At 41.8% G+C, this 119,117-nt stretch overlaps 1 protein-coding gene, 2 long non-coding RNA genes and 1 other non-coding gene across 7 annotated transcripts; 2 read left to right on the top strand and 2 right to left on the bottom strand.

Moving 5' to 3' along the window:
* Window positions 1-21,839: 21,839 nt before the first annotated feature.
* On the top strand, window positions 21,840-28,516 carry LOC106568701 (uncharacterized). Its single transcript, XR_006758735.1, has 7 exons — window positions 21,840-21,886; window positions 25,741-25,937; window positions 27,094-27,196; window positions 27,288-27,349; window positions 27,474-27,635; window positions 28,049-28,089; window positions 28,377-28,516. It is a non-coding gene; the product is annotated as an uncharacterized lncRNA (long non-coding RNA).
* LOC123726650 (uncharacterized) lies at window positions 25,558-27,349 on the bottom strand. Of its 2 annotated transcripts, XR_006758737.1 has the most exons (4): window positions 27,084-27,349; window positions 26,311-26,960; window positions 26,028-26,070; window positions 25,558-25,856 (listed from the first exon to the last, which is right to left on the bottom strand). It is a non-coding gene; the product is annotated as an uncharacterized lncRNA (long non-coding RNA). The 2 variants fall into 2 exon arrangements; XR_006758736.1 differs by having other exon boundaries at window positions 26,311-27,100.
* Window positions 28,517-31,806: 3,290 nt separating the features above from the next.
* On the bottom strand, window positions 31,807-93,223 carry LOC106568699 (ATP-dependent zinc metalloprotease YME1L1). Of its 3 annotated transcripts, none has more exons than XM_014139265.2 (18): window positions 92,996-93,223; window positions 74,492-74,623; window positions 74,046-74,226; window positions 66,767-66,865; window positions 63,857-63,963; window positions 63,505-63,655; window positions 63,007-63,090; window positions 62,136-62,306; window positions 59,196-59,348; window positions 58,849-58,981; window positions 57,669-57,731; window positions 57,405-57,517; window positions 56,439-56,594; window positions 44,780-44,931; window positions 44,329-44,455; window positions 43,517-43,590; window positions 42,262-42,348; window positions 31,807-37,179 (listed from the first exon to the last, which is right to left on the bottom strand). In XM_014139265.2, exons 1-18 carry the CDS (start codon window positions 93,026-93,028, stop codon window positions 37,036-37,038), a joined length of 2,160 nt encoding a protein of 719 aa, XP_013994740.1. In that variant the 5' UTR covers window positions 93,029-93,223; the 3' UTR covers window positions 31,807-37,035. The 3 variants fall into 3 exon arrangements, with proteins under 3 accessions (XP_013994740.1, XP_013994741.1, XP_013994742.1); XM_014139266.2 differs by having other exon boundaries at window positions 62,136-62,285; XM_014139267.2 differs by lacking the exon at window positions 66,767-66,865.
* On the top strand, window positions 76,387-81,508 carry LOC106568700 (uncharacterized). Its single transcript, XR_006758734.1, has 2 exons — window positions 76,387-76,624; window positions 77,608-81,508. It is a non-coding gene; the product is annotated as an uncharacterized protein (transcript).
* Window positions 93,224-119,117: the final 25,894 nt, after the last annotated feature.

The raw sequence follows: 119,117 nt of genomic DNA, 5'->3' as shown, positions 1-119,117 counted from the left end.
AGACCCAGCCTGACATTGGCAATTAGCTAATTATTTATTTTATTTCAGTATTTCAGTATGAAGTCAGATTTATATACATTTGCAAACATTTCTAAAAAACAGTTTTCGCTTTGTCATTATGGGGTATTGTGTGTAGATTTATGAAGAAAAAATTAATTTAATCGATTTTAGAATAAGGCCGTAACGTAACAAAATGTGGAAAAAGTCAAGGGGTCTGAATACTGTGATGTGTCTGCAAAGCATTTTGTCTTCATTTTGGCAGATTAACTCATGCTTACTTCTGGAGATGTTCTTCTTCTTCTCAGGAACAAGCCAGGAAACAACCCATCCTCTACTGTTCCATAAAGCCAGACAGAATTTGTACAAAGATTGACGTGGGCCATCAAATCAAATCATAAGTTATTTGTCACGAGCTGAATACAACAGGTGTAGACTTCATAAATGGCACCATCAATTTTGGTTCAGTGAAGAATAAACCTTGGAGTTCTGATATTCCACGTCGGTATTAGATAGAACGCTGCGGGCCAGCCTGCCTGTGGGAAAAACAACCTGTGGTTATCTAGGTTACCCCATAGTCAATTACAAAACTACATTTAAGAAAAGTACAAAATGTCTAAAGATTACTTTTCAACATTGCCTGCTTCCGAGCGTTCTCACTACTTAGAAAAACGTAATATTATTGTAGGGCTTACCTCATGCCCCTTTTCATGACGGTGCTAGCAGCCACATGAACGAGTGAGTGCTAGTACCGACTGGAACATTAAGCCAGCCAGCCAAGACAAACACAAACAAACAGACTATACAGTTACAAGTAGTGAGTGAAGTTACGACTTTACTAAACAAGTTATGTGTCATACCTGTGATGAAATATTTTCCATACAGTAGCTACTTGGACACCAGGTCCCCTCATTTCCCACTCTCCCACACCGGATAGCCTGCCACAGGGCTCTACTCACAGGCTCTTTTTTCCTACATGGGAGCATTGAGAACCATAGGGTTTTGGACTTGGTTACATGTACATTGAACAACACAGTAGCTTTTCAGGCATTGTTTTGTTATTTCTGTATAACTAAAAATCGACAACGAAGTTGGCTCTTTTACAATGGGTTCAATGGGAAAGAATGTTTATTTTCCAAAATTTGTGGTCATGGTCAAGGGTAATTTCTTCTTATGACGTGAACATTGACTAAGTTTTAAAGAACTCTATAAAAGGGTTCTATATATACTGCTCAAAAAAATAAAGGGAACACTTTAAACAACACAATGTAACTCCAAGTCAATCACACTTCTGTGAAATCAAACTGTCCACTTAGGAAGCAACACTGATTGACAATACATTTCACATGCTGTTGTGCAAATGGAATAGACAACAGGTGGAAATTATAGGCAATTAGCAAGACACCCCCAATAAAGGAGTGGTTCTGCACAGACCACTTCTCAGTTCCTATGCTTCCTGTCTGATGTTTTGGTCACTTTTGAATGCTGGCGGTGCTTTCACTCTAGTGGTAGCATGAGACGGAGTCTACAACCCACACAAGTGGCTCAGGTAGTGCAGCTCATCCAGGATGGCACATCAATGCGAGCTGTGTCAAGAAGGTTTGCTGTGTCTGTCAGCGTAGTGTCCAGAGCATGGAGGCGCTACGAGGAGACAGGCCAGTACATCAGGAGACGTGGAGTAGGCCGTAGGAGGGCAACAACCCAGCAGCAGGACAGCTACCTCCGCCTTTGTGCAAGGAGGAGCAGGAGAAGCACTGCCAGAGCCCTGCAAAATGACCTCCAGCAGGCCACAAATGTGCATGTGCCTGCTCAAACGGTCAGAAACAGACTCCATGAGGGTGGTATGAGGGCCCGACGTCCACAGGTGGGGGTTGTGCTTACAGCCCAACACCGTGCAGGACGTTTGGCATTTGCCAGAGAACACCAAGATTGGCAAATTCGCCACTGGCGCCCTGTGCTCTTCACAGATGAAAGCAGGTTCACACTGAGCACATGTGACAGATGTGACAGAGTCTGGAGACGCCGTGGAGAACATTCTGCTGCCTGCAACATCCTCCAGCATGACCGGTTTGGCGGTGGGTGAGTCATGGTGTGGGATGGCATTTCTTTGGGGGGCCGCACAGCCCTCCATGTGCTCGCCAGAGGTAGCCTGACTGCCATTAGGTACCGAGATGAGATCCTCAGACCCCTTGTGAGACCATATGCTGGTGCGGTTGGCCCTGGGTTCCTCCTAATGCAAGACAATGCTAGACCTCATGTGGCAGGAGTGTGTCAGCAGTTCCTGCAAGAGGAAGACATTGATGCTATGGACTGGCCCGCCCGTTCCCCAGACCTGAATCCAATTGAGCACATCTGGGACATCATGTCTCGCTCCATCCACCAACGCCACGTTGCACCACAGACTGTCCAGGAGTTGGCGGGTGCTTTAATCCAGGTCTGGGAGGAGATCCCTCAGGAGACCATCCGCCGCCTCATCAGGAGCATGCCCAGGCGTTGTAGGGAGGTCATACAGGCACATGGAGGCCACACACACTACTGAGCCTCATTTTGACTTGTTTTAAGGACATTACATCAAAGTTGGATCAGCCTGTAGTGTGGTTTTCCACTTTAATTTTGAGTGTGACTCCAAATCCAGACCTCCATGGGTTGATAAATTAGATGTCCATTGATTATTTTGGTGTGCTTTTGTTGTCAGCACATTCAACTATGTAAAGAAAAAAGTATTTAATAAGATTATTTCATTCATTCAGATCTAGGATGTGTTATTTTAGTGTTCCCTTTATTTTTTTGAGCAGTGTATAACTTTTTGGGGTTCCATACATGAAGTATGCGATATAGAACCCTTTTTGATTCTATAAGTAATGTTTTTTTTTCTAAGAGTCTATGCAACACACATACACACACAATCACAAACACACACACACACATACACACCCACACATTTTTTTCTATCAAAACGACAGACACACTAGGTCTGTTAGAAGCACACGCACTACACACCACACACTTAAGCAAATGCATTCTCCGGTACACACAATAAATATGTTTTGCCATAGTCTGATTGGTGTGAGCACAAAGTGTGTTGATTCATAGGCCAGGCCCATCTCTATCTCACGCTAACACATTTCCCTTGTGAAATCAGCCCACTGCCAAGCCCACAGGCAAACAGGACCTCTCTCTCTCTCTTTCTCTCTCTCTGTGAGTGTGCATGTGTGTGAGAGAGAAAGGATAGAGAGCAAGAGAGAGAGAGAGAGAGATTGGGAGAAAGAGAGAGTGTGTGTGAGAGTGACTGAGTGAGTGAGAAAGAGAGGGAGAGAGAGGGAGTGCAAAAGTAGAGAAATGAGAAACTGAATTAGTGAGTGGTGTTAGAATAGGTGGTGTGTGTGTGTGTGTGTGTGTGTGTGTGTGTGTGTGTGTGTGTGTGTGTGTGTGTGTGTGTGTGTGTGTGTGCGTGTTCGTATGAGAAAGATTGGGAGATGGCAAGTGGGTGCTTCTGTGTAGGGGGAGATTATGAAAGAAGATAGTGTGAGAAAACTGTGTGTATCGATGCAAAAAATTAGTACAGAGAGCAGTACAGTGTATGAGTATTCCACATCACACACAACCCTCTCATAGTCTGCAGAGCCCTTCTCTTTGTGCCCAATTAGTTTCCCCTCTCTCTCATTCCAGCAAAATGAGAGCAAGAATACAGTTCATTTGTTCACAATTCATCTGTCCGTTGCAATGGCAACGGTGACAGCATCACTGCTGGCGACAAGAGAAAATCATTGAACGCCATCTGAGGGCTGTATTTCTCTGGGTGCCGGTGAATGTAGGTGGAAAACGTTGGGTTAGGGATGTAACGTTGGTTCTCTGAGTAGAGTAACGGGCTGCCAAAAGACCTATGGGAACTCCTTCCCATGCACGCGATGTGATTGAGATGCTTAATATCAAACACGTTTACAGTCACGCCACACCCTTAGTGTGAATATAATTACCCAACAGTGTAACACAGAATTTCAACTGTGGTATACAACCGTATATGCAAGCAAGCTGAAAGCTAGAATTTACAACATGAGGCTTCAATTAGGTGCAAGAGCACCAAGAATGGAAGGCCTCTGTATAGAACATCCATCTCACTGATGGTTGATAAGTACAGTGCCTTGCAAAAGTATTCATCCCCCTTGGCGTTTTTCCTATTTTGTTGCATTACAACCTGTAATTTAAATGGACTTTTATTTGGATTTCATGTAATGGACATACACAAAATAGTCGAAATTGGTGAAGTGAAATAAAAAAAATAACTTGTTGAAAAAATTTAAAAAAAATTTAAAACGGAAAAGTGGTGCGTAAATATGTATTCACCCCTTTGCTTATGAAGCCCTTAAATAAGATCTGGTGCAACCAATTATCTTCAGAAGTCACATAATTAGTTAAATAAAGTCCAACTGTGTGCAATCTAAGTGTTACATGATCTGTCACATGATCTCAGTATATATACACCTGTTCTGAAATGCCCCAGAGTCTGCAACACGAATAAGCAAGGGGTACCACAAAGCAAGCGGCACCATGAAGACAAAGGAGCTCTCCAAACAGGTCAGGAACAAAGTCGTGGAGAAGTACAGATCAGGGTTGGGTTATAAAAATATATACGAAACTTTGAACATACCACGGAGCACCATTAAATCCAATATTTAAAAAATAGAAGTATGGCACCACAACAAACCTGCCAAGAGAGGGTCGCCCACCAAAACTCACGGACCAGGCAAGGAGGGAATTAATCAGAGAGGCAACAAAGAGACCAAAGATAACCCTGAAGGAGCTGCAAAGCTCCACAGCGGAGATTGGAGTACCTGTCCATAGGACCACTTTAAACCGTACACTCCACAGAACTGGGCTTTACGGAAGAGTTGCCAGAAAAAAGCCATTGCTTAAAGAAAAAAATAAGCAAACACCTTCGGTGTTCGCCAAAAGGCATGTGGGAAACTCCCCAAACATGTGAAAGAAGGTACTCTGGTCAGATGAGACTCAAATTAGAGTTTAGCCATCAAGGAAAACACTATGTCTGGCGTAAATCCAACACCTCTCATCACTCTGAGAACCTCATCCCCACAGTGAAGCATGGTGGTGGCAGCATCATGTTGTGGGGATGTTTTTCCATCGGCAGGGACTGGGAAACTGGTCAGAATTGAAGGAATGATGGATGGCGCTAAATACAGGGAAATTCTTGAGGAAAACCTGTTTCAGTCTTCCAGAGATTTGAGACTGGGATGGAGGTTCACCTTACCGGCAGGACAATGACCCTAAGCATACTGCTAAAGCAACACTCGAGTGGTTTAAGGGGAAACATTTAAATGTTTTGGAATGGCCTAGTCAAAGACTAGACCTCAATCCAATTGAGAATAAGTGGTATGATTTAAAGATTGCTCTACACCAGCGGAACCCATCCAACTTGAAGGAATTGGAGCAGTTTTGCCTTGAAGAATGGGCAAAAATCCCAGTGGCTAGATGTGCCAACCTTATAGAGACATACCCCAAGAGACTTGCAGCTGTAATTGCTGCAAAAGGTGGCTCTACAAAGTATTGACTTTGAGGGGGGGGGGGTGAATAGTTATGCACCCTCAAGTTATCTTATTTGTTGTTTGTTTCACAATAAAACATATTTTGCATCTTCAAAGTAGTAGGTGTGTTGCGTAAATCAAATGACACAGAGGAGGGGGGAGGGGGGGTTGTAACTATTCCCCAGGTCGTTGCTGTAAATGAGAATGTGTACTCAGTCAACTTACCTGGTAAAATAAGGGTTCAATTCAAATTAAAATAATGCCTAAACTTTGTGAAAACGAACTGTTCATTTACTATTCCATATTTAACTAGTATTTCTTAACTTATTTATGCATTTGGTCTTGTGTTATCCTATATTATCATAGTAGCAGTGAGATACACTGGGGTACAAAACATTTTGAACACCTGCTCTTTCCATGACATAGACTGACCAGGTGAATCCAGGTGGAAGCTATGATACCTTATTGATGTAACTTGTTAAATCTACTTCAATCAGTGTAGATGAAGGGGAGGAGACAGGTTAAAGAAGAATTTTTAAGCCTTGAGACAATTGAGACATTCAGCGGGTGATTGGGCAAGACAAAAGATTTAAGTGCCTTTGAACAGGGTATAGTAGCAGGTGCCAGGTGCACCTGTTTGTGTCAAGAACTGCAACGCTGCTGTTTTTTTTACGCTCAACAGTTCCCATGTGTATCAAGAATGGGCCTCCACCCAAAGGACATCCAGCCAACTGGAAACAACCGTGGGAAGCATTGGAGTCAACATGGCCAGCATCCCTGTAGAACGCTTTCCACACCTTGTAAAGTCCATGCCCTGACGTATTTAGGCAGTTCTGAAGGCAGATCAGCTTCTCCTTCAACCGGTGGTCTATATTTAATCCATCATAATTTCTGCCAACTATATGAACGAGTTCAAATCTATTTAAATTCATGGTATCAGAATGGACTGCTGTATTAAAGCAATTAAGAACTAACTTGTTGACATTCTGTTGCAGATTCAAAGCCAGATTAACTCATTGCAGAATGTATCCATAATCATGAATGAGCATATTTATTTGACAAGAACGCACCTAGTCACCCATCAATCACGTCAAACACCTGAACTCCAACAATGACATTGTTTAAAAAAATCTAAATAGTAAACGATGCATATGCCTTTCATACATAACAAACATCTGACTTGAAGTAAAGATTAAATTATGTATTAATCAGTGCCCAAACCTGGGACATCGAAGAGCACTATATGAAGTATTATTACTGAAAATTCACAGATTAGGAATTAGACCAGCAAAAAAAAAAAAAAAAAATGTAAAACAGCATGTTGTGATTTTTGGTGGGTGAGTTACAACTGGATGTGTAAGGTAGGTTAAATATAAAATAGTAGGTCAACTCCTGCAGAAAGAGAAACAGACTTAACAGACTCAAAACAAGGAAACCATGCCTAAACACAGCTATATAACACCCTTCTTGTCAATGGTCCATGTTGCTGCTGTCAATTGTGAGCAGCACTGCATTCAGTATGAACCCCAGAATAAGCAGGACAGCATTACACAGGTGAAAAAGGGTAGCAAAAACAGTACACCACAACACTTTTAAACATGTTACTGGGTCTAGATGTTATCGAATCAGGAGAAGAACAAGTGAAGAATGCAACATAGGCAAAATGGATGAAGGTAGGATTTATTTTACCTTTATTTAACCAGGTAAGCTAGTTGAGAACAAGTTCTCATTTACAACTGCGACCTGGCCAAGATAAAGCAAAGCGACACAAACAACAACACATGGAATAAACAAACATACAGTCAATAATACAATTGAAAAAAAGGCTATATACAGTGTGTGCAAATGAAGTAAGATTAGGGAGGTATGGCAATAAATAGGCCATAGTGGCGAAATAATTACAATATAGCAATTAAACACTGGAATGATAGATGTGCAGAAGATGAGTGTGCAAGTAGAGAATCTGGGGTGCAAAGGAGCAAAATAAATAACATAAATAACAGTATGGGGATGAGGTAGTTGGATAGGCTATTTACAGATGGGCTACATACAGGTGCAGTGATCTGTGAGCTGCTCTGACAGCTGGTGCTTAATGTTAGTGAGGGAGATATGAGTCTCCAGCTTCAGTGATTTTTGCAGTTCGTTCCAGTCATTGGCAGCAGAGAACTGGAAGGAAAGGCGGCCAAAGGAGGAATTGGCCTTGGGGGTGACCAGTGAAATATACCTGCTGGAGCGCGTGTTATGGGTGGGTGCTGCTATGAGGTGGATCAGACCAGCAGCAAGGGCGACATCATTCATGTATACAGAGAAAAGAGTCGGCCCGAGAATTAAACCCTGTGGCACCCCCATAGAGACTGCCAGAGGCCCTCCGATTTGACACACTGAACTCTGTCTGAGAAGTAGTTGGTGAACCAGGCGAGGCAGTCATTTGAGAAACCAAGGCTGTTGAGTCTGCCGATAAGAATGTGGTGATTGACAAAGTCGAAAGCCTTGACCAGGTCGATGAATACAGCTGCACAGTATTGTCTCTTATCGATGGCGGTTATGATATCGTTTGGGAATTTGAGCGTGACTGAGGTGCACCCATGACCAGCTCGGAAACCAGATTGCATAGCGGAGAAGGTACGGTGGGATTCGAAATGGTAGCTAATCTGTTTGTTAACTTGGCTTTCGAAGACCTAAGAAAGGCAGGGTAGGATAGATATAGGTCTGTAGCAGTTTAGGTCTAGAGTGTCTCCCCCTTGAACAGAGGGATGACCGCGGCAGCTTTCCAATCTTTGGTGATCTCAGACGATACGAAAGAGAGGTTGAACAGGCTAGTAATAGGTGTTGCAACAATTTCGGCTTATAATTTTAGAAAGAGAGGGTCAAGATTGTCTAGCCTGTCTGATTTGTAGGGGTCCATATTTTGCAGCTCTTTCAGAACATCAGCTATCTGGATTTGGGTGAAGGAGAAATGGGGAGGCTTGGGCAAGTTGCTGTGCGGGTGCAGAGCTGTTGACTTGGGTAGGGGTAGCCAGGTGGAAAGCATGGCCAGCCGTAGGAAAATGCTTATTGAAATTCTCAATTATCGTGGATTTATCGGTGGTGACAGTGTTTCCTAGCCTCACTGCAGTGGGCAGCTGGGAGGAGGTGCTCTTATTCTCCATGGACTTTACAGTGTCCCAGAACTTTTTGGAGTTTGTGCTACAGGATGCAAATTTCTGTTTGAAAAAGCTACCCATTGCTTTCCTAACTGCCTGTGTATATTAGTTCCTAACTTCCTTGAAAAGTTGCATATCGCGGGGGCTATTCAATGCTAATGCAGTACGCCACAGGATGTTTTTGTGCAGTTCAAGGGCAGTCAGGTCTGGGGCGAACCAAGGGCTATGTCTGTTCCTGGTTCTCAATTTTTTGAATGGGGTATGCTTATTTAAGACGGTGAGGAAAGCACTTAAAGAATAACCAGGCATCCTTTACTGACAGAATGAGGTCAATATCCTTCCAGGATACCCAGGCCAGGTCGATTAGAAAGGCCTGCTGTCTGAAGTGTTTTAGGGAGCGTTTGACAGTTATGAAGGGTGGCAATTTGACCGCCGACCCATTACGGACGCAGGCAATGAGACAGTGATCGCTGGGATCCTGGTTAAAGACAGCAGAGGTGTATTTGGAGGGCAGGTTTGTTAGGATGATATCTATGAGGGTGCCCGTGTTTACGGATTTGGGGTTGTACCTGGTAGGTTCATCGATAATTTGTGTGAGATTGAGGGCATCAAGCTTAGATTGTAGGATGGCCGGGGTGTTAAGCATGTCCCAGTTTAGGTCACTTAACAGCACAAGCTCTGAAGATAGATGGGGGGTAATCAATTTACATATAGTGTCCAGGGCATAGCTGGGGGCAGAAGGTGGTCTATAGCAAGCGACAATGGTGAGAGACTTGTTTCTGGAAAGGTGGATTTTTAAAAGTAGAAGCTCAAATTGTTTGGGCACAGACCTAGATAGCCTGCAGATTTCTGTCTTACTATCTCTGCAGTAGATTGCAACTCCGCCCCCTTTGGCAGTTCTAACTTGTTGGAAAATGTTATAGTTAGGGATGGAAATTTCAGTGGTTTTGGTGATCTTCCTAAGCCAGGATTCATACACGGCTAGGACATCCAGGTTGGCAGAGTGTGCTAAAGCAGTGAATAAAACAAACTTAGGGAGGAGGCTTCTAATGTTAACATGCATGAAACCAAGGCGTTTACGATTACAGAAGTCAACAAATGAGAGCGCCTGGGGAATGGGAATGGAGCTAGGCACTGCAGGGCCTGGATTGGGTTTATAGAGATAAGATGGAGAGTTCCAAAGTGTTCAAAGTTGAGGAGCCATAGGGAATAAAAGGAATAGTGTGGAATAAGGGGTAGCTAGAGGGATAGTTGGCCATGGAATAAACATAAAATGTGCTGGTGTGTTCTACACATCTTTTAAGTCATTGTCACAAATATCCGGACACTCTGGGTCTCAGAGTGTGTCCCTAAACGCCATTCCATCTCAGTTGCAGCTTTCAACTCATGGTCACTGCGTGCCTGTGAATCAGAACAATAAAGACGATGAATGATCACAGCATTTCCACAAAATTTTGCCCACAATTTAAGCTTTGAGGACATCATTTTGTTGACAACATGGTGGTTTACACTGTCTACTGTGTGTGAATGATGGAAGAGTCTTACCCCAGCTGTATGTCCATTTGAGTCTGTGTGGTCACTTAGGCCTGCACGTCAACCAGTACTGGGACCATTCTAGACATGGGATACTTGCTCTCAAAGTGCTGCTTGAATGTCTTTGGGTCTGTGTCTATACAGGTCAAGTACAAAATGGAGAAAGTTCATCTGTTGCTTAGATTGAATTCAAAGGTGACAGAAATGATAAACTAAGCAATATGATGCAACAAACTACTACAGATTTGTAAGACTGTACCACACGGGCCAGTACAATAGCCTAGACATGGAGAAGAACCTAAAGGCATATACAGTAGCAACTAATACTACTCACCCGACAGACAGGGCAGGTGTGGGCCAGTGCTGCCTTGGCTGCAATCTTCTGGTCCGCAGCTGCTCCGTTCTTTCTAGCAGCCGCCGCCTTGGCATCAGTCAACAAGTTCAAGTTCAACTTGAAAGTGGAGCATGGATTATACACTGAGTATACAAAACATTAAGAATGTTCCATGACATAGACTGACCAGGCGAATCCAGATGAAAGCTGTGATCCCTTATTGAGGTCACTTGTTAAATCCACTTCAATTAGTGTAGATGTGTAACGCCCTGGCCATAGAAAGGTTTATTTTGTTCTTTATTTTGTTTAGGCCAGGGTGTTACATTGGGTGGGCGTTCTATGTTCTTTTTTCTAGGTTGGTTTGTTTCGTTGATTTTGGCCGTGTGGCTTCCAATCAGGCACAGCTGTAGTTTGTTGTTGCTGATTGGGAGTCACACATAAGTGCCTGTTTTTCCTTTGGGTTTTTGTGGGTGATTGTTTCTGTTTAGAGTTTTTCTTGACAGGACTGTTTGGCTGTCGTTTTTGTAAAGTGTTCTCTTTTGTATTAAAATTCATTCAAGATGAACACATCCTCCGCTGCACCTTGGTCTTTCTCTAACGACGGCCATTACAAGATGAAGGGGAGGAGGCATGTTAAAGAAGGATTTTTAAGTCTCGAGACAATTGAGACATGGATTGTTTATGTGTGCCATTTAGAAGGTGAATGGGAAAGACAAAATATTTAGAGTAAGGGCCTTTGAATGGGGTATTGTAGTAGGTGCCAGGCACACCGGTTTGTGTCAAGAACTGCAACGCTGCTGGATTTTTCATGCTCAACAGTTAGGAAGGTTCTCCTAATTTTCTGTATTGTCAGTGTATAACAATACCATTGAAATGAATCCCTCACCCATACCTGATTACAAATCTCAACCTGTCTTCATCATAAGGGAGGTTTCTGAGTCAAATGTGAACAAGGTGATTAGCTCACTAAAGAACTCTAAATCCAAAGATGTGTTTGGGCTGGACTCTACCATTCTTAAACTACAAAGAGTCACTCATTGGCCCCATTACTAAGGTCACCAACACATCTATTGGTCTGGGGGTGTTTCCAAGGGTATGGAAGTCAGCCATAATAACGGCCATCTTTAAATCGGGCGACCCTGCTGACGTGAGTAACTACAGGCTCATTAGTATACTACCTGTGGTGTTGAAGGTTGTTAAAGTGTGTAGCAGAGCAACTGATTGCCCACCTCAACAACAGCCCCTTCACATTACACTCCATGCAGTTTGGCTTCAGAGCGAAACACTCCACAGAAACGGCCAACTGCTTTCTTCTGGAAAATGTGAAGTCCAAGATGGACAAAGGGGGCGTTGTTGGGGCTGTGTTTCTGGACCTAAGGAAGGCTTTCGATACTGTGAAGGCAGAACTCAGTGTGTCAGAGTGAGCAATGAGCTGTCGCCCACTCTTAGCTATGATGTGGGCGTGCCCCAAGGGTCAATACTGGGGCCCCTCCTGTTCAGCATGTACATTAATGATCTGCCTTCTGTCTGCACTGGGTCTGAAGTTGAAATGTATGCAGATGATACTGTGATATATGTGCATGCAAAGAGCAAACAAAAAGCTGCACAAGAACTCACTACTGTAATGGTCCAGGTTACAAAGTGGCTCAGTGACTCGTGTTTGCATCTCAATGTGAAAAAAACTGTTTGTATGTTCTTCACAAAGACGGCAACAGATGCTACTGAGCCAGATGTCTATGTGTCAGGGGAGAAGCTCCAGGTGGTATCTGATTTTAAGTACCTTGGCATCATACTTGATTCCAACCTCGCTTTTAAAAAGCATGTGAAAAAAGTAATTCAAATAACCAAATTCAACCTAGCTAATTTCCGATTTGTACGAAATTGTTTGACCACAGAGGTAGCAAGACTGTACTTCAAATCGATGATACTCCCCCACTTAACATACTGCTTGACTAGTTGGGCCCAAGCTTGCTATACAACATTAAAACCTATTCAGTCTGTCTACAAACAGGCTCTCAAAGTGGTCGATAGGAAGCCCAATAGCCATCATCACTGTTACATCCTCAGAAAGCATGAGCTCCTGAGTTGGGAAAATCTTGTGCAATACACCGACGCATGTCTTGTATTCAAGATCCTAAATGGCCTGGCTCCCCCTCCACTCAGTATTTTTGTTAAACAGAAAACCCAAACATATGGCAGCAGATCCACAAGGTCTGCCATGAGAGGTGACTGTATAGTTCCCTTAAGGAAAAGCACCTTTAGTAAATCCGCTTTCTCTGTGAGAGCGTCCCATGTCTGGAATACACTGCCATCAGACACACATAACTGCACCACATATCACACTTTCACAAAATGCATGAAGACATGGCTAAAGGTCAATCAGATTTGTGAACATAATCACTAGCTGTGTATTGCCACTTTCCATGTTGTCTGTTGTCTGTAGCTTGTGAGCTGTGGAAACACTTTGTTGTTTTTATGGATTTTGTCTTGTTGCTTTTTGTTCTATGTTGCTCTGTCTGTATGCTACATCTTGCTTGTCCTATGTTGCTCTGTCTGTATGCTATGTCTTGCTTGTCCTATGTTACTCTGTGTGTGCTCACTGTTCAATGATTGTCTATATTGTAATTGTTTTTAATAACCTGCCCAGGGACTGCGGTTGAAAATTAGCCGGCTGAAAAGTTGGTTAATGTGCACTGTCCCTGTAAAAATAAAATAAAATAAAAAATTTAAAAAATCATAGCCTATCGTTGTGATTCGTTAAGTTGATTAAGTCAGGTATTAGAGCTGGGGTGGGACAAAATCCTTCACACAGTCCTGCTCTTCAGGACTTCTTGCAATGAAACAGACCAAAGCAGGAGAATAGTGTTCCAGGTTGAAACAGCTGACCTAGTTGAAAGGTGATAAGACACAGGCACACCCATTGGTTCTGGTATAGACAAGGTGCAAATAAGGTTTGCAATTTGGCATCAATAACATGACAGTAATTCTACCTCAAACAAACATGTGAATAACAATTCATTTAAAACCCACCATAGCAAGTAGCACTAAATAACTTCAAATAACCTTGCCTAATAGCTAAACTAATGATCTGCTGTACAGAGGGTAACAGCAAACAGATCAATGTCTTCCCACAGTAAAGTAAGCAACACTGTTGAGTCAAGAGATACTAGTAATCAGTCCATCTCTGAAACCTCTCAAAAAGCCAGACCAAAATAATACAGTTAGCTAGAGTAGCTTCAGGTCAAGTAGTAACCTACTTGAAGTAGGCAACCCACCCCTCACCCACAGACACAAACATTAGCAAGAATTCCTAGCTTCACTAACTAGTTAACTAGCAAGCTAAACTGTTGATTTATAAAAGCCAAAAGAAAGCTAAACTTGTTTTTGTGAATTTCTCATGCATTTAAATGGCTAGACAAATAGACGGTTAATGTAGCCATTTAGTAATCTAGCCAGGCTAATGTTGCTAACTAGCTCGCTAACCATGAGCTAGCTAGATAACAGGCATTGTGTCAATTTAAAACTTGCCCAAGACAGAATTGTCATTTTAGACAAAATGAGCCAATTTATTCAATACACAGGTAAATACAGGAAAATATGTGGATAAAATACACTTTGTCCAGAGAGATTTACACAGTTATCAAAACATCACGCCAGGGTAAGCCTGCATGAAACACAGCCTTTACTCGAAGTGTTTCTAAAAAATCCCCTATGAGAAAAATGTATGGTGGAAAAACTTTTGGAACCATTTCTGTGTTTGACTGCTAGGTTTTATTGGTATTATGACTCATACTGTGGTACTCTATTCCCAGAGAGTTTTGGAACTCTTTCTTGTTGGTCTATTAGACAAATCTCCATCCCACCAAAAGAGGCAGAAATTTCAGGCAATCTTTTCATCAGCTCTTACACTAAAATGGCATTATCATGATTTTCACAATATCACAATATTATTCCAACCTCCTAGTGTGGAGAATTATATAACAGACAGAAAGAAAATCTGGTTTTGACGGCACTGGGCCTTTAAAATCTCCTACATTTGATGTTCTTTGGGAAAAAGAAGGCAGAGTTGAAGAGAGAGAGAGCGATGGACAGCAATAAAAAAAATATTCATAAAAAGCATTTGCTGCAACCTTCACATGTCACAAATATCCATGGCAAGTTAAATTATGGTATTAAGAATTAAGCAGCACATCTCCATGTAGGCCGTTCGAAGCACTCAATCCATCAAAATGCCTTAAAAGTCCCGAACAGTGAAAATCATGTTTTTCATGAAATCGGATGATATTTAGATGAAACCAGTTCAAAGTAGGGTGACCAAAGTATGAAAAAGGACTGTAGCTTGTACATTGATAAAGTTTAATCATAAAGTTACTGTTCCCCTCCCCCCATGTCAAACACTTGGATTCAGGAGGCAGGCATTACTGGAAAAAACTATTTTCACACCACATTAATACCGAAGTGACTTTTTCGTAGAATTTACACATCAGGTTAGGATAATTATCATAGCAGACTAGGAAACTGAGGTCAAGGTTAGGGTTAGGTTTAGCGAAAATGCACACCTAACTTGCTACGAAAATCACTTTGTATCAAAGTGACGTGAAAAGAGTGTGTCCTGGCATTACCAAGGATTTACATCCAGCTTTATGCAACATCACATAAAGTCAGAAATGTAAAACACCAATCATGTCATCTTAACTCATTCAAATATGTACCTCCTTAAAATCGTCATCACGTGTGTCTACGCCTTGCTTTGGCCATAGACAAGAGGCGAAACGAGAGGAATTCTTATTATAGCTCAGTGATAACTGGGCCCAAAATCTGTCTTCTCCAGCAGGTGGCGTTTTTTTGTTCACCAAACGAGGAGTTTTTGTATGGAGGTCAATGATTGTCGAATTTGGTTAACAACCTTTTTTTATGGCTTATTTGCTACGAGTGGCATATTTGATCAAATATACGTTTTGTAATGGTTAGGTTGTTACAAGTGTACTGATATAAGTGTACTGACATGTGGCATCGCAGCAAATTTGAGTGCTGGTCAACAAATATTATTTCACTTTCCATCTCCTTTTGTCTTTTCATTATCATCAAGCTGTAATGATAAACATTTTAGAAAATGTAACATCTACTCTTGTCTTCACAGCTTCCCAGGCAAGACGGGCTCCTGGATCTCCTCTTCAATGAGGTCACCCTTGATCCAGCGACGTATGTGGGGAAGCTTCAATCTTGTGGGTGACTGAAGCCTGCTTGATGGGAGCTGGGTGCATGGGTCCCCCTCCTCTGCCACTCCCCTCCCCAGCAATCTCTGTAGTTGGTTTCATTTTGTAAAGCCGAAGTAACTTTTACGTGATATGATATCACATTTCGTTACTTTGTATTGTTTTTTTCAAGCATTCGGACGAATCAATGGTTCCTGCTGTAGAGCGGCTGGGTGCCTATATTAGACTTATGGCTATAATTAATATTTTTGATGTCAAATGATGCCTCACCATTATTCGTCACCTTTATTTCTTATGAGTGTTCATGTTGATCAATATTTTGACTATGCTGGCCTATTGTAAATGATCAAATAAATGTCAGATCAATACATACAATTCTGAAAATATTGTCATTAATAAAGCCAATGCAGAGGCACCAATGGGTGAGGAGCCAGGCCCAGCCAATCAGAATCAGTTTTTCCACACAAAAGGGCTTTATGACAGAAATACTCCTCAGTTTCATCAGCTGTCCGGGTGACTGGTCTCAGACGATCCTGCAGGTGAAGAAGCCGGACGTGGAGGTCCTGGGCTGGCGTGGTTAATGAGCTTTTTGTGTGTATGGAACATTTCTGGGATCTTTTACTTCAGCTCATGAAACATGGGACCAACACTTTACATGTTGCGTTTATGTTTTTGTTTTGTGTATTATCTATCTTTCTTTCTAGTCACTTTACTCCTACCTATACAGTGTATGTACATAGCAACCCCAAATCCACATTTTCCTAATTGAAATGCATTGAAGAAAATTTGAATTTCAGTTGACTTCCTGAATTGATTGAATTTAAATGAAATTGGCCCCAGCCCTGATTGGCATCATGCCAGTGGTTAGACTTACACAGCTCCTGTAGCTATTTAATGAGCTTAACTTTTGTGAGGGAGATATAAGTTTCCAGCTTCAGTGATTTTTTGCAATTCGTTCCAGTCATTGGCAACAGAGACCTGGAAGGAAAGGCAGCCAAGGGAGGTGTTGGCTTTGGGGATGACCAGTGAAATATACCTGCTGGAGCGCGTGCTACAGGTTGGTATTGCTATGGTGACCAGTGAGCTGAGATAAGCGGGGCTTTATCTAGCAAAGACTTATAGATGACCTGGAGCCAGTGGGTTTGGCGACGAATATGAAGCACACTGAACTCTATCTGAGAGGCAGTCATTAGAGAATAAAAAAGGCTATTGAGTCTTCCGATAAGAATGCGGTGATTGACAGAGTCAAAAGCCTTGGCCAGGTCCTGCACAGTACTGTCTTTTATCGATGGCGATTATGATATCGTTTAGGACCTTGAGCTTGGCTGAGGTGCACCCATGACCAGCTCGGAAACCAGATTTCATAGCGGAGAAGGTACGGTGGGATTCAAAATGGTCGGTGATCTGTTTGTTAACTTGGCTTTCGAAGACTTTAGAAAGGCAGGGCAGGATAGAAATGGGTCTGTAACAGTTTGGGTCTAGAGTGTCTCCCCCAGCTTTCCAATCTTTGGGGATCTCAGATGATACGAAAGAGAGGTTGAACAGGCTAGTAATAAGGGTTGCAACATTTGCGGCGGATCATTTTAGAAAGAGAGGGTCCAGATTGTTTAGCCTAGCTGATTTGTAGGGGTTCAGATTTTGCAGCTCTTTCAGAACATCAGCTATCTGGATTTGGGTGAATGAGAAGAGGGGCGGCTTGGGAAGTTGCTGCGGGGGGTGCAGAGCTGTTGGCCGGGTTAGGGGTAGCCAGGTGGAAAGCATGGCCAGCCGTAGAAAAATGCTTATTGAAATTCGCGATTATCGTAGATTTATCGGTGGTGACAGTGTTTCCAAGCCTCAGTGCAGTGGGCAGCTGGGAGGAGGTGCTCTTATTCTACATGGACTTTAGTGTCCAAAAACCTTTGGGAATTTGTGCTACAGGATGCAAATTTCTGTTTGAAAAAGCTAGCCTTTGCTTTCCTAACTGACTGTGTGTATTGGTCCCTAATTTCCCTGAAAAGTTGCATATTGCGGGGGCTATTCGATGCTAATGCAGTACGCGATTGCTAATGCAGTCAAGTCTGGAGTGAACCAAGGATTATATCTGTTCTTAGTTCTTCATTTTTTGAATGGGGCATGCTTATTTAAGATTGTGAGGAAAGCATTTTTAAAGAATAACCAGGCATCCTCTACTGATGGGATGAGGTCAATATCCTTCCAGGATACCCGGGCCAGGTCGATTAGAAAGGCCTGCTCGCTGAAGCATTTTAAGGCGTGTTTGACAGTGATGAAGGGTGGTTGTTAGATCAGTGTCTGGGGGGGTAACTTCATCCACATTTAATTAGCAACGCTATAACTCAATCAAAATGTAGGTCTTTATCCCAAATAAATGGCATGGAATTGACGCAATCCAATAGTATAACTAACTTGGATTTTGGGGTGAACTGTCACTTTAAGGGTTCTGTCAACCAGTGATCAATGCAGAAAATATAAGTGTCCATTGAAACACATACTTTGCTTAACAACAACAGCTAAGATAATATCACAGTGTGTCTTTATCAGCTAAATATTTACCTTGAGTCCATAAACCAATGTCCAAATGCCCACGTTGTAACATATCAATTGCTAGTATACTGCTTCAAAATATCACCTCCTATCCACATTCATCCTTAGTATCAGTCAGTCATTGCATGTTTATATTACCTGTGTGTGTGTGTATATATATATATATATATAGTGGTCTCTCTAGTTCCCTACTCTATTACAATCCTGTGTTATTTATTCTGACGAAATGTTCACATGGTATATGAAAAAGCTATACTTTATTATATTTTTCTGTCCGCTTTTGTATATAATCTAGATCATACATTCGATTGTACTAGGTACTGATTTATAGATTTTGTGATGTATTTTCTTGCTTGACAAATCCAATTATTCTTGAAATAGAAGCCAGGTGTGTGTGCTGACCATTTACACTGAGGATGGCCTGAGATCTTTTATTTATGCACTTTCTTGCGCTATGACATTTTGGGCGCCATGATGTCCAAATAAGCATCTTTATTTTGCATTCAAGCCTCAGTTATTGTCACGTCCTGACCAGTAAAGGGGCTGTTTGTTATTGTAGTTTGGTCAGGGTGTGGCAGGGGGTGTTTGTTTAGGGTGTTTCTGGGTTGTTTGGGTTATGTTCTATGTTAGTGTATTTCTATGTTATTTCTAGTTGGTCTATTTCTATGTGGTGTTTATTGGGTTGACCTTCAATTGGAGGCAGCTGCTTCTCGTTGCCTCTGATTGAAGGTCCTATTTATAGGGGTGTTTGTTCTAAGGGGGTTTGTGGGTAGTTATTCCCTGGTTTAGTGTTTGTTGCACCTGACGGGACTGTTTGGAGTCGTTTGTTTTGTATACGTGTTTATTTTGTTTTTCCTTCTTCAAATAAAAAAAGAAGATTAGTATACATTTTCCCGCTGCGTTTTGGTCCACTCCTTACAACAATCGTGACAGTTATAAATGTAGTATTTTTATAAACACACACATATATATACAGTGGATATAAAAAGTCTACACACCCCTGTTAAAATGCAAGGTTTTTGTGATGTAAAAGAATGAGACAAAGAAATCATGTCAGAACTTTTCTACTGTTAATGTGACCTATAATGTGAACAATTCAATTGAAAAACAAACTGAAATCTTCGAGGGGGAAAAATGAAAAAGAAAAACCTTACAATAACCTGGTTGCATAAGTGTGCACACTCTCTTATAACTGGGGATGTGGCTGTGTTCAGAATTAACCAATCACATTCAAACTCATGTTAAATAGAAGTCATTACACACCTGCCATCAAGTGACTCTGATTAATCACAAATAAAGTTCAGCTGTTCTAGTAGGATTTTCCCGACATTTTCTTAGTTGCATCTCAGAGCAAAAGCCATGGTCCGCAGAGAGCTTCCAAAGCATCAGAGGGATCTCATTGTTGAAAGATATCAGTCAGGAGAAGGGTACAAAAGAATTTCCAAAGCAATACATATACCATGGAACACAGTGAAGACAGTCATCATCAAGTAAAGAAAATATGGCACAACAGAGACATTACCAATAACTGGACGTCCCTCCAAAATTTATGAAAAGACGAGAAGAAAACTGGTCTGGGAGGCTTCCAAGAGGCCTACAGCAACATTAAAGGAACTGCAGGAATTTCTGGCAAGTACTGGCTGTGTGCTACATGTGACAACAATCTCCCGTATTCTTCATATGAATGGGCTATGGGGTAGGGTGGCAAGACGGAAGCCTTTTCTTACAATGAAAAACATCCAAGCCCGGCTGAAGTTTGCAAAAACAAACATCAAGTCCCCCAAAAGCACGTGGGAAAATGTGTTGTGGTCTGATGAAACCAAGGTTGAACTTTTTGGCCATAATTCCAAAAGGTATGTTTGGCGCAAAAACAACACTGCACATCACCCAAAGGACACCATACCCACAGTGAAGCATGGTGGTGGCAGCATCACGCTTTGGGGCTGTTTTTCTTCAGCTGGAACCGGGGACTGGTTCCGGGGACTGAATTAATATTTCATCTTTCATCACTGTTCTTGTTTCAAAACTTTCAGGAGATTATGATAAAACTGCAGAATGTTAACTGGAACTTTAACATTCTGCAGTTATTAACTGGAACTGGAGTCAGGGTGGAGGGAATTATGAACAGTTCCAAATACCAGGCAATTTTGGCACAAAACCTTCAGGCGTCCGTTAGAAAGATGAAGATGAAGAGGAAGTTCACCTTTCAGCACGACAACGACCCAAAGCACACATCCAAATCCACGAAAGCATGGCTTCACCAGAAGAAGATTAACGTTTTGGAATGGCCCAGCCAGAGCCCAGACCTGAATCCAATTGAACATCTCTGGGGTGATCTGAAGAGAGCTGTGCACAGGAGATGTCCTCGCAATCTGACAGATTTGGAGCGCTTTTGCAAAGAAGAGTGGGCAAATATTGCCACATCAAGATGTGCCATGCTAATAGACTCCTACCCAAAAAGACTGAGTGCTGTAATAAAATCAAAAGGTGCTTCAACAAAGTATTAGTTTAAGGGTGTGCACACTTATGTAACCAGGTTATGATTTTATTTTTTTCTCAAAGATTTCAGTTTGGTTTTCAATTGAATTGTTCACGTTATAGGTCACATTAAAAGTGGAAAAAGTTCTGACATGATTTCTTTGTCTCATTATTTTACATCACAAAAACCTGGCATTTTAACAGGGGTGTGTAGACTTTTTAAATCCACTATATATAACACGCAATAAATGGCTTATGCTTAGAATTAAGCAGTTTTACACACAAAGGTATACACACAAAATAACCTGAAGATCCACTGACTGATTGGCTGATTACACAGACAAAACAAAGATACCTTAATCCCATAAAGATAACAGACTCATTCCAAGATGTGGAGATGATGATGTATTGATGAGATACTCACAACAGACATAATAGGGAACAATTATCCAAAGATAGAGGGATCTGTCAAGCCAAAGTGGCGACGGGTGAAGCAGAAGGGTGAAGAGGAGATCCTGTATAAATAAATAGGTATTATATGATACTATAATAATAAACATCTAATATGGCTTTATTGCTGTAACTAGATAGAGGGGAGAACAAATAGACCACGTGACAGAAACATCTGATATGACTTGCAGAGAAGATAGTTATTCTGAGTTCAGTAAAGTAAGTTACAGCAAGACGAAACTCTGCTCCTACCTCTAATACGAATAAGATAACATAGCATTTATTGTATTTTTTTTTTTACATTCATTTTCTTTGCATGTTAAAAACTCCATACAGGATATAAAAACAAATGATAATACACAAAACAAACCAAGGGAAATGGGGAATGTACATGGGACTATACAAATTATTTCAAATCATTATAGCAGTAAAGTATCTTTCAATCTGTACATTAGACAGTCCTTCTTTTTGGATTCTAACTGCCATTTTGTGGCTTTTTCTACACTGATTTCTCCCTTATGACTGACTGCATTCTTGACAGGGGCACCATGCGAGTCATGTGACAAGTATCATGTGACTCACCAGTGTTCAGTACTTTGGGGAGGATGGAGAAAGGCAGAAAGCAGAGGAATTCACTCCAGCACACACTCAGTAAGTAAACAAACATTCATTGCTTCTCTATTAGAAAAAAATGTGAATTGTAATTTCAGTTTACTTCCTTGATTGACCTAATTGAAATGCAATGACCCCAACCCTGATACACAGTAATTAAACTGGCATTAGAGTAGTCCGTGGCATTGACTAATTCTAGAATTGTATAGAGAAGAGGTACAAATTTATTTGACAGGGACTCCAATGGTAGAGCATGGCACTTGTTACGCCAAGATAGTGGGTTTGATTCCCGGGACCACCCATACTTAATGTATGCATGCATGACTTTAAGTTGCTTTGGATAAAAACATCTGCTAAATTGCATACATTATATTATACAGTATATTACTATATATTATAACATACATTGCACCAGATGTTAACTAAAAGGGTTGTTTTCATCTGCAACAGATTTTCATCTGCAATTTCAGAAGAAACAGTGATGAATCAATAGGATTGAGAAACCTGTGTGTGTAGTAGACTAAGATTAAGCTAAACCTTGTGAAAATTAATAATTAACATGTAAACACACACCGACATGTTGACAGTCTTAACACACAGCCGCACTGTTGTTTTAAAGATACATATTTGGAGTTGAGTGCTTGACAATAGCGAAATTGCTGGGATCTGGCTTTTGTTTGGTTAAGATTTAGATTTAAAAATAAATAAAAGACAGAAAATATGTGAATTTCCCTGGAGTGTGTGCCGCCATAAATAAAGCTTAAAGATACACACACAATTCATACGTTGCGAGATATACAGTGCCTTGCATAAGTATTTAGAGCCCTTGCATTTCTTCACATTTTATTGTGTTACAAAGTGGGATTAAAATGTATTTAATTTCAATCTTAATTAAAATAGGCTTGCCACCTGGAAGCATTTATTTCTGGACATGAAGTGCAGCACCTTCATCACGCAGTGAAACGCCTGCCATTAAAAAGTACAAACAACAACAAATACAAGTCAATGTTTTAACAATGTTATTTGCTTGGCAGTTACAGCATTTTTTGGGGCCTTGGCACATTTCGTTTGGGATAGCAACATGTTATCATTACTAATAATCAAAGTCCAAAGATAGAGGTCTCTCAACTGTATTATCATAATTAGAGCTAGGGTCTGCTAAACTACTGTATGACCTCTAGTGACCTTTGAATGACCCCAGACTGTCCCATCATGGTGCAGTTGTTCAAGGACCTCACCAGCTCCGCTGCGCTCAGCTCCTGCCAGCTGATGATGTTGTGAAAGTGAACTCCCGTTTTCGTTTTCGTGTGTGTGTATGTGTGTCTGTGCGTGTGTAAGAGAGATAGAGAGATGTAGAAAAAGAAAGAGAGAGGTGAGGGGTGGGATATCAACACAGTACACACATGCTGTACTGTTATTCAGTCCTGGTGATCAACAAGGGCCTGTGTGAGTGCAGGCTTTTTTCCCTACATTGTACATTGTTCTCAGCCTACCTGTCCCATGTGGTGAAGGTGCTTCTCTAGGTGGAGATGGACAGGGCCTCCATCTGACACATATGTAAACCTGAATCAACAATAACAACAACAACAACTAGGGAGAGACAGAGAGAGTGAGAACATACACATTATTTACATCAGTAAGTGTGCATTTGTGTGTTTATGGCAGAAGTGACACAGAGAAATAGGGATTCCCAGCCCAAAAATCAACCCCTGGCCCACCAACCTCAACAAAAACCTGTACACCCGGCAGCTCCCCAGGGCCCGAAGTGGCTACCCTGCCCTAGCCCAACCTCCACAGAAACACACACACATAAACACCCCAAGGGTTTGGAAGCCACGGTCAGCTACATTGCGGTGCCCCTGGAGCAGTTTAGGGGCCTAGCTCAAGGGTAAACATGAGTACAACAAAAGGTACAATGTCAAGAATCCCACCAGATTTGTTTCTGTCAGCGATTGATGAACTGGTTGCTTTTAAATCCAATGCAGTGACCCTGCCTATAGGCATACCTATCTGGTTCCTTGTCAACACCGAAAAAGGGTATAGAACCTAGGGTTATTTTAGGACCAGGGCCAGGCCATAAATAGGATTAGGAAAATCGTCCCATCAGCAGTGCTTGACTTCACACCGGAACTGAGTTCCGGAACCTCACATTTTCTACTGCTTGAGTTCCTAAATATAAAACGGTACCGGCACCCAATGTGATAACTGGCACCTATTTCAGTCCACTGCCCATCAGCAGTGTGTGTGAGAGACTGAAATACTAACTGACATTTGTATGTCTAACGGTCAGTATTGAAGAGAAAAGATTAGGCCTAGTTCTCTTTACGGGCCCTTTATCACAGTTGCAACACTCCAATCCATGTTTCTTCCTCACTCTTATACCCGACTTACACTGTAGAGCCTACCCAAACCAAACTGTCCTGGCTCAGATGTTTTATTTTTTACGTTGTTGTTTCTAGTATGGTTACAGCAACTATGGTGGACCTATAACCTGGCCAGCCCAGTAGAGCTCAACTTGTCTCCGTTTGGCCCAGTAGTGTGAAAAAGTTGTAGTTGATCATTTAATGTCAATGATTGGCTAGGGAGATCTCAAACACATCTATAACTCAGTCTCTGATTCGCTTATTAGCCAAGAACAAAAAACAAAGACAGTGCAGCCCTAGAGGACTTGAACTATATCAATCAGTTCATTCAGAATGTATTCAGACCCCTTGACTTTTTCCACAATTTGTTACATTACAGCCTTATTCTAAAATGTATTAAATTGGATTAATACACACAATACCCCATTTTTTTTTGTCCATCTGGAAGGTTCTCCCATCCCCACAGAGGAACTCTGGAGCTCTGTCAGAGTGACTATCGGGTTCTTGTTCACCTCCCTGACCAAGGCCCTTCTCCGTCGATTGCTCAGTTTGGCCGGGCGGCCAGCTCTAGGAAGAGTCTTGGTGGTTCCAAACGTCTTTAATTTAAGAATGATGGAGGCCACTGTGTTCTTGGGGACCTTCAATACTGCAGAATTTTTTGGGGGAGCCTAGCTCATTAGTACACCCTTCTGGTTGAATATATATCCATTGTATGTCTTATGATACAACAATTAATCATGTTGAACAAATACCATCAAGGGATATGTAACAATTTACAATAACAAACATCTGTGAAAACCAATCCAGCAATATTTTTAGATTTAAATACATTTCAAAAATATATCGTTGGTACATGTGTGTTAACTTACTTTCAGATTTTTTTGTACACTCACATGGCAATCATAGACTGAAATACTGAATTCTGGTGTGTGGAATAGAGAGGAGGTGGGTGCTGTGCGGATGGGAGCCTGTCACTTGTTTTCAACATGTAGTCAGTCTTGGAAGGTGGACTCGAAGAGGGAAACTGCAAAGTCCAGGCGCTGCTGCCCTCTTTGTTCTGTGTGTGTCACAGCTGTCGTTTTGAACAGACCAAGGCGCAGCGTGTATAGTGCTCATCTTCATTTATTTTAAGAGAACACTTAAACAAAATAACCAAACGACAAAACAGTCCCGTCAGGTACAATAACTAAACGGAAAATAACCACCCACGAAGCCCAAAGGAAAACAGGCTGCCTAAGTATGGCTTCCAATCAGAGACAACGAAAGACACCTGCCTCTGATTTGAAACCATACTCGGCCAAACATAAAAACGAAACATAGAAATAGAAAACTAGAACAAAATCCCCTAGAACCAAAAAAACCCAAGACACACAAAACAACCCCCCTGCCACACCCTGACCATTCTACTATGGCAAATGACCCTTTTCACTGGTCAGGACGTGACAGTGTGTTTACAGTGCTAGTGTTTTTAGCTAATCTGTGCAGCTCACATTATGTGCCCAATATGATAGTTGTCTTGCTCTTTCTTAGAAGATAATGACAACATGAAAATAACAGTAGCTGATGTCATGAAAAGTTGGAGGGTGGTTGGTAATGGAGGACATCAGGTGGATCCATGTCTGGGTGTTAGGCTGAACCCTTAGGTCCTGGAGACCAGGAGCAGAGTAAAGGGAACCGGGTTGGAGACAGACGTAAACAAGAAAACACACAGGTTAAAGGATTATCAGGTATGTACAAATACAGTTATTGAATGATTTCATTTAAATGTTTGATTAGACATGCAATAATGTTAATGGAAGACAGAAAAGAAAGGATACCTGTCAAATGTTTTATGTCAGTGGGGTTGGTAAGGGATGGTCCCTGGAAAAGAGAGAGATGAGTTGAGAGAAAATCCAGGGTGGTGTCATGACGACTGGAGTCCTACACCTTAACAGTACCTACCTGGAAGTGACGGTTACTTAATGTGACCCAGTGGTTAGCCTTGAGATTGACTATTTGGAGAAACCACTGGGCCACTGTTGGTACTGCTGACAGCATGGTGATGCCGCCCACCGTGAGGCAGCAAATACAAATAGTTATCATCTGAGATTTTATTTTCACCTTAACGGATGGTGACCCCAGCGAGAAGTGAAAAAGCATCAAGCTTTCCCAGGTATCGCCTTCCTTTCTTCCTTCTTCCAAGTCAAGTAATTCGCCCGGATGTCAAAGCACTTGGTCCCCTTGATTCTCCTCCGGTGGCTCTCCTTTTTCTCAAGCTCCTTGTCCATGTTCAGTCTCACCTTGATTGATAAAAGAAATAAATGCAATTATTTTTCATATTATTACAAATACATCTCTTATATAGCTCTTGGAAGGCCAGAAAATAAATAAACAGTGGACAATAATTTTGACGTGGTCACAACCCTCCACATCCTTCTCAGTCCGTGCCTGAAGGTGGTCCTCGAAGGCGTTCTGATCTGGTTCAACAACTTCCACCACATCAGGTGGAGTATCAGTGATCTCAAAGTACGTTATACAAAAATAGCAATAGCAAAACACGAAGTCAATCACAAATTTGTTATACTACAGTATAGGCAATCATTTTATATATAATTGCATTGTTTACCTCAGTAAACAGCTGCGGCTCCCGTCCATACAGCAGGTGATAGAGTGAGTACTCTGGAGGCCTGGACGATGCTGTTGTGTGCAAAGATAATTACCTTCAGGTTGTCCTCCCACCATTCCTAGAACCCGTCAAGGGACTTCCAAACCTGGAGGAGGGGGTAGGAAAGGGATATCTATTGACAATGGAAGATATTGACATGTCTGATTATGTACCATGGGGAAAAAAACTCAAACTATTGGTGACAGAATATAACCTATAACATCCGTACCTTGTTCCAGAGTTCACAACCTCGGTCACTCAAGATGACCTCAGGAGAACTATGGGCGTTGAAGATGTCCATCATCGCCTTGGAGGTGGCCTCGCCAGTCTGGTCCTTGATGGGTATCATACAAAAGAAAATACATTTTTGGTTCCCTTTTCATATGGGTTACAGAAGGGAATTTAGAGTTAAGCATGTTATCTTCCTTTACAGACCTTAATGGGTATTGCCTCCACCCACTTGGTAAAATAATCGGTCGCCTTCAGGCTAGACAGGTATTCACATTCAACGTGACAAATTGAAAGATTGTTTTCCCTCTGATGACATGCATTGAAATCATAATAATTTCAGATATAATAGAATGTGATCGATAAACAAACTGTTATTTCACTTGCCCAGCTGTCCATATCCTTGACAATCCCATGCCAAAAGAAGTGTATGTTGATTTTGGCAATCATGCGCTTCACTCCGAAATGGCCAACATGCATCTCGGTATGGTCAGCATGGTCTCCTTCTCCTCAGTGAAAATCACCCTCCTGTGTTGCTGACAATCCTTCCCCCGTAGGTACATGTGATTGCCTAACAAGTTTGAAGACAAGAGTTGTTGAAATACTCAAGTCTAAGTAATTTTGCACGACTACTTTCTATGTTTCTCTCCCCCATGGCTCTCTGTCTTTGACACTCTTCCCACCTCTCTCTTTCACTCTCACGTTCATCCTTTATTTCTCCCTCTTCCCCCCTCTCTCTTTGTCTGTGTGTCTGTCTAGCAAAGATACCTAGTTAAGGGCAGTTGGAATGACCGTAATTGCTTAGACCTATCCATTTGATTGATCAGAGTTAACTTATAGCTAGATACCTCAAAATGACAGACATAAATAAATGTATAACTAGCAACTTCTAGATGACCAACTACCTAGATGGAAAACTGTTGTTGAAAAATGGTTGTTCATGCAGTGCCTTTTCTTTCTTCATAGTACTTCGCCTGGTTGGAAAGATAAAATAACATCTCCTCAAGGTATGCCATTGAAGTGCAGCTAACGTTACATACAAACTGAAAGCTACAAAAACAATTATCTAGCTAGCGTTAGCTAAACAAAACTTTCTGGCTAGCTAGCTGACTAGGCAGGCTGATGTAAGTAAACAAGTAACGTTAGCTAGAAATCTAAATCCCAAAACATCTTTGGATAGTATTCTTTGCAATGTTTCGGCAGTCCTGGGAACCCAAAAACCTTTTTTGCAGGGGGACACTATTTGACATGACAGACTGATTTTTCATTTGTTTTCCATAAATGACTACTGTAGTGGAAGGATGAGACGGTGATAATACTCCTGACTGGCTGGCGTTCCCATGGAAGACCTGGGGTCATTGACGCCAGGAGAGGTGTGAAGACAGATTAAATGAATATTAATGTGAATAAAATTGTCATGTTTGGATTGTTCAAGGTTTCGTAAAGAGCTATGCTTTTTGATATTTTATTGCACTGTTCAGAGGGAGCGACACAAGAGTACACTCCTATTATTTAAATATAGTTGATTAGATTAGAATCTGGTTGTATTTTCCTTTATTTGACTTTTCACTGCGCCATGTGTACCCGATTCGGCTAAATGTAATGCTATTAATAAGCTTGAAATGTTTTCCTATTATTTTGCATTGGTTAACCATTGTGATTAATGATATTTTGCATCTTCTGCTTTTCATGAATAAACAGGCATCGGTTAAAACGGCAACAACAAAAAGTTGATGCTCCGCATAGGCCCTTTGATTTTTCATTTGTTTTCCATGAATGACGACTGTAGTGTAAGAATGAGAGAAGGTGACTGGCTGGCATGCAAAGCCCAGTATGATGACTGAATTACAATTTATTACATTGTCTGGATGGTAGACCATCTGTGGGCCATCACAAGGATCAAACATAACGTATCTGTGGCAATCTCTAAGGAGAGATGTTCTCATGGAAGTCCTTAAGTCACTGACGCCAGGGGAGGTGTGAAGAAAGATGAAAACGTGAATAGACAAAATTAATGTTACTGCGTGAATTAAATTGTCATATTTGAATTTTTCAAGAGTTCACAAAGAGCTATGAATTTGTATATATTTTATTGTGCTGTAAGTGCTATGGATTTATTGTTACACAGAATGTTATTTTGTTAATCGGGCAGCCGATAGTTCAAAGAGGGAGCGACACAAGGATGCGCTCCTATCATTTACAGTTGAAGTTGGAAGTTTACATACACTTAGATTGGAGACATTAAAACTCGTTATTCAACCACTCCACACATTTCTTATTAACAAACTATTGTTTTGGCAAGTCGGTTAGGACATCTACCTTGTGCATGACATGTTTCCAACAATTGTTTACAGACAGATTATTTCACTTATAATTCACTGTATCACAATTCCAGTGTGTCAGAAGTACACTAAGTTGACTGTGCTAATTGACATAATTTGAGTCAATTGGAGGTGTACCTGTAGATGTATTTCAAGGCCTACCTTCAAACTCAGTGCCTCTTTGCTTGACATCATGGGAAAATCAAAAGAAAATAGCCAAGACCTCAAAAAAATTTGTAGACCTCCACAAGTCTGGTTCATCCTTGGGAGCAATTTCCAAACACCTGAAGGTACCACGTAAGTACGCAATAGTACGCAAATATAAACTCCATGGGACCACGCAGCCGTCATACCGCTCAGGGAGGAAACGCATTCTGTCTCCTAGAGATGAACGTACTTAGGTGCGAAAGTGCAAATCAATCCCAGAACAACAGCAAAGGACCTTGTGAAGATGCAGGAGGAAACAGGTACAAAAGTGTCTATATCCACAATAAAACAAGTCATATACCGATGCTCAGCAAGGAAGAGGCCACTATTCCAAAACCCCCATAAAAAAGCCAGACTACGGTTTGCAACTGCACATGGGGACAAAGATCGTACTTTTTGGAGAAATGTCCTCTGGTCTGATGAAACAAAAATAGAACTGTTTGGCCATAATGACCATCGTTATGTTTGGAGAAAAAAGGGGGAGGCTTGCAAGCCGAAGAACACCATCCCAACTGTGAAGCACTGGGGTGGCAGCATCATGTTGTGGGGTGCTTTGCTGCAGGAGGGACTTGTGCTCTTCACAAAATAGATGGCATCACGAGGAAAGAAAATTATGTGGATATATTGAAGCAACATCTCAAGATATCAGTCAGGAAGTTAAAGCTTGATTGCAAATGGGTCTTCCAAATGGACAATGACCCCAAGCATACTTCCAAAGCTGTGGCAAAATGGCTTAAGGACAACAAAGTCAAGGTATTGGAGTGGCCATCACAAAGTCCTGACCTCAATCCTATAGAAAATCTGTGGGCAGAACTGATAGTCTGTGCGAGCAAGGAGGCCTACAAACCTGACTTCGTTACACCAGCTCTGTCAGTAGGAATGGGCCAAAATTCACCCAACATATTGTGGGAAGCTTGTGGAAGGCTACCCAAAACGTTTGACCCAAGTTAAACAATGTAAAGGCAATGCTACCAAATACAAATTGAGTGTATGTAAACTTCTGACCCACTAGGAATGTGATGAAAGAAATAATAGCTGAAATAAATCACTCTCAACTATTGTTCTGACATTTCACATTCTTAAAATAAAGTGGTGATTCTAACTGACCTAAGACAGGGAATTTTTACTTGGATTAAATGTCAGGAATTGTGAAAAACGGAGTTTAATGTATTTGGCTAAGGTGTATGTGAACTTCCGACTTCACATGTATACATCTCCAAAATAAGTTGACGGTAGTAACTCCAACTAATTGGAAAAATAACAAGATTCTCTTTAAATAGTTTTTTTGTTTAGGAAACAATGACTCTAAACACCACTTAATTTCCATTTAAATATATCAACATTAAAAAGAGTAGAGAGGGGTATATTATTGTCCCCTAGGGGCAATTAATTTTGCAGCAAGTAATAAAAACAACATGAACACATGACAAAACAGTTTTTACAGCTATATGTAGACAGCACACAGTACTACTACAGGTTATTGACAAAGATGGTAGCATCTGTAGTGAAGGACTGTATAGACCTGTTCATTTTAAACTTGGGGAGCCTGTATCTGTGCTCTGAGGGAAGTATGATAAATTCAATAAACAAGGCTGCTGGGAGTCTCTCAGAATGGATTACACCTTGTGTATAAATCGTGTTGATATTATCCAATATAAAATAATGGTAAATAATGAACTGTGTCATTTTGGAGTCAAAGGTGATATTCTGTGCTGTCGCCTAATATAAAACATTTGATTCCAAATCTATAATGCCTGGAGTATACTGTAGAGCCAAATTAAATGTCTTTGCTTCACTATCCAAATAAACATTAAACAAAAATAACGGGCATACTGTATTAAAAAAAAAGAGGCTACGTTACACAAAAATCTGATTCTATCAGTTTATTTACACAGGTGCAAATGTTTGCACTGGCTAGTACATTGGGACATTTAGTTCAAATTATGCTCATTTTCAGAATTTTTATTTTAATATAAAGTTTTAAAAAAATCTAGTTTAGCTGATTTCCGACTAACCTTGGGTGCTGTCGTTTTACTCAAACCGTTAGCTGGTTATTTATCAACGTTCAGGATCTCCTGGAAAGCATTTTTTGAGCATGTAGCAACTACACTGTAGTTGAACATGCATAATTCTGATGTCAGGAAAGGTGTGTAAATCAAACAGATAACCAACCACAAACCAGAGTTAATATTATAGTAGGGTTTTGTCTATTACATTTTTGTTCATTTATTTATTTGAGCTGCACAAAAATTCCTCCAACGTCTGTCCTATCATTGAGAGCTCGAAATGTGTTACTTAGGCAAGAAAAACAAAAATGTACGTATTGGCCTACACATAATCATACTGGTTATACACTTGGGAATGGGGTATACAGTAGGTACAGTGCTTTGCAAATGTTAAGACCCCTCGGATTTCTTCAAATTTGGGGGGGGGTGTAAATAAAATGGGATTAACATTGATTTCATTTAAATTTTTGCTCAATCTACTCTGTAATGTCAAAGTGGAAGATAAAAAAATAAATATATAAATATATATATTAAGTTAAATAAAAATGAGAACTAAAATATATTCATTGCATAAGTATTCAGCCCCTTTGTTTCGGCAGGCCTAAATTGGTTCAGGAGTAAAATGTGGGTTAACAAATCACATAATAAAGTTACATGGACTCACTGTGTGAAATAATGAGTTGACCAGAGTTTTGGATGACTAACCCTTCCGCTGTCCCCCATACATCCAACATCTGTAAGGTCCTTAAGTCAAGTATTGAATTTCAAGCAACAGATTCAACTTCAAAGACCGGGGAGCTTTTTGAAAGTTTCATAAAGAAGGGCAGTGATTGGAAGATGGGTAACAATAACAAATCAGACATTGAATATCTCTTTAAGCACGGTAAATAATTATGCTATGGATTATGTATTAAACCACCTAGACACATCGAAGATACAGTCGTCCTTCTGAGCTGCAGGACAGGAATGAAACTGCTCAGGGATGTTACCATGAGGCCATTGGTGTCACACCCGTCTTGTCTCGTCAAGCCTACCAGTGTGTTTTTCCATACTCCTGTTGTCTCTAGTCCATTTTCTAGTCCTCCTGGTTCCGACCTTTCCTGCCTGCCCTGACCCTGAGCCCACCTGCCATACCGTTCTGCCTGCCCTGACCCTGCCTGCGGTCCTGTACCTATCTGACTCTGACCTAGTAACAAACCTCTGCCTGTCCTCGACGTGTCCTTTGCCTGCCTCCTGTGGTTTAATAAACTACTCTGTGTATTGTACCTTCCGTCTCCTGTGTCTGCATCTGGGTCATATCCTGAGCCGTGATAATTGGTGATTTTAAAACAGTTACAGAGTTCAATGGCTGTGATGGGAGAAAACTGAGGATGGATCAACGACATTGTAATGATGACATAATGACTTAAACGACAGAGTCAAAAGAAGAATACAAATATACAGAATAAAGTATGACTGAAAAGAAAAAAACAGCAAAGGAACACACTTTTTGGCCTAAATGCAAAGCCTTATGTTCGGGGCAAATCCAACACATCACTGAGTTAACTGCCTTCTCATTTTCCAGCATGGTGGTGGCTGCATCATGGTATGGGTATGCTTGACGTCGGCAAATCGTTTTTTCAGGATGAAAATAAATGGGATGGTGCTAAGCACAGGTAAAATCATAGAGGAAAACCTGCTTCAGTCTGCTTTACAGCAGTCACTGGGAGAAGAATTCACCATTAAGCAGGAAAGTAACCTACAACACAAATCTACACTGGAGTTGCCTACCAAGAAGACAGGGAATGTTCCTGAGTGGCCAAGTTACAGTTTTGAATTAAATCGGATTGAAAATCTATGGCAAGACTAACATTTCTGTCTAGCCATGATCCCCAACATCTTGACAGAGCTTTAAGAATTACAAAAAATAATTGGCTAATATTGCACAAACCAGATGGCTCACAGCTGTAGTCACTGCCAAATGTGTTTCTAACATACACCGAGTGTACAAATTATTAAGGACACCTTCCTAATATTGAGTTGTCCCACCCCCCCCCGACGAATTGAACAATGTAAATTCGTCAGGGCATGGACTCTACAAGGTGTCGGAAGCGTTCCACAGGGATGCTGGCCAATGTTGTCTCAAATGCTCCCAACAGTTGTGTCAAGTTGGCTGGATGTCCTTTGGGTGGTGGATCATTCTTGGTACACACGGGAAACTGTTGAGTGTGAAAACCCAGCAGTGGTGCAGTTCTTGACACAAACCAGTGTGCCTGGCACCTACTACCATACCCCATTCAACAGAAATGCAATATTTTGTATTGCCCATTCACCCTCTGAATAGCACACATGCTTAAAAAATCCTTCTTTAACCGGTCTCCTCCACTTCATCTACACTGACTGAAGTGGATTTAACAACTGACATCAATAAGAGATCATATCTTTCATCTGGATTCACCTGGTCAGTCTGTCATGGAAAGAGCTGGTGTCCTTAATGTTTTGTATACTCAATGTATATATTGACTGAATACTTTTCCAAGGACTATATTTTAGTTATTTCATTTCTATCAATCTTAAAAAAATACATATTCTTCCATTTGACATTTTAGTATTTAGTGTAGATTGTTGACAATTAAAAACATTTTAATCCCAATTTGTAACACAAAATGTGAAGAAATCCAAGGAGTATGAATACTTTTGCAAGACATTGTAATAAACTTTGCCTCTAAAAGAACATTATTACATCCTAAAGGTATGGCTTTAAACCTCCATTGTATCGCAATCTTAATGCTTCCAACTCAACATTAGCAGACATTTCACATTTCAAAGGAGTTCAACATTCTTGCCTAAAGCATTCTGTAAAAACGGTTCCTTCTCACCAAAAGATGGAGATACTACATTGTTGAAGCGACTGAGTCGATTGTCTACAGATGCATTTGACCGTTTTCCTTATAGGCCTACACGTCAGCAAATTAGTATGACGGTCGTTGCTTACACTGTGAGGTTCTCAGCTACTGTGCTTAAAACCATACAAAGTGAGGAAATGTAAAAAAGATTCACAGATCTACTCAAGTAACGCTAGAGAGACAGCTGTGTTCAGATGTGAAGAGAGAGTACACAGCAGAAGTGGGGAGTGAACCAGGATATGAGGAGTTGTAGGGTCTTTTAGGTTTAACTGTTACTTTGACAATTGTTTAGACCTAGAAACCAGATAACTTTAAGGTGTTTCATAGTAAATGGATGGTCTAATCTGATCCAAAAACGGAGGATCCAATGGCCTGTAACAGCTTAATTTGCCAACGTTGAGTTTGAAGTGAATAAAAGCATAATTTCAAAAGCACAGCAGCACTTCCTTCCATCTATATATACACACAGCATTGACATATCTGATAACATAAATACATAGAGTAAGTGTTCAGACTGACCAAAGTGCTAAGACACATTTGAATTGTGGCTCAAGTCTAAAAGAGTCCCTACTCCGGGTACATGAACAGTGGGGGGAAAAAGTATTTGATCCCCTGCTGATTTTGTACATTTGCCCACTGACAAAGAAAGGATCAGTCTATAATTTTAATGGTAGGTTTATTTGAACAGTGAGAGACAGAATAACAACAAAAATATCCAGAAAAACACATGTCAAAAATTGATTTGCATTTTAATGAGGGAAATAAGTATTTGACCCCCTCTCAATCAGAAAGATTTCTGGCTCCCAGGTGCCTTTTATACAGGTAACGAGCTGAGATTAGGAGCACACTCTTAAAGTGAGTTCTCCTAACCGCAGCTTGTTACCTGTAAAAAAGACACCTGTCCACAGAAGCAATCAATCAATCAGATTCCAAACTCTCCACCATGGCCAAGACCAAAGAGCTCTCCAAGGATGTCAGGGACAAGATTGTAGACTTACATAAGGCTGGAATGCACTACAAGACCGGAATGCACTACAAGACCATCGCCAAGCAGCTTGGTGAGAAGGTGACAACATTTGGTGCGATTATTCGCAAATGGAAGAAACACAAAAGAACTGTCAATCTCCCTCGGCCTGGGGCTCCATGCAAGATCTCACCTCGTGGAGTTGCAATGATCATGAGAACGGTGAGGAATCAGCCCAGAACTACACAGGAGGATCTTGTCAATGATCTCAAGGCAGCTGGGACCATAGTCACCAAGAAAACAATTGGTAACACACTACGCCGTGAAGGACTAAAATCCTGCAGCGCCCGCAAGGTCCCCCTGCTCAAGAATACATATACTGGCCCGTCTGAAGTCTGCCAATGAACATCTGAATGACTCAGAGGACAACTGGTGAAAGTGTTGTGGTCAGATGAGACCAAAATGGAGCTCTTTGACATCAACTCAACTCGCCGTGTTTGGAGGAGGAATGCTGCCTATGACCCCAAGAACACCATCCCCACCGTCAAACATGGAGGTGGAAACATTATGCTTTGGGGGTGTTTTTCTGCTAAGGGGACAGGACAACTTCACCGCATCAAAGGGACGATGGACAGGGGAGGGGATCAAATACTTTTTTCCCCCACTGTACATTCCCATAAGGCCACCTTTGAAATGGCAACTAGCACACACGGCTCAGACAAACCTTGTAATATTGGTAAACCTGGGAAAAGTTGTTAGACTATTTAGGGGGAATCAGATTCCTTATTACAAATACATGATTGACAGTATCAGGTAGAGACAACTGTATTTTACTGATAAGATTATTTTGTAGTGATTCTGAGGAGCCAGGGCATGGACTCACTAGCCATAAAACATTCAACGCACACACACACATATGTACACACACACACACACACACACACACACACACACACACACACACACACACACACACACACACACACACACGACAGGGTACATTGAAAAAGAGGGCACATGACAATGGGATACATTCAAACTAAAAACAAAATGTGTGAATCTGGCAATTTTTAGGCTGTACAGTGTTTGTTTACATTTAGTCTGTTTACAAACATTGGCGTAATACAAGCTTATATTTTGGGTTCTGATGGGGTACGACAGTTGAACTAAGCTCACGAGGCATTTATAAGTTATATTCTTCAAGAATCAATGGGTACATATCATTAATTTATAAATCCAAAAATGGATGCAGCAACTGCTGATTGCCCCTACCAATTTGAAGGGAAATCCCACAATCCTCCTTGTTATCGACAATAAGGATCCTAACAACTATTCAGACATTAACAGGAAGATAAGACTGTGCGTAGTTTGCGTACATATTTTACATTAAAAAAATTATCCTATCTTGAAGCCTTGATTTTCATATATTTACATTCTAACACCTTCCAAAAAGCCAGTCCCAACAGTCCCTATGCTTCCCTACCCTAATCCACAGCCATATTTTGTCTCCTCTCCCCACCCCATCCCGATCTCTCCAATAAACAGAGTGACATCTCCACCCTTGGAGGTCTCATCTCATCTCTAGGGCCTTGCCCTCCAGGACCATCTTGATCTCTTTGGCATCCAGCGTCTCGTATTGCAGCAGGGCGGTGGCCAGGTTCTTGTGCTCCTTGGCGTGAGACTTGAGGAGCGCCCTGGCCCGCTCGTATGAATCCTGAGGACCACACAAACCACCAGAAAAGTCAGGAAATTATTTTTACACAGCCAGGGGCATTGTCTCACGTTAGTTGTCTGCACTGATCTGTCTGATAGCTTGCAAACACTCATGGGACAGCTAAAAAGAAGTTTGACCACAATATGCTGCCCTTAACATTCGAAAATGTTACCAAGGTGACATCGTCCACGGAACCCCCTTTCATCCTCAAAGGAGTCAGAGTTAAAAAACTATAAACCTGTATCTAATATTTAAGCGATAAGGCACAAGAGGCCGTGCTATGTGATTAATACAGTCACAGGTAAATGGCGTTCTTCAGCCCGACACGAAACGAAATGCCAGTCAACCCATTTACCTGTGACTGTATTCATCACATAGCGCAATCTTGCATGCCTTGTTGGTTTTATAAAACAGTTAACATACTAAACTAACAATGAATTACATATTTAAATTTATTTTGATAAGTAAATTCCTACAATTCCATTCTTCCACCAATTTCATTCTACCACCAGTCTGGTCAAAAATCGGTTTGTTCTTTTGGGCATGTTGCCACAGACGCGACCAGTCGTTAATTCTGTTGTTATGCAAAAGGTCTGTTCGTCCGTTGCAACAAAAATGTTTGCTATGCAGGCTGACTAACGTTCTTGTCACTTGCTAGCTAGCCAACTTCAGCTAACAGTCACGTCAAACATGGCACATGGAATAACAGTAAACTAGCCGCATTTTAGTTTGCTTTCTATTGGCATTTGCTTGGATATACACATGATAATGACACTGATGCGTGATTTTGCCTGGCTCAGAAATAGTGAATTTCTCATCTGGACACCGTTCATTCTGTAGGGTATAGGAGAGATGGCATTCCAAAAGTAAAAAAAAAAGTGAATCTGATGTCAGACAGGCATATTAACCCCTGCTGTTACAGACAAATGATAGCCTAGAAGTGAGGGAAAATAATGTGCGAGTTGAGAAATTCAAGAGATGATTCGGACAGCAACATGAACATCCCTTATGGAGGCGCAGGGATAATTCAGATGGAACTGTTAGCAGACATAGGTGAATGTTGGCGAATACAGCAGGAGTTGGAACGCTGCTCGTCCAATCAGCATCCAAACAACCCGTTTAATAATTATGTTTTTTTCATTCAAGTTTTCACTGCTAATTCTACACTGAACAAAAATATAAACGCAACAAGTGTTGGTCCATGTTTTATGAGCTGAAATAAAAGATCCAAGAAATATACCATACGCACAAAAAGCTTATTTCTCTCTTGTTTACATCCCTGTTAGTGAGCATTTCTCCTTTGCCAAGATAATCGATACACCTAACAGGTGTGGCATATCAAGATGCTGATTAAACAGCATGATCATTACACAGGTGCACCTTGTGCTGGGGACAATAAAAAGCGACTCTAAAATGTGCAGTTTTGTCACACAACACAATGCCACAGATGTCTCAAGTTGAGGGAGCATGCAATTGGCATGCTGACTGCAGGAATGTCCACCAGAGCTATTGCCAGAGAATTGAATGTTCATTTCTCTACCATAAGCCAGCTCTAGAATTTGGCAGTGCGTCCAACTGGCCTAACAACCGCAGACCACATGTATGGCGTTGTGTGGGCAAGCGGTTTGCTGTGAAAAGAGTGCCCCATGGTGGCGGTGGGGTTATGGTATGGGCAGGCATAAGCTACGGACAACAAACACAATTGCATTATATCGATGTCAATTTGAATGCAAAGAAATACAGTGACAGATCCTGAGGCCCAAAGTGAAGCCCATTTTTTTTTTTTAAAGGTATCTGTGACCAACAGATAGATATCTGTATTCCCAGTCATGTGAAATCCATAGATTATGGCCTAATGAATTTATTTCAATTGTCTGATTTCCTCATATGAACTGTAACTCAGTAAAATCTTAGAAATTGTTGCATGTTGTGTTTATATTTTTGTTCAGTATAAATCTACCTAAGGCGTTTCCGTGGTTGTAGAATCAGTCTCAAATCAATCCATACGAAATGAAAGGGATGCTAAAGGCGGCAGTTCACACACAATGTGGAATACTCCTTCTAGCTAGCTAGCGTAGTGAAATTCTAGCTAATAGCACAAATTAGTTTTCAGGACAAGGCGTGTCTGTTCTGCCGTGATAAGCCTCTGCAGAGTCCCCAACAAGCGGATGTTCCGGTTTTCAGGGCAAATGGAAAGAGAGCCTGTGACATGACTTCCTCTTTTAGAAGTTAACAAGGCGACACTCAATCTTAACTCATTCTCCAATATTACTGGATTGATTGAACAGTGCATAAAAAAAACTTCCCAAAAGTTTATTTTCCTTCTCGTCAAGACCAGTATGTAGGCGATCTAGTTTCAGGCGTTCTTTAACCCCTGCTACAGTTGACGTTGAAAGTTTACATACACTGCGGTTGGAGTCATTAAAACTCGTTTTTCAACCACTCCACAAATTTCTTGTTAACAAACTATAGTTTTGGCAAGTCGGTTAGGACATCTGCTTTGTGCATGACACGTAATTTTTCCAATAATTGTTTACAGACAGAAGATTTCACTTAATCACAATTCCAGTGGGTCAGAAAATTATATACACTAAGTTGACTGTGCCTTTAAACATTTTGGAAAATTCCAGAAAATTATGTCATGGCTTTAGAAGCTTCTGATAGGCTAATCATTTGAGTCAATTGGAGGTGTACCTGTGGATGTATTTCAAAGCCTACCTTCAAACTCAGTGCCTCTTTCCTTGACATCATGAGAAAATCACAAGAAATCAGCCAAGACCTCAGAAAAAAAGTCTGGTTCATCCATGGGAGCAATTTCCAAATACCTGAAGGTACCACGTTCATCTGTACAAACAATAGTACGCAAGCATAAACACCATGGGACCAGGCAGCCGTCGTACTGCTCAGGAAGGAGACGCGTTCTGTCTCCTGGAGAGGAACGTACTTTGGTGCGAAAAGTGCAAATCAATCCCAGAACAACAGCAAAGGACCTTGTGAAGATGCTGCAGGAAGCAGGTACAAAATTATCTTTATCCACAGTAAAACGAGTCCTATATCAACAGAACCTGAAAGGCCGCTCAGCAAGGAAGAAGCCACCGCTCCAAAACCTCCATAAAAAAGCCAGATTACGGTTTGCAACTGCACATGGGGACAAAGATCGTACTTCTTGGAGAAATGTCCTCTGGTCTGATGAAACAAAAACAGAACTGTTTGGCCATAATGACCATCGTTATGTTTGGAGGAAAAAGGGGGATGCTTGCAAGCCGAAGAACACCATCCCAACCATGAAGCACGGGGGTGGCAGCATCATGTTGTGGGGGTGCTTTGCTGCAGGAGGGACTGGTGCACTTCACCATTGAAGCAACATCTCAAGACATCAGTCAGGAAGTTAAAGCTTGGTCGTAAATGGGTCTTCCAAATGGACAATGACCCCAAGCATACTTCCAAAGTTGTGGCAAAATGACTTCAGGACAACCAAGTCAAGGTGTTGGAGTGGCCATCACAAAGCCCTGACCTCAATCCAAAAGAACATTTGTGGGCAGAACTGAAAAAGCATGTGCGAGCAAGGAGGCCTACAAACCTGACTCAGTTACACCAGCTCTGTCAGGAGGAATGGGCCAAAATTCACCCAACTTTTTGTGGGAAGCTTGTGGAAGGCTACCCGAAACATTTGACCCAAGTTAATCAATTTAAAGGCAATGCTACCAAATACTAATTGATTGTATGTAAACTTCTGACCCACTGGGAATGTGATGAAAGAAATAAAAGCTAAAATAAAATCACTCTACTATTATTCTGACATTTCACATTCTTAAAATAGAGTGGTGATCCTAACTGACCTAAGACAGGGAATTTTTATTAAGATTAAATGTCAGGAATTGTGAAAAACTGAGTTTAATGTATTTGCCAAAGGTGTATGTAAACTTCCGACTTCAAATATATGTTAGGTTAGCTGTGATTAGTGCGCCGAGTTCTTCAGCACAGCTGACTGCTCTAGCTGCAACGTTATTGCTCTGGCCAAATGTTACAAAGTACTAGCGAGGCACAGTGCCAGCTGTCAGAGGTCGATACATGCTGAATTATGAGAAAAGACCCATAACTTTATCAACAACCTGTCAAACTGGCTACCGTAAAGGCCATTCAAACAAGCTAGCACTAGGATGCTAGCTGGTGCACGTTTGCTCATCTGATCGAGCATGGTTTGCTGTAATAGCCAGTGCGTCGTAGCTACGGAGAGCAGAATGATTTTCAGAATTAGGAACTAGTGTTAAGCGGATAAGCAAAATCTCAATTTTTAGAGATGAGTTCCACCATAGATGGCTCATGGCAACTGCGTGTCCTGTTAGAATGATGCCATCTGACAGAAGATAATGGACGCGGGGGTTGAATGAATTTCTGTAAAGGGCTTCAAATCAAATCAAATGTTATTTCTCACATGCGCCGAATACATCAAGTGTAGACCTTACCGTGAAATGCTTACTTACAAGCCCTTTACCCACAATGCAGTTTTAAGAAAAATAAGAGTTAAGAAAATATTTGCTAAATAAACTACAGTAAAAAAAAAAGTTACACAATAAAATAACAATAATGAGGCTATATACAGGGGGCACCAGTACCGAGTCAATGTGCGGGGGTACAGGTTAGTCGAGGTAATTGAGGTATGTACATGTAGGTAGGGGTAAAGTGACAATGCATAGATAATAAACAGCGAGTAGCAGCATTGTAAAAAAAGGGGGGGGGTCAATGAAAATAGTCCGGGTAGCCATTTGATTAACTGTTCAGCAGTCTTATGGCTTGGGGGAAGAAGCTGTTAAGGAGCCTTTTGGACCTAGACTTGACGCTCCAGTAGCACTTGCTGTGGGGTAGAAGAGAAAATAGTCGATGACTACGGAGTCTTTGACAATTTTTAGGGCCTTCCTCTGACACCGCCTGGTATAGAGTGATGTACTGGGCCGTACGCACTACCCTCTGTAGCGCCTTGCGGTCGGATACAGAGCAGTTGCCATACCAGGCAGTGATGCAACCACAAGCCAAAGAGCACCAAGTCAGGGCCTTGGAAGGACGATGTATGTGTTAACTTACCTTTAAAAGTATCCTGACTTCATGTTCGATGGCAGCCTGTGTCTCTGGGCTCTGTTTGGTTTGGTCAGCATAGGTCATGACACCCAGCTACAACACAGGTGAGAGAGAGTGTGAGTGAGTAAGATATACTGTCATAATAAATACAGTGCATTCGGAAAGTATTCAGACCCCTTGACTTTTTCCACATTGTGTTACGTTACAGCCTTATTCTAAAATGGATCAAATAGTCCCCCCCCCATCAACCTACACACAATACCCCATAATGACAAAGCAAGAACAGGTTTTTAGACATTTTTGCAAATGTATAATCTTTTTTTTTTACGGAAATATCACATTTACATAAGTATTCAGACCCTTTACTCAGTACTTTGTTGAAGTACCTTTGGCAGCGATTACAGCCTCGAGTCTTCTTGGGTATGGCGCAACAAGCTTGGCACATCTGTATTGTCTTGTCTGTGCGCTCTCCCCCGATTGCTTGGATTGGCCGGGCGGCCAGCTCTAGGAAGAGTCTTGGTGGTTCCAAACGTATTCTATTTAAGAATGATGGAGGCCACTGTGTTCTTGGGGATCTTCAATGCTGCAGACATGTTTTATGTACCCTTCCCCAGATCTGTGCCTCGACACAATTCTGTCTCGGAGCTCTACGGATAATTCCTTCGACCTCATGGCTTGGTTTTTGTTCTGACATGAACTGTCAACTGGGGGACCTTATACAGACATGTGTGTGTGCCTTTCCAAATCATGTCCAATCAATTGAATTTACCACAGGTGGACTCTAATGAAGTTGTACAAACATCTCAAGGATGATCAATGGAAACGGGATACACCTGATCTCAATTTTGAGTCTCATAGCAAAGGGTCTGAATACTTATGTAAAAAAGGTATTTTTAAAAATATACATTTGCAAACATTTCTAAAAACCTGTTTTCACTTTGTCATTATGGGGTATTGTGTGTAGATTGATAAGGACATTTTTTTGTAATCCATTTTAGAATAAGGCTGTAATGTAACAAAATGTGGAAAAGGGGAAGGGGTCTGAATACTTTCCGAATGCACTGTATGTAGTGCTGCAACATAGGATGGTTACCATTTATTCCAATGAAGCTCATTGAATTGAGAAACAGAGATAGATCTTTGTGAAGGTTCCACACTAGGTAGTAGGTCTTGACGGGCATACAATACAAACAGCAGGCCTTTGCTCATGCAATATAAGACATTAATTAATTTCCTCTTTCCCGAACCAAACATAACTTACCCTCTCACACATTCCAAATCTGGTCACCATCATTTTTGCAATTTTGGTGGCAGCATCAAAGTCACTTGATGCCCCTAAAAAAACAAAACAAGATGAACATGTATTTCCTATATTTTGTTTAGTCTTGGACTCTAGGAAGATTATTAACGGGCTAAAAGATACCAATGGCTCATTGAGTCAGAGCATGGTGCTGCAGTGGCAGTTCTAGACCACTTCAACTGGGGGGGCCAAGCTGGGGCCAGTTGTACTGTTAGAGGGGCTAGTTACATTAGATGTTATTGTTGTCATATCATTTTCTTCACTGCATTGCAGGCATTAGCAGGCAAAAGACCATGTTCATAATCATCATCGTTGCCACTGTCTAATAACAGATGTAAAAAAAGAACGAAAGCAAAAATTTGTTATGTAAAAATTATTTCATACTCCACATTTAGGGGGGCCACAAGGGGGTCCAAATTTGTTGTCACAGGGGCACTGCCCCCCCCCAGAACCACTAGTGTGGTGCTGGCAACAGTAAGGACCTGGGTTCGATTCCTGCACGGGTCACATATACTGAAAATATGTGTCACTGTCAATGTTCCACAATTCTGTAAGTCACTTTGGATAAAAGTGTCAGCTATATGACCATATCATCAATCACTAAAACTTGAATATTATTTATTTTACATTTGGATGCCAGGATTACCCCAACCCGGGATGCATCATTCCGTTTTCTGGAATATTCTTATTGTTCTACAGTACTGTGCTAGGTGTATACTGTAACTCTGTACTCTAATTGCCCTCCTACACCAACTCTACATCCCCCTGCATACCAGTGGTAATGAACTCATTGCCAAATATGATTTCCTCTGCCACGCGGCCTCCCATGCTGACATCCATCTGGGCCAGCAGCTGAGCACGTGTCTCACTCCAGCGGTCATCCTCCGGGAGCATAGACACCTGGGATGGACAGTGGGGGAAGAGGAGTGAGGCCTGGCAGCAAACGGAACCAACCACTTCACATTTGACAATTCTAAAAACATAAAAAACTATGATTTAATTTGCAAGACAAAACCCAGGGGGGAATTAAGCATTATGCATTATTATATTGGCATGCTCAGCAGAACAGATTCCTGAAAAAAACGGTTTTATTTCGGCGTCATAGCCTTCATATAAGAAACCAGTATAAAATTCAATTTTGATATTCTAATTAGTCTAACCATGTGTTCCCTACCCATCTTGTTTCCTATATATTTCAATTTCCCTATTTCCAGTCCTACTTACATGACCCAGGGAAGGACCTCTGGGCATGATGGTGGCCTTATTGATGGGCATGGCGTCCTTGGTGTAGTACGCCACGATAGCGTGGCCAGACTCATGGTACGCTGTTATCTCCTTGTTCTTCTTGTCTATTTCCACACTCCTCCTCTCTGGGCCTGTGGGAGAGAAGAGATGGATAGAGATAATCACTTGATTTCCTGCTCGAAGCCATTTGGTCCCTGAATGCCAAATAAACCCATAGGAAGGTCCGAGAGGATTGTATAGGTGTACGTAGTTCCATCTCGTTCACTCAGCTATTGGAAGTCTGGGCACAATTCAGGTTTGGATTTCTATTTTGAATGGGAGTGGTCAGAGTCGGTGGCATTCAGTGCTCACATTTAATTGGCAGAAATGGTGTTTCCAATTAGGAGCGGCATTTCCTTGTTTACTTTTTTTTCTTCTTCTTTTGTCCGTGTCTCGCTTTTAATAGCCTATGTGGAATTCATTTTGTATCTTACAGGGTTGTTTCTACATAGAAAAGTATTGGACGGGCCACCTAAGTGTTTTTTCGGGCGCCTATGTCCAAATAGTAAAAAAATATATATAATAATAGTAATAATAAATGGGATGAAAAAACGTTTTCAGTGCAAACTTAGGACGACTAAAAGAGAGAAAGTATGTAGATCATGGACACATATACAGTGCATTTGGAAAGTATTCAGACCCCTTGACTTTTTCCACATTTTGTTACGTTGCAGACTTATTCTAAAATACTAAGAACTTTGTTGAAGCATCTTTGGCAGCGGTAACAGCCGAGTCTTCTACAAGCTCGGCACACCTGTACTTGGGGAGTTTCTACCATTGTTCTCTGCAGATCCTCTCAAAGTCTGTCAGATTGGAGGGAGAGCATCACTGCACAGCTATTTTCACGTCTCTCCAGAGATGTTCGATCAGGTTCAAGTCCGGGCTCTGTCTGGGCCACTCAAGGACATTCAGAGACTTGTCCCGAAGCCACTCCTGCGTCGTCTTGGCTGTGTGCTTAGGGTCGTTGTCCTGTTGGAAGGTGAACCTTTGCCCCAGTCTGAGGTCCTGAGCGCTCTGATGCAGGTTTTCATCAAGGATCTCTGTACTTTGCTCCGTTCATCTTTCCCTTGATCCTGACTAGTCTCCCAGTCCCTGCCGCTGAAAAACATCCCCATAGCGTGATGCTGCCACCACCATGCTTTACCGTAGGGATGGTGCAGGGTTTCCTCCAGACGTGACACTTGGCATTCAGGCCAAAGAGTTCAATCTTGGTTTCATCAGACCAGAGAAACTTGTTTTTCATGTTCTGAGAGTCTTTCGGTGCTTTTTGGCAAACTCCAAGCGGGCTGTCATGTGCCTTTTACTGAGGAGTGGCAGAGATGGTTGACCTTCTGGAAGATTCTCCCTTCTCCACAGAGGAACTCTGGAGCTCTGTCAGAGTGACCATCGAGTTCTTGGTCACCTCCCTGGCCAAGGCCCTTCTCCCCCAATTTCTCAGTTTGGCCGGGCGGCCAGCTTTAGGAAGAGTCTTGGTGGTTCCAAACTTCTTCCATTTAAGAATGATGGGGGCCACTGTGTTCTTGGGGATCTTCAATGCTGCAGACATGTTTTATGTACCCTTCCCCAGATCTGTGCCTCAACACAATCCTGTCTCGGAGCTCTATGGATAATTCCTTCGGCTTGGCTTGGTTTTTGTTCTGACATGCACTGTCAACTGTGGCACCTTATATAGACAGGTGTGTGCCTTTCCAAATCAAGTTGAAACATCTCAAGGATGATCAATGGAAACAGGATGTACCTGAGCTCAATTTCGAGTCTCATATAGCAAAGGGTCTGAATACTTATGTAAATAATGTATTTTTTATTTTTTATTAATAAAAACCTGTTTTCGCTTTGTCATTATGGGGTATTGTGTGTTGCATGAGGAGAACAAATATTTACTTAATCCATTTTAGAATAAGGCTGTAACAAAATATGGAAAAAGTATAGGAGTCTGAATACTTTCCAAATGTACTGTATACATACATACACACATATATACATATATATACATACATTTACATTTACATTTAAGTCATTTAGCAGACGCTCTTATCCAGAGCGACTTACAAAATGGTGCATTCACCTTATGATATCCAGTGGAACAACCACTTTACAATAGTGCATCTAAATCTTTTAAGGGGGGGGTTAGAAGGATTACTTTATCCTATCCTAGGTATTCCTTAAAGAGGTGGGGTTTCAGGTGTCTCCGGAAGGTGGTGATTGACTCCGCTGTCCTGGCGTCGTGAGGGAGCTTGTTCCACCATTGGGGTGCCAGAGCAGCGAACAGTTTTGACTGGGCTGAGCGGGAACTGTGCTTCCTCAGAGGTAGGGGGGCCAGCAAGCCAGTGGTGGATGAACGCAGTGCCCTTGTTTACATACATACATATATATATACATACAGTGGGGCAAAAAAGTATTTAGTCAGCCACCAATTGTGCAAGTTCTCCCACTTAAAAAGATGAGAGAGGCCTGTAATTTTCATCATAGGTACACTTCAATGACAGACAAAATGAGAAGGAAAAAAAATCCAGAAAATCACATTGTAGGATTTTTTTATGAATTGATTTGCAAATTATGGTGGAAAATAAGTATTTGGTCAATAACAAAAGTTTATCTCAATACTTTGTTATATACCCTTTGTTGGCAATGACACAGGTCAAACGTTTTCTGTAAGTCTTCACAAGGTTTTCACACACTGTTGCTGGTATTTTGGCCCATTCTTCCATGCAGATCTCCTCTAGAGCAGTGATGTTTTGGGGCTGTTGCTGGGCAACACGGACTTTCAACTCCCTCCAAAGATTTTCTATGGGGTTGAGATCTGGAGACTGGCTAGGTCACTCCAGGACCTTGAAATGCTTCTTACGAAGCCACTCCTTCGTTGCCCGGGCGGTGTGTTTGGGATCATTGTCATGCTGAAAGACCCAGCCATGTTTCATCTTCAATGCCCTTGGTGATGGAAGGAGGTTTTCACTCAAAATTTCACAATACATGGCCCCATTCATTCTTTCCTTTACACGGATCAGTCGTCCTGGTCCCTTTGCAGAAAATCAGCCCCAAAGCATGATGTTTCCACCCCCATGCTTCACAGTAGGTATGGTGTTCTTTGGATGCAACTCAGCATTCTTTGTCCTCCAAACACGACGAGTTGAGTTTATACCAAAAAGTTCTATTTTGGTTTCATCTCACCATATGACATTCTCCCAATCCTCTTCTGGATCATCCAAATGCTCTCTAGCAAACTTCAGACGGGCCTGGACATGTACTGGCTTAAGCAGGGGGACACGTCTGGCACTGCAGGATTTGAGTCCCTGGCGGCGTAGTGTGTTACTGATGGTAGGCTTTGTTACTTTGGTCCCAGCTCTCTGCAGGTCATTCACTAGGCCCCCCTATGTGGTTCTGGGATTTTTGCTCACCGTTCTTGTGATCATTTTGACCCCACGGGGTGAGATCTTGCGTGGAGCCCCAGATCGAGGGAGATTATCAGTGGTCTTGTATGTCTTCCATTTCCTAATAATTGCTCCCACTTTTGATTTCTTCAAACCAAGCTGCTTACCTATTGCAGATTCAGTCTTCCCAGCCTGGCACAGGTCTACAATTTTGTTTCTGGCGTCCTTTGACAGCTCTTTGGTCTTGGCCATAGTGGAGTTTGGAGTGTGACTGTTTGAGGTTGTGGACAGGTGTCTTTTATACTGATAACAAGTTCAAACAGGTGCCATTAATACAGGTAATGAGTGGAGGACAGAGGAGCCTCTTAAAGAAGAAGTTACAGGTCTGTGAGAGCCAGGAATCTTGCTTGTTTGTAGGTGACCAAATACTTATTTTCCACCATAATTTGCAAATAAATTCAGTAAAAATCCTACAATGTGATTTTCTGGATTTTTTTTCTCATTTTGTCTGTCATAGTTGACGTGTACCTATGATGAAAATTACAGGCCTCTCTCATCTTTTTAAGTGGGAGAACTTGCACAATTGGTGACTGACTAAATACTTTTTTGCCCCACTGTATATATATATACATATACATACATACATACATACATACATATTTCTAAATAAGATCATCTTTGAGAACTAACAATCACCAAAATAAAAGCTAGTCAGTCAGTAGCTACGTTTCCATCCAATTGGCGAAACATTTTCATGTGAATATTCTCAAATCTGCAAAAACAAAATATGCGCAGTTTCCCACCAGTGATGTGTTTCCAAACAGACTTTTAGCTTAAGTTTTCATGCATCGAATAAAAATCTAAATGCTCAATGTGTTTCCATCACATTTTCAATTCTACCGATAGTTTTGTCACAGAAACTGTTGCATTTAATAGCAAGTGTGCCTACTCTGGTCTTGGCATGTGTGCTTCAACCAACAGCTCACAGATACAGTGCAGGTATTCTGTACAGATAGTCTACATGATGAGATTATTATGGATAAGAGTGAGAACATTTTATTTGTCAAATGGCAGTCAAGCATCGATCATCATGTCATTAGAATCAGACCCTCGATATTTATTGGAAAGGAGCATCAAGATCCCAGTGCACTTCCACCACCCTGTAAAGTTCATCATAAATTATTTAATCTGTAGCCTAATAAACTGCATCGTTTCCCGAGTCGGAGGACCACACAGCATATCATCGCATGACTCCAATTTCGTAGATGGTTATTATATCATCCAGCCTTTCCATTACCATCTCTCACATACAGTGCCTTGCGAAAGTATTCGGCCCCCTTGAACTTTGACCTTTTGCCACATTTCAGGCTTCAAACATAAAGATATAAAACTGTACTTTTTTGTGAAGAATCAACAACAAGTGGGACACAATTATGAAGTGGAACGAAATTTATTGGATATTTCAAACTTTTTGAACAAATAAAAAACTGAAAAATTGGCCGTGCGAAATTATTCAGCCCCTTTACTTTCAGTGCAGCAAACTCTCTCCAGAAGTTCAGTGAGGATCTCTGAATGATCCAATGTTGACCTAAATGACTAATGATGATAAATAGAATCCACCTGTGTGTAATCAAGTCTCCGTATAAATGCACCTGCTCTGTGATAGTCTCAGAGGTCCGTTTAAAGCGCAGAGAGCATCATGAAGAACACGGAACACACCAGGCAGGTCCGAGATACTGTTGTGGAGAAGTTTAAAGCCCGATTTGGATACAAAAAGATTTCCCAAGCTTTAAACATCCCAAGGAGCACTGTGCAAGCGATAATATTGAAATGGAAGGAGTATCAGACCACTGCAAATCTACGAAGACCCGGCCGTCCCTCTAAACTTTCAGCTCATACAAGGAGAAGACTGATCAGAGATGCAGCCAAGAGGCCCATGATCACTGGATGAACTGCAGAGATCTACAGCTGAGGTGGGAGACTCTGTCCATAGGACAACAATCAGTCGTATACTGCACAAATCTGGCCTTTATGGAAGAGTGGCAAGAAGAAAGCCATTTCTTAAATATATCCATAAAAAGTGTCGTTTAAAGTTTGCCACTAACCACCTGGGAGACACACCAAACATGTGGAAGAAGGTGCTCTGGTCAGATGAAACCAAAATCGAACTTTTTGGCAACAATGCAAAACGTTATGTTTGGCGTAAAAGCAACACAGCTCATCACCCTGAACACACCATCCCCACTGTCAAACATGGTGGTGGCAGCATCATGGTTTGGGCCTGCTTTTCTTCAGCAGGGGCAGGGAAGATGGTTAAAATTGATGGGAAGATGGATGGAGCAAAATACAGGACCATTCTGGAAGAAAACCTGATGGCGTCTGCAAAAGACCTGAGACTGGGACGGAGATTTGTCTTCCAACAAGACAATGATCCAAAACATAAAGCAAAATCTACAATGGAATGGTTCACAAATAAACATATCCAGGTGTTAGAATGGCCAAGTCAAAGTCCAGACCTGAATCCAATCGAGAATCTGTGGAAAGAACTGAAAACTGCTGTTCACAAACGCTCTCCATCCAACCTCACTGAGCTCGAGCTGTTTTGCAAGGAGGAATGGGCAAAAATTTCAGTCTCTCGATGTGCAAAACTGATCGAGACATACCCCAAGCGACTTACAGCTGTAATCGCAGCAAAAGGTGGCGCTACAAAGTATTAACTTAAGGGGGCTGAATAATTTTGCACGCCCAATTTCAGTTTTTTATTTGTTAAAAAAGTTTGAAATATCCAATAAATTTCGTTCCACTTCATGATTGTGTCCCACTTGTTGTTGATTCTTCACAAAAAAATTACAGTTTTATATCTTTATGTTTGAAGCCTGAAATGTGGCAAAAGGTCGAAAAGTTCAAGGGGGCAAGGCACTGTATTTTACAGACACAAAAAGATCCCACCATGTCGAACGAACAAATTATCTGTTCCATTTATAAAATTGTACCGAAACTTTGTTTCCATCACAGAGGTCATGATTTTTGTGATACAGTATGACTTTACATAAAAACTGTGGATGGAAACCTAGTTAGTCAGAGAGAATCAACAGTTCAAAAAATGATGCATTCAGGAGTAGTTTTGTCATGGCATGTGACCCCCATTGATTTTTTTATGTTTGAGTCACGACAAAATGTTTAAGCCATGACAAAATGTGTCGAATTGAAGGAAATTAGCATTAAAACTGCACATTTTCTCTCAGCCCCATGGCAAGATGTGTACAACTGCAAGGGGTAGGTAAATAAAGGCAGGGTAAAGTGACTAGGCACCAGAATAGATAACAAGAGAAAGAATAAATTACAGAGGAGCAGCAGCATATGATGAGCGTGAAAGTGTGTGTGTGTGTGTCTATATGTGTCGATATGCATGTGGTTTGTGTTAGCACCTACCTCTTCAAAGAGTATCATATATAATCCTCACCCTCACCTCAGCCCCCCCCCCAAAAAACAGCCTGAATTTAAAATTGATTAAATATAGATTTTTGGTCACTGGCCTACACAAAATATCCTAGAATGTCAAAGTAGAATTATGTTTCTTGAAATGTTTACAAATTCATTACAAATTAAATGCTGAAATGTCTTGAGTTAATACAGTTGAAGTCAGAAGTTTACATACACTTAGGTTGGAGTCATTAAAACTAGTTTTTCAACCACTCCACAAATTTCTTGTTAACAAACTATAGTTTTGGCAAGTCAGTTAGGATATCTACTTGGTTCATGACACAAGTAATTTTTCCAACATTTGTTTACAGACAGATTATTTAACTTATAATTAATTCACTGTATCACAATTCCAGTGGGTCAGAAGTTTACATACACTAAGTTGACTGTGCCTTTAAACAGCTTGGAAAATTCCAGAAAATTATGTAATGACTTTAGAAGCTTCTGATAGGCTAATCATTTGAGTCAATTGGAGGTGTACCTGTGGATGTATTTCAAGGCCTACCTTCAAACTCAGTACCTCTGTTTGACATCATGGGAAAATCAAAAGAAACCAGCTAAGACCTCCACAAGTCTGGTTCATCCTTGGGAGCAATTTCCAAACGCCTTAAGGTACCACGTTCTGTACAAACAATAGTACGCAAGTATAAACACCATGGACCACGCAGCCGTCATACCGCTCAGGAAGGCGACGCGTTCTGTATCCTAGAGATGAATGCATTTTGGTGCGAAAAGTGTAAATCAATCCCAAAACAACAGCAAAGGACTTTGTGAAAATGCTGGAGGAAACAGGTACAAAATGATCTACATCCACAGTAGAACGAGTCCTATAATCAACATAACTTGAAAGGACGCTCAGCAAAGAAGAAGCCACTGCTCCAAAACTGCCATAAAAAAGCCAGACTACGGTTTGCAACTGCACATGGGGACAAAGATCGTACTTTTTGGAGAAATGTCCTCTGGTCTGATGAAACAAAAATGGAACTGTTTGGCCATAATGACCATCGTTATGTTCGGAGGAAAAAGGGGGATGCTTGCAAGCTGAAGAACACCATCTCAACCGTGAAGCATGGGGGTGGCAGTGTCATGTTGTGGGGGTGCTTTGCTGCAGGAGGGACTGGTGCACTTCACAAAATAGATGGCATCATGAGGAAAGAAAATTATGTGGACATATTGAAGCAATATCTCAAGACATCAGTCAGGAGGTTAAAGCTTGGTCGCAAATGGGTCTTCCAAATGGACAATGACCCCAAGCATACTTCCAAAGTTATGGCAAAATGGCTTAAGGACAACAAAGTCAAGGTTTTGGAGTGGCCATCACAAAGCCCAGACCTCAATCCTATAGACAATTTGTGGACAGAACTGAAAAAGCGTGTGCGAGCAAGGAGGCCGACAAACCTGACTCAGTTACACCAGCTCTGTCAGGAGGAATGGGCCAAAATTCACCCAACTTATTGTGGGAAGCTTGTGGAAGGCTACCCAAAATGTTTGACCCAAGTTAAACAATTTAAAGGCAATGCTACCAAATACTAAATTGAGTGTAAGAAATAAAAGCTGAAATAAATAATTCTCTACTATTATTCTGACATTTCACCTTCTTAAAATAAAGTGGTGATCCTAACTGACCTAAAACAGGGAATTATTACTTGGATTAAATGTCAGGAATTGTGAAAAACTGAGTTTAAATGTATTTGGCTAAGGTGTGTGAAAACTTCCGACTTCAACTGTATAGTTTTGTGACTGTGCATAGAGTCAGTGCAAGATAGGGTCAATGTAAATGGTCAGTGTAACCATTTAATTAGCTATTTAGCAGTCTTATAGCTATTTAGCAGTCTTTTGGCATTTACATTTACATTTAAGTCATTTAGCAGACGCTCTTATCCAGAGAGACTTACAAATTGGTGCATTCACCTTATGATATCCAGTGGAACAACCACTTTACAATAGTGCATCTAAATCTTTTAAGGGGGGGGTTAGAAGGATTACTTTATCCTATCCTAGGTATTCCTTAAAGAGGTGGGGTTTCAGGTGTCTCCGGAAGGTGGTGATTGACTCCGCTGTCCTGGCGTCGTGAGGGAGCTTGTTCCACCATTGGGGTGCCAGAGCAGCGAACAGTTTTGACTGGGCTGAGCGGGAACTGTGCTTCCTCAGAGGTAGGGGGGCCAGCAGGCCAGAGTTGGATGAACGCAGTGCCCTTGTTTGGGTGTAGGGCCTGATCAGAGCCTGAAGGTATGGAGGTGCCGTTCCCTTCACAGCTCCGTAGGCAATCACCATGGTCTTGTAGCGGATGCGAGCTTCAACTGGAAGCCAGTGGAGAGAGCGGAGGAGCGGGGTGACGTATGGCATGGAGTTAGATGCTGTCTCGGAGCCTGCTGGTCCGAGAACCGATAATCCGGTGCCATTCGCTGGACAGTAGCAGAGTGAGTCTATGGCTCGGGTGGTTGAAGTCTTATGAAACAAAATTCAGACCTTCCTCTGAGAAGCCTGGGTTTCCGAGGCCAACAGGCTGACTACACAGCTCGTGTCACGTGTGCGAGCTTTGCTAAATAAATGTAGAAATCTATGTTATTCAATTATTGCACCCACACTGCGCGAGCGCGCCAACGAGCATCTGCGTTGCCAAGGGCTAAAATAAAAGTCAGTTCTATTTCTGACGCAGATCGCGCTGCAAGTCCTGCCTCTCCCATCTCTTCATTAGTTTATAGAAGCAGGTACCTACATGCCATCTCCTCATTGGTTATACCCACGTGGGTGACTGAAAGAGGAACGAGGTCGGTGGCGGTAATGCACCTAATTTATGAAATTTGCCAATCGCAATATAAAGTCAAGAGAAGAAAAAGCCTAGAAGGAGGAGAGATGACTAGAAACGATTCAGTTGACCATTTTATGTCTGGATTCATTGTCGGAGTAGAGGACCTTGTGCATTTCAGGTAAAATAACAACTCAATGTTTATATCCCAGGACAAATTAGCTAGCAACAGCAAGCTAGCTAAATAGGACAAATTAGCTAGCAAGTGCAAGCTAGCTAAATTGCCATAAAGGTTTAATGCTTTTCGATCTGTCCCCAAATTAATGTAATTGGTTCAGAGTTTGTTTTGATATTTTGGGGCCACCCCTTCCCATTCTGATCCCTGTGACGGGATTGCTTTACAAGATACATGGCGCGAAATTCAAAACAGCAAAAATCTAATAATTTCAATTTCTCAAACAATCAACTATTTTACACCATTTGAAAGATAAACATCTCCTTAATCCAACAACGTTGTCCGATTTCAAAGAGGCTTTACGGCGAAAGCATAAAGTTAGATTATGTTAGGACAGTACATTGACAAAACATTACACACAGCCATTATCAAAGCAAGAATATATATGTCACAAAAACCTAAACCACAGCTAAATGCAGCACTAACCTTTGATGATCTTCATCAGATGACACTCCTAGGACATTATGTTAGACAATACATGCATTTTTTGTTCTATCAAGTTCATATTTATATCCAAAAACAGCATTTTACATCGGCGCGTGACGTTCAGAAAATGTATCTCCCCCAAAACTGCCGGTGAATTTACAAAAATACTCATTATAAAACGTGGATAAAATATTAAACTGTTATTCAAAGAATTATAGATTAACATCTCCTGAATGCAACCGCATTGACAGATTTCAAAATAACTTTACTGGGAAAGCACACTTTGCAATAATCTGAGTACTGTGCTCAGAAAAATACACTACGCAATACAGATAGCTGCCATGTTGGAATCATCTAAAATCATAAATAACATTAGAAATATTCACTTACCTTTAATAATCTTCATCAGAAGGCACTTCCAGAAATCCCAGGTCCACAACAAATGTTGTTTTTTTCGATAAAGTTCATCATTTATGTCCAAATAACTCCATGTTGTTCCATGTTGTTAGCGCGTTCAGTAGGCTACTCAAAATGTAGGGCGCGCGAAGGAAAAGTCACGACGAAAAGCCCCCCCAAAAAATCTATTTACGTTCGTTCAAACATGTCAAACGTTGTATAGCATCAATCTTTAGGGCCATTTTAACGTGAAATGTCAGTAATATTTCAACCGGACCTTTCCTGTGTCTTGAAAAATGTTTTGGAACACAAGGTCTCATCTCACATGAACGTGCGACAATGAAGTGATGTCATCCCAGGGACATCAACTTCCCTTCCTTGACATCTAGTGGAAGCCTTAGGAAGTGCAAAATGAATCCTTTGTCACTGTGTGTTCCATTGGCAATGACTTGAATATAGTACAGCCACAAGATTTGTATTTTTCTCAGGTTTTTGCCTGCCATATGAGTTCTGTTATACTTACAGACACTATTCAAACAGTTTTAGAAACTTCAGAGTGTTTTCTATCCAAATCTACTAATAATATGCATATTCTAGTTTTTGGGCCAGAGTAGTAACCTTTTCAAAATGGGTACGTTTTTCATCCGGCCGTGAAAATACTGTCCACTAGCCCCAACAGGTTCGCGTGTCATGATTGCGTTTGGTGTGGAGGGACAAAATACATTTATGCACGATGGCGCATGCGCACAGCCGGTTTGGGTTCCGTGTAAGGTGTAAGCAATATTGTGCCAATTCCACTTGGCCTATCAAAGAGTAAGACGGGCTATCACCATATTGAATACACTTATCTAATCCTCTCAGATCTAAACAAGTGCCTAGGGGCAGATTTGTGATTAAGGGAGTATATTTCTATTTTCTCCCTATTCCTACAGCAGTGCTCACCCATGAGGATCTTGTCCTTGGCGAACTCCAGCTCTTTGAGGGTCACCATGTTTTTGCCATCCACCGCCGCCTTCAGAGCTGCTTGGTTCACCAGGTTCTCCAGGTCGGCCCCGGAGAAGCCCACTGTGCCCCTGGCGATGATCCCAGCCTCGATGTCTGTATGAGGAAGCCAGGTCGTTAGCAGGAACAGTGACAGCTAAGCTAGGTCAACTACAGTGTGACTTACTAGCATGTTACCACTGCAGATTCTTATATAGAAATCTATTAGCATGTAGCCATAGTCTATTTAGCATGTTGCCAGTGCAGATTCTGATATAACCATTGTCTTTTAGTTGATAGCCTTTAGCGTGTAGCCATATTTTATTTGCATCTATCCACTAGCATGACACCGTAGTCTATTTAAAAATGTAGCCATTAGCAAGTAGCCATAGTCTGTTTTCATTTTTTTATTTAACCTTTATTTAACTAGGCAAGTCAGTTAAGAACAAATTCTTATTTACAATGACGGCCTACACCGGCTAAACCCGGACGGCGTTGGGCCAATTGTGCGCCGCCCTATTGCTTGAGTCTATTGCTAATGAGCACCTGCTTCACACAAGTGAATCTGCTTGGCTAAATGCTAATAGATACTGTAAATGCAAATAGACTATGGCTATATGAGAATCTGTAGTGGTAACATGCTAATAGATTATATTATTGTTTTGGGCTCCCGAGTGGCGCAGCGGTCTAAAGCACTGCATCTCAGTGCTAGAGGCGTCACTACAGACCCTGGTTTGATTCCAGGTTGTATCACAACCGGCCGTGATTGGGAGTCCCATAGGGCGGCGCACAATTGGCCCAGCGTCGTTAGGGTTTGGCCGGGGTAGGCCGTCATTGTAAATAAGAATTTGTTCTTAACTGACTTGCCTAGTTAAATAAAGGTTAAAAAAATAAATAAATAAATAAAGATGGATGTTGCTCACGTACCAGGGTCTACTTTGATCTTCCTTAAATACCAGTTGAGGATTTCTGTGCGTCCTTTCACGTCTGGCTTGGAGACAGTGACCTGCATGTCAAAACGTCCCGGCCTAATCAGAGCGCTAGGGAGGGAAGGGGGCGACAGTTAGGAGGGAGAGCTTCCCTTAGTCTACGTTTGTTTTAACATGGCAAGTCACTCTGTACTTATGTAAACTAATACAACACAGGCACCGTGATTGTGTAACATTATGAGATGAACAGAGCTTAACATACTTATCCAAAGCCTCAGGGAAGTTTGTCGCCCCGATGATGATGACCCCTTCGTTTGGTTTGAACCTGCGGGCGACAAACTTGACAAGGTCAAGGGAAGTCAGGTTTCTCCCCTCAGAAAGTAACAGTGGTGCTACACCACGGTAGTGTTCAGTACGGCACACCAGTGCAATACATTTTGCAACAGCAAAGAATCTGTGTTCTTATTGGACAAATTCAGGAAGAAGAGCTCTGTTTAAAAGATATACACACACACACACACACACACACACACACACACACACACTACCAGTCAAAAGTTTGGGGTCACCTATAAATGTCCTTGTTTTTGAAAGAAATGCACATTTTTTGTCCATTAAAATAACATCAAATTGATCAGAAATACAGTGTAGACATTGACTATTGTAGCTGGAAACGGCAGATTTTTTATGGAATTTGTGGGTACTATTTAATGAAGCTGCCAGTTGAGGACTTGTGAGGCGTCTGTTTCTCCAACTAGACACTAATGTACTTGTCCTCTCGCTCAATTGTGCACCGGGGCCTCCCACTCCTCTTTCTATTGTGGTTAGAGCCAGTTTCGGCTGTTCTGTAAAGGGAGTAGTACACAGCTAGGTATGAGATCTTCAGTTTCTTCTCAATTTCTCGCATGGAACAGCCTTCATTTCGCAGAACAAGAATAGACTGATGAGTTTCAGAAGAAAGTTCTTTGTTTCTGGCCATATGAGCCTGTAATCGAACCCACAAATGCTGATGCTCCAGATACTCAACTAGTCTAAAAGAAGGCCAGTTTTATTGCGTCTTTAATCAGGACAACAGTTTTCAGCTGTGCTAACATAATTGCAAAAGGGTTTTTAATGATCAATTAGCCTTTTAAAATGATAAACTTGGATTAGCTAACACAACGTGCCATTGGAACACAGGAGTGATGGTTGCTGATAATGGGCCTCTTTACGACTACGTAGATATTCCATAAACAAAAGAACATCTGCTGTTTCCAGCTACAATAGTCATTTACAACATTAACAATGTCTACACTGTATTCCTGATCAGTTTGATGTTATTTTAATGGACAAAAAATTTGCTTCTCTTTCAAAAACAAGGACATTTCTAAGTGACCCCAAACTTGGAATGGTAGTGTATACTGTCATTGAACACAACCCAGAAGAACACATTGAAAACATACCCGTCCATCTCAGCCAGTAGCTGGTTGATGGTCTGTCTGGAGTAAGGGTGCATGGGAGACTCGATTCTCTTCCCTCCAACGCTGTCCAACTCGTCAATGAAGATCACGCATGGGGCGTTGGCTTTAGCTTCCCCTGCAGACAAGTAACGTATAGAGAGATTGGGTTGTCTAGGGCAGGGTCTCAAACGTATGGTTGATCAATTATGACACAATATCATCTAGTTTGTAAACATTGTCGCTACCAGGTTTGGGTAAAAACATTTTTTTTAAACTGGGAAAAGTACAATATTAGGTTCAGGGTTGGAAGCCAGGAATAGGGTGAGACTTGAAGATGAGATGGGACTCACTGAAGAGGTTCCTGATGCGACTGGCTCCAACCCCCACAAACATCTCATCAAATTCCGAACCGGTGGCGTAATAGAAGGGGACGTCGGCCTCTCCAGCTACGGCTCTGGCCAACAGTGTCTTCCCAGTGCCAGGGGGGCCAACCAGCAAGATCCCTACAGAGAGAGAGAGAGAGAGTGCACAAGCTACAAACAACTGTAAAATATTAATATTGTATTACTGTATAAAAGACTGAAATCCAATGTGGAAGTAAACAATTAGATATGTAACTAGCTGTGAGATAAAGTAACTAGTCATCAGAATAGATAAGAGTAAGAATAAATAACAGAGTAGCAGCAGCATATGATGAGAGTTGTGTGTGTGTGTGTGTGTGTGTGTGTGTGTGTGTGTGTGTGTGTGTGTGTGTATAGTACCAGTCAAAAGTTTGGACACAACTACTCATTCAAGGGTTGTTCTTTATTTTTACTATTTTCTACATTGTAGAATAATAGTGAAGACATCAGAACTATGAAATAACACATATGCCATCATGTAGTAACCAAAAAGATGTTAAACAAATAAAAATATATTTTAGATTTTAGGTTCTTCAAAGTAGCCACCCTTTGCCTTGATTATAGCTTTGCACACGCTTGGCATTCTCTCAACCAGCTTCACCTGGAATGCTTTTCCAACAATCTTGAAGGAGTTCCCACATATGCTCAGCACTTGTTGGCTGCTTTTCCTTCACTCTGCAGTCCAACTCATCCCAAACCATCTCAATTGGGTTGAGGTCGGGTGATTGGAGGTCAGGTCATCTGATGCAGCACTCCATCACTCTCCTTCTTGGTCAAATAGCCCTTACACAGCCTGGAGGTGTGGTGGGTCATTGTCCTGTTGAAAAACAAATGATAGTCCCACTAAGCACAATCCAGATGGGATGGCGTATCGCTGGAGAATGTTGGGGTAGCCATGCTGGTTAAGTGTGACTTGAATTCTAAATAAATCATCGAGTGTCACCAGCAAAGCACCCACACACCATCACACCTCCTCCTCCATGCTTCACGGTGGGAACCACATATGCAGAGATCATCCGTTCACCTACTCTGCATCTCACAAAAACACAGCGGTTGGAACCAAAAATCTCAAATTTGGACTCAGACCAAGGGACAAATTTCCACCATATAACATCCATTGCTCATGTTTCTTGGCCCAAGCAAGTCTGTTCTTCTTATTGGTGACCTTTAGTAGTGGTTTATTTGCAGCAATTCAACCATGAAGGCCTGATTCATGCAGTCTCCTCTGAACAGTTGATGAGATGTGTCTGTTACTTGAACTCTGAAGCATTTATTTGGGCTGGTAACTCTAATGAACGTATCCTCTGCAGCAGAGGTAACTCGGGGTCTTCCTTTCCTGTGGCGGTCCTCATGAGAGCCAGTTTCATCATAGCGCTTTATGGTTTTTGCGACTGCACTTAAAGAAACTTTCAAAGTTCTTGAAATTGTCCCGGATTGACTGACCTTCATGTCTTAAACTAATGATGGACTGTCGTTTCTCTTTGCTTATTTGAGCTGTTCTTGCCATAATATGGAATAGGGCTATCCAAATAGGGCTATCTTCTGTATGCCACCCCTACCTTGTCACAACTCAACTGATTGGCTCAAACGCATTCAGGAAGGAAATTCCATAAATTAACTTTTAACAAGGCACACCTGTTAATTGAAATTAATTCCAGGTGACTACCTGGTGAAGCTGGTTGAGAATGCAAAGAGTGTGCAAAGCTGTCATCAAGGCAAAGGGTGGCTACTTTGAAGAATCTCAAATGAAATATATTTTGATTAGTTTAACACTGTTGTGGTTACTACATGATTCCATATGTGTTATTTCATAGTTTTGATGGTCTAAATTCTGTGTGCTCATTCTCAAACTAGATCACTTTTGCAGGCTAGACAAGATGACGCCTCATCCCTAGCAAGTAATTAATGTATGTGCTTCTGTCTAACTATTAATAATAGTTAAAATAGTTGTTTTTAATCTAATATCTTAAAACATGTACACATTTAACAGGAGGGGTTTAAAATGTGTAATGATAAACAAGAGAAGTGCATTGCATTCTGTTGGCTACTCTTTAATGTCAGCACGGATGAGAGAAATGATAAGTTGTCTTTTTGGTTTCCCAGAGTCCTTTTCACCTGTCCTCCATCACTGTGGTGTTTGCTACTGGCTGGCCTTTGTTCGCTCATTGGCTGGTTCAGATTTACCTACAACGAAAGAGGAGGCGAGTGTCCTATACTGTAGTATGCCATCCGTGCCCTGTGAATCAGTCATATATAAATATATAGAAAATCTAACTCTGTATATACCTCAGCACTTTCAATGCTTTCAATGGGGATTCTCCATTAAACATGCTTTTTAGTCCAGGTTACTACATGATTCCATATGTGTTATTTCATAGTTTTGATGTCTTCACTATTATTCTACAATGTAGAAAATAGTAAAAAAATTAAGAAAAACCCACGAATGAGTAGGCGTGTCAAAGCTTTTGACTGGTACTGTATGTGTCGTATGCGTGTGGTTTATGTGTTAGCCCCTGAAACCCTACCTCTTCATTTTCATCTTCCATCAGAGGAAGATTGTGTGCCTGGCTGCCTGCCTAAACAACTTCTTGAATTCAGCATTGTTCAGTCAGTCTAAACCTGGGTCTTGTTCATTAGGACACAGAACAAATTTGTTTCGAAATGTTTTGCAACGGAAAACAAAAATGTGAGCGTTTCTTATTGGACAAATCCAGGTAGTCCTTTCTGTAAACGTTTTTCTTGTTTGGTGCCTAAAGAACACAATCCTGATCAACTAAAGACCATAACATGTATGCAAGGATGACTGACTAAGTTGCTTTGGATAAAAGAGTCTGCTAAATGGAATATATTATTATTATAATAATAAAACAGCTCAGTGGTCTGCTGCACCTTTCGGCAGTCTCCCTCCGAGGACGGTGAACTTCTCTGGGCTCCGGAGGAACTCCACCACCTCCTGCAGCTCGTTCTTGGCCTCCTCTACCCCCTTGACGTGCTCAAATGTCACGCTCTTCATCTGGACAGGGTCCACCGAGTCCAGGCCTGATGTGGTTCGGAATCGCACTGTCCAAAATGGTTAGATTAAGGTTCGAAATCACACTGCTCGGATGCAAACACATTCTTAGCTATGGTTAGTTTATTTTTTATGCCAACAAATCACTGTTTTTTAAAAGCATTCAGTAAAGTAAAATCGATGGAAACAATTAGTATCAATATCACAACATCAAGTTCTCGATTACTCATCATCAGAATTTACACACAAAAACAATGCTCAGCAAATGTGAATGCATCAGCAAAAAGTTAAGGCTCAATCTGGGAGGCTGTTCAATTGCCATTTAAATACATTATATAGGCTACCCATTTATTTATGAAGAATGGAACTTTAAACAGACAATATACAGCTTCATAAACCATCATGTCACTCTCATGGACTGCATATGAAGTTGACAGTGGTTACACTTCTCCAGGCCCATCCCTCTGCAGTGAGGAGTGCAGTTGGGCTGAAACGCAAACTCCAGACTGTGGCTTTAAAGGAAAATTCCACCCCAAAATGTTTGGTATTTGTTTCATTAGTCCATTGTTGACATAGGCCCAAAATGTTTTGCTTGTCAGCAATCAAGTTTCAAGATATGTAACTTTCAAAATAAATCATCCCTGTATGAGTTTTCCTTTAAAAAGTACACACCAAGCTGCATGCCAGAGTGAGGGTCTTCGAGCTTGATTAGAGAGATGCATATGGATAAAATGAAAAAGGAGCCTTTACCCGATAGGAAGGGGGTCTTGGAGAGGCCGTAGAGTCCCACCAGCAGCAGGACCAGCAGTATAAACCTCGTCCTCCTCAGAGAATCTGCATAGAAGGGGAGAGAATGTGTGTTTCAATCCGCTTTCAAGAAAAATGTAAGTCGGACAACACTCATCTCTTGCTGCAGTGAGCATTTAATTATCAATGCAGGCCTTCAAAGCCTGCGGGCTGAAACGTTGGTAATTTAATGCTCACTGCAAGGAGAGTAGACTTTCATTTTCTGAATCCGCTAACAGCCAACATCATGGGAGGCAACGCAGACCTAGTTCAAATTTAGAAGGAAAGAAACAAGACACAAGGTTGTGAAACGAAGGAGATACTACCTGAGCTTGTCCACTAAGAACGACGTTTTGGTGTTCCATCTCAAAATGTTTAGCCATGTTGTGTCTCACTGTGCATGGCCCTGGTCTTATTGTGTAGTGTGGTGTTCTGTAGTGTTGTGTGTGTGTATACACTTGCCTTGTTTGCGCTGTGTCAGCGCTTGGGATTTTAGGAAGCCCTCGGCAAACCCGGTCTTAAAAGAATCTTGCTGCCCATCTGGAATGTTCTTGCTCTTCAGGAGCTTGTCCAAGGTTTCCACCTCCATCCCCTTATCACGCGTCAGGAGGCCCTCCATGAGACAACAGAGTCATAGATGTTTACAATGCATCCAGGCTGCGAAACTGGAAGGTACCATCATTCCTTGTCTAATGAGGAAATGTTTGTTTTTGTTTTCTGTTGTAAAATATTTAAACACATGGTGTGACATAATGAACATGACCCAAGTACACCTTCCATAGAGTGACAGAGTACAGACAAACCGGGGTCTCACCTTCATAAAGGATGGGGTAAAGCCATCTGGTTCCATGGGACGCTCAAAGCCTGCCTGCAGTCGCTTGTGTTTCCTTAGAGTTTTAAAGCCTCGGCTTTGGACCCACACTGGAAACAAGGGCACACATATGTTTAACATATAGAAAATCAAACTACACATTTATAAGATGTTTGGTAAATTTGAATGCACTTCAGGTGTTCATTCATATGAGAGAGTGATTGTAAAACAATATAACAGACAAACACCATGCCCACCATGAACTCTTCCTCTAAAATATTCCAATAGCAAGGAGTAGAATGGGCTCCCATGCAAGTTTCTATCTGTTCTCACAAGCTTGCCACTGTTGACATTGAATTGCATTTACAGGAGTACTAAGCTGTGACTTTTGCTCAGTATTTATTAGTCACTTAATTGCAATACAATAGAATAGACTATTGAGCTGACAGACGTTTTGCACTGTTTTGCTATATCTGTGTTCGTCAATCTTGAAAGAAGGGAATATTTTGAATAATGTCGTAGTGTTCCCCCCCCTGAAAGCTATGAACTTTGGCTTTCACCTGGAATTGTTAATTTGTGTCTGAGGAAGAAAAAAATAATAATTCAAACCGTATGATCTCGTACATAATAAAAGTATAATCAATCAAATACAAATATGACAACCTGGTCTCAGAGCGTTTTGTACTGTATGTATTAATTTGTGGATGTCCATCACCCATTATGTATTTTTTATTTTTTTTATTTTACCTTTATTTAACTAGGCAAGTCAGTTAAGAGCAAAATCTTATTTTCAATGATGGCCTAGGAACAGTGGGTTAACTGCCTTGTTCAGGGGCAGAACGACATATTTTTACCTTGTCAGCTCGGGGATTTGATCTTGCAACCTTTTGGTTACTAGTCCAACGCTCTGACAACTAGGCTACCTGCCCCCCCCCAATAAAGAATTCATAAGATATATGGTATGATATGTTACGAATTACAATTCATGTAATGTAATGTAATGTATTACACAGTATGTTACAAATTTGAAAAATGTACAATATGTTATGAATTTGCAAAACATATGATATCTTATGAATTCTAGTTAGCTGGCTAACGTTAGCTAGACTAGGGGTTAGGGTTAAGGTTAAGTTTAGGAGTTAGGTTAAATGGGTTACAGTAAGGGGTAGGGTTAGCTAAAAGGGTTAAAGTTAGCTAAAAGGGTTAACTAAAAGGGTTAAGGTTAGGGTTAGCTAACATGCTAAGTAGTTTCAAAGTAGCTAAGTAGTTGCAAAGTAGCAAAAATGTAGTAAGTAGTTGAAAAGTTTCTAATTAGCCAAAATGCTAAAGTTGATGAGATTCAAACTCGCAACCTTTGGTTGCTAGACGTTCGCATTATATGTCCACCCACCAACCCCGATCAACCACCCTACTTTGCATTAAGTAACCATCTGTCTTATCATTATGTTTTTATTTATTTAACCTTTCTTTAACTAGGCAAGTCAGTTAAGAACAAATTCTTATTTACAAATGACAGCCTACCCCGGCCAAACCCTAACCCGGACGACGCTGGGCCAATTGTGCGCCGCCCTATGGGACTCCCAATCACATCCGGTTGTGATACAGCCTGGAATCGAACCAGGGTCTGTAGTGACGCCTCTAGCACTGAGGTGCATTGCCTTAGACCGCTGTGCCACTAGGGAGCCCACTAATGTAACCATACCAAACGTAACATATCGTACTAATTTGAATGTCCCGGAATAACATTTACTATGTAATAAATAATCTATGAGACCAGGCTGAATATGATGATGTCATAGTGAATTCATGACATGTGAATTAACAAGCCTTCCCCAACTAACTGGCAGATATCTATATAAAATTATTATTATTATTTTGCTCAGAAAACATTTTTTAATTGAAATAATTTATTTTAAAAAATTGCCCTGCGAGTGATTTTATTTGGCCCCCAAAGTTTTCTGAGAAAAACAAATGTAATTGTTTTATTATTATTTGGATTGTTGGACATAAGACTGTAAAAACACCAGCAAATCAGCACCAAGTGTTTTCAATTTTGGAAATCTGTTCTAAAGTATTTCCACGCATAATAGAGAGATATACAGTATGTGATCATACACAAAATGTATGAAAGATTTGAAATGATTATGCTTAGTCAAATGTTGTATCTGTTTGGGCTTCTTTGAGTCTACAAATTATTCATAATTAAGTGCCCCCCCCGACCATCCTCTCAAAAAAAATGTTTTTTATTTTTTCATTGTATTTTTTTTAAAGAAAAAATAAATAAATAATAAATAATCAAAAAAATTGAAAAAAAAAATCGGTCCACTAGTTGATGAAATCTGCTTTATATGTCTAGTTTTAGGAACAGATAGCCAAAATATCATGACATAAGTGATAGTCAAAATGTGTGAAAGTCTAAATCAACATTTTGGCCATTTAAACAGCATGTCCACCTTATCTGAAAATTGTACTTTTTTCTTGGTTCTACTGATGTGCTTGTCTGTCTCCGACATAAAAAATATATACACTTTGACTTCCACACAAAATTACTTATTTACTTTTCAGTTTCAGCATTCTTTATCATACAGCTATGAATGTTATATATTTAGAACCGCCTGCTGATAGGAATCGGGAGCGTTTGGACCGAAAGAGCAACTTTTCTAAGGACCGCCCCCTTGACGTGATGTGGCAAAGAGGAGACAAAACGTGATGTAATGACGCAGTTGAGCAAGCCAGAGACATGTTTATTAAACAGAAGCCTAGAATGGCTAGTCTTTTGTGTTCTGACTTACAGAATGTTGGGAAATTAATAAAATAAGTAATTTAAGCATATTATCAGTAAGCAAGTAACTGCATCGGGCACTTTAAGCTTAAATAGATTATAGATTATAGAATATAATTAATTTCTGTTACCTGGCCAGTAGTGGAGCTCTGTGAAAACGGTTTGAAGAGGGGAGGGGATCTGTCTGCAGAAAACAGGGGAGTCAATGCCAATTTTGCCACCAAAGAACCCTAGAAAGACAGTATAAAAGGAGAGTTGGATGTGCATATTCAACCCAAATGGTCTTCCTCACTTCAGACAATCCTCCTCTTAGGATTTAGTTACATTTATAACCACATATTCGTGATCCTCTGTCTTAAATTAAACGTATTCATATAAACAATACATCATTAACTCCATAAAATACATAAAATCGGTGCTATGCAAAAAACATGTATTTTTGGTATTTTATATTTTTATTTTATTAGGATCCCCAATTACAGGGGGCCCAAACAGTATGCAAAACACACAACAACAAAAAACATAATATACAAAACACAACATAATACAATGCAAAATACATTACAATTTATATACACACACATACACTGAACAAAAATAAACTCAGCATGCAACAATGTCAAAGATTTTATTGAGTTACAGTTCATATAAGAAAATCAATAAATTGAAATAAATTCATTAGGCCCTAATCTATGGATTTCACATGACTGGGAATACAGATATGCAGCTGTTGGTCACAGATACCTTTAAAAAACGTAGGGGTGTGGATCCAAAAACCAGTCAGTATCTGGTGTACAGCGCGACATCTAAGCATAGAGTTGATCCGGCTGTTGATTGTGGCCTGTAGAATGTTGTCCCACTCCTTTTCAATGGCTGTGTGAATTTTCTGGATATTGGTGGGAACTGGAACACACTGTCGTACACATCAATCCAGAGCATCCTAAACATGCTCAATGGATGACATGTCTGGTCAGTATGCAGGCCATGGAAGAACTGGGACATTTTTGCTTGATTACCAGCAACGACGAGACGGCCTACAGGGAGGTAAGGGCCCTCGAAGTGTGGTGTCAGGAAAATAACCTCACACTCAACGACAACAAAACAAAGGAGATGATCGTGGATTTCAGGAAACAGTCTTTTTTTCCCCCACATCGACGGGACAGTAGTGCAGAAGGTGGAAAGTTAAGTTCCTCGGCGTACTCATCATGGACAAACTGAAATGGTCCACCCACACAGACAGCGTTGTGAAGAAGGTGCAACAGCGCCTCTTCAACCTCAGGAGGCTGAAGAAATTTGGCTTGTCACCGAAAACACTCAAACTTTTAACAGATGCACTATCGAGAGCTGTCGGGCTGTATCACCGCCCGGTACGGAAACTGCTCTGCCCAAAACCGTAAGGCTCTCCAGAGGGTAGTGAGGTCTGCACAACGCATCACCCTGGGAAAACTACCTGCCCTCCAGGACACCTACACCACACGATGTCACAGGAAGGCCAAAAAGATCATCAAGGACAACAACCACCCGAGCCACTGCCTGTTCACCCTGCTATCATCCAGAAGGTGAGGTCAGTACAGGTGCATCAAAGCTGGTACCGAGACAATGAAAAACAGCTTCTATCTCAAGGCCATGAGACTGTTAAACAGCCATCACTAACATTGAGTGGCTGCTGCCAACATACTGACTCAAATCTCTATACTCTGCACACAAATTATCAATAGGATTGAGGTCTGGGCTTTGATGGCCACTCCAACACCTTGACTTTGTTGTCCTTAAGCCATTTTCCACAACTGTGGAAGTATGCTTGGGGGTCATTGTCCATTTGGAAGACCCATTTGCGACCAAGCTTTAACTTCCTGACTGATGTCTTGAGATGTTGCTTCAATATATCCACCTACTTTTATTTTCTCATGATGCCATCCATTTTGTGAAGTGCACCAGTCCCACCTGCAGCAAAGCACCCCCACAACATGATGCTGCCACCCCCGTGCTTCACGGTTGGGATGGTGTTCTTCGGCTTGCAAGACTCCCCCGTTTTTTCTCCAAACCTAACGATGGTCATTATGGCCAAACAGTTCCATTTTTGTGTTATCAGACCAGAGGTCATTTCTACAAAAAGTACGATCTTTGTCCCCATGTGCAGTTGCAAACCGTAGTCTGGCTTTTTTATGGCGGTTTTGGAGCAGTGGCCTCTTCCTTGCTGAGCGGCCTTTCAGGTTATGTCAATATAGGACGTGTTTTACTGTGGATATAGATACTTTTGTACCGGTTTACTCCAGCATCTTCAGAAGGTCCTTTGCTGTTGTTCTGGGATTGATTTGCACTTTTCGCACCAAAGTACATTCATCTCTAGGAGACAGAATGCATCTCCTTCCTGAGCGGTATGACAGCTGCGTGGTCCATGGTGTTTATACTTGCGTACTATTGTTCGTACAGATGAATGTGGTACCTTCAGGCGTTTGGAAATTGCTCCCAAGGATGAACCAGACTTGTAGAGGTCTACAACTTTTTTTTCTGAAGTCTTGGCTGATTTCTTTTGATTTTCCCATGATGTCAAGCAAAGAGGCACTGAGTTTGAAGGTAGGCCTTGAAATACATCCACAGGTACACCTCCAATTGACTCAAATGATATCAATTAGCCTATCAGAAGCTTCTAAAGCCATGACATAATTTTTGCGAATTTTCCAAGCTGTTTAAAGACACAATCAACTTAGTGTATGTAAACTTCTGACCCACTGGAATTGTGATACAGTGAATTATAAGTGAAATAATCTGTCTTTAAACAATTGTTGCAAAACACTTGTGTCATGCACAAAGTAGATGTCCTAACCGACTTGCCAAAACTATAATTTGTTAACAAGAAATTTGTGGAGTGGTTGACAAACTAGTTTTAATGACTCCAACCTAAGTGTATGTTAACTTCTGACTTCAACTGTACATATTCTTATTCATTCCTTTACACTTGTGTGTATAAGGTAGTTGTTGTAAAATTGTTAGATTACTTGTTAGATATACTGCACGGTCAGAACTAGAAGCACAAGCATTTCGCTACACTCGCATTAACATCTGCTAACCATATGTATGTGACCAATAAAAATGGATTTGATTTGGATGGCGGTGGATGAATGGCACGACAATGAGCCTCAGGATCTTGTCATGGTATCGCTGTGCATTCAAATTACCATAGATAAAATGCAATTGTTTTCGTTTTCCGTAGCTTATGCCTGCAGATACAATAACCCCACCCCACCATGGGGTACTCTGTTCACAACGTTGACATCAGCAAACCACTCGCCCGCGCAACGCCGTCTGGCCGTTAATGTTAAAACCGGGATTAATTTATGAAGAGCACACTTCTCCAACGTGCCAGTGGCCCTCGAAAGTGAGCATTTGACCACTGAAGTTGGTTACAATGCAGAACTAGTCAGGTCAAATCCTGGTGAAGACGACGAGCACGCAGATGAGGTTCCCTGAAACAGTTTGACAGTTTGGGCAGAAATTCTTCGGTTGTACAAACCCACAGTTTCATCAGCTGTCCGGGTGGCCGTTCTCAGACGATTCCGCAGGTGAAAAAGCTGGATGTGGAGGTCCTGGACTGGCATGGATACACATGGTCTGCGGTTGTGAGGCCGGGTGGACGTACTGGAGGCAGCTTATGGTATAGAAATTAACATTCAATTATCTGGCAACAGCTCTGGTCAGCATGCCAATTGCACGCTCCCTCAAAACTTGCGACATCTGTGGCATTGTGTTTTGCGACAAAACTGTACATTTTAGTGGCCTTTTATTGTCCCCAGCACAAGGTGCACATGTGTAATGATCATATGAGCTTCTTGATATGCCAAATGTGTCAGGTGGATTGATTATCTTGGCAAAAGAGAAATGCTCACTAACAGGGATGTACACTGGATAAAAGTATAGACTCTGAGCTAGAAAATTGTATATCATATACACTACAGTTGAGGAACTTGTAACCTTACTTGAGAAAATGGCTATTGAACGTTTTGGTAAACCTACTGGAGAGCTCTTCTTTGTCTACACCCGTTCAGCATCATTCACATCCTCTTAAACCTTAGCCCCACCCATCTCTTTAAGGATTAACATGTGAGGCCATGTACTAAACAACCAAAGATTAAGACTAAAGGCTGGTTTATACTACGTCTAATCGACAGTTGTTGCAGTGACATCCTAAACATTCTATTGTCGTCCGACATCAAACTTGTCGTTGTGTTATGAAAAAGTATAAACATAAAAACTACAGGCTGCATGTCATCAGCTTTCTGGTGGTTCAAAATAGCATAACACCAATAAACCCACCTATTTAAAAATGAAAAGCAACTTTCTAAACAATGTTTTGGTTCGCTTTTAGCTTATTAGCTAGCTAATGTTAAGTTAGCTAGTTAGCCAGTTCAAATAATGACCATATACTTTAACTGACAATGTCAGGGGCACAACTTTCATTGGGGGGACATGTCCCCCCCAAATTCTGAAATTGCATTTTTGGTCCCACCAGATTTATAATTGGAATGTGATACAAAACGAGGCAATGGTGTGCTTTAGGACCATGCGAACACCTCCGAGTGGCTGGGTTGGCTGTTTGGAACGTTTATCCGACAGGATAAAACATTTCAATAGTTATAATAATTATGTCCCCCCGCTTCTAAAACCAAAGTTGCGCCCCTGCCTACACATACTGACCAGCTCATGTTACAGACAGAAGCGCACTACATGGCAGACCAATCCGAACTCATCTCTCGGCATGTCCAGCCCAGCCATTACCTCAGCCAATCATGGCTAGTGGGAAGGTTCCTGTCTTATTCCGTGGCTAAACCAACTAGGCTCGTAATTTAACTATTTTATTTATATTTACAGATGGCATACAAGTTTGTTATTAAGGCACATGAAAGTTTACATGTTGCAGAAAGCATTTCTGCAACAACAAAAAAACGCAATAATAAATAAAAGTTTACGTTCACGTCCGAAACTTTGAACATCCCACGGAGCACCATTAAATCCATTATTAAAAAAATTGAAATAATATGGCACCACAACAAACCAGCCAAGAGAGGGCCGGGCAAGGATGGCATTAATCAGAGGCAACAAAGAGACCAAAGATAACCCTGAAGGAGCTGCAAAGCTCCACAGGAAGATTTGAGTATCTGTCCATAGGACCACTTTAAGCCTTACACTCCACAGAGCTGGGCTTTACGGAAGTGTCCAAAAAAAAAAGCCATTGCTTAAAGAAAATAAAATAAGCAAACAGGTTTGGCGTTCGCCAAAAGGCATGTGGGAGACTCCCCAAACATATGGAAGAAGGTACTCTGGTCAGATGAGACTAAAATTAAGATTTTTGGCCATCAAGGAAAACGCTGTCTGGCGCAAACCCAACACCTCTCATCACTCTGAGAACACCATCCCCACAGTGAAGCATGGTCCTGGCAGCATCATTGTGAGGATGTTTTTCCATCGGCAGGGACTGGGAAACTGGTCAGAATTGAACAAATGATGGATGGCACTAAATACAGGGAAATTCTTGAGGGAAACCTGTTTCAGTCTTTCAGAGATTTGAGACTGGGACGGAGGTTCACCTTCCAGCAGGACAATGACCCTAAGCATACTGCTAAAGAAACACTTGAGTGGTTCAAGGGGAAACATTTAAATGTCTTGGTTAAATGTCTTGCATCGGACCTCTCTGGACTGGTAGAGAAAGCCAGCCTGTGAATCAATATGAATAATTTAATATTCACCTGACACAATATCTTCCTTTTTTATATCATATGTTTTTTGTTTTAGTCAAAGCACAGACCTTAATCCAATTGTGAGTCTGTGGTATGACTTAAAGATTGCTGTACACCAGCGGAACCCATCCAACTTGATGGAACTGGAGCAGTTTTGCCTTGAAGAATGGGCAAAAATCCCAGTGGCTAGATGTGCCAAGCTTATAGAGACATACCCCAAGAGACTTGCAACTGTAATTGCTGCAAAAGGTTGCTCTACAAAGTATTGACTTTGGGGGGGGGTAAATAGTTATGCACGCTCAAGTTCTGTTTTTTTGGTCTTATTTGTTTGTTTCACAATAAAAAATATTTTGCATCTTCAAAGTGGTAGGCATGTTGTGTAAATCAAATGATACAAACCCCCCAAAATAACATTTTAATTCCAGGTTGTAAGGCAACAAAATAGGAAAAATGCCAAGGGTGGTGAATACTTTCGCAAGCAACTGTATTACAGGGTAATTAGGGATGTAATGATTCACCAATACGCATCGGTCCCCAATTCGAATGTTTAAAATACAAAGTCCATCGGTCCACGGACCCCAAACCGATCCAAATGTAGCATGCATCAGACATAAAATCGATTCAAATTGGAGGTTAACTCAAATGTTTTCCTCATATTACATTCTTTCTACATTCCCGTTTGTGGCCCGCCTGTTAGCTTGCACGATTCTTGCTATTCTCCTGCGATATCTCATCAACAAGCTTTTTTTTTTGCCCACTAGACTGCTGCTGACTGGATGTTTTTTGTTTATCACTCCATTCTCGGTAAACCCTACACACTGTCGTGCGTGAAAAGCCCAGGAGGCCGGCCATTTCTGAGATACTGGAACCGGCGCGCCTGGCACCGACGATCATACCACGCTCAGCCTCTTGGGTCACTCAATTTGCCCATTCTAACATTCGCAATCAAACAGTAACTGAATGCCTCTATGCCTGTCTGCCTGCTTTATAAAGCAAGCCAAAGCCACGTGACTCATTGTCTGTACGAGCTAACCATTTTCCTGAACGGAGTGTTGTATCTAATAAACTGGCCTCTGAGTGTATATTCATGTCATAACTAATTTGTCAACGATAAATATTGATACATTACTAGCTGAAACACTTAAATCCCCCAAAATAAGTTAATTAGTGGGTGATGGGGATTTCAGAACCAAACAGGCTACATTGTCCCCCATAATCTGATAGTGGAGTGGTAGATGCCTAATCTCCTTTATGGCTCAGCTCAGGTGCCTACATATTACATACACCATAGACATACAGTACATAATTTACACACACACACACAGGTCCAGCTCAGAGGCCCAGCTCATGAGCTCAATCAGCCGCAGATTTTAACTTAGAATGGAAAATGAATGTGTTTATGCAACAAATGTTAGTGCATCCTATCAAACTGAAAATGCATCGATTCTTTCTCTAAAACGTATCATTCCTGTATCGGATTGGAGCCCATGCATCTAGATACCTATGGAATCGTCTTGAAAGGAAAATATGCACATCCCTACGGGTAACATTAAGATCAGCATTCGTCTAAGATTATTTTAGTGCTAAACATGACCTTTATGTTTTTGATATAATCACCAACCAGCAGTAGAGTTCAAATAATCTTCATTATCAATAGGCATATCCTTAGCCTCACCATGTTTGTTGTGAAAGAATGACTGTGAGGACAGGTGGGAGGTCCTCCAGGCCTTTTGGCTGGGGCTGGATGAGGACGCCACACCCTGTTGACTCAGACGTGGTAACACACCGCTCACTAGCTCGTCCAGCTGCCGCACGCCCAGGTCAGACAGGCCCAAGTCCCTCAGGCTCCACGTGGGCTACACATACGAGCAAACAGGGATGGACACACACACACACACACACACTTTAAATGCTTTATTTGAATCCACAAATCAGATTACATATCAAAAAGATTCAAACATTTCAAAGGTTACAGATACATGGACACTTGTGGATACAGAAAGCACCTTCTTCACCATATAAACTAAGCTGCCCATGACCGCTGACACAGAGCAGTATTTGCAAGCTGCTTTGCCTTGGTTCTTGGCAGACCTATAATCTGTAGGTCACGTGTGTGTTTACCTCGTTACTATGCAAGTCCTGTTCTGAGGCATGCTGTTTGTGCGGAGGTTTAGCAGTGGCACTGTTGCTGCTTCCCACTGAGCTCTTCAGGGAGTGGAGGGCATTGATCAGGTGACTCAGGGGGACAGTGACCTGCCAGGAAACACAGAACAGGATGACATCAGTTCAAAGACACTAATTCCTGTTTAGTATAAAACTACAAAAATGGGCAAGACCAATTTAAACCTTTGTCCACACAACACGAACACTGTCATGAACAAAGTGAGGCTGTTCCAAAAGTATTGTATCTTACTATATAAAAAGGAAAGGAAGTAAAGAAACAAGGAAGGATGGAAGTAAACAAGGAAGGAGAACGAAGGATATATAGCTTACATATAGTTTGAATAAGCAGAAAGCATATATGAGTGAAGATACATTCTGGGTGTTTTTTTTAATCATTATTATGGAGTAAAATGATATAAAATGAACAATGGCCAGTATATGCTATACTATAGTAAATACTATGAGCAGAACAAATTATGTCAACCGCCATCATAGCCCGCAGAAGAAAATTACGAACAAAGTAGAATTTTGCAAAAGCAGAACGGAAGCGGTTGCACATTTAAATACAGCTGCAAAGATTTGATTAACTTACTGGCAGCAACATTAAGACTTTCAGTTTTGCCTTCAAAATAAAAGTCTGCGTTAAAACGCTAAGCGTATGATACGAAATCGATTGTATGTTATGTATATGACTGGTGCTATGCTTAAATGTGTGTCTTGGTTCTTACAGATCCTATCACGGTTTTCATTTATTTCCAGTTTGCTTGAGTTGTATTCCTGGATGATAATATGGCCTAGACACTAGTGTCTTAAAGCCTCATGCGTTTTATCCTAGCTCTGTGAAACCATAACGCTATGTGCTGTGCCCAGCAGTTGTCTTAACATCTTTTGCTAATAAATAGAAATAATTTGGTCATTCAGAGTTTGTGACTATTTACCCATGCAACAGGACATAGCCACCATTGCAGTTCACTGTATAAGGAATACATATTGGACTGTAGAGGAAAACGTTTACTACACCTCAGCTAAAGTGAGGTGGAAGACTCAATAGGGTCTCCACCAACCAAATATGTTTAGGGGATTGTGTCGTACGGACTGTTGCTGGAATTTTACTCCAACGCCTCCATAGTCCCCAATGCAATACACTGTATTGGACTCTACTACCGGTCTCAGCTAAAGTGGGGTGAAAAAGGCTCAGTAGGTTGAGTTTGAACAAAAAGCGAAGTCATAGGAAGTGTCACTGGTGTTTTACTGTGGTCAAACAGCTTAAAATGGGGTGACAGGTCCCTATACGGTTCAAATATAGCACTGTGTCATAGGATGAATATATTGTCATACCGAAATACTTTAGAATTTAAAAAGACATATCTTATAATCTTCCCTCTGGTGGACACTTTGGAAAAAATACAACACACAATATGTTTATTCAAAAAGTCAAGAGATATGCAAGTAAAGTTGGTCCAAGAAAGCAAACTTTATTGATAACAAATATCACAATGAAGTTAATTAATCAAATTGATCATCAAGAGTTACACAGAAGTTTCAAATTAGGTTTCAAGTTTCATTGTCACATGCACAAGTACAGTGGGTGGACTTAAAGGCCAGCAACACGGTATTATTCAATGCCCTATGAAATGACATCTTATATACATTCTACAGATCCTATTGAGTATTCCCTACAACACTTTTACTGCTGCACATAGAATAACGTTTGCTCTATTCGCCAATATGTATTTCATACAGTGATTTCCATTGGGGGCAATTATTTGACCTTGGAACATGTTTTAAACCCCACATTTATGCAAATGTAACTTAAATATTAACACATATGAATCATTGTTAATGTTTAGACAATTATTATTCATATATAATGAACAAATACAGGTTATTGACACTAGTGTACTATTACGTGGGGGACCTTTATTTAGAAAAATTTCGAAATTCTGTGACCAGAAAGTACTTTTTGAAAATTATTATTATTGTTGCTGACGAGACGCTGATAAAGATTTGTTACTTATTATTCTCAGACCGGGTAGCTACAAACAACGAGATAGAAACCATCGCGTGGTGAAAATAAGGTTTTCCCCCAAGGTAATGCATGAATACCGTGTATTTTTATTCAACTAGACGTCAACTAGCAATAAGGCTAACAACATGTGTCTCTAGCTAGCTAGAATAATTGATTACCCAACCCAGTGTGCGTCATTGCCGTGTATGCTTTTCTTTGTTTAGCCTAAAATGTTGTCGGCACTGTTGTGGCTAGTTAGTAACGTTATGAACGAGCTTGATGGGTAATGTGGTTTAAAAATGTAGTTATTAGACTCGTCTTGGTAGCTAGCTAATATCAGTACCGCTAGATAGCTAACTGAAGAGAAACGTGCGTTATAAGAACCTGTCTTCTGCCATAATCCTTTTCTCATCATGCGGTTGTTGCTTGTGGAAAAAGTGTCATTAAGTGGGGTGGGATTACACAAAGTGGAGAAATACCAACGTGTGCCATGCAAACGCATCTGAAGCCATTTAATTAAAAACGGTTACATTGTCATATCTAAGATCAAAATTGTTTATTAGCGGCACCGCAGTCCTAGCCCATTACTTATAACTGGTGTCTTTTTTTTTTCTTTTTTTAACATTGATCGACAAATGTATTTTCGTTAGGTGGTTACAGTAAGTAGGCTTTTCTTTTCGCTGACGGTTTTTATTGAAGTCAATTTGGCCCATGTCATCAGGGTAACGTGGTGCTGGGCTGGAAACGTTACAATACAACAACAAATTGCCATTGCGTGCCACTAAATTCAGCATGATTTTAAATACCTGACTAGCTCCCCTAGATAAAACGGAGTAATTCTGTCCTGCGGCAGAACAGGAATTTCAACTGACACAAAAAAGGCCTAAAAAAAATTACAATATATCACACATTTTAGGGTAACATTTTCCAGCTCACTTGATCGATTCTTGACCATTTTGTTTCTCTTAATTATACAACCTGTTGAATTTAGGTTTTCAAAGCAATGGAGGGAGCCATGAAGAATTTGTTTTAAGTAACCATGTGAATGTATTTTTCGCCCCTGAAGATCACAGGTCCATCTAAAAACGCCACTGAAAGAGCCAGGTTGAGAGAATGGAAGGAAAGGAGATTAAAATGGAGGTGGAAGAAGAGGCAATCAAGTCTGAAGAAGTGCAGGTGGATGTGGCTGGCAGCGAAGAGAAGTCAGATGAAGCTTTGTCTAATGGTAGCCACACAACCCCTAAGAGAAGCAGGGGTAGGCCCCCCAAAAACCGACCCGTCTCTGAATCAGATCAAGCCTTATCCAACGGTAGCTCCACAACCCCTAAGAGGGAACGGGGTAGGCCCAAAAGATCAGTCACTAAGAAGGGAAGAGGTAGGCCCAGTGGAGCCTTGTCTAATAGTAGCACCACAACACCTAAAAAAGGTCAGCCAAAAGGATCAATCTCCAAGTTAGCTGCTAGCCACATCACACCTAAGAGGGGAAGGGCAAAAGGATCAGTGTTGACAAAACCCAAGATGCTGAAGGTTATAGGCAAGCCGTCGCAAGTGGTTGACCCCTCCCATAAGAAGTGTGGCCGGCCCATTAAAGTTAAATCAAAAAGGGGTAGGCCAAAGAAGATCCTAACACCAGAGGAGGAAGAGGAGAGAAAGAAACTGGAAAGTCAACCAAGAGTGTTGAAGCCACTTGGAAGGCCACGCATCTATCCCCGCAATGACCCACCAGTCATTGAGCCTAGAGGAAGAGGCCGCCCATGCAAGGCTAACAACAAAAGGGGTGCTCACTTGCGAAAACCCCCCAATCCCAACCCCCCCCATCTATGATGGTCCCCCACGGAAAAGGGGCCGTCCCCCCTAGTGCAGCAAACAAAGATAAGATCGAGGCAGAGCAAGATGAGGCCAACAGTGAACCTCCAGTCAAACGATCCTGCAACTCCAACGAAAAAAGCGAGGAAGGATTTCCTCCAGTCGAAGAGGACAGTGAAACGGAAAAGGTGAACTGAGGAAAGTGAAACCAGAAAGGGGAATGGAGGGAAGTGAAAGCGGATGAATATACAGAAGACACCAAGAAGCCAGTGACCGCAGTAGCTTTCTCGGGGCCATAAGCAGGATGTCTGGCGACAGCCCGACCAGAGCAAGTACTCCCCACTTCATAGCTACCCTGTTTTTTTGGGGGCGTTCCAGTATAATTGCTGATATGAGACCATCTGATAATGCAGTTTTATATTGGTGATCTCAGTTATGAACATAGATAATGCACTCTTTCACTTGTCTGATTGCATTCTTCACCTTTATGGGGTTAAAATGGTTAGCCTTATTGTTGACCTGGACCATGCAACTTCCAATTCTTTCTCTGCATTGTTGGGAAGGGCCCACAAGTAAGCATTTTACTGTTAGTTAACACCTGTTGTTTACAAAGCGTGTGACAAATACATTTGATTTGAACCCAACATCTCATCATTAAAATGTACAGTTTCACTACTTGAGGGTTTTCTTCGCAAATATAATCCTTGTAGTTTGCTTATCAACGTTACTCCTCAGATCTTTTTATGATTTAGACTTATGTTGTTTTTTGGTTGACTGTCAGTCCTGATCACTAGGCCTACTTTGACATAATCAGGGGAGTAACGTTTCAAACAGGACAGCTTGTGAGAGATTTTTAGATTTTAGTCAATGTTTTCAATAATTATTTTCTTTTGTGACATTTTAATGTGTTCGTTGTCATTAAAAATCTGGTTTACAAAAATGTTATAGTTGTGGATGGCTTGGTTTCACAGACCCTGGACAAATGTTATACACGTTTATGTAGGCTACATGTATTGGGCTATATCATGAAGTCTTGACCATTGAAATTCCAGTATAAATGCATTCCTTTATGTATCCACCTGTCAATTGAAACTCTGCCACTGACCAACTGCATTATACAGTGGCAAGAAAGTATGTGAACCCTTTGGAATTACCTGGATTTCTGCATAAATTGGTCATAAAATGTGACCTGATCATCTAAGTCATAACAATAGACTGCTTAAAACTAATAAAAAAAACACAATTTCATGTCTTTATTTTCACACACCATGTAAACATTCACAGTGCAGGGTGGAAAAAGTATGAACCCTTGGATTTAATAACTGGTTGACTCCTTTGGCAGCAAGAACCTCGACCAAACGTTTTCTGTAGTTGCGGCTCAGACCTGCACAACGGTCAGGAGGAATTTGACTTCCTCTTTACAAAACTGTTTCAGTTCAGCAATGTTCTTGGGTGTGAACCCCTCTTGAGATCATGGCACAGCATCTCAATCGGGTTGAGGTCAGGACGTATTCTTTTCTGTTTAAACAATTCTGTTGATTTACTCGTTTTGGGTCGTTGTCCTGTTGCATTACCCAACTTCTGTTGAGCTTCAATTGGCGGAGAGAGAGCCTTACATTCTCCGTCAAAATGTCTTAAACTTGGGAATACATTTTTTCGTCAATGATAGCAAGCTCTCCAAGCCCTGAGGCAGGCCCAAACCATGATGCTCCCTCCACCATACTTTACAGTTGGGATAAGGTTTGATGTTGGTGTGCTGTGCCTTTTTTTTCTCCAGTGTTATGTTCCTTCCAAACAACTCAACTTTAGTTTAATCTGTTCACTGAATATTTAGCCAGTAGCACTGTGGAACATCCAAGTGCTCTTTTGCTAACTTCAGACATGTTGCAATTATTTATTTTTTTGGACAGCAGTGGCTTCTTCCATGGTATCCACCCATGAACACCATTTTAGTTTAGTCTTTCACGGATTGTAGACTCGGCAGAGTTGTTAGCATGTTCCAGAGATTTTTGTAAGTATTTAGCTGGCACTCTAGGATTCTTCTTAACCTCATTGAGCATTCTGCACTGTGCTCATGCAGTCATCTTTGCAGGACTGCCACTCCTAGGGAGAGTAGCAACAGTGCTGAACTTTCTCCATTTATAGACAATTTGTCTTACCGTGGACTGATGAACATCAAGGCTTTTCGAGATCATTTTGTAACCCATTCCAGCTTCATGCAAATCAACAATTCTTAAATCTTTTGAGATCTCTTTTGTTCAAGCCATGGTTCACATCAGTCAATGCTTCTTGTGAATATCACAACTCCCAATTGTGAGTGTATTTTATATGGCAGGGCAGCTCTAACCGACATCTCCAATCTCGTCTCATTGATTGGACTCCAGTTTAGCTGACGCCTGACTCCAATTAGCTTTTGAAGAAGTCTTTAGCCTAGGGGTTCACATACTTTTTCCAACCTACACTGTGAATGTTTAAATATTGTATTTTTCTTGTCTATATTGAATACAATATTTTGTGTGCTAGTTTAAGCACACAGTGTTCGTCTTGTGACTTAAATGAAGATCAGATCAAATTTTATGACCAATTTATGCAGAAATCCAGGTAATTCCAAAGGGTTCACATACTCTAGGCTATACAGTGGCAAGAAAGTATCTATTGAGATACTGTATCTTTCCCATATTGTACATCAATTCACTGTACATTTTACATTTGTTTATTCATCCTTTACTATGTTTTTGCTTATAGCTGTATTCATTTACTTTAGTTTGCTCCTCAATTCATGCACCTTGGTTGGAGCGAGAGAGTTCTTCATATTGCAATAATACTGTACCAAAAGTGACATTTGGGTAGTGCAATTTGCCATGTTCTGAATCAGGCTAATTCTTGTCACTGAGTTTTAATCAAGTAGGCCTAATTTTAGTAGAGCAATGCATTTGTTTTTATTTTGGTCTTTCCTCATACAGATTTGTAGCTTGGGCCCCATCTTTCAAATCCTAAATGACCCATGTCAGCAGTTCTGGTAGGTCTGTAATTGTCTAGGTTGAGGGGAATTTCTGATTAATCCAGAACAAGGTCTGTGAAACCACTGAAAGTAACATGAATTTGAGTTGTTTTCAGAGTGTGTAAATTGTAAGTTTACTGCAATAAAATGTCAAACTTTATTACAAGTGGCTTTTAAATGTCAAAGCTTAATGTCTTATTTAGTATCTCTGGCTTTCGAGTATCGAATTACATGTTAAATTGTGAGCCAAGTCAGCGTCCCTGGAGCGGTTTTAATTTGACCTTTTAACTAGGCAAGTCAGTTAAGAACAAATTCTTATTTACAATGACTGCCTACCCCGGCCAAACCTGGACGACGCTGGGACAATTATGCGCCGCCCAATGTAGGGGTAAATGCATTGCATAAGGGCACACCGGCAGGAGACGTACCTGTGATTTCACATCAGCAGCCCCCTGTGCATGGGTTCACAGCGTGGTAGCCACGGGATCAAAACAGTGGAAAAGTTGAGCCTCCTGCTTTAACGCTCTTAGTTGTGGAAATTAACCCACTTTCTGCATCATATTGCTGAGTCTACCTTTTATTGAAACTTACTGTGCCGGTGGGCATGACGGTTAGTCTCAAATTACCCCTGTTAACAATACCTTTTAGATGGTCATTAAAAGACTTCCCAAACAGGTCTGTGGTAGACCAACTTACTCTGCTAACCTTGTCAAAATAAAAGTCCCCCACAAGTTATTCCTTTTGTCCACATTTGGTGCCTGACGTGCTGGACTTTTACGTGTAAGCAGAGGAATTGGGTCTAAAAAAAAAAGACCCTGGTTTGGAAACACATACCTTCCTTCAGATACGGTCTCAAATTCCCCATTTTAAAATAACCCACCGGCACAGTAAGTTTAAATTCTATTTTATTTCACTTCTGGCTTCCCACAGACTTTTTGTGACACCCAATACAATAGGCCAAAGACCGGCAGTCCCCGTGTACCGGTTCGTACATAAAACTATCTCCATTCAGACTGCAAAACAGACGATTTCCTCAACCCGATTTAATGTCGAGGTGAAAATTAAAACGGGGGGAATATGCATACATTCTTTATGAAACCACCATGCTAGAGTGGCTAATACCTAGGAATGCTAGTCCCTGATGTTACACATCACTTTCAGCCAAATCGGGTTGCAGCCGTCTGTTTACCCGTCAATGTGGAGCGCAAACATTAGGATTAGCCAGAAAGTATGCATTTTTCACCCCCGCCTTATCACCATTAAATCAAGCTGAGGAAATTGATGCCTTTGGAGCCTGAATGGATCATGTTTTAAGTACGAACGGGTCCACGGGGATACGAGTGTATAGCTGGCTGCCAGGGTTTTCGTTATAAAAATGTGCCGGACATTTGACCAGCTCCATTTTAAATTTACCGGACCCATATGCATTGGGTGTGTAACCTGATTAGGACTTTGTTGGGTTCTGAGAATATGAAATGTTACTTATTCATGCCACTGATGGAGTGATAAGGTTGAGGGTCTACAGCAGAAGTTAAGGGTTATAGGTGGAAGGTATATAGTGGGTGCAACTAAGCTTGGAATGTGTTGAGTGCAGGGAAGTGATTACATGTGGCAGGCATTGATAAGAAGAGAGGGTAATGTATAACGTTTACATTATGTCAGGATATGCTATTGTTAGCCATCAGGGATCCTCTGGGAGGAGAAGAGACAATCTGGTATCAATAACCATGACAGCCTTGAGTTGGGGAGGAGTGAGCACTTTGGGGCAGAGGTCAGGTCAGATGAAGTGAGGAAGAACGATATCACTAAAGGTTCTGTCTAGCAACAGAGATGCAATGGCGGTTCGGTTGTGGAGGAGGAGACTCAGCCTAGGAGAAAGGGTTAAATATCAGTGCTTGTGTGAAATCGTTGTCTAAATTACAGCTGTAACGACCCTTTGGGAAGAATTAAACTAGTGTCCGCGAGTTATTTACTCTGAAAAATAAGAACATAACAACGTCCACCCATGGTGCTCATAATGACAAATCACATTTAGATTATGGTAATTAATCTTAATCCGAACATGCAAGTCTAGGATGCTTTAATGCGTGTCCTTACCGCGCACTGTGAAGATGTTAGAATAAGGCCTTGTCTAGACTTGACAGTTCATGCAGCTTTAATATTCTGATCATGGAATTCCGAAGGCGTCATCCGTCTACACCTACATTTAAAATGTGTCTACCGTGTTAACACTGTGTCCGGATTGGCTTTTCCCGTGCTATATTCAAATGCCCCCCCCCAATAAACCTAATATTAGCTTGCTGGTCCAGCAAACATTCCTCACATGCTAGGAACGCATTTCCTCCAATCTTATAATGAAAAGGAGTTTCGCACACTGTGTGCGCTTTTGGTAGCCTGATTGCTTCCAGTGAGGAGAGATCTGCACACATTGCATCCCTGACCACCTCCTGAAGTGGTCAGCCAGATCTGAACACAATCAGACCATAAAGAGACTGTCGTGCGTTTAGACCGGTCTTTTCAATGCAATCTTCGATTCTGATAGCAGAAGTCGCATGTAAGTATCATGTGTAGACAACTTAACTGTCCACATTTACTTTTCCTAAGCCAACAAGATGAGTAATGAACAGCAAAATCACTAGCCTATGCATAGGTGGCAGTGCATGAGTTAAGTTTGGGGGCCAGATTTTCACCATAAAAATTCACTTTTATAATGAAGCATTCAATGCATCCATTGCATTTGCAGACTTATGCAAAATAACTTACTCTTTGTAATGTGATGAGTAGATTGGACCGTCATAATTTAGGCAATGCTTAAATTGTAAATCTGGAGATGCTGAAACAAAAAGTAGGCCTAGAGGCACTTAGACGTTGCACACATGGGGGATTATTTGTTTATTGGGTCAGGGAAGAATTTAGCCTTTTAGAATTGCATTCATAGTCATTTTATGACTGGAGACTTTCTTAATACCTCAAAATGACACTGAAACAAATCAATACAATTGACCATCACTAGCCTACGTGTGTGGAGACATACAATATGAGGAGGAAATTGTGCTAGAAAAGCTTTCACTCACCCAGTGATGCGCAGCTTGTTTTACTTTTCACCCAATAGGCTTATTTGGAAGTTGATCAAATATTTTGGTAGCCTAGTCAGATTTGAGTCTTCTCTTAAGAAGAAGCCATTTGCTTTCCAACCTGTGTTTTCCCGCAATTGTATTTGAAATATTGTGAAAAGCATGTTCTGGCTGCATGCTGTTCACTGAGAAATTTGCCGAGCTTTCCCGGGCTATATGCCTTGTGATTGGGCTACATAAACACAATCCACAGTGAGGCAATTCTTTTGTATTTTTACCCCTTTTTTCACCCCTTTTTCTCCCCAATTTCAGGATATCAAATTAATTGTTACAATCTTGTCCTATCGCTACAACTCCTACACACTCGGGAGAGGGGAAGGTCGAGAGCCATGTGTCCTCCGAAATACGACCCTACCAGCTGCACTGCTTCTTGACACTGCTCGCTTAACCCAAAAATTCAGCCGCACAAATGTGTCAGAGGAAATGCTGTCTAGCTGGCGACCGAAGTCAGCGTACAGGCACCCAGACAGCCACAATGAGTCGCTAGAGCGCGATGGGACAAGGAAATCCCGGCCGGCCAAACCCTCCCCTAACCCAGACAATGCTGGGCCAATTGTGCACTTCGTTTCATGGGTCTCCCGGTCACGACCAGGTATGACACAGCCTGGGATTGAACCTGGGTCTGTAGTGAAGCCTCAAGCACTGCACCACTCGGGAGGCCTGCTAGGCTATTTTTTTAAAGTAGCCATTGGTCCTCTGTGGCTAAATTATAGGCATACTCCTGGTGGAGTATTCTGAATTATTTCATTTATTTCTGAACAGAGTAGTAATTCTATAACTTTGGAAAATGTATTTCAATTAAATCAGGGGTGCTGCAGCTCCTCCAGCGCCCTTCCAGCGGCTGATTATATAAGGAAATAAATGAAGTACAATGCTGGAGAGATGAGTTGCAGGCTCAACTCTAGCAGAGAGAGGGAGAGAGATCATAGAAAATAAACATCGTACTAGTTCTGCACGCTTCTCTCTCTCACCACAGCAACTGCCATGCGTTGGTCTCAAACAGGCTATACGTTACGTAAACCATAAACCCGGGCCGGCCCAAAACGAATTAATTGTTCGAATATCAGGCGCGGGCTGAAAATCTAGGTTCACATTACGTTTTTTTCAGGGGGCAGGAAAATTAATGAGAAGGCAACTCAAATGAGCTCCGATTGCTTTTATTAGAATTTTTACATTGAAAACTGACTTTTTCTCTCTCATGTAAAGGTACCAGATCCGGCCAAATAGTTTCCAGAACGAAACAGTCCGATCTGGCTCAAATTAACCACTGCATTTAGCCAGGCTAATAATATAACTCACTGTTTGCAAAAAAAGACCGTTCAATGAATGACTGAGCGCGTATAGCCCTGTTCTTTAACAGATACGTTTCTTCTTTCTTTGCACAGGAAAAACACATTTCAAGCAATTCTACTACACTTTATATGACTGGTAGACATTAGCAGAATATTTTTTTAATATGACAATTTACAGGGTAACCTAATCTGCTGACACTGATAAACAGTTCATATAATAGGCCTGCGAGAAATGGAGGAAAATATTGTCCAAAAACAAACTTAAGTGGCACTGATCTAACAATGATAGTGAACATGCGCAGTGCGCACTCAGCGGGACTATGGCTGATGCTCTTCGCTGGTGCCAGCAAGATAGGCCTACTGTTCGCTCAATTAAGTTGAGACTTTTGATAGCTAAAAGACAGATTCGTATTTTAAAATAGTCTTCACTTTACAGCAATAACACGGCTTTCCCACAATTACATTTGTGAAATATTGCGATATGCCTGGCTGGCTGGGCCTCTACTTTTCACTGAGGGTTGCAACTCAACAATCATCTATTTAGTATTTGCTGCGCGCGCTGCCCAAATGATCGCGCTGCCTTTCCTTCAGGACTGTAGGCAATGTGATTTAAAACAATCCACAACTTATTTTTGTTTAAGGCTAGAGGAAGCTAATGATCCCCTGTGTTCAAATCATGCTTCAGTAGCCTATTTTATGTATATATAGACAGGAGTACTGTAGGCTAAATTAGGCGATATCATTTTGGCAATTTACTTAGGGAAAGCTTCCCCTAGCCTTATGGACGCGGCGCCTATGTCAATCCGTCAGCTTGTCGAGAAAGAAATAGCCCAAACAGACTCTGGGACAGCTGTGAGACGATAGATCCCACATTCATACAACCAGTAGGCCAATGTACATTTTTATTTATTTTTAAGCAAAGAATCTGACGCAACAACTATTATTTCTTAACATTATTAGCGCAGCAACGCACACAAGGCAGTATGGTACATGCAAACGTGCATTTGGCTACAGAACAATGAACGTTGAAAACCAATGGAACATGAGAGAAATAGCCTAGTGGTTTCAATGGCATATGGGAATCGTTATAAAATAATTGCCTTCCCTGATATGGTCGGATTTTGCCTAGGCTACTTTGAAGCAAGGTAAAACATGCCTCATAATATGTAGTAAAACGTTGAGGTTTCAAAAAATTAAGTAGCTATATGTTTTCAAAATGCATACTGCCTCCAGCTCATTGCAAAGTGGTGTGTCGTGCTGATGAAGCCTGTCTTCTGTTGCCTATGCATTTGAATAGAGAATAGGATGTGCCCGGAAAAAAAATAGCTATTTTTAATCGTGGCCAAAACTATTTTAAAAACCAGATTGCATTTACACTTTACAAAAATGAATGCAACAATTTCAAATATTTTACTGAGTTACAGTTCATATAAGGAAATCAGTCAATTGAAAAATTCATTAGGCCATTACATTTACATTTAAGTCATTTGGCAGACGCTCTTATCCAGAGCGACGTACAGTAGTGAATGCATACATTTCAATTCATTTCATACATTATTATTTTTTTTCTTTTCGTACTGGCCCCCCTGTGGGAATCGAACCCACAACCCTGGCGTTGCAGGCCATAATCTATGGATTTCACATGACTGGGAATACAGATATGCAGCTGTTGGTCACAGATACCTTAAATTTAAAAAAAGTAATGTATGGGTGTGGATAAGAAAACCAGTCAGTATCTGGTGTGACCATTTGCCCCGCATAGAGTTGATCAGGCTGTTGATTGTGGAATGTTGTTCTACTCTTCAATTGCTGTGCGAAGTTGCTGGATATTAGCGGGAACTGGAACACGCTGTCGTATATGTCGATCCAGAGCATCCCACACTCGCTCAATGGGTGACATGTCTGGTGAGTATGCAGGTCATGGAAGAACTGGGACATTTTCAGCTTCCAGGAATTGTGTACAGATCCTTGCGACATGGTGCCATGCATTATCATGCTGAAACATGAGGTGATGGCAGCAGATGAATGGCACGACAATGGGCCTCAGGATCTCGTAACAGTATCTCTGTGCCTTCCAATTCCCATTGATAAAATGCAAGTGTGTTCATTGTCCGTAGTTTATGCCATAACCCCACCATGGGGCATCATGGTGACATCAGAAAACCGCTAGCCCACACAACACCATACATGCTGTCTGCCATCTGCCCGGTACGGTTGAAACCGGGATTCATCCATGAAGAGCACACTTCTCCAGTGTGCCAGTGGCCATCGAAGGCGAGCATTTGCCCACTGAAGTCAGTTATGACGCCAAACTGCAGTCAGGTCAAGACCCTGGTGAGGATGACGAGCATGTATTTGTGCTTCCCTGAGACGTATTTTGACAGTTTGTGCAGACATTCTTCGGTTGCGCAAACCCACAGTTTCATCAGCTGTCCAGGTGGCTGGTCTAAGACGTTCCAACAGGTGAAGAAGCCAGATGTGAAGGTCCTGGGCTGGCGTGGTTACACGTGGTCTGAGGTCGGTTGGATATACTGCCAAATTCTCTAAAACAACGTTGGAGGTGGCTTCTGGTAGAAAAATTAACATTCCGTTCTCTAGTAACAGCTCTGCTGGACATTCCCGCGGTCAAAAGGCCAATTGCACACTCCCTCAAAACTTTACAGAGATCTGTGGCATTGTGTTGTGTGACTCCACAAATGTTTCTACAAGGAATTTCTCCCATTCTTCTCTGCAGATCCTCTCAAGCTCTGTCAGGTTGGATGGGGAGCGTTGCTTCACAGCTATTTTCAGGTCTCTCCAGAGATGTTAGATCGGGTTTAAGTCTGGGCTCTGGCTGGGCCTCTCCAGGACATTCAGAGACTTGTCCCGAAGCCACTCCTGCATTGTCTTGGCTGTGTGCTTAGTTAGGGTCGTTGTCCTGTTGGAAGGTGAACAATCACCCCAGCCTGAGGTCCTGAGCGCTCTGGAGCAGGTTTTCATCAAGGATCTCTCTGTACTTTGCTCCATTCATCTTTCCCTCAATCCTGACTAGTACCCCCAGTCCCTGAAAAACAGCCCCACAGCATGATGCTGTCACCACCATGCTTCACCGTAGAGATGGTGCCATGTTTACTCCAGACGTAATGCTTGGCATTCAGGCCAAAGCGTTAATTCTTGGTTTGATCAGACAAGAGCATTTTGTTTCTCATGGTCAGTCCTTTAGGTGCTTTATGGCAAAACCAAGGGGGCTGTCATGTGCCTTTTACTGAGGAGTGGCTTCCGTCTGGCCACTCTACCATAAAGGCCTGATTGGTGGAGTGCTGCAAAGATGATTGTCCTACTAGAAGGTACTCCCATCTCCACAGAGGACTCTGGAGCTCTGTCAGAGTGACCATCGGGTTCTTGGGTCACCTCCCTGACCAAGGCCCTTCTTCCCCGATTGCTCAGTTTGGCCGGGGGGCCCAGCTCTAGGAAGAGTCTTTGTGGTTCCAAACTTCTTCCATTTAAGAATAATGGAGGCCACTGTGTTCAATGCTGCAGACAATTTTTGGCATCTTTCCCCAGACCTGTGCCTCGACACAATCCTGTCTCGGAGCTCTACAAACAATTCCTTCGACCTCATGGCTTGGTTTTTGCTCTGACATGCACTGTCAACTGTGAGACCTTACATAGACAGGTGTGTGCCTTTCCAAATCATGTCCAATCAATTTAATTTACCACAGGTCGACTCGAATCAAGTTGCAGAAACATCAAGGATGATCAATGGCAACAGGATGCACCTGAGCTCAATTTCGAGTCTCATAGCAAAGGCTCTGAATAATTATATATATTTATTTTTTATAAAATTTGCAAAGCTTTCTAAACCTGTATTCGCTTTGTCATTATGGAGTAGTGATGTGGGAAAAGTAATGGGGTCTGAATACTTTCTGAATGCACTAACTGAGGGATGTTTCCTTTCATATCTAGAAAAGGACAAATTAGTAAAAGAGAAACTGATGCTGCAGCATTGCTCATCTTCATAGATGAATCCAGTCAACATGGGTGTCTTGATAGAGGTCAGCTGGTGAACCTAAAGTAAAACAAATAAAAAGCACACCTGATGTTAGACTATCACTTCTTTTTGAGAATGACACAAATATTAATTCAAAGTCTGCTGCCTCAGTTTGTATGATGGCAATTTGCATGTATTCCAGAATGTTATGAAGAGTGATCAGATGAATTGCAAAGTCCATTTTTGCCATGCAAATGAACTGAATCTCCCCCCCCCCAAAAAAAAATTCCAATGCATTTCAGCCCTGCCACAAAAGGACCAGCTGACATAATGTCAGTGATTCTCTCGTTAACACAGGTGTGAGTGTTGACGAGGACAAGGCTGGAGATCACGCTGTCATAGTGATTGCGTTCGAAAAACAGACTGGAAGCGTCAAAAGGAGGGTGGTGCTTGGACTCATTGTTCTTCCTCTGGCAACCATGGTTACCTGGAAGGAAACACGTGCCGTCATCATTGCTTTGCGGAAAAAGGGCTTCACGGGCAAGGATATTGCTGCCAGTAAGATTGCACCTAAATCAACCATTTATCAGATCAAGAACTTCAAGGAGAGCGATTAAATTGTTGTGAAGGCTTCAGGGCGCCCAAGAAAGTCCAGCAAGCGCCAGGACCGTCTCCTAAAGTTGATTCAGCTGCGGGATCGGGGCACCACCAGTACAGAGCTTGCTCAGGAATGGCAGCAGGCAGGTGTGAGTGCATCTGCATGCACAGTGAGGCGAAGACTTTTGGAGGATGGCCTGGTGTCAAGAAGGGCAGCAAAGAAACCACTTCTCTCCAGGAAAAACATCAGGGACAGACTGATATTCTGCTGAGGACTGGGGTAAAGTCATTTTCTCTGATGAATCCCCTTTCCAATTGTGTGGGGCATCTGGAAAAAAGCTTGGCTGGAGAAGACAAGGTGAGCGCTACCATCAGTCCTGTGTCATGCCAACAGTAAAGCATCCTGAGACCATTCATGTGTGGGGTTGCTTCTCAGCCAAGGGAGTGGGCTCACTCACAATTTTGCCTAAGAACACAGCCATGAATAAAGAATGGTACCAACACATCCTGAGAGCAACTTCTACCAACAGTTTGGTGACGAACAATGCCTTTTCCAGCCTAATGGAGCACCTTGCCATAAGGCAAAAGTGATAACTAAGTGGCTCGGGGAACAAAACATCGATATTTTGGGTCTATGGCCAGGAAACTCCCCAGACCTTAATTCCATTGAGAACTTGTAGTCAATCCTCAAAAGATGGGTGGACAAACAAAACCCCACAAATTCTGACAAACTCCAAGCATTGATTATGCAAGAATGGGCTGCCATCAGTCAGGATGTGGCCCAGAAGTTAATTGACAGCATGCCAGGGCATATTGCAGCGGGCTTGAAAAAGAAGGGTCAACACTGCAAATATTGACTCTTTGCATCAACTTCATGTAATTGTCAATAAAAGCCTTTGGCACTGATGAATTGCTTGTAATTATACTTCAGTATTCCATAGTAACATCTGACAAAAATATCTAAAGACACTGAAGCAGCAAACTTTGTGTTAATTAATGTCATTCTCAAAACTTTTGGCCACAACTGTGTATGGAAGTCATATTGTACCATTTGTGTCTCCCCTTTTTCATGGTCATGGCTAGAAGGGATCCAGCTTAATTCTCCTAACCTACTATGAAAAGTTAAGGTTAGCTAAAGTGTTAGCTAAAATGCCATAAAAATATATGTTTTGAAGCTAGTTTGCTGGGTCCCTTCTAGCCATGACCCCTTTTCAAATGTCTAGATTACATGGTTGCATTCAAGACAAGGTCGTTTTTATTTATCCGTTGACAGCGTCAGCCCATGCTACCGTCGTATTAAAAAAGATTCTGCTAATGTTTCCAGTCATAAAGTGTAGTGGAATTGCATTAAATGATTATCAAAAGACACATTTTCCCGTGCAATGGAAAGAAACTTCTCTGATAGCCTATAGACCTACGCGCACATTAATAGCCTAAATTATGACTATCTAATCTACTCATCACATTACAAATAGTAGGCTTACATTAGACTGCAAATGCAATGATAAATGCATGGGAAAAAAGGTTCCCAAAAACTTAACTCACGCGCTGCCTATGTAAGAGACAGACTACAAGCTATCTAGCTAGGTAATGTTGGCTGATTTACTTATTCGTCTTGTTGTGAACACCTTGTTAGCAGCGGAACTCGAAATCTGACTTACCAGTTGGTTCAGGTCTTGAAGGGCAAAAAGGTTTCTTCGCTTTTCTGACCGTTCTTGAGTCTTATATCGTTGTATTTTCCCGTTGTCTTTTCTGCCTTGTTAGAGCAACCAAATACAGCACAGAAATTGACTGTGGTGATGAATCAACTCGTTTTAGGAACCGTTTTCACCCAGCTTGGGGTAGCCTCTCAGCTGTGGTCGAAAGAATTGATTGTGTGGTCTTACAACATGGCCGCAAGGAGGCGTCATATGTCAACTCCCTGGCCACACTAAAGCAATTCGGGACTTTGTGGCTGTAGTGGAAACCGTTTATTGTCCGCACAAGGGCTTGAAAACCACCGCACTAGAATAAGCACCGCGTTTTCCAAATCCTGATTCGTCCAAATAATGGAAGAAAACCACAAACTACTACTGCTCATAATGACACAATTATACGTCGTGAGCGTTGACAGATTCTCGCCGTTTCATCTGTCCACGAGAGATGAATAGCAGCACCAAAATAAGACCCTCGTGATACTATTCTGCAGACCACTGACCTCAATGTAACACGTTATCCACCTGCTACAATAGCTACACCTACCCACTAGCTACAATTCAAGAGCTGCTTCTGGTCTGCAGAAGTATGCAACTCTTGGCTTGTATAGCCAACTTTGACTTCTAGCTGTGCTAGCTAGATTGTTGCTATTACCCAGGAAGGGGGCAGTGCCTGACTGGCTGAGTTTCTAGCATTTCTGCTTTGCTGCAGCGGCAGACTCATTAGCCTAGGCTAGCTAACGTTCGCCGGTGAAAGTATATTTTAAAACCCTGGTGAAATTGACAACATAACCCGTACAAACTGCTCAACAACTATCTTATGTGAAGAAAGGACTGACAGATTTGACAGAGATAAGGTTAGCTTTGCACAACTATGGCTAGCTAACTGGTAAACATTCAACACTCAATGTCAATGGCTAGCTAGTTGCACTATCACATTAACGCTAGCTACTTTCTTACCTGTGGTTGGACTGTTGTTGACAAGGAAAACATTTCCAATGTTGCTTTTAGACAGGCCAACAAATATGTTTCAACGTTCCTTTCCGAATTGTCCTTGTTTCTCTGTCTGTGTTCCTCTAGCTAATGTTACTGAAACTCCTGTTCAATGTGCGATCCACCCATTTAGCTCGTGAAGTTCGCAAGAGGAAGGAAAGCTGCTCATTTTAAAGGTCAACCGGATATTTTTCTTTTTGACAACCGGAGTAAGTTCGCTGGCTAAAGGCTTAAAGAAACAACCCTTATGGGATAGTTCACCCAAATTACAAAATTACATTTTGCATTGGTTTCCTTACCCTGTAAGGCAGATTATCATAAAGTGTGGGTCATGATCAATGATGTATACCAGACTGTAAAAAATATAAACCCTGGATTGCTGATGCTATGTATTGGCCATTGAGAGGCAGTCCTCCATACGAATGAATGAAATTCTAAAGCATTTCAATTAAATACAACATTATATACTATCTCCTCCTTGTCAAGAAAAGCACATGAGCTAATTATAATACACAAAGTAAGCAAAACAATCAAGTCATTCCAACATTGCCTAAAATGATGAATAAGATATTAATGAGATAGACCTATATAAGCAATAGGCCTATAAAAAATTGAGATGTACAAACTATGGCATAAGGGAATGATGAGCGGATAAGAGGCTATCCGTAATTTCTATTAAGACATTAATGAGCGAGCAAAGATGGACGTAGTCAATATAACTATTTCTTCAGCACTTTTGAAATGTACAGCGACAGAATTCAGAACATGGGTTGTTCTTATAGTATTCTCCCTGTACACCAAGTCAGAACCGTAGGATAAATAAAGGGGGCATATAAGCAGACAAAGAAAGCTCTTGCAATATTCAAATATTCAATGACATTACTCTAAACCAGGCTATAGGCTACATGTGCACCACAAAGTCAGAACAGTAGACTAGTTCTGAGGGGGAAAGGGACCAACTTATTAGGGTAAGGCACATGAGCTACTAACAGCTTACTACACAACATACACTTAGTATTACTTTCTTAGCTACAGTATACAGTAGCAGTCAAAAGTTTGGACACTGCTACTGTACTCATTCAAGGGTTTTTCTTTATTTTTACTATTTTCTACATTGTAGAATAATAGTGAAGACATCAAAACTATGAAATCATGTAGTAACCAAAAAAAGTGTTAAACAAATCAAAATATATTTTAGATTACAGATTCTTCAAAGTAGCCACCCTTTGCCTTGATGACAGCTTTGCACACTCTTGGCATTCTCTCAACCAGCTTCACCTGGAATGCTTTTCCTACAGTCTTGAAGGAGTTCCAGCATATCGAATCTCGAATCTCTGGCTTCCTATTTCGCAACAAAGCATCCTTCACTCATGCTGCCAAACATACCCTCGTAAAACTGACCATCCTACCAATCCTCGACTTCGGCGATGTCATTTACAAAATAGCCTCCAATACCCTACTCAACAAGCTGGATGCAGTCTATCACAGTGCCATCCGTTTTGTCACCAAAGCCCCATATACTACCCACCACTGCGACCTGTACGCTCTCGTTGGCTGGCCTTCGCTTCATAATCGTCGCCAAACACATTGGCTCCAGGTCATCTACAAGACCCTGCTAGGTAAAGTCCCCCCTTATCTCCGCTCACTGGTCACCATAGCAGCACCCACCTGTAGCACACGCTCCAGCAGGTATATCTCTCTGGTCACCCCTAAAGCCAACTCCTCCTTTGGTCGTCTCTCCTTCCAGTTCTCTGCTGCCAATGACTGGAACGAACTACAAAAATCTCTGAAACTGGAAACACTTATCTCCCTCACTAGCTTTAAGCACCAGCTGTCAGAGCAGCTCACAGATCACTGCACCTGTACATAGCCCATCTATAATTTAGCCCAAACTACTACCTCTTCCCCTACTGTATTTATTTATTTAATTTATTTTTGCTCCTTTGCACCATATTATTTATATTTTAACTTTGAACTTTCTTCAAACTACATATCTACCATTCCAGTGTTTTTCTTGCTATACTTTATTTAATTTGCCACCATGGCATTTTTTTGCCTTTACCTCCCTTATCTCACATCATTTGCTCACATTGTATATAGTCTTATTTTTTTATCTACTGCATCATTGATTGTATGTTGTTTTACTCCATGTGTAACTCTGTGTTTTTGTATGTTGTCGAACTGCTTTGCTTTATCTTGGCCAGGTCGCAATTGTAAATGAGAACTTGTTCTCAACTTGCCTACCTGGTTAAATAAAGGTGAAATAAAAATAAATAAATAAATATGCTGAGCACTTGTTGGCTGCTTTTCCTTCACTCTGCTGTCCAACTCATCCCAAACCATCTCAATTGGGTAGAGGTAGGGTGATTGTGGAGGCCAGGTCATCTGATGCAGCACTCCATCACTCTCCTTCTTAGCACAAACCAGATGGGATGGCGTATCGCTTGCCGAATGCTGTGGTAGCCATGCTGGTTAAGTGTGCCTTGAATTCTAAATAAATCACTGACAGTGTCATGAGCAAAACACCATCACACCTCCTCCTCCACGCTTCACGGTGGGAACCACACATGCAGAGATCATCCGTTCACCTACTCTGCGACTCACAAAAACACGGCGGTTGGAACCAAAAATCTCAAACTTGGACTCATCAGACCAAAGGACAGATTTCCACCGGTCTACACAATCTCCTCAGCTGATGTTGAGATGTGTCTGTTACTTGAATTCAGTGAAGCATTTATTTGGGCTGCAATTTCTGAGGCTGGTAACTGTAATGAACTTATCCTCTGCAGCAGAGGTAACTCTGGGTCTTCCTTTCCTGTGGCGGTCCTCATGAGAGCCAGTTTCATCATAGGGCGTAATGGTTTTTGCGACTGAGCTTGAAGAAACTTTTAAAGTTCTTGAAATTTTCCAGATTGACTGACCTTCATGTCTTAAAGTAATGATGGACTGTTGTTTGTTTTTGCTTATTTGAACTGTTCTTGCCATAATGTGTACTTGGTCTTTTACCAAATAGGGCTATCTTCTGTATACCACCCCTACCTTGTCACAACACAACTGGTTAGGTAATTAACAAGGCACACCTGTTCATTGAAATGCATTCCAGGTGACAACCTCATGAAGTTGGTTGAGAGAATGCCAAGAGTGTGCAAAGCTGTCATCAAGGCAAAGGGTGCCGACTTTGAAGAATCTAAAACATAAAATATGTTTTGATTTGTTTTAAAAAAAATTGGTTACTACATGATTCTATGTGTCATTTCATAGTTTTGATGTCTTCACTATTATTATTCTACAATGTAGAAAATAGTAAAAATAAGGAAGAACCCTTGAATGAGTAGGTGTGTCCAAACTTTTGATGGTACTGTATTTACATATGACTGATTCACTGGGGGCTCCCGAGTGGCACAGCGGTCTAAGGCACTGCATCTCAGTGCTTGAGGCATGGCTACAGACACCCTGGTTCGATTCCAAGCTGTATCACAACTGGCCGTGATTGGGAGTCCCATAGGGCGGCGCACAATTGGCCCAGCGTCGTCCGGGTTTGGCCGGTGTAGGCCATCATTGTAAATAAGAATTTGTTCTTAATTGACTTGCCTAGTTAAATAAAGTTTAAATAAAAATACAAAAAATTCACAGGGCACAGATGGCATACAGTGTTGACTCACCTCCTCTTTTGTTTTAGGTAAATCTGAACCAGCCAATGTGAAGTAAACACCACAGTGGTGGGGACAGGTGAAAAGGACTCTGGGAAACCAAAAAGACAACTTATCATTTCTCTCATCCGTGCTGACATTAAAGAGTAGCCAACAGAAGGCAATGCACTTCTCTTCTTTATCATTACACATTTTAAACCCCTCCTGTTAAATGTGTACATGTTTTAAGATATTAGATTTAAACATATATATTTGAACTATTATTAATAGTTAGACACAAGCACATATATTTCTTGCTAGTGATGAGGCATCCTCTTGCCTAGCCTGAGAAGACAATCTAGTCGTAAAATTAACACAATATGTAGACCATGGTGGTCTCACTTGGTCTTATTGGGGGCATGACACTAGCCCTGATAAAAAGGTTAGAGGTTGGCATTTATTGGAATGACACATGTACTGGAGGTAAGTCTGCAGGATAGTCACTAGCTGGCACAGCCACAAAGTCATACATTCTGATTTTAAACCTGACACTAACCTTAACCACACTGCTAAACTTATGCCTAACCCTAACCTTGAATTAAGACCAAAAAACACATTTTTGTTTTCATACATTTTTACGATATATTGCCAATTTTGCAGCAGGCCCATCTAGTGGAAATCGCTCAGCTCTGCCTTCAGGAAAAGATTCATCCCAATAAACGCCTGACCCTGAGTCTGCTCTAAAACTTTTCTAATCTATTTTTATCTCACTGAAAGACAAACACGCCCACTTTAAACGCCTTAGAGCAGGCATAGTCGTGGTAATATTTTACTTGTACAGACTACCAAATACAGCACAATCCCAAATATTTTACCGAGGCTTCAAATTCCACAAACACAAATGGCACTATTTCGCTCGACCAATAGGTGGCAGTATAAGATAGATGTTGACCTGCTGCATCTACATGTACAGTTGTGTCAACCGTTACTTCACAATCAACGAGGCTAGCTATGGAGACGGGAGGCACATCACCATCTTTGGCCGAATCGAACTACCTTGCAATTAACATTTTAAAAATCATTGGCTCTCCATAGAACTTTTACATCTCATTATGATGAGAAATCAGGCCTGCGCCAAAGCTAGAAAATCAGACTGTAGCTGATGGGCAGCTTTTCAGGCAATTGAGAAATAGATGCAATTCCTATATTAAGAAAGATAAATCAAGCTACTTTATAAAGCACAGTTCAGACACATAAGATGAGACGTGACGTCTTAAGGCGTTTTAGAACAAAGTTGGTTTGATCTGAATGGTCTAGTCTTAGAAGGTCTCATGTTGTCGCTCTGATTTTTAGCACAAATTTCTTTACATCGCTGTTAGTGAGCATTTCTCCTTTGCCAAGATAATCCATCCGCCTGGCAGGTGTGGCATATCAAGAAACTGATTAAACAGTATGACCATTACAGAGGTGCACCTTGTGCTGGGGACAAAAAAGGCCACTCCAAAATGTGCAGTTTTGTCACACAACACAATGTCAGATGTGTCAAGTTGAGGGAGCGTGCCATTGGAATGCTGACTGCAGGAATGTCCACCAGAGCCGTTGACAGAGAATTGAGTGTTAATTTCTCTACCATAAGCCACCATTAATGTTGTTTTAGAGAATTTGGCAGTATGTCTAACTGACCTCACACAGCAGACCACGTGTATGGCATCGTGTGGGCGAGCGGTTTGCTGATGTCAACATTGTGAACAGAGTGTCCCGGGGTGGCGGTGGGGTTATTGTATGGGAAGGCATAAGCTACGGACAACGAACACAATGCATTTTATCGATGGCAATTTGAATGCAGAGATACCGTGACGAGATCCTGTGGCCCATTTTCGTGCCATTCATCCGCTGCCGTCACCTCATGTTTCAGCATGATAATGCACGGCCCCGTGTTGCAAGGATCTGTACACAATTCCTGGAAGCTGAAAATGTCCCTGTTCTTCCATGGCCTGCATACTCACCAGACATGTCATCCATTGAGCATGTCTGGGATGACCTGTAACGACGCGTACGACAGCGTGTTCCAGTTCCCGCCAATATCCACCAACTTCGCACAGCCATTGAAGAGGAGTGGGAAAACATTCCACAATCAACAGCCTGATCAACTCTATGCAAAGGAGACGTGTCGCGCTGCATGAGGCAAATGGTGGTCACACCAGATACTGACTGGTTTCTGATGCACGCCCCAACTTTTTTTTAAAGGTATCTGTGACCAACAGATGCATATCTGCATTCCCAGTCATGTGAAATCCATAGGGCCTAATACATTTATTTCAATTGACTGAATTCCTTATATGAACTGTAACTCAAGTAAAATCTTTGAAATTGTTGCATGTTGCAGTTGTATTTTTGTTCAGTGTAGCAGACAATCAGTAGGCAATGCCTACTCATAATTGGTTAAAAAAAATCACATGATGCACACAAATGATGTCATTGGAAACACTTATCTTCCTCTATCCGTTTTACAAAAAAAACATAGAAATGCACCATTTTCACAAACAGTGCATTCGGAAAGTATTCAGACCCCTTCACTTTTTTGTTACCTTACAGCCTTATTCTAACATGGATTAAATTGTTTTTTTTCCCTCGTCAATTTACACACAATACCCATAATGACAAAACAACAACAGGTTTTTAGAAATGTTTGGGAAAATACTGAAATATCACATTTACATAAGTATTCAGACCTTTTACTCAGTACTTTGATTACAGCCTTGAGTCTTATTGGGAATGACGTTACAAGTTTGGCACACCAGTATTTGGGGAGTTTCTCTCGTTCCTTTCAGCAGACCCTCTCAAGCTCTGTCAGGTTGGATGGGGAGCGTCGCTGCACAGCTATTTTCAGGTCTCTCCAGAGATGTTCTTTTTATAATTTTTTACCCCTTTTTCTCCCCAATTGGTAGTTACATTCTTGTCCTATCGCTGCAACTCCCGTACGGAATCGGGAGAGGCGAAGGTTGAGAGCCATGCGTTCTCCGGAACACAACCATGCCAAGCCGCACTGCTTCTTGACACACTGCTCGCTTAACCCGGAAGCCAGCCACACCAATGTGTCGGAGGAAACACTGTCCAACTCGTGACCATGTCAGAGGAGTCGCTAGATCGCGATGGGACAAGGACATCTCAGCCGGCCAAACCCTCCCCTAACCTGGACGACGCTGGGCTAATTGTGCGCCGCCTCATGGGTGTCCCGGTCGTGGCCAGCTGCGACACAGCCCAGTATCAAACCCGGATCTGTAGTGACGCCTTAGACCCATGCGCCACTAGGGAGGTCCTCTCCAGAGATGTTCGATCGGGTTCAAGTCCGAGCTCTGGCTGGGCATTCAGGGACATTCAGAGACTTGTCCCGAAGCCACTCCTGCGTTGTCTTGGCTGTGTGCTTAGGGTCGTTGTCCTGTTGGAAGGTAAACCTTTACCCCAGCCTGAGGTCCTGAGCACTCTAGAGCAGGTTTTAAATCAAGGATCTCTCTGTACTTTGCTCCGTTTATCTTTCCCTCGATCCTGACATGTCTCCCAGTCCCTGCCGCTGAAAAACATCCCCACAGCATGATGCTGCCACCACCATGCTTCACCGTAGGGATGGTGCCAGGTTTCCTCCAGACGTGATGCTTGGCATTTAGGACAGAAACTTCAATCTTGGTTTCATCAGATCCCAAAATCTTGTTTCTCATGGTCTGAGAGTCCTTCGGGTGTCTTTTGGAAAACTCCAAGCGGGCTGTCCGTCTGGCCACTCTACCATAAAGGCCTGATTGGTGGAGTGCTGCAGAGATGGTTGTCATTCTGGAAGGTTCTCCCTTCTCCACAGAGGAACTCTGGAGCTCTGTCAGAGTGACCATCGGGTTCTTGGCCAGCCCCCTGACTAAGGCCCTTCTTCCCCGATTGCTCTGTTTAACCGGGCGGGCAGCTCTCACAAGAGTCTTGGTGGTTCAAAACTTCTTCAATTTAAGAATGATGGAGGCCACTGTTCTTGGGGACCTTCAATGCTGCAGATATTTTTTGGTACCCTTCCCCAGATCTGTGCCTCGACACAATCCTGTCTCGGAGCTCTATGGACAATTCCTTCGACCTCATGGCTTGGATTTTGCTCTGACACGCATTTTTCCCTTCTTGTAGAGTTATTTATGCAACTTTAGTTGTGATACAAGCCTTAGGCTATACAGTACCAGCCAAATGTTTGGACACACCTACTCATTCAACGGTTCTTCTATATTTTTTACTATTTTCTTGTCACGCCCTGGCCATAGAGAGGGTTTTATTCTCTATTTTGGTTAGGCCAGGGTGTGACTAGGGTGGGCATTCTATGTCCTTTTTTCTATGCTTTGTATTTCTTTGTTTTGGCCTGGTATGGCTCTCAATCAGGGACAGCTGTACGTCGTTGTCGCTGATTTGGAGCCATACTTAGGCAGCCTGTTTTCCTTTGGGGTTTTGTAGGTAGTTGTTTTCTGTCTTGTGTTCACCTGGCAGAACTGTTGGCGTTCGTTTTCTTGTTTTAGTTAAAGTGTCATTAAAGTTAATATGAGCACTTACCACGCTGCATCTTGGTCCCCTCTGTCAGAGTGAAGACATCAAAACTATGAAATAACATATGGAATCATGTAGTAACCAAGTAAGTGTTAAACAAATCAAAATATATTTTATATTTGAGATTCTTCAAAGTAGCCACCCTTTGCCTTGATGACAGCTTTGCACAATGAATTTCAATTAACAGGTGTGCCTTGTTAAAAGTTAATTTATGGAATTTCCTTCCTTCCTAATGCGTTTGAGCCAATCAGTTGTGTTGTGACAAGGTAGGGGTGGTATGCAGATAGCCCTATTTGGTAAAACACCAAGTCCATACTATGGCAAGAACAGCTCAAATAAGCAAAAAGAAATGACAGTCCATCATTACTTTAAGACATGAAGGTCAGTCGTTCCGGGAAAGTTTCAAGAACTTTGAAAGTTTCTTCAAGTGTAGTCGTATAAACCATCAAGCGCTATGATGAAACTGGCTCTCATGAGGACCGCCACTGGAAAGGAAGACCCAGAGTTACCTCTGCTGCAGAGGATAAATTCATTAGAGTTACCAACCTCAGAAATTGCAGTGCAAGTAAATGCGTCACAGAGTTCAAGTAACAGATGCATCTCAACATCAACTGTTCAGAGGAGTGAATCAGACCTTCATGGTCGAATTGCTGCAAACAAACCACCACTAAAGGACACCAATAATAAGAAGAGACTTGCTTGGGCCAAGAAACACGCGCAATGGACATTAGACCGGTAGAAATCTGTCCTTTGGTCTGATGAGTCCAAATTAGAGATTTTTGGTTCCAACCGCCGTGTCTTTGTGAGACGCAGACTAGGTCAGGTAAATGGATTATCTCAGCATTTATTTAGAATTCAAGGCACACTTAACCAGCATGGTTACCACAGAATTCTGCAGGTTGTGTAAGGGCTGTTTGACCAAGAAGGAGAGTGATGGAGTGCTGCATCAGATGACCTGGCCTCCACAATCACCCGACCTCAACCCAATTGAGATGGCTTTGTATGAGTTGGACCGCAGAGTGAAGGAAAAGCAGCCAACAAGTGCTCAGCAAATGTGGTATTCCTTCAACACAGTTGGAAAACCATTCCAGGTGAAGCCGTTTGAAAGAATGCCAAGAGTGTGCAAAGCTGTCATCAAGGCAAATGTTATGCTAGTTTGAAGAATCTCAAATATAAAATATATTTTGATTTGTTGAACAGTTTTTGGATACTACATGATTCCATATGTGTTATTTCATAGTTTTAATGTCCTCACTATTATTCTACAGTGTAGAAAATTGTAAAAATAAATAAAATAAACCTTGAATGGGTGATCAATATTTATTTATAGGCAATATCGTTATCTACAACCTAATCTTATTTAGGAAGTTATTTTCCTTGGAAATATAACTGCTCTGTGCTTCTCCGGCCTATACATAGGCTATAGCCTACTCTATTGAAATGAGACCACAGATATACTGTAGGTGCACTTGATCTCACACGCCCAACTCAGCGAGGTACAGATGTCGAATCTTAATCTGATCACTCTTTTGTCGCTGAGAGTTTTCCTGCTGCACCAGGGAAATCAAATGAGCCTTGTGAGTCCCTGAAAAAGAGCAGTTCTCTTTCTCTCCATGCGGGGGCAGTCGAGTCATTGGGATCAGGGCATGCTAACAAAATCATTTTCTCTCTCGCACGCTTAAACCTAGGCCTATATCCTATTACTGCAACATTCAAAAATGCAACCATCATTTTATATAGCTTAATAACACAAGATAGATATTGGTCTCCACTAGGCTACGACATACAAGTGTCTAGTGTATCTTAAGATTAAAAAAATTAATCTATTGTAACCTGGGGTGGTCTAGCGGTTAGGGCTGCTGCCTTCAGATTGCACATATAGACCTACCATATCGGCATCGGTTCGATTCTGGCCCGCGCCCTTCTGGCACAAATAACTAAATCCCTCAGATTGACTTGATTTAGTTACACCTTTCAAATATGGACAGTCCATTTATATTTACACCCGATCGTGATAAGAAATGACCATACCAGACACTTTTGGATAACATAAATAGGAAACAAATAAAGTAATAACAGTCAGCCGCCTACACCAACATTAGTTCCCATTCATACAGTGTCGGGTAAATTGCCAGGGTAGATTTGCCGTGGTAAACAATGAAATGCTCTATTTATATTGTTCCAGAATGCTTATCAAATAAATAAATCACCCTTAGTCTTTTCAAAAAAGACTAAGTTGTTCCGATTACAATACCAACCAGAGGGTGAACATATCTTGAAAGCAGGTCTAAGGATAACACCGACATCTTTTAGGGAGCAGTAATGAGGTAACCAATAATGGTCGCAATTGAGATCAGCTGTGCGGGTGAATTTAACTGGTATTGATGGTTTAATGACATCAGCAGTGGCGTGGATTCATGGATACTGTTGGTCAATTTCTTCAACAAATGATCAGGTCTATATAATTATCAAACATACTTTAGTAATGGAAAGGAAAAAATACTCATTTAGTAATACAATTTGTAGGCAGAAGTTGGTACAGAGTACAGTATAACAGTATATGAAAGACATTTTGCAGAACTTGGGGAGAAACTAAGACATCCTGTAACTCATATAGCCTCCCCAATCCCCCTTACATAACTTTCCCTGGCAACAACATTTTAATAAATCTAACCTCACCCTGACAGCAGCAACCATATTATCAGCAAGTAAAAACTCAGAAGTGACCGAAACTTGACCTTTCATCATAAGTATAGGGTCATGACAAGGGGAACGAGTGTCAGCATCTTCTGACAGGGGGCTGGTTTCATCAGGTCTGTGGCAGCCGTGTGTTCTCAGAAAACCAGATAACCACGGTGGGATCCAGACAGGAGGAGTCTGAATGTAGATGCCTTCTGATAGTGTCTGAAGGTCACAACACTCAAAACAGGGTTTAACACACACACAGAGGTCCCCTGAAGAGGAGACCTTACAGTTTATCATAACATTTATTAACCCTATAAAAAGGTATAAGGCCTTGGTTTAACCCTCTTTAATACCAAAGGGAGGCCAGGCTTCCCCAAAAAATGTAACAAGATAAAAAACATTAAATAATTTATCTTTCATCTCTCTGTGTTTCATCATTTTCCTTCAATTCGGAAGCGGCTGAATGTTTCGCACCAGAGAAAGCATCCGAACGAGCGAAACAGCGCCCCTCTGTCTCAGCATGTGTTGCCCATCTATCTGATGCTGTCTGGTCAAAAAGAGTATGACGTTGTTGCCGCCCGTAGCATTGAATGTAAGGGAAGCCAGCGAGCATGTGGCCTCCCTTGATAAAAAAATACAATAAAATAACAACAATCAGCACTGAGCTAAACTGAGTGAGCTCAACTGTGAATGGTGTTGGTACACCAAAAAAAAGTATGTTTGGAATTGGCTTCACACCAATTACATCAAAAACTAAATGTCAGAACAAACAAACAGAACAAACTTCTTGTGTCGTTGTCCTCCGGTGGCTAGCTAGCTAAAAAAAAGTTTTACAAGTAAAAATATCAAAATGCCCCAGGGCATAGGGTGTCCTGACTCTCTGTGGTCCATAAAGATGGTGCATAAAGATCCCATGACATTTATCATAAGAGTAGGGTGTTAACCCTGGTGTCCTGGCTAAATTCCCAATCTGGCCCTCATACCATCACGGCCAACCAAATCATCCCCAGTTTCCAATAAGCTTATTCATTCCCCCTCCTCTCCCCTGTAACTATTCCCCAGGTCGTTGCTGTAAATTAGAATGTGTTCCCAGTCAACTTACCTGGTAAAATAAGGCTAAAATAAAAAAGCTAGCTAAAATCGTCCCTTCTAAATTAGCCATGGATGGAGATAGGGATTTGGACTTGTTGTTTACTTAATTCTCCGTACTGGCCAATGATTATAACGGTGATTCTGATACAACCATAAATTCATACATTGTGCCCCTGGCCTGAGCGATTTGAAGTTCAATATGTACAGTTGAAGTCAGAAGTTTACATACACCTTAGCCAAATACATTTAAACACATTTTTTCACAATTCCTGACATTTAATCCTAGTAAAAATTCCCTGTCTTAGGTCAGTTAGGATCACCACTTTATTTTAAGAATGTGAAATGTCAGAATAATAGTAGAGAGAATGATTTATTTCAGCTTTTATATCTTTCATCACATTCCCAGTGGGTCAGAAGTTTACATACACTCAATTAGTATTTGGTAGCATTGCCTTTAAATTGTTTAACTTGGGTCAAATGTTTCGGGTAGCCTTCCACAAGCTTCCCACAATAATTTGGGTGAATTTTGGCCCATTCCTTCTGACAGAGCTGGTGTAACTGAGTCAGGTTTGTAGGCCTCCTTGCTCGCTCACACTTTTTCAATTCTGCCCACAGATTTTCTATAGGATTGAGGTCAGGGCTTTGTGATGGCCACTCCAATACCTTGACTTTGTTGTCCTGAAGCCATTTTGCCACATCTTTGGAAGTATGCTTGGGGTCATTGTCCATTTGGAAGACCCATTTGCAACCAAGCTTTAACTTCCTGACTGATGTCTTGAGATGTTGCTTCAATATATCCACATACTTTTCTTTTCTCATGATGCCACCTATTTTGTAAAGTGCACCAGTCCCTCCTGCAGCAAAGCACCCCACAACATGATGCTGCCACCCCTGTGCTTCATGGTTGGGATGGTGTTCTTCAGCTTGCAAGCCTCCCCCTTTTTCCACCAAACATAACGATGGTCATTATGGCCAAACAGTTCTATTTTTGTTTCGTCACACCAGAGGACATTTCTCCAAAAAGTAAGATCTTTGTCCCCATGTGCAGTTGCAAACCGTAGTCTGCCTACACCACTGCGGTGTGCATTGTATACAAACACCGCTTCCAGCTGCCCCCCTGGAGAATCTAAATATTTCTTCAGATATTCAAATCCTCCTACTGCAGGATTATTTTTCTCCTGAGACAAAAAGGGGTCAAATTAAAATCCAACATCTGTAGTCTACTGAACTTGAAGCAGCGGAATGCTGATAGTGTGTGAATAATGCGACAAAGAGGTGACTTTAATACAATAGGTAGGCTAACGCATATGAAGCAGAAAGACGACCGTTTCCAAATAACCTGCGAGACAAAAACATATTTTCATCCCAAAGTTGTCTGTCTGACCACCCATTCCAGCCCGCAGCATAATAAATGCTGACTGCACCGCTATGATCTCTGTCAGGTCCAGCAGGAATGCAGCCCACTACCTTGTGGCAAAAACTCAACCAATGTTTTTACTTTTCATTTGTCTTTGCCTCGCTATGCCATTCTTCTGCTGTTTAATCACATTTTCAAGTGGTTGCTTTGCCAAGCAGTGCTTTCAGAAGTGCTCTTGCTGTAGGCTGGCATATCTCCTGTCTTAGTAATCACATACGTATGAGTCAACAACGTTTTCATTTACTTGTTTTTTTTAATGTTAAACCATGCAATATTTTTTTCTAACATGGGCAAATTGACTGTCAGCTGATCTGATAACCTATTGCTGCAACAACATCATTCAACAGGGTCATGTTCAGCAGCCACGGAACCGAAGAAAGAGGTCCAAAGCGGAGTGAAACTGGGAGGTTCTACTCTATTTGTACTTGTCCAATGAGAAACCCAAATGTTTGTTTTCTGTTGCAAAATGCTTTGCTACGGTGAGTGCTAATGAACACGACCCAGTCCAGAAACATAATTTACCATTTGGCTTTGCCGGCGGTGTCCCAGTATCCTGTGGGTCTTGGAATGTTACAAGGCCCTAATATAGCCTGCTTGTAGTAACTATAAAACATGAGCACATGCCATCCGCCGGCTGATATGGACCTATAGGAGAGCAAATAAGGATAGGAGGGAAAAAAGAGGATGAGTAAGGAAGTTTGATGATCGACATGATACGTAAAATGATTGTTACATTGTAGCCGATAGTCCCTCAACTTGCAACGATTACCGTAGGCTCGCTGCAACAGACATTAAAAATGTAAGTCATCAGAAGGTATAAATAGGCTTCACTCTAAAATGCAATGCTTTGATGTGTTAATCTGCCCATCTTCAGCTCTAAAGACACAACCTGTCATTTCTATAGCCTGCCTACAGAGCTATGCAAGGACTGGCAGTTCATGAGATTGACATGATAGTTTTAAACATATTTTGAATCACTGTTTATAAAGACTCATATGACAACAAAAACATAAACAATGGAGTAGCCTAATACAACTGTAACTGTATTTGGGGTTAAGACAGGGTAAAACAGTTGTAATAATTGATAAGGCAGTTATATTCTTCAAGAACAGCATAACTTCCAACTGAGTGTGACATAAGAGCCAACCAACATAGAGGAACTCTGGATATCTGTCAGAATGACCATCAGGTTTTTGGTCTCCTCCTTGAGCAAGGCCCTTCTCCATCGAACCAATCCTGTCTCAGAGCTTTCCTTCGACCTCATGGCTTGGTTTTTGCTCAGACATGCACTGTCAACTGTGTGTCCTTATATAGACAGGTGTGTGCGTTTCCAAATCATGTCCAATCAATTGAATGTACCACAGGTGGACTCCAAGGATGATCAATGAAAACAGGGTGCACCTGAGCTCAATTTTGAGTCTCATAGCAAAGGGTCTGAATACTTATGTAAATTTGCTAACATTTCAAAACCTGTTTTTGCTTTGTCATTCTAGGGTATTGTGTGTAGCTTGATAAGGCTGTAGCGTTAAAAAAATGTGGTACTTATCACAGGCCGTTCCTTCTCTTGCTAGAACAAAAGCGGTACCTGTTGTGTGCCGACCTGATAGTGACAAACCTACCAATTGTACTTGTAGAATCACAATAGAGTGGTGAGGAGGAGGAGCTCTGCGGACCCTTAGTGTCCGGAAGTAATTTAGCCATTTCATTGTAGTCATTGCGATCGATAGAGTTTCTATTTTCTCAATTTTCTTGTGGTGTCAATTAACTTGTGACATTCCTGGATTACTCATTAATAAAATCTAAATGTAATCAACTAATACAATAGGTTAAGGGTACAAGACTGTGTACATATCTGGCTGTTTTGGAAAAATCACTACATATCCCATCGAGCCAAGCAGGGAGAGGCTGCCCATTGTCACAGTTCCAAGACCAGTCAGAAACATCCAGCTAATTAGCCATATGCCAATGACGCCGCCGGTGGATCTCAAAACTGAACTTGGATCGCCGTTAAGTAGTAATGATATCCTTCGCCACCGTCGTCTTACGGCAGATATCTTGAACCAGTCATGACTATACAACGAAACAATACATCATTTTAAGTTTCTTTCCAACAAATTTTTAAGTTACATGATTGTATAGCTAGCAAAGGAATGTTGAAGTTGAGGGAGCAGTATTTATGAAGTTTGGCAATGAGGATAAAAACTAGCATAGTCCAGCTAGTTTAGCGAGGGAAAATGAGCTCGGGCCAAGCATACTAGGCTAGTTCAGGAGACATATTGTAGTTTGTATGCCCTGATATTAGGAGCTGGTGGCAAAAAAATTATTAAAACAATTCAGAAACAAATAAATCAGATGACTTATATTTAAAGGAATACTTCGGGATTTTGGCAATGGATTTTTACTTCCCCAGAATCAGATGAACACGTGGATACAATTTGTATGTCTCTGCGTGAGGTTTGATGGAAGTTGCTAACTAACTAACTACTAGCAGATACTCATAAACTTCTAATCATTGTGCTAACGCTAGTTAGCATTGGCTCGCAAAACTACCTTTAACTTCTTTCATACTAGACACAGAGGACAAAAATGGTATCCACAAGTTCATCTGACTCTGGGGAAGTAGATAAGGGGCCTCATTGCCAAAATCCTGAAGTATCCCTTTAAGGAGAGCAAATTGATATACATTCCTGAAATCACTCACCACTCTATGCTCCTCAGTGGCACTGAGGTAATAAGAACTGGAAACTGCTTCCAAGATGTACTTCTAGACCGGAACACTGGCCCTTTCCAACCAAGGGGCCAGGGCTCCCGTCTAGGGGCATGGTTTTGGCTGCTCCTACAGTTTTGCTTCGGTACTACAGTTTAACTGATGCTCTGCCCAAGAATACAATTTCCATACACGGCCACACAGAAGTCAGATTTGAAAATTCCTAATAAGACACTTTAGTCATCACCTTTGTGCACAAAACATCCATTGAATTATTCAAATAAATGTCGCTGTGGCCGTATTTTTTTCATCACTCACAGCCGGATATATTAACATTTTATATTTATCCAATGCTGCCACGTTTTGGGGTAACGTGATGACGTCGTCGCTGCTCGCGCTGCTTCCTGTGCTCACTGAGTGCTATTGCGCCTAGTCGGTTTGGTCTGTTTCGCAAGCGTTCCCGGAAGTCTCGCGATGTTGTACGTCTGGGTTTAGAAACTCTGCGCTTCAAACAACTAGACTTTGAGCGAATCAGAGAACACGAACCCCGAGGTGGGGTATCCAACAAAAAAAGGACAAGAGGACATTTTCACCGTAAATCACGGATTAGACGGTCACACTTCATATGCAATGTAGGCTATATTGGATGATAGATAGCAAAGTTCACAGACACAATACTAAATACTCCCTCCAAACTAGCTAACCACTGTAGCTAGTATTGACATTATAATTAAATCACAATGGATTAGATGTCCATTAAACAGCTGCATGTGTTCGCTGCTGAGTTAGTGCTCTGTCCTTCTCTAGCTAGCTATGTTGTGCTAGATAGCGAATATGCTAACGTTAGCTAGCTAGCTAAACATTTGGCAATTGGCTAGTATGGGATTATGAATTCAATTGTTTCTTCATCATCTTGATAGGTAGTTATCTAGCTGTGGCCATGTGATTAGTATCAACAAGGGCTTTCTATAAAATAGCAATATTACCGCAGATAGCAAAGAATAACTAGATAGACCACAGCCTGTCGTTCCCAATGGGAGCATATGACTCACAGTGGGAAGAACAAGCAAGAGCTAGTGAGAACCTATTGGTGCATTCTAGCATGTATTAGCATATTTTCATTCGGGGACACTTACTTAGTGAGGTGCGTGTGTGCAATACAAATATGGGTAGCTGCAGCCCACTATGGCAACTGGAGTATGGGCGAGTGGGTGTGTCGAAAGGTGTGGGTGTATGGAAAATGAATTTGGTAGATTTGTTGCCACTCAAGACAGTTTTGCGTGGCTGATTGGGCTGCACTACGAGTCGATAGCCTACACAAGAAATAACAAATATTGATAACCATCTAGATGTCACCTTGAAACATACATACATTGCATTCGGAAAGTATTCAGACCCCTTGACGTTTTCCACATTACGTTACAGCCTTATTCTAAACTGGATTAAATGAATTATTTCCCTCATCAATCTACACAAAATACCCCATAATGACAAAGCGAAAACATGTTCTTCGAAATGTTTACAAATGTATAAAATATTATAAATATAATATTTCGACTGACTCTGAATAACACCAAAAAAAGATGCCGAAGGTCCCTGCTCATCTGCGTGAACGTGGCTTAGGCATGCTGCAAGGAGGCATGAGGACTGCAGATGTGGCTAGGGCAATAAATTGCAATGTCCGTACTGTGAGACGCCCAAGACAACGCTACAGGGAGACCGGACGGACAGCTGATCGACCTCGCAGTGGCAGACCACAGGTAACAACACCTGCACAGGATCGGTACATCCGAACATCACACCTTCAGAACAGGTACAGAATGGCAACAACAACTGCCCGAGTTACACCAGGAACGCACAATCCCTACATCAGTGCTCAGACTGTCCGCAATAGGCTGAGAGAGGGTGGACTGAGGGCTTGTAGGCTGTTGTTAGGCAGGTCCTCACCAGACATCACCAGCAACAACATCGCCTACGGGCACAAACCCAATGTCGCTGGACCAGACAGGACTTGCAAAAAGTGCTCTTTACTGATGAGTCGCGGTTTTGTCTCACCAGGGGTGATGGTCGGATTTGCGTTTATCATCGAAGGAATGAGCGTTACACCGAGGCCTGTACTCTGGAGAGGAATAGATTTGGAGGTGGAGGGTCCGTCATGGTCTGGGGCGGTGTGTCACAGCATCATCGGACTGAGCTTGTTGTCATTGCAGGCAATCTCAATGCTGTGCGTTACAGGGAAGACATCCTCCTCCCTCATGTGGTACCCTTCCTGCAGGCTCATCCTGACATGACCCTCCAGCATGATAATGCCGCCAGCCATACTGCTCGTTCTGTGCGTGATTTCCTGCACGACAGGAATGTCAGTGTTCTGCCATGGCCAGCGAAGATCCCGGATCTCAATCCCATTGACCACGTCTGGGACCTGTTGGATCGGAGGGTGAGGGTGAGGGCTTGGGCCATTCCCCCAGAAATGTCCGAGAACTTGTAGGTGCCTTGGTGGAAGAGTGGGGTAACATCTCACAACAAGAACTGGCAAATCTGGTGCAGTCCATGAGGAGGAGATGCACTGCAGTACTTGATGCAGCTGGTGGCCAGACCAGATACTGACTTTTACTTTTGATTTTGACCCCCCCCCCTTTGTTCAGGGACACATTATTCAATTTCTGTTAGTCACATGTCTGTGGAACTTGTTCAGTTTATGTCTCAGTTGTCCCGTGTGGCTCAGTTGGTAGAGCATGGCGTTTGCAACGCCAGGGTTGTGCGTTCGATTCCCACGGGGGACCAGTATGGGGAAAAAAAGATGTATGAAATGTATGCATTCACTACTGTAAGTCTGCTAAATGACTAAAAATGTAAAATGATGTGGACACTTCAGCCCCATCAATGTTAATGGGGGGCCAGTTCTGCCCTCCTTTTCCTATAGTCCACGATCAGCTCCTTTGTCTTGTTCACATTGAGGGAGAGGTTGTTGTCCTGGCACCACACTGTCAGGCCTCTGACCTCCTCCATATAGAATGTCTCATCGTTGTCGGTGGTCAGGCCTACCACTGTTGTGTTGTCAGTAAACTTAATTATGATGTTGGAGTCATGCTTGGCCACACAGTTGTGTGTGAACAGGGAGTACAGGAGGGGACTAAGCATGCACCCCTGAGGGGCCCCAGTGTTGAGGATCAGCGTGGCAGATGTGCTGTTGCCTACCCTTACCACCTGGGGACGGCCCGTCAGGAAGTCCAGGATCCAGTTGCAGAGGGAGGTGTTTAGTCCCAGGGTCGTTAGCTTAGTGATGAGCTTTGTGGGTACTGTGGTGTTGGACGCTGAGCTTTAGTCAATAAACAGCATTCTCACATAAGTGTTCCTTTTGTCCAGGTGGGACAGGGCAGTGTGGAGTGCGATTAAGATTGCGTAATTTGTGGATCTGTTGGGACGGTATGCGAATAGGAGTGGGTCTAGGGTTTCCGGCATGATGGTGTTGATGTGAGCCATGACCAGCCTTTCAAAGTACTTCATGGCTACCGACGTGAGTGCTACGGGGCGGTAATCATTTAGGCAGGTTACCTTCACTTTCTTGGGCACAGGCACTATGGTGGTCTTTTTCAAACATGTAGATATTACAGACTCGGTCAGGGACAGGTTGAAAATGTCAGTGAAGACACTTGCCAGTTGGTCCGCGCATGCTTTGAGTAGACGTCCTGGTAATCCATCTTGGCCCGTGGCTTTGTGAATGTTGACCTGTTTAAAGGTCTTGCTCACATCGGCTACAGAGAGCGTGATCACACAGTCGTCCGGAACAACTGGTGCTCTCATGCATGCTTCAGTGTTGCTTGCCTCGAAGCGAGCAAAAAAGGCATTTAGCTCATCTGGTAGGCTTGCGTCACTGGGCAGCTCGCGGCTGGGTTTCCCTTTGTAGTCCGTAATAGTTTGCAAGCCCTGCCAAATCCAACGAGCATCAGAGCTGGTGTAGTTGGATTCAATATTACTCCTGTATTGACGGTTTGCCTGTTTGAGGGCATAGTGGGATTTCTTATAAGCGTCCGGATTAGTGTCCCGCTTTTTGAAAGCGTCAGCTCCAGCTTTTAGCCCGGTGCAGATGTTGCTTCTAGTCCATGGCTCCGGGTAGGGATAAGTACATACGTCACTGTGGGGACGACGTCATCGATGCACTTATTGATGAAGCCGGTGACTGAGGTTGTATGAATCCCAGAACATATTCCAGTCTGTGCTATCAAAACAGTCCTGTAGCGTAGCATCCGCATCATCTGACCACTTCCGTGTTAAGCGAGTCAATAGTCCTTCCTGATTTACTTTTTCTTGTAAGCAGGAATCAGGAGGATAGAATTATGGTCAGATTTGCCCAATCAAGGGTGAGGGAGAGCTTTGTATGAGGCCTCACCTCCTGGTTACACTAGTGACCATATCCCCCATGCATCCCGCAAAGGCGGAGGTGTTGCTAACATTTACGATAGCAAATTTCAATTTACAAAAAATAAAAAACACGTTTTCGTCTTTTGAGCTTGAAATCTATGCAGCCTACTCAATCACTTTTTATAGCTACTGTTTACAGGCCTCCTGGGCCATATACAGCGTTCCTCACTGAGTTCCCTGAATTCCTATCGGACATTGTAGTCACAGCAGATAATATTCTAATTTTTGATGACTTTAATATTCACATGGAAAAGTCCACAGACCCACTCCAAAAGGCTTTCGGAGCCATCATCGACTCAGTGGGTTTTGTCCAACATGTCTCTGGACCTACTCACTGCCACAGTCATACTCTGGACCTAGTTTTGTCCCGTGGAATAAATATTGTGGATCTTAATGTTTTTCCTCATAATCCTGGACTATCGGACCACCATTTTATTACGTTTGCAATCGCAACAAATAATCTGCTCAGACCCCAACCAAGGAGCATCAAAAGTCGTGCTATAAATTCTCAGACAACCCAAAGATTCCTTGATGCCCTTCCAGACTCCCTCTGCCTACCCAAGGACATCAGAGGACAAAAATCAGTTAACCACCTAACTGAGGAACTCAATTTAACTTTGCGCAATACCCTAGATGCAGTTGCACCCCTAAAAACTAAAAACATTTGTCATAAGAAACTAGCTCCCTGGTATACAGAAAATACACGAGCTCTGAAGCAAGCTTCCAGAAAATTGGAACGGAAATGGCGCCACACCAAACTGGAAGTCTTCCGACTAGCTTGGAAAGACAGTAAAATGCAGTATCGAAGAGCCCTCACTGCTGCTCGATCATCCTATTTTTCCAACTTAATTGAGGAAAATAAGAACAATCTGAAATTAATTTTTGATACTGTCGCAAAGCTAACTAAAAAGCAGCATTCCCCAAGAGAGGATGGCTTTCACTTCAGCAGTAATAAATTCATGAACTTCTTTGAGGAAAAGATCACGATCATTAGAAAGCAAATTACGGACTCCTCTTTAAATCTGCGTATTCCTCCAAAGCTCCGTTGTCCTGAGTCTGCACAACTCTGCCAGGACCTAGGATCAAGGGAGACACTAAAGTGTTTTAGTACTATATCTCTTGACACAATGATGAAAATAATCATGGCCTCTAAACCTTCAAGCTGCATACTGGACCCTATTCCAACTAAACTACTGAAAGAGCTGCTTCCTGTGCTTGGCCCTCCTATGTTGAACATAATAAATGGCTCTCTATCCACCGGATGTGTACCAAACTCACTAAAAGTGGCAGTAATAAAGCCTCTCTTGAAAAAGCCAAACCTTGACCCAGAAAATATAAAAAACTATCGGCCTATATCGAATCTTCCATTCCTCTCAAAAATTTTGAAAAAGCTGTTGCGCAGCAACTCACTGCCTCCCTCAAGACAAACAATGTATACGAAACGCTTCAGTCTAGTTTAGACCCCATCATAGCACTGAGACTGCACTTGTGAAGGTGGTAAATGACCTTTTAATGATGTCAGACCGAGGCTCTGCATCTGTCCTCGTGCTCCTAGATCTTAGTGCTGCTTTTGATACCATCGATCACCACATTCTTTTGGCGAGATTGGAAACCCATATTGATCTACACAGACAAGTTCTGGCCTGGTTTAGATCTTATCTGTCGGAAAGATATCAGTTTGTCTCTGTGAATGGTTTGTCCTCTGACAAATCAACTGTACATTTCGGTGTTCCTCAAGGTTCCGTTTTAGGACCACTATTGTTTTCAATATATATTTTACCTCTTGGGGATGTCATTCGAAAACATAATGTTAAATTTCACTGCTATGCGGATGACACACAGCTGTACATTTCAATGAAACATGGTGAAGCCCCAAAATTGCCCTCGCTAGAAGCCTGTGTTTCAGACATAAGGAAGTGGATGGCTGAAAACGTTCTACTTTTAAACTTGGACAAAACAGAGATGCTTGTTCTAGGTCCCAAGAAACAAAGAGATCTTCTGTTAAATCTGACAATTAATCTTGTCAAATAAAACTGTGAAGGACCTCGGCGTTACTCTGGACCCTGATCTCTCTTTTGAAGAACATATCAAGACTGTTTCAAGGGCAGCTTTTTTCCATCTACGTAACATTGCAAAAATCAGAAACTTTCTGTCCACAAATGATGCAGAAAGATTAATCCATGCTTTTGTTACTTCTAGGTTGGACTACTGCAATGCTCTTCTTTCCGGCTACCCGGATAAAGCACTAAATAAACTTCAGTTAGTGCTAAATACGGCTGCTAGAATCCTGACTGGAACCAAAAAACTTTGATCATATTACTCCAGTGCTAGCCTCCCTACACTGGCTTCCTGTTAAGGCAAGGGCTGATTTCAAGATTTTACTGCTAACCTACAAAGCATTACATGGGCTTGCTCCTACCTATCTTTCCGATTTGGTCCTGCCGTACATACCTACACGTACGCTATGGTCACAAGACGCAGGCCTCCTAATTGTCCCTAGAATTTCTAAGCAAACAGCTGGAGGCAGGGCTTTCTCCTATAGAGCTCCATTTTTATGGAATGGCCTGCCTACCCATGTGAGAGATGCAGACTCGGTCTCAACCTTTAAGTCTTTACTGAAGACTCATCTCTTCAGTGGGTCCTATGATTGAGTGTAGTCTGGCCCAGGAGTGTGAAGGTGAACGGAAAGGCTCTGGAGCAACGAACCGCCCTTGCTGTCTCTGCCTGGCCGGTTCCCCTCTCTCCACTGGGATTCTCTGCCTCTAACCCTGTTACAGGGGCTGAGTCACTGGCTTATTGGTGTTCTTCCATGCCGTCCCTAGGAGGGGTGCGTCACTTGAGTGGGTTGAGTCACTGACGTGGTCTTCCTGTCTGGGTTGGCGCCCCCCCTTGGGTTGTGCCGTGGCGGAGATCTTTGTGGGCTATACTCGGCCTTGTCTCAGGATGGTAAGTTGGTGTTTGAAGATATCCCTCTTGTGGTGTGGGGGCTGTGCTTTGGCAAAGTGGGTGGGGTTATATCCTTCCTGTTTGGCCCTGTCCGGGGGTATCGTCGGATGGGGCCACAGTGTCTCCTGACCCCCCCTGTCTCAGCCTCCAGTATTTATGCTGTAGTAGTTTATGTATCGGGGGGCTAGGGTCAGTCTGTTATATCTGGAGTGTTTCTCCTGTCTTATCCGGTGTCCCGTGTGAATTTAAGTATGCTCTCTCTAATTCTTTATTTCTCTCTCTCGGAGGACCTGAGCCCTAGGACCATGCCTCAGGACTACCTGACATGATGACTCCTTGCTGTCCCCAGTCCACCTGGCCGTGCTGCTGCTCCAGTTTCAACTGTTCTGCCTGCGGCTATGGAACCCTGACCTGTTCATCGGACGTGATACCTGTCCCAGACCTGCTGTTTTCAACTCTCTGGAGACAGCAGGAGCGGTAGAGATACTCTCAATGATCAGCTATGAAAAGCCAACTGACATTTACTCGAGGTGCTGACTTGTTGCACTCTCGACAACTGTGATTATTATTATTTGACCAAGCTGGTCATTTATGAACATTTGAACATCTTGGCCATGTTCTGTTATAATCTCCACCCGGCACAGCCAGAAGAGGACTGGCCACCCCTCATAGACTGGTTCCTCTCTAGGTTTCTTCCTAGGTTTTGGCCTTTCTAGGGAGTTTTTCCTAGCCACCGTGCTTCTACACCTGCATTGCTTGCTGTTTGGGGTTTTAGGCTGGGTTTCTGTACAGCACTTTGAGATATCGGCTGATGTAAGAAGGGCTATATAAATCAATTTGATTTGATCTTTGAACGTTTGAATATCTTGGCCATGTTCTGTTATAATCTCCACCCGGCACAGCCAGAAGAGGACTGGCCACCCCTCAGAGCCTGGTTCCTCTCTAGGTTTCTTTCTAGGTTCCGGCCTTTCTAGGGAGTTTTTCCGTGCTTCTACATCTGCATTGCTTGCTGTTTGGGGTTTTAGGCTGGGTTTCTGTACAACACTTTGTGACATCGGCTGATGTAAAAAGGGCTTTATAAATAAATTTGATTGATTGATCAGGGTGACAGTCACAGTTAGCATATGCATACAACGCATTAAGCAACAGTACATTCATCTTCAATATTTAAAAAAAAAAAATGTACGCGCTTTCGACACAGCCACAGCTTTCTTTTCGACACAGGCACTGCTTTCCTTTCGACACACTCACTAGCCCATACTCCGGTCGCCATATTGCGATGCAACTATCCCCTTATCGTGCAATAACTCAATTCGCCCTTGCACACCTAAACAATGCAATTTTTTGTTACTTTGAAAAAGGGTAACATCTAGAAAATGCAGTCCACTCTGTTACAGATTCTAGGTTTGGAAACAGAAAACTGTATGGAGATCAAATGCTTCATAGTTAAGAAAATGTCGGCCAAACTCTCACTCCATCTTCTCCACTGCAGGCCACTGGGCTTCCTCTCCTCACCATGTTTGGTAGTGAGTGGAAACGCCAACCGGATGCTTCACATTTATACATCTGGTGAAAAATCTGTCTCATTGTTCAATTTGTGCAGACAGCTTGGAATCTAGACCATAAGCAACACGCACGGATATGCATTGCCAAACAATGCTACTGCCACCTTCTGGTTTAGGGTGTTTTAACAAGGCTGAGTGGCTGACGACTTCCAAGGTCTTTGTGGTGTGAACACAAAAGAGATTGACCGACGACACTTTTCAGAGGTGCAGGGAAACGTTTGACAATCTTAACGGTGTCTGAGCTTTAAATGACTAAATACAACAGAGTGAGCAGTCTAATGGTGCTCATTCAGACATAGGCTAAACAAGCTAACGTTACTGCTAAATAGGCTACTCAGTTGTAGCACATAGCCCACAATTCATTTCCTGATTTGATGTATAGGCTAGTATAGTTATTAATGGATAATTAGCCTACAATCTTCAGGTAAACTCCGCATCACTCGCACTGCGGCATCAAACCTGGGTCGGAGCTCGTCTTGCTTGGTGTGCTCCATGACTTTGTCACAACCAGGAGGACAGGCGCAGATTTAACATTCTGTCACGTCCTGGCCAGTATAAGGGTTAATTGTTATTGTAGTTTGGTCAGGACGTGGCAGAGGGTATTCGTTTTATGTGATTCGGGGTGGTGTGTTTGTTGTAGGGGATTTGATTTGTGTATTCCGGGGTTTTTGGGCACTGTTCCTTGTTATGTATGTCTATGATTGATCTAGCTGTTGTATGTCTATGTGTGGTCAATTGGGGTTGGGACTCTCAATTGAAGGCAGGTGTTGTCCATTTGCCTTTGATTGAGAGTCCCATATATTAGGGTGTGTTTGTATGTGTCTTTTGTGGGAGATTGTTGTGTGCACTGCGTTTGTTTGAGACTGCCACACTGTTGCCGTTGTGAGTATTGTTTATTGTTTTGTTTTTTCTTCAAGTGGATACCTTACCTGTTTTTATCAGGAATAAACATGAGTGTCCACAATCCCGCTGCATTTTGGTCCTCCTTTCCTCAACACAACGAAATACGTGACACATTCAGCCACCTCTGTGACAACAGAGTTGCATGGCAGCAATAATG

Source organism: Salmo salar, chromosome ssa14, assembly GCF_905237065.1.
Source record: "Salmo salar chromosome ssa14, Ssal_v3.1, whole genome shotgun sequence".
Taxonomy (NCBI): Eukaryota; Metazoa; Chordata; class Actinopteri; order Salmoniformes; family Salmonidae; genus Salmo; species Salmo salar.
The sequence above is the reverse complement of the archived record's forward strand: the minus strand, read 5'-3'. Positions and strand labels throughout refer to the sequence as shown.

Excerpts from the sequence above, each read along its gene's own strand:
- LOC106568699 (XM_014139265.2), bottom strand. The coding sequence starts at position 93,028 with ATGTTTTCCTTGTCAACAACAGTCCAACCACAG. Across the intron at positions 57,518-57,668 it reads TTCCCTGAGGCTTTGGATAA|CGCTCTGATTAGGCCGGGAC; the intron begins GTATGTTAAGCT and ends TTCCCTCCCTAG. Across the intron at positions 56,595-57,404 it reads GAAGATCAAAGTAGACCCTG|ACATCGAGGCTGGGATCATC; the intron begins GTACGTGAGCAA and ends TTCCTCATACAG.